Source organism: Sebastes fasciatus, chromosome 14, assembly GCF_043250625.1.
Source record: "Sebastes fasciatus isolate fSebFas1 chromosome 14, fSebFas1.pri, whole genome shotgun sequence".
NCBI lineage: Eukaryota > Metazoa > Chordata > Actinopteri > Perciformes > Sebastidae > Sebastes > Sebastes fasciatus.
Window position 1 is genome coordinate 22993214 of NC_133808.1, and position 144179 is coordinate 23137392.

The 144179-nt window shown below is 40.6% G+C and overlaps 2 protein-coding genes across 3 annotated transcripts in view; one reads left to right on the forward strand and one right to left on the reverse strand.

Moving 5' to 3' along the window:
* The window catches only part of chpfa (chondroitin polymerizing factor a), a 12685-nt gene extending 7302 nt beyond the window's left edge, over nucleotides 1-5383 (forward strand). The window contains exons 3-4 of the mRNA XM_074659741.1: nucleotides 1-14; nucleotides 723-5383. The exon at nucleotides 1-14 is cut by the window's left edge and continues 169 nt beyond it. Of these exons, the coding sequence (XP_074515842.1) occupies nucleotides 1-14; nucleotides 723-1985 (1277 nt within the window). The 3' untranslated portion in view covers nucleotides 1986-5383. The remainder of the gene's footprint in view (nucleotides 15-722) is intronic.
* A 6973-nt stretch (nucleotides 5384-12356) lies between these two features.
* Nucleotides 12357-118601, reverse strand: asic4a (acid-sensing (proton-gated) ion channel family member 4a). 2 transcript variants are annotated; one of them, XM_074659742.1, is made up of 10 exons: nucleotides 117559-118601; nucleotides 35489-35633; nucleotides 35001-35128; nucleotides 34720-34873; nucleotides 22271-22324; nucleotides 19294-19447; nucleotides 17635-17726; nucleotides 17406-17485; nucleotides 16066-16176; nucleotides 12357-13890 (listed from the first exon to the last, which is right to left on the reverse strand). In XM_074659742.1, the coding sequence occupies exons 1-10, from the start codon at nucleotides 118132-118134 to the stop codon at nucleotides 13750-13752; spliced, it is 1635 nt and encodes a 544-aa protein (XP_074515843.1). In that variant the 5' UTR covers nucleotides 118135-118601; the 3' UTR covers nucleotides 12357-13749. The 2 variants fall into 2 exon arrangements, with proteins under 2 accessions (XP_074515843.1, XP_074515844.1); XM_074659743.1 differs by having other exon boundaries at nucleotides 12357-13887; nucleotides 117559-118507.
* Between the last annotated feature and the right edge of the window lie 25578 nt (nucleotides 118602-144179).

A 144179-nucleotide genomic window follows, 5' to 3' on the forward strand; every position in this document is an offset into this window, starting at 1 on the left:
TTGCTAAGCTGCAGGTAAGCTGCTTTTCAAGTGTCACAAATCACCCATGGTTCAGGCAAAAATAAAAACCTGGCCGGTCAGCAACTGTCTAGATCTGAACAGGGCTAATTTCGTCAGCGATAACTGACTGTCAACGACCGTTTTTTCCATGACTAAGACAAGACGATGATGAGACGGCACCGACGTCATTAAACACTAATGATGACAATATCAAACATGCAATATCATTGATGAAAAAGACAAGCTAAAAGGTAGTTTAAAAACATAAAAACATTACCAAAATCTCTCTTTATTTTTGTAACTTTCCACCTTCTCTTCCCTTCTCTCTGTCTCAAACACAGCCTGTCTCTGTCCTTGTTGTCTCCGTCCTCAGTCCTGACAATTGTGCTACTATAATGCATAAAGTTGGCGGTTTGTGTGGTTGAGTAATGCATGTTTTTACATGTTGGGTGGACGGATTGGCTCTCATAACGGACCGGTGGGTGCGACTGAACCGTGCATCATTAATGAGCTCAGTCAGGACGACTCAAACTAACCGCAATTAGATTAAATAAAAAAAATAGCTGACATAATTAAGAGAGAAAACATTTTGACTTAAATCAAATGACTTTTTGGCGACTAAAACTGGACTAAAACGTTTGGAGTTGTTGTTGTTTTAAGATTAAATCTAAAATAGCTGCCAAGATGAACACTGGATCTGAACACTTCTTCTGTCTCCACAGGCAGAAATAAAGAACGTGAGTGTGGTCGCCTTTGAGGGCAACCGAACCGCCCAGTGGCCCGTGGGGATCAATCCGCCTTTTGAACCAAAATCTCGGTTTGAAGTTCTGAAGTGGGAATACTTTACAGAGGAGGAGATTTATTCATGCATCGATGGCTCTCCAAAGTGTGAGCTGCAGGGTATTGACCGCATGGACGTGGCTGATGTCATTGAAACCGCCATGGTGGAGCTGAACAAGAAGTACAAGCCTGTCCTGCACTTGAAAAAGCAGCAGCTGATTAACGGGTACCGGCGCTTCGACCCCGTCAGGGGCATGGAGTACACCTTGGACCTCCAGCTGGAGGTGGTGAACCAGAAAGGTCACAGCCGTTCCATCACTAAGCGAGTTCATCTGGTGCGACCTTTGAGCCGGATTGAGATCATCCCCATGCCCTATGTCACCGAGGCGACAAGGATTCACATCATTATCCCTCTTACTCTGCAGGATCGGAGCTATGTTGACCATTTCCTGGAAGTCTTTGCCTCGAATGCTTTTGAGACGAGTGAAAACGCCATCCTGACATTCTTGTTTATTTATGACCCAGTGGAGGCACAGCAAGTCAACCAGAATGATATATTTGCCAGCGTGAAGACACAGATAACCACTTATGAACGCAAATACCCCTCTGTAAAAATCCCATGGATTAGCGTCAAGACTGAAATGCCATCCCAGATCAAATTCATGGACATCATCTCGAAGAAGCACCCAGTTGACTCGCTGTTCTTCTTGGCTAACGTCAACACAAATGTTAATTCAGAATTTCTGAACCGCTGCCGCATGAACTCCATAAACAACTGGCAGGTCTTCTTCCCCATCCATTTCCAGGACTTCAACCCCGATGTGGCCTACCACAACCAGCAGCGTCCGGCCACAGTCGATCTGATCAAGGACGCGGGCCACTTTGACCGCAGGTCATTTGAAGAAGCGTGTTTTTACAACTCGGACTACATGGCGACGCGCACGCGAATGGTGGCAGACGTCCAAGAGAACGAAGACATCCTAGAGACTCTGGACATCTTCGACATGTTCTTAAAGTATTCGGATCTGCACGTGTTCAGGGCAGTGGAGCCGGCGTTGCACCAGCAGTACAGCTACCAAGCCTGCAACCCGCGGCTAAGTGAAGACATCTATCATAGGTGTGTTCAGAGCAACATGGAAGGTCTCGGTTCTCGCTCACAGCTCGCCATGCTGCAGTTTGAGCAAGAACAAGGAAACAGCACTTGAAAACACCATTGAACTTCTGCATGTCTTCAAATGGACGTTGTGTTTGTTGTAATAGAGTGCTGAAGGAATGAGTCCTAAAACCCGGAAATTAGTTAGCATTTTTGCACTTCAATGGGTTTTTTGAATGAGTTTTTAGTTGGATGCCAGAAATAAGGTCTGTGGTTAACACAAGCTTGAGATTTTAACATTTTTTGTTCTACGACACATTTCTTTTGGATTTTGGAAAAATCCCATTGGCTTTTTGTCGAGGGAACCAGTGCGAGGCTAACTTCCTGGTTGGCCTACAAAAATGCGTCATCCTCGCAGCACTCTTATAGCCTTGATGCAAGCTAGAATTTGGGAAAACCCGTGTCTGGGGGCTGATATGTGACCCTGAGTGACATTCTCCATCTTTCAGTGTGCATCAAGGATTATTTGGTTTGTTAGCCTTTTTAGTTTAGTACAATGAATGCAGTACATTCCTAATGAAACCTTTCCTTCAATGTTTACAATACTTGTCCATACAGATGAGTTGCTAGAACCAAATGTTTTTGCTGACGATTCTGAGAGCTGCGTTAAGTTGATTTTTGACCACTAGGTGGCAGAAACTCACAGCAGCAGAGCCTTGACGTAGAGCTGTTTATGTTAAAGGTGTCCACTGCACATCCATTGGACACAGATCGTCTTTCTCTTCTGGTATTCCAACCGATTTGACTGTTATCAGGCCGCTACATAGGCGTTATTAGTCGCTATAAGCACCATAGATGGGGCCTACTACACCTACTTACTTAAAAACAACACGATATAACATGTTAAACTGAATGAACCGTTTTGAACACAAACAAAAAGGCTTCTTTATGTTTAGGCAAAAAAAACTACAACTTCTTTAGGTTTAGGCAAAAAAATAAACAGTTAGGTTTAGGCAATAAAACTAAGACTTCTTTAGGTTTAGACAAACAACAACAAACACACAAAAGGGATGCAAACTTCGGTCTCCAGGGTATAGATTGGGAATAGAGAACCTACTAGTGGGTGTAGTAGGGCCCTATTGACCCACATCTATGGGGCTTATAGCCACCGATAACGCCTATTTAATAGCCTGACAACGGTCTAATCGGCTGGATATTCACTGGGATCAGAAGTTCTAGCAGCAACGCTTTCACATTTCTAGAATGTCGTTTATTGTTGATATCAAAGATATTGTTAAATGGAGCTTTAATATAATATATAGCTCTAATGGATATACATTAGTATATTGCACCACAGGTTGTGTGCCCCTTCACATTGAAACATTGAGCTTTTGATATACTTATTTGAGTATTTGCAAAAGCGCTTCTTTGTATACGTGCCTTCACACTGACTTTTCATATGCTTACTGTTTTGAAATTATGTCTTTGTTACACAGTTTTGCAGTTCATCGCTTCAGGTGACGCACAGCTGCTGTTTTTCATTATGCAGCATGAATAACAGTTCTGAATGGGTGGGAGATATTATCTTTCACTGTGGATAAAGCCTGTTACATCGCTGGGAGAAGTGAATGGGTAGTCGGTCAACCTTAACTTTTTTTAAAGGTGACTTGGAAATATCATGATCACAACCGTCTACAGGTTGTATACGTGCCTCAAAGCAGGGGAGGAGTTGGTAGAAAGGATCTTCCTCAGAGGTCATAGATGAAGACTGGTGTGTATTTGAGTTTAAGTTTTCTCTATGAAACCTTTTGATGTTGTAAGAAAATGTACATGCAGGAGGCAAAGGAGAATTATGAATAATGGGGGAAAAAAAATCACCTCAGTAAATGTCTGAGGTGATTTCCCAGGTGAGTCCTCATTGAAGTGGTACTTTAAAAACAGGATTTAATTAGTTTAGAGATGATTGATATTAAAGGAACAGTGTGTAGCATGTAGGGGGATCTATTGGCAGAAATGGAATATAATAAGTATGTTTCTTTAGTGTATAATCACCTAAAATTATGTATCATTGTGTCAGGTTTAACATGCTTGGTACACGGGAGAAGTTTCAGCTGGTTGCAATCTGCAACCTCACCACTAGGTGCCGCCACATCCTACACACTGTTCCTTTAAGAATGTATAAAACATGTTTTTTACACGTCATCAAGTATAGCAGACAGTTTTTATACTCTAAACGAAAGGTGTTTAAATGTTCCAAAGTATTTTGGACTGTGTTGTTAAAGATTTTGTAAGTTATTGAATGATGTCTTTGTCCTCCATGTCCTGAGCTCAGTTTTAGAAATGGCTGCTTTCTCCCAGTCGCAGTGCAGTCCAATGGGAGGCCTTTTCTACGTTATTGAGTGATGGTTTGTGGAGGTAGCTGTATTGGACACCAGAGAGTTATTGGTATATTATAATGTGCAATATGACAGATAACACAACTGGCTAGATGTCTGAGGGAGGACTTTTAATTTAATTTCAAAGACATTTGTTCACATACTGTTCATGACATACAGTACATAACTAAGACTTTCTGTTCAATGTTAAGTAAATACACTGTAATTTCTTTAAGACCTTTAATGTATTTTACTGACACTAGACACTTTTCATCAGATTTACTTTAAAATACATTAAATTAAGTCATTTTTATTTAACTTTAATTGGATTTAAAGTATTTGTTGGAGACACTACATCCACACAGTGTTTGCTGTATTTTCTACCATGTGAACAAAGATTTTTATAACGCATCTCTTTCTTGACGAGAGCAGAAGGGTACGACACTAATAATGTGCGCAATTGGAAACTGAATCTTCCAAAAAACCACTGTGAAAGATGGAGGGCTTAGATTACATTTTGAAGTTACTGTGGTGATCTGCGTCGTCTCTGCCTCCCGTAGACGTGAGGAGCTTAATATTAAGCGTGCGTGGCAGATTAATCACGCCGTGTTGTTAACACAGCCGCCATCGCTGAGCGAAGTCTCTATGTATTTTGTTCATAACTTATTTATCTGTCGTTTCTCTATGAATTATGCAGATTCTGAATACTTCCGCACTAACAGAGGCTTTCATGACATTCTCTGTACATGTATAAATATTTTATAGATTCTATTTTTAAGCCTTTTTTAGCTTTATGTACACAGCAATTGATACTTTTATTATTTTTGGTGACACAATTAAGCATATACTGTATCTTACTTTGTATTTTGTGCATTGAAAATCATGTCATTTGACCATGAGACAATTTAAAATGTGTTTTTCACTCACTTTCGATCAAATAATTCATTTAAAAAAGCAGGCAAATACATATGCTTGTTTTAAATTTCCATTGATGTTTGGTTTACATTATTTTATGCATATGGGTACTAGTATAACCAAAGTTTTAATTATTGCTCATCACGTTAAATTGTGTGCTGTAATTCCCAATGAACTGTGAATTATTGTAATTTTTAAATAAAGAGTATTTGAATATAAACCTCTTTTTGTTCTCTTTTTAAGATAAGAAAATAGTGTTTTTTTTTTTATTGCAGCTACAAAATCCAGTTTGTCCTTTAGGTGTCAGCAGAAGAGCGTGTTTACCGTCTGCAGCTCAGGTCCTATAGAGCAGAACGGGCTGCCAGATGCAGCATTACTGAACAGCATTTAGAAATCATATTTCTAACACAGACTGCTATCTCATTCGTGTTCCCAGCGCGTGCTCGGTAGCACTGCAGTTAACATTCCTGCCCATGTCAGACCCGAGGTATTCCTGATGTCTGGGTTGGGTAAAAACAGGGAAAATGTTGGAGCCTTAATTACAGCTTTAGTTATTTCAAGGGTCCATATGCACTACCCTGAGGCGTGCTGTAAAACCACATAACTACAGAGCAGCTGGGACTTAATTGTAAGTCATTATTTTGTACTTCGTTTTACGTTCGATCCCAGGACTTTCTCCTCCCACACAGGGACACAGTTGTTTCATGTCCTCTAGAAACTGGAGCTGAAAGTTCTTTTTTAGTTTTCACGACAATTTGGGTTCATCTGAGGGTGTTTTAAAAACACAAATGGCTAGACATTAAGAATTATGGTCATGGCAGAGAGAAGGATCTTCACTACTCCTTCCCTATTCTTTAATAATGGCTCTTACTAATACTAACATGTCTCTCTCCAGCTCACTTACCTTAATTCAACCAATACTATTGTCTTTACTATTTTACTCTTACTTAACATTACGCTTAACTTCATTTTATTTTATTTTTTAAAGCTAAATTTATTATTTAATTAATTTATTTTTTCTCTTTTATTATTTTTTTTATCTACTTTTTTTCAATTATTATTTTATTATTTATTTATTGTTATTAATATTCTTTCCTTTTTTTTTCTCTCTTTCGTGTGACCAAGACCAACATGGGGTGGGTCCTCTTTCTACGTTTTTATTTCATGTCACGGAAACTCAGTTTTGTTCTTCATTTGATATGATGACCTTTGCCATGTCTGCAAAAAAGAATAATAAAGATTTGGACAAGAAGAATGGTCAATTATCCTAACTAGATAATGACATTTCTTCAAAGGCCATCTGAATTGTCCCATATTGTCTCTCCAACCTACCTTTCAGTGGTGGACAGGCTTTAAAATGGATGGCAAAGTTGAAATACATTTTGACTGTTGAGAAGAAAAAACAAGACAGTTACAAAGTGAATTGGGCTCTTGATTTAGGAGGCACTGGTTTTACCAATCTAAACTTTAATAGTTATCGTATTTACCATATTTAACATTTATAAAATGTGTTCTAACAGAGGAAATAATCACAATATCACACATCTGTACAAAATGTAAGCGTTCCTTGTTGCTGCAGTGATGGTCCATTTCCTTGTCTTGTCAGATATAGGATGGGATTCCTTCTCAGGAATTCCTGACAGCTGCTTGTGTCACCCTGCACTCGTATTTTTTTCTCCTCTCAGATGACCTCTCAGACCTCAGCTAAAAAAAATAAGCGGCTGAATAACAGCAAAACTTAACATCGGTGGCAGGTCGGATTAATTTTTTACGGATAATGTAATAAGCACATAGAAGCACATGTGACTGAATGTCATGGAGCTATAAAAAGGTCGGCCCTAAAGAGCTGTGCAAGACGGGAGCTCAGAGTGGAGCCTCGAGGAATCCCAGGAATGTGAGCTACATGTTATCAAGCAGGGAAGTTGTCCCATCTGCTACAGTACAGACCTGCCGCCCACCGCTCAGCCCCGTGGCTCCTCAACACAGACGGCACACTGATGTAAAATCAACTTATCTATCTTTTTTAAATGCTTTTGTATACAGAATTAACCAGGTTGTGTTTTACTGTGCACAGCATCTGGAGGATGGAAACCTTTCAAACACAACTCTACAGTGATAATGCAGCCCGGTATTCATCTCAACACACCAGCCCCTGTGTGACTTGTCTGAGGATAGCTACAATTATTGATGACAGAGGAGAAGATTGTTATGCATAGCCTGTACAGGATGCCATCAGAGACTGTGATTGGGAACCTTTTGAAAATGTCAAAGTGACACATGATTATGAATATTAAACAGCCATGTATAGCCCATGATTACTTGACAGGAGGAGGGGACCTGACAGATGGAGGACTGTGGGATCTCGTTGTGAGTTAAAGTGATGAATGGCAATATCGCGGCAGCAGAATGCACCGATTAAAAATTAACAAGAAAATTATGTTGGCATTTGTAAACATTATATCCTGTAATGTGCCGTATTTCACACATTTACCAGATGAATGTTATGAATTACAAACAGAAGGGATTGTTAAAGCCTTGTCAAAACTTAGGGGGCTTTAAAGGGACAGTGTGTAAGATTTAGTGGTATATAGTGGTGTGGTTGCAGATTGCAACCAACTGAGTAACCCTCTGCTCACTCCTCCCTTTCCAAGACTGCGGTAACGTGGGCCATCAAGTGCAAAACCATGGTAATGCCGCTTGCCTCACTCGGATCAATAGGTCATCCTTACCATAACACTGAATTCACACCACGCAGCAGCGAAGTGCCGCTTGCCGGGATAATTAAATGTTTCCAGGGCCGGGAGGCGCATTCATGTATTTAAGGCGATAAAGAAATCTTTGTAACATAGGTCAAGATGTCACAGGAGTCACAGGATCTGTTTACTGATTGGCTGTGGGTATTCTCGGGCCACAGTTTGCCGCTAACATTTTTTTCCCAATTTTTGTTTGGCCACATTTCGCTGCAGAATCAAACGACAACAGCTTGCTGAGCTTGGGAGCGGCCGCCACAGCTTTTCCTTGACGTTGCATGGCAGCTCGCCACAGGCTGCACTTTGGTGTGAATTCGGTGAAATAACACTACTATAGGAGCAATGGAAGTCAGATGGCGGCTGCTGGTACCACGGTTTTGCACTCTGTGGCTCACATTACCGCAGTTTCACAAACGTGTCGGAGAACTACGGTTAACTTCAGATGACGTGAAAACGCAAAAGGCTCTCTCTAGAGCCAGTGCTTGGTTTGTCCGTTCTGGGCTACTGTAGAAACACGGCGGGGCAACATAGCGGACTCCGTGAAGAGTACCCGCTCCCTATGTAGATAAGAAAGGCTCATTCTAAGCTAACAAAAACACAATGATTCTAGTTTCAGGTGATTATACACTAAAGAAAATATTAAATATTATATTCCATTTCTGCTAATAGATCCCTTAAATGCTACACACTGTTCCTTTAAGCAGGCTTTATTTTGTGCAGGTTAGAGTTACACTTTCAAATTTAGTCCAACAAAATTTGTTGGACAAAACAGGATGTGATGTCACAGTTCTGAAGCCCAAACTGCTGCATGATAGCTAATAAGTTGCTTGCATGCTATGAGAGAAACATGATGAACATCTCCACCAAGATAACCACAACTGTCTTGTGATTTAGCACATGCAGTCCTGCGTTACAAGTGAATGTGAATCACTTTCTTCTACGCCTAGCATTGTCAAATATATAAATGGACGATGGGGCAACATCAGAAATTATGACGCACGAAACAGCCTAGAGCAAAGTATCTAATATCTTGTGGTTGAGAGTTGATAAAAAAATGACCGCAACTCTGTCATTGCATCATTTCTGAATGTTTCCTCAATGAAGACGAATACTAAACAAATATTTGCAAAAGATGATGCAACTGTGGCTTTACAGTATGTAACATTAAATTGAAGAAAAGAGGAAACTATATTATGAGGCCAAGTGAACTTTTGACAACTACTGACACAAAGAATGGTGTCAAGTCATGCCAAGTTAGTTTGAGCTATTCAGTAGCTTGTAGTTATTCAGATCATCTAAAGATGTTTTTATGTGGCCGTTATTGTACCAAAACTATCTGCAAATGTGTGTGGAGAGTTGTGTAATGTTATCTAAATCTGTGTGTGCACAACCAGATTTGTAAATATGTACAATAATCTCTAAATGTGTACTGAGATTTGGGAATGTGTACAGGAATCTGCAAATGTGCATTCAGAATCTGTAAGTAATCAGATTTGTAAATGTGTTAAAAAAAATCTCCAAATGGTATTCAGATTTGGAAATGTATTGAGATTTGAAATGTGTAGACAAATCTGTAAATGCGTACATAAATCTGTAAATGTGTAGACAAGTTTGTAAATGCGTAGGCCTACATATATATTATTGGCCGAAAAGACAGTATTTTGCTCCAAGAGCTGCAAATTCAGACAAATCATCAGTTACAACTCAGCAGGCCTCTCAATACGCCGTCTTTGTACATTTGACTTTTGCTACACTTCTACCACGCCAGAGATCTGAAAATGTGTGTGGAGATTTGTCTGTACACTCTGTCTGCACTGTGCGTCAGTAGCAATACAGCCAACATGCCAACAGTCAGTTTCAGCCAATAATATCTTTATATGCATTTACAGATTTGTCTACACATTTACAGATCTATGTACGCATTAACCGATTTGTCTACACATTTACAAATCTGAATTTGGAGATTTTGTTTTTACACATTTACAAATCTGATCACACGGATTCTGAATACACATTTGCAGATTCCTGTTCACATTTACAAATCTCAGTACGCATTTAGAGATTCTTTTTACACATTTACAAATCTAATTACGCACACGGATTGAGATACTCTCCACACACATTTGCAAACAGTTCTGCTACAATAATGGCCCTGTACGTTTTCCACTGCAGGAACACCCATCGTCATGGGTTCTATTTTTGTTTCCACCACTCACTTTTTAGATGAGTTACTGGAGCGAGAGGTTTTACTACTGTATCTATATTAAGCAGGACAACCAATATTTAAAAAAAGACTGGCAAAATGATTGTTAGGTTAACAAAGACGTCTGGGTGAGAGAACCATTAAAAAGACAAAAAGATGTCTCAGCATCTGACGATGACATGCGGCCCAACGGTGCAGGGAATAAAGTAAAAAGATCAAACAACTGAAAGCTGCAAAGTGGTTCAAAGAGCTGGAGCCCATTTTTGACCACCGACAGCAGCAGTGCCCTGGAGCTAGCATAACTGTGCAAGAAAATCAATATCTGCACTACTTTTTCCATTGTTGTCTGTCCCACTTATATGACATAGTGGTATTGTTGGTACCACTGTTGCTTTTTTAACAGCAGAAAATCCAAAACGTCTCAATTTATAAAGAGTCATACAAAGAGGAACCTGGAACTAAAGCCTCACAAGCTCTTAAAAGGTACAGTGTGTAGGATTTGGCGCTATCTAGTGGTGTAGTTGCAGATTGCAAGACTGCGGTAACGTGAGCTGCCGAATGCAAAACCATGGTAACGCATTCGCCTTGCTCAGAGGCCATCCTTACCACAATGACACAACTTTAGAAGTCAGACAGCGGCTGGTGGTACCACGGTTTTGCACTCTGCAGCTCACGTTACCGCAGTTTCACCAACGTGTCGGAAAACTATGATGGCCTTCAGGTAATGTAAAAATGAGAAAGGCTCGCTCTAGAGCCAGTGTTGGGTTAGTCCGTTCCAAAGAACGTATATCCCCAAGAACATAAAGTAAATTTTTCGTTTCATTAGCAAAGCTACGCTTCCGCCTTTTTGGACTGAGAGCGACTACCGGACGTCAGTAAAACGTCCGCCTTCAAAGTGCCGAACAAAAGTATAACTAAATTATTTCTATTCTATTGTCATATTCTACCGAAATGGCCTGTGTTGAATAATAAAATATTATAAATATAATAAGCGTTTTCAGTCCAAAATGGCGGCTGTTGTAAAAAAAACAAAACCCACTGGAGTTTCGTCTCGTTGCTTCCATCCTCTTTGTCCGTTCTGGGTTACTGTAGAAACATGGCAGAGCAACATGGCGGACGTGAAGAGGACCCGCTCCCTATGTAGATATCAAGGGCTCATTCTAAGCTAACGAAAACACGATTCTTAGTTTCAGGTGATTATACACTAAAAAAAAAACATATTTATGAATATTATATTCCATTTCTGCTTAAAGAGCCCCCCAAATATTACACACTGAACCTTTAAAAAAAATCTGATGATGGGAAGCCAGAGGTTACAGGTTGTGAAAGTTCCTGCAGTGCATAAGGGCAAGTGAGCAAGCCGACTTTCCATGATAAAAACGAACATGATTATGAATGAATCGATGCAAAAGTCTCCATTTTTAACTTGTGCTATTTAAATCTGTTGTGTCTTTGTCCCCATTGAGGATGAAGTTACCCAGTAAGAATATTTCAGCCTCCAGAGCAATTTTTAAATTAAACTCTGAGCTGTCCTAACTCTACATTTATTAGATATAAACCTTACTACTGCAATAAAACAGCCGTGCTTTTTTTTGCTAACTATTCCAAACATTTTTTCTCCATGGATCAGCTCAGCCGAGTCGCATCAGCCTAATGTGCTCAGTCATGTGTGCAAAATGTTAAAGTGCACATGCAAACAAACAAACACACACACACACACACTCATTCCCCCTCACACACACACACATTGATGCACTGTAAATAGCTGCTACACTTTTACAGCGGTGCCGGCCCACAAGCTGAAGGAGATGACTCGGCAAAAAATAAAATTCAGTTTCTTATTGCTTATGTCAGCTTAAAATTACGATGCCAACCGGAGTGAAGAGTGGATGGTGTGCAGAAATGAATTGAATAAGAGGAATAATTTAAGTACAACCGTGTCGTAACTGAAAACATCATCCACTCCTCATCCAGGATTGAGTGTGTTGTCTCGGTAAAAGCAGGACATATAAAAGAAAATGGCGATAATAGTCACGATCCATACAGTCCATTTCTGTCACCTGGACAATTGTATTGACGATTGGCAGTCTATCATATCTGCAGATTGTAAGTGTACAGTAATTGCTACAATCGTGACCGCTATTGTCATATAAAAGTCTTCTCTAAAATGTATAAATAACTAAAATTACATAATATATTATATATTAACTGAATATAAACAACAACCATTGAAACAGAACTTTAGAGCTTTCTCATTTTAAAGTTTTATGTACAGGTACAATGCTACTCTCTAACACCTTTAACCACAAACCAGACAAAGTGTATCATGTGGAAAGATGCTGCTAAAGATCTAAAGCCAAGGTCTACAGTTCAGCCTAAATAACTCCCCTCAATATTTTGGATGGATGTAACATGAGTAAGATTTGCTTACTGTCAGTATTCTCATCTCGTATACAATATAGAACATATAGATAATAGTATCTCTTAAATAATTACATAATTTAGATGGCTTGATATGGTACAGTGTGTTTTCCATGAAGTGGGAGGAATAGAGAGGTGAAGTCCCGCGCCTTCTGGTGGACAGCATGGGACCTTATATCGGATAGAATATGTACGGTACGAGAGACAAATCATTTATTGAACCCGTTTGAATTTCACAATGAATCACACATATGATGTTTGTCAATTTAAAACATAATTTTGCAAGTCAAGAAAGTCACAGTTTGTTGTAGTATCATTTAGTTTTGTGTTAAACCGCTCGGTGAACTACATCTCTCATCTCGTACAATTTACGTCACCAATACTAGCCAACTATTTAACTATTTAACTATTTAGCTATGACCTCGCACAAATGAAACGTTATCTTACCTGATGTGTTTTATCCAGCGACTCCTGGTCTTTTTATCAGCTGGGAAGCGAAAGAACGAGCGAGACCCGTTGATCGTGCGAGTATATACCAGTACGAAACACACAGACATCGGAGCTTCAGCAAGAGAGACGTCACTTGCGCGATTTTTGGGTGTCTAGTCTTTCTACTTACGCATTTTCAAACTTTCTTGACTTGCAAAATTATCTTTTAAATTCACAAAAATCATATCTGTGATTCATGGTGCAATTCAAACGGGATCACAAAATTATTTGTCTCTCGCCGTTGACTACCGTTCATATCATAAGGTCCCATGGTGGTCCACCAGAGGGGGCGGGACTTCGTCTCTCTATAGTTGGAGGAGAGGTAAATGGAGGGATACAGACAGAAAGAAATCAGAGATGCTAGCTGAATAAATAAATAAATCATTGGAGTATAAACTGGATCAAGGTGACATGCAGTCCTCCTTGTGTCCCCTTGTAGTGATCATGTACCAAAAGTTGGTCCTGAATACACAAAGTGCCTGATTTCAAAGTTGAGAGGGGTCCCATCCAGAGAGAGAAAAACAAAAGCGGTGTCCAATTTTGTGCCTACATACTGTACGTACAAGTGCTCTGTTAGCAGCACGAGTTTGGTGTTTGACTTTGGCTGTAGCTTTTCACTGGTGACAGCAAAGGAGCGACGGAGATGCCAAGGGTCTGTTACTGATCTGAACACAGACGACTTTTATCTTTTGGTGTCACCAGGACTGGAAACGATGGTTGGCTCTAGCAAGCGAAGTCCTCGAATACCCCGTGGCGCCCGGCGTGATGGTGGTGAGGGTGCGGGTGAGGGTTGTGGTGGTTGGGTAGGATCGTGTTGGCGTACGCCCCCTCTGGTTGACTCCGTGTCATGTCATTGGGCTCCTGCTGAAGGCACAGCAAACACGTCAACTTCAACATCACGCTTCAGAGATCATTAAACGTCATATGTGATGATACCTAAATGAGAATCTCTTGACAAGGTCATTCAAAACCCTGACGATACTGAAGCAGCTTGGTCATGCTGTAGATGGTCTTTTACATTGCAATTTAAAGGGAAAATTTTTTCGTAACATTTTGGGAAAGGCTTATTCCCTTTCTATACAAGAGTGAGATGTAAAGAGTTATGTGCTGTAACTATTTTGTGACAACAGAGTGTATGCATTACTACCGTGAAGTATCTCCAGCTATAGCGCAGATATAGCCAGATATGGTCGAGATATGAGAACAGTTTGGTATTGATCTCTCTACAGGCACGATAGCCCTAAAAGGGGAAAACCACCTAAATAAATAATTCTAATATGCTATTTCCAGGGCCTAGGAAAGTTCAATCAATATTTGTTTTTCAGGAGCTACTCTCTCTCAAAGCCAGAAACCAGAGAAATAAGTCTCAATGGGAATGGAAGTCTGATTTTGTTTGTTTTCTTTTTTTTATACCCAAATGAGCTTTATTCTGTTGTAGTGTTGTCAGTTGTGAAACAGAAAATGTTCCCATATACTCAGATCGTTCCCCCGGGTGCTCTCAGTGTCATCTGTAACATCTTTCCCAATTAATTTTTTTATGGAGCCGTTCCACACTTTATACCCTGCGACATCACAAATTTGAGTTTTAGCTCTAGTTTTTGGATTTGAGAGAGAGTTTTTCATGTTTACTAATATTTTTGGACTGTGTTGGATGAATTTTTAAATTGGGGGTAGTTCCCCCTTAACAGCCTCACTGTGATGACTGCTCCTGACTGTTGTTTGCCAATAGTTACAGCACATAACTTCCACTAAAACCACAAATTGTCATATTTAGATTTCTGTTTAAGCATGAATTGAAAAAAGCAGATACAATCAGAAACAATTCAGAAAGAAGGTGCCGCACTGAGAGTCAGTTTCCTGTATCTGTTTCACTTGGGTTTTACAACTGCCCTGCCCCTTTAGGCAGCCCTGTCTCCTAAAAATTAAGTTTGCATTGTGAATTACATTTCGAGGGAAACGTATTTTGTCGCGAATTACGTTTGTTTTTTAAGTATCACAAATACGTTTGTAATGATAGTCCGCGGACGTCGGCGTAGGGAGGAGGTCGGGGTGGTTGATGGGTCAACAAACACTGGACTTTCTCTTCGAGGGCTGCTGTTCGTGTCCCGTGTGAAATTAAAAGTCACTCCTGCTCTGTACTTCGTGAGATATTAATCTTCTCATCTAACTCTTGAAAGAAAGTGTATTTCTCAAATTGGGTGTCCCAAAAGTATCGCTTTTAAATTTCACTATTTGACATCAAATATTTTGTCAAATCCAGGGAAGTGATAATGTATGCTGTGTGTCCAAATGCAACACAAATGTTGGCTGAATAAGAGACAAGGCTGAAATGACAAATTTTTCTCAGCTGTAGCTAATCATTAATTCAGTGAGACGTGTAAGATGGTGTATATAACATTTACACTCTGTCACAGATGCATCTTCATACATAGATTCTTTGAGAAAGATACCAGTAACTAGATATTTAAATATTAACTGAGTGAAATTACTTTTAAGTTCTGTATATATATATTTGAAGTTAATAGAGATCTGAATTCCCTGTTAGCTTGAATGGATTTTCTGTGAATTGTTAATGTTTTCTCCTGTAGATACTAAGGTTTTCTGCCTTTATTCTAAAACCAATTTTATGTCTACATCTCCACTGGAAAGTAAAATGTGATGTTAGCCAGTCACACCAGCCAAACCTAATCAAAGCTGCAAATATTGAACGGCAACAGAATAAATTGTGTTTTCGGTTTCTCTGGCTGACTTGTTTAAAAGTGAAAACCCTGTTATAGTTTTATAGTAGGGTGTGTGGAATTGAGACACAGTTAGATGTGAGACAAGAAGTCTATTGTTCAGATATAAGCAGAATGAAGTTGTGCAATAACAAATCCAAGCTCCAGGGGAGGATGTGCTTAGGACTAATTAGGAACAATACATTCTTCATTATTTTAGAATTATTCCCTCGTACTTTCCTAATGCAGTTACAGAGCTGCAGGGCGAGCTGTACACTCGGCATGAACACAACTATTTGTTAAAGTACAGTATGTGCTGTACCTTTGCTTTCATTTCCTCCAGACCCACTGTTGCAACAGTGCTGGTCTGCTGCTTGCTCTTCTTCTCCTCTTTCTGCGGCCTCAGCAGACGTTGTAGCCGGTGCTTGATCACCTGGATTCACCCATCGCACAGCGGCGAGGAGGGTGAAAGAGCAGAGATGAGTGAGGGAGACAAGAGACGCAGCGGAGTGAGGAGTTCTTTCACTGTGATGATGTCTGCATTACAGTCCCTCCCTCTGATTTAGCTTTATTCATACATGTTTGGTAGTCAGCAGGTAACCGGCTAGAAAGCTTAAAAGGGCATACAGCTGAGACAGGAGTTCACTTCATGATCAGCGTTAGTAGCATGTCTTCAGCACAGACCTGAACGGATATTATATTCTCCAGCCTGGAAATCAAATGAAACTCCTCACATGCATAATAAGAGATAACGTTTACACTGCCAGAGATTATCTGATACGTCTGGGAAGAACAGTGATATGTACTATCTGGGACTGTCAAAGTTAACGATAACGCGTTAACGCAAATTTATCCCTAATTTAAAGAGAGTCTAGAGTAAAGATACTGGCATCATATGAAACTAGAAAACCTAAGGTACCAAATATGTCATACTAGCTTGCCGTGAAGGAGGTTAAATAACGCTACAAACTTGCGCTAAACTTTGGCGCAGACAATATTTGTCATTGTTTTGTGTTGTTAATTGATTTCCAATAATAAATATATACATACATTTGCATAAAACAAGCATATTTGTCCACTCCCATGTTGATAAGAGTATTAAAAACTTGACAAATCTCCTTTTAAGGTACATTTTGAACAGATATAAAATGTGCGATTCATTCGCGATTAATCACAATTAAATATTCTAATTGATTGACAGCCCTAGTACTAACACATATCACAACAATATATTTTTTTCAATATTGAGGAAAATTAAATAGAAATACTTTCTAAATAGTTGCGTAATAAATTGGTTGCAACAGATTTTTTTCTGGGGAGAATAGTGCTGCAGGAATGAGGAATGAATTAGAATTTACGCTTCAAAAATCATAAAAGTGGTGTTTCATTTGTGGAGATTATTTTACTGAAAAAAACGTGTAAGTATCATAAATGTTTGTTTACCACCAAGTTTATTTTCTGCAGTAATCCAAAACCCAAAGGAAAAATCCCGTCGGCTTTTAGTCGAGGGAACCAGGGCGATGCTAACTTCCTGGTTGGCCTACAAAAATACGTCATCCCTGCAGCACTCTATTGCTGTTAATTATTGCTGATTATATCACAGCTAGTTCTGATCTCACATTGTGATTGGCTGATGTGTGTGGGCTTGCACAGGCACCATACCTCATAGACATAATCCAGTATTTCTAAGATTGTCAGGATGCTGGCTCCAATGAATAAACCCATCTGTCCACCAATGTCACCTGAAAAGAAGGAGCATGTAAGGACAAGCACAATGTAATGCCAGAGCAGTTCTTGTTTGCGACTAATGGACATGAAAAATAAGTGCAGCTACAATAACAACACCTCTCCCTCTGCACCAAGAGAGAAAAAAAAGTGATAGAAATCTTACCCAATAAACCTGCAACATCATAGGCTTTCTTTTGCTCAATTGTTTCATAGTTCAGAGCTTCAAAGAAGATATCTAAGACCAGGAAGTTGTCTCTGGAAAAACAAGTGTGGATGTCAAACACGGTGTCATACTCTTTTTGTTTCTGTTTTTATAATTCACTACAAAGTTAACATCATTTGAAAAAACACCATTCTGAGTCATCACTGTAAATTGTCATGATGGGACTGTCAGGCCTCCAGCGTTTTATACAGATCTAACCAGCGATTGTGAGATAATGAGGTGTTTGAGGGTTTAACTGAGATGAGCAGAACAAGCACTGACAGCATGCACACTCACCGCCACGTCTCTGATCTCCCTGGATTTGCAAAGTCTGGTGATATTAAGTGTTGTGAGGCATCATGCGCTCTTTGGATAAGGCATGTTTACCTTCTACCACATGCCTGCCTATTAGGCGCTGAGAGGAATTACAGCATGAGCACATTGGAAATGCATTAATTATAATCTGAATGTTAGTAAATGCTCCATAAAACACGTTGTAGAGCTGGATTAAAAGTTATAGCCCTGCCAGAGGTCGCTAGAAGTTACAATGTTGATTAAATCTCACAGTATTAATGAGCCGGATGGAACAAACAACCTCTACCAACCCTCCTGATTTTCCCAGGAAACTCTCGTTTTTCATTACCCTCTCCTGGTTTCCTCACGGATTTACAATTCTCCCGATTTATGGCAAATTTTGACACTTTTTTTTCCCTTTTTCGTTATCTTATCCTGTTTCTGGAACTGAACTGTGTATAATCCCTACAGTTTCCACCCGGACGACAATAGAGCTACACCAAGAGTGTGTTCCAATCCGCGTACTTCTGTACTTACACTTACTATTTTGAGTGCATAAGTGCGTTCACACTTGGAAGTACGGCAAAATGCAGTGCACTCAAAGTACCCGGATGTTGTACTCAAAACGGTCAGATCGTTGAGTGTGGAACGCTGGACACTTTCCACACTCAACTTTCGCCATCTTGGCTACGAAGCGGAAGGGGCGGAGCCACGACCACTATTCAAACATACGCAGATAACAGAATAAAACAATACAATACGTAAACAGGAGGACACATCGTAGGCGTAGGCGACGACGTTGGAAACGTAATTTCCACTCTGCTTTCATTTTTTTTCAGAAGATATTTTGGCGGGTAGCAAGCCGCGGTCAAATGTTGCGATCGTCATTTCTGGTCAGTGCGCTGCAGAGTATTCGATTTGAGACGACCCTACCCCGTTGAAATTTACGCACTACTGAAGTAAGTACAGAGTGCACAAAGTGCACTACATTGAAGTTTACTTCTGGAAGTACGTGGATTGGAACACAGTGCAACTGTCGTTTCCCAAATTATATGTGTTATGCATACATATTATACTCATAATGACATCGTGGTGCCTGATAATTAACTTACTATCACCAGTCTTTCTATTTCCAAGAAGATCAACTATTCACCTAAAGACAAAACATAAACGGATGCCTGTATGAAAGTATAATGGATTTTCCTTTATATTTATGGTTGTGTGTTTGTTATCACAGACTGGAGGTCATAGTTTATGGCCCTTTTTATTGACCACCACATCACCGCCCATACGTGAGCTTAGTCTTGTTGAACGCTCCTGTTGTACCTGATGTAGTCCTCTGACTTGTCGTATTTCCTGGAGAGATAGCGAGCAGAGCCCTTGCTGGGGATTTTGACCATGGAGAGCTCTTTACCGTAGCGGGTGAGATTACAGGGCGTCTCGCATGGACAGGTATCCCCACTGTTCTTCTGTAGCTGTGCTGCAACACAATGGAAACAGTAGTTTAACAGCTACAGACTGGGTCAGTTTCTGTGATGATTTGGTGGCACTCACTCTGCCAGAGAAACATATAAGATACCACACTGAATCTAAAGGGAAAAACAATCTGCCACGGAGGAAAAAGTGTGAAGGAAGGGAGTGTGTCTTATAAAAATAGTAGTGTTGGGTGCAGCGGAGCACGCTGTAAACACAATATTTACACATTATCACCATTTCAAGTTTTTAGTAGTATTAGCATTAATTTGGAGCTGTGTTTCTGAACACCTGGTCTTTTAGCTCTGTTTTGGTCTCCACCAACTCTCTCTTTAGCTGCTAAATGCTCCAATATGTTCACTAGCTAGTCGATAACTTTGTCTCTGTGCTTTGATGGGTGCTATGCCATTGTTCCAATCAAATCCCAATATACCAATCCCAATAGTCCGAAAAATGTCCAGACAGCCCGTTATCCCGGACAGAAGCACATGGCTAATTATTATGCAAATTGATGTCATCGGATCTTTCTGGTCACAGTATTTTTTTTTGACCCGCCTCTGCTTGGCTGACAGTCTTACCCAACTAATTTCACTCCTCATGCTTAAACCTAACCAACCAACGAAGGCATTCAAGGCAACGAGACGGGAAGGTACGATGATGTCATTCTGCATAATAATTAGGCAGTCCCCGTTTGATGCTGGGCGGGTAGCGTTCAGTGGGTTTATCATTACTGCTATTTATGACTAGAATAACTTGACAAATCAAATTAATATTCAGGTTCCCAGCTTTCAGATGATGTACACCACTTCTATGTCACATATATGGTTGACCTGCTATCTCCCCCTAAAGATGCCCTGCCCTCCCCTAAAAAAGACAAAAACAGGTCTTTGAAATTGTGGTGTATAGATTGGTGCAGCTTTAAAGTTGCATGTTAAAGAGGACCTATTATGCTTTTGTGCTTTTCCCCTTTCCTTTAGTGTGTTATATAGTTTTTTTGTGCATGTAAAAGGTCTGCAAAGTTACAAAGCCCAAAGCTCCTCCTGAACTGCCGGAAACACCTTGCTTGAAGTCCCGCCTTTTCTTCCATAAAGTGGTGATGTCACCAAGTAACACATTTGCATAATACCTGTGTAAGTGCTGCAGCACGGCCGGTATGAGAAAAAAAAGAAGTTTTTTGAACATTAAAGTATGTTCAAGTAGAAACCCAAAATAAAAGTATACACCTTAAAATAAGCATAATAGGTCATCTTTAATATACTTTATTACATGACCACATAAATTATGTATGTTTCTGATTGGTTGGCAGGCGTCCATCACAACAGTACAACATACTGGGACACTTCAATTACATTTCCAGTCAACAGCACTTTTGGGACATGTCACATTACCCCACAATGACAATTTAAAAATACCCTGTTTCCTTTAGTAAGTGGCCATGGTGGTGTAAGAACAAATAATACAATTGCGTGCTGATGTAGTTTAAGAAAAATATATACACCAGCTGAGATGATTAGGCCTTCTCTCTGTGTGGCTCTTTCAGTACAGTAATGAGGGCTTTCGAAGGCTAAAATATATTTTTTATTGAGAAGCAGCAGTCAGCACTCAGCATCATTAAATTATATTACTTTCATGCCCAGAAAATTACTAGCAGTTAGTGTTTCTCCCAGTTGTATGGGTAATTTTGAGGATGAACAAATTCAATACAGCCTTTTGAATGCAGAATTAACAGTTTGTAAAATCATCAAATGTGCATCAAAATGTCAGGTCATGTCAGGTTTTATAGACTTATAGACTCACCGCCATATTAGAAACAGACCACATGATATTAACAGACCTGGATATATCAACAAAATGATAACCGTATTATTTAATAGACAACTGTGGCAACAGTGTTTACAATAATTCAATTACGGCATTTGTTTGGAGAATAAATGATGAAGTACTGTAACGGCTCTGTATACCTTCCTTGATTTAACATCCAATTAACTCGCAGGCATGAATTGTTCACACATTAACAAATAGATATTCAACTCTGAAACAGCACTATATACACAGGAGAGTAAATAGCTTTTCCCCAATCTCTCTTTTCAAATTCTAAATGTATTCAGTCCACACAAAAAAACAGAGAGAGGGAGCACTGAGAGCAGTAATTATAAATTGGTGATTTATATATTTTATAACTCTCATGTGTATGCAGGAGCACAGTGGCATATATCCTTTGTCTGATATGGGAACAAAACACCTTTACAATATAAATATATAAATGATATTCTAATTTATTACCTTTCATGGAGGGCGAATGTATTCATTTGATTCAGGAATATGACCCACATGAATATGGCCCGCTCCTGTAAGATATAGCTAAGATTTCATTCAATTTTAAATAAGGTTTGAATTCAGCAAAGATAGACATAATTAAATTTTCTGGCTTATTTGGCTGAGAAATGTTAATTGTACTTATATGTCTGCCATGACCATGAAAAATGTCTTTTTTTTTTTACTGCAACCGCGATGCCATTGAAACCAAGGCAGCTTTGTTGGAGGAGGCGAGAGAGGTCGGAGTCAGAGCTGAAGGTGGGGGTGCAGTCAGATATGCAGAAATGGAGAGTCGGTTTAATATTAACAGTTCAACAATGGAGCCAGCACAGCCATCAAGCTCTAAAGTGACTAAATCACAATGAGGAAAAGTAATTTCAAAATATCAAGTCTACCTGCAGGTATTTGTATTACAGAAAAAAAAATCCTTATCATATTTACTGAGTGTGTTTCCATTTCCCTTTGGGCGAATGCATTGTAATGAGAAAAGAAATGAAGGAAGATTGTTTCTTACCGAGTGCTTTGTCAACACAGTTGATTTTACTGGGAGGGCAGATAGCTGCAGTTCCTGGAGAGGAGAACAGAAAATGAGTCTGATCAATCAGAAACAAAATGATCAGTGACCCGTGTCTGCTGCAATGAGGAGTCCTGGCTGTGAACAACACTCCACAGCTTATTAGTCATCTTCGAATGAGGGCAGGCACACAGAGGACGACTTCCATCCGCGGAGCGCGGGGCCGCCTTGGACGTCTGCTCTCGATTGCACTGAGAAATGGAGCATGCTGGCTTCACCCATAACGCATATTTAAAAAGTCTTTAAAAAACAATCAATGAGTCATTTCCTCGCAGACAAACATATTGCCCAGACCATTAATGACAGGTATTCATCAGCAGCACAATTAATTGGCAGAGGTGTGTCTGTAAAATGTTCAGGGTTAATGTTTTGTGCAAGTCTCCTTCCCAATCACTAGGAAATGTTAATTAATGCGCAATGAAATGATGTCTGATGATCTGAGGAGTTTCAGCTGGTTCTGTTGTAGAAATAACCATCATTAAAGGTAAGGTGTGTAGGATTTGGAAGCATCTAGTGGTGTGGTTGCAGATTGCAACCAACCAAGTACCCCTCTGCTCACTACTTCCTTTCTAAGACTGCCGCCAAGTGCAAAACTGTGGTACGCCGTTCACCTTGTTCAGAGGCCATCCGTACCATAATAACACTACTTTAGGAGCAGACGGCAGCTGGCGGTAACACGGTTTTGCACTCAGGTGTCTAAAGTCACAGGCCTAGACTGTACTCTATATCAGGGGTTCTCAACCAGTGTGCCGCGGCACACTGGTTCTCAACATTGGTTGAGAACCAATATCCCTCTCTGTCAACACGGAAGGTGTGCCTCGGAAATGTTTCGACAATCACAAGTGTGCCTTCAGTTGCAAAAGGTTGAGAACCCCTGCTCTATATGATACATGATATGATACATACATGAAACAAAACGGCGTTTGCAGACCATTTTCACACAACTCTTACTCACCACTTGGCTTCATTCCAGATGGCCTTTATTGAAATGATCAGATGAGATGAAGATGAAAAATGAGAAGATCCTTCAGGGTTTTTCCTCTTGACTATACATGTAAGGTTGGCCGAGTGGCTAAGGCATAAAAACTGAGAAAAATTCCAGTTAAGCAGTCCAGGTGTATTTATTAACACTTAGTGGAAACCAACAATCCAGTGCAAAAATAGGTACAGTGCAGGCCTGGCATCCAGGAAACAGGTTCTTCCAAAATAATGAAAAATATAAGCAAAATGACAAAAATATATGTCAAGATACAGCATAGGCTATGCCCCTTTAAATGTTGGGCCCTTGCGGCTCTACAATATGGCTTGTCTCTCATCAGAGGTTTGCTCTCCACTGACCCCCCTCCAGGTATTCCAGCCTCCTCTTTTATGGAGCTGGATCCTACTAAGTAAAATTGATAATAATTAATAATCAATCAAACAACAGCATAGTAATATCCAGTCCAAAAAATAGGACATAATTTATAATTAAATTATAAAACATTTAATATAACATTTTGAGGCAAGTAATTATTCAAACTAATTAAAATTACCTTGCCTATTGTTAACCCCCCCAAACACCCCTCCAACTCTACTGTACTTGGTACCTTCTCTGGAAACCCCCCTTACATAAGCTATTGGTACGCTCCTGTTCGGTTTCGGCAGTCCAGGTCTAAACCAAGGAGCGCATCTACAGCAGAGAAGAAAGGGTGACAAACAATTTACTGAATATCCATTTTACAATAAATGGAAATGTTCAATATTAATACTTATGCCTGTGTGTAATTCATAAATACATTTTTACTTTGTATCACTATGACCCCCATTAAGAAATTGATTACTTTGTCGGCGGGTCTCCCGACATTTAGAAGTACTGATGCTACAGTAACACTTAACCCCGACACCTCCAAGCCGGCTTGATTTAATATATTATGATGGAGGTGGCGTTACAGTGTGTGTGCTTTGCATCTTACTTTACAGGGCACGGTCTAACCCGTGACATTTCCCCCCCCCTTCTGAAGACGACCCCTGTGGAGTCCTAGAAAGGAAGTCCGCTGTGCAGTTTTCCGTTCCCTTCCTGTAATGGACTACAAAGTCAAACGGCTGTAGTGCGAGGAACCACCTAGTGATTCTGGAGTTGGTGTCCTTCATGTCTTTCAGCCAGGTCAGTGCACGATGGTCTGTCTCCAGGGTGAACTTCCTCCCTAACAAGTAGTACTTCAGGGAGTCCAGTGCCCATTTGATGGCAAGACATTCCTTCTCCACCACAGAGTATCTGCCTTCATGCTTGAGGAGCTTCCTGCTTATGTATGCGATGGGCTGGAGGTCTTCTGGTTCTCCTTGCAGCAACACTGCTCCAATGCCAACCTCCGATGCATCCGTCTGGACTGTGAAATGCCTCTCAAAATCTGGGCTTTTCAGAAGGGGCCCCTTGCACAGGGAGTCCTTCAGGCTCTGGAAGGCCTCCTCACATTCCTCTGTCCACTTCACCCTGTTGGGCTCGTTCTTCCTGGTGAGGTTTGTGAGGGGCGCCGAGATGGTTGAAAAACAGGGTATGAACCGACTATACCAGCCAACCAGGCCCATGAAGGACTTTACCTGAGTCTTGGTAGTGGGCCTCTCAGCCAACTTGACGGCTTCCACCTTCCCCACTTGTGGTCGGATTACCCCCTTTAACCATTACCTCAGACTTACCCCTCGCCTGGCGCAGTCCAGCGTAGTGGTAGGCCCCTGGACTCTTGTGGGCCGAGACATAGATGTCGACCAGCTCCGCCGCTTTTGCCGCTGTCTCAGGATTGTGTTCTTTGACCCAGGTCTTCACCTCTGGGTAGAGGATCCTGAGGTACTGCTCGAGGACGATCTTCTCCAAGATGTCTTCCTTACCGACGGCATCGAAGTCTACCCACTTGCAGAATAAGTCCTTGAGGCGGGTATACAGCTCCTGAGGGGACTCGTCTGCTGGCATGTCCAAGGCCCGGAAGCGCTGCCGATAAGAATCTCTGTTTACTTCATATTTCTTCAACACTGCCTCTTTCAGTCCGTCATAGTCTTGAGTGTGAGCTGGGTCCATAGCTACAAAAGCACTTCTTGCTTTACCAGTTAACAAGGGAATTAGTCGGATGGACCAGTCTCGTCACGGCCAGTTGTAAACAGTTGCCAATCTTTCAAAAGTTGTGAGAAAATGTTCAATGTCATCGGAGTCCTCCAACCTCCCAAGCTTTGGTTCTCCTCCTGGCACCCTACTTGACCCAGATGATGGCCGCTGTGACGTGCTTGTTTCCATGAGCTGGTCGACCTGGTGGGTTAGGATGCTGAGCTTATGCTCCTGCCTTGCATTTTGCTCCTCCTGCTTCGTTTCCCTCTCCAACTGAAACCGCATGAAAGTTTCAAACATTTTGGCCAGGTTCAAAAAACTTGCCTCCGGGGAAGTGGTTGGGTCCACTATGGGCTGGAAGGCTTCCTTGAGAGCTCCCCCTGTGGCCCCCTCTTCCTCAGGCATGTCTGTTTGCTGCTGCTGCTGCTGCTGTTGCTGCCGTGTCTGCTGGATTTTTGGAGGCATTCTGCCTGTTTTTTCTTTTTCTTCTGACACCACATGTAAGGTTGGCCGAGTGGCTAAGGCGTAAAAACTGAGAAAAATTCCAGTTAAGCAGTCCAGGTGTATTTATTAACACTTAGTGGAAACCAACAATCCAGTGCAAAAATAGGTACAGTGCAGGCCTGGCATCCAGGAAACAGGTTCTTCCAAAATAATGAAAAATATAAGCAAAATGACAAAAATATATATCAAGATACAGCATAGGCTATGCCCCTTTAAATGTTGGGCCCTTGCGGCTCTACAATATGGCTTGTCTCTCATCAGAGGTTTGCTCTCCACTGACCCCCCTCCAGGTATTCCAGCCTCCTCTTTTATGGAGCTGGATCCTACTAAGTAAAATTGATAATAATTAATAATCAATCAAACAACAGCATAGTAATATCCAGTCCAAAAAATAGGACATAATTTATAATTAAATTATAAAACATTTAATATAACATTTTGAGGCAAGTAATTATTCAAACTAATTAAAATTACCTTGCCTATTGTTAACCCCCCCAAACACCCCTCCAACTCTACTGTACTTGGTACCTTCTCTGGAAACCCCCCTTACATAAGCTATTGGTACGCTCCTGTTCGGTTTCGGCAGTCCAGGTCTAAACCAAGGAGCGCATCTACAGCAGAGAAGAAAGGGTGACAAACAATTTACTGAATATCCATTTTACAATAAATGGAAATGTTCAATATTAATACTTATGCCTGTGTGTAATTCATAAATACATTTTTACTTTGTATCACTATGACCCCCATTAAGAAATTGATTACTTTGTCGGCGGGTCTCCCGACATTTAGAAGTACTGATGCTACAGTAACACTTAACCCCGACACCTCCAAGCCGGCTTGATTTAATATATTATGATGGAGGTGGCGTTACAGTGTGTGTGCTTTGCATCTTACTTTACAGGGCACGGTCTAACCCGTGACATTTCCCCCCCCCTTCTGAAGACGACCCCTGTGGAGTCCTAGAAAGGAAGTCCGCTGTGCAGTTTTCCGTTCCCTTCCTGTAATGGACTACAAAGTCAAACGGCTGTAGTGCGAGGAACCACCTAGTGATTCTGGAGTTGGTGTCCTTCATGTCTTTCAGCCAGGTCAGTGCACGATGGTCTGTCTCCAGGGTGAACTTCCTCCCTAACAAGTAGTACTTCAGGGAGTCCAGTGCCCATTTGATGGCAAGACATTCCTTCTCCACCACAGAGTATCTGCCTTCATGCTTGAGGAGCTTCCTGCTTATGTATGCGATGGGCTGGAGGTCTTCTGGTTCTCCTTGCAGCAACACTGCTCCAATGCCAACCTCCGATGCATCCGTCTGGACTGTGAAATGCCTCTCAAAATCTGGGCTTTTCAGAAGGGGCCCCTTGCACAGGGAGTCCTTCAGGCTCTGGAAGGCCTCCTCACATTCCTCTGTCCACTTCACCCTGTTGGGCTCGTTCTTCCTGGTGAGGTTTGTGAGGGGCGCCGAGATGGTTGAAAAACAGGGTATGAACCGACTATACCAGCCAACCAGGCCCATGAAGGACTTTACCTGAGTCTTGGTAGTGGGCCTCTCAGCCAACTTGACGGCTTCCACCTTCCCCACTTGTGGTCGGATTACCCCCTTTAACCATTACCTCAGACTTACCCCTCGCCTGGCGCAGTCCAGCGTAGTGGTAGGCCCCTGGACTCTTGTGGGCCGAGACATAGATGTCGACCAGCTCCGCCGCTTTTGCCGCTGTCTCAGGATTGTGTTCTTTGACCCAGGTCTTCACCTCTGGGTAGAGGATCCTGAGGTACTGCTCGAGGACGATCTTCTCCAAGATGTCTTCCTTACCGACGGCATCGAAGTCTACCCACTTGCAGAATAAGTCCTTGAGGCGGGTATACAGCTCCTGAGGGGACTCGTCTGCTGGCATGTCCAAGGCCCGGAAGCGCTGCCGATAAGAATCTCTGTTTACTTCATATTTCTTCAACACTGCCTCTTTCAGTCCGTCATAGTCTTGAGTGTGAGCTGGGTCCATAGCTACAAAAGCACTTCTTGCTTTACCAGTTAACAAGGGAATTAGTCGGATGGACCAGTCTCGTCACGGCCAGTTGTAAACAGTTGCCAATCTTTCAAAAGTTGTGAGAAAATGTTCAATGTCATCGGAGTCCTCCAACCTCCCAAGCTTTGGTTCTCCTCCTGGCACCCTACTTGACCCAGATGATGGCCGCTGTGACGTGCTTGTTTCCATGAGCTGGTCGACCTGGTGGGTTAGGATGCTGAGCTTATGCTCCTGCCTTGCATTTTGCTCCTCCTGCTTCGTTTCCCTCTCCAACTGAAACCGCATGAAAGTTTCAAACATTTTGGCCAGGTTCAAAAAACTTGCCTCCGGGGAAGTGGTTGGGTCCACTATGGGCTGGAAGGCTTCCTTGAGAGCTCCCCCTGTGGCCCCCTCTTCCTCAGGCATGTCTGTTTGCTGCTGCTGCTGCTGCTGTTGCTGCCGTGTCTGCTGGATTTTTGGAGGCATTCTGCCTGTTTTTTCTTTTTCTTCTGACACCACATGTAAGGTTGGCCGAGTGGCTAAGGCGTAAAAACTGAGAAAAATTCCAGTTAAGCAGTCCAGGTGTATTTATTAACACTTAGTGGAAACCAACAATCCAGTGCAAAAATAGGTACAGTGCAGGCCTGGCATCCAGGAAACAGGTTCTTCCAAAATAATGAAAAATATAAGCAAAATGACAAAAATATATATCAAGATACAGCATAGGCTATGCCCCTTTAAATGTTGGGCCCTTGCGGCTCTACAATATGGCTTGTCTCTCATCAGAGGTTTGCTCTCCACTGACCCCCCTCCAGGTATTCCAGCCTCCTCTTTTATGGAGCTGGATCCTACTAAGTAAAATTGATAATAATTAATAATCAATCAAACAACAGCATAGTAATATCCAGTCCAAAAAATAGGACATAATTTATAATTAAATTATAAAACATTTAATATAACATTTTGAGGCAAGTAATTATTCAAACTAATTAAAATTACCTTGCCTATTGTTAACCCCCCCAAACACCCCTCCAACTCTACTGTACTTGGTACCTTCTCTGGAAACCCCCCTTACATAAGCTATTGGTACGCTCCTGTTCGGTTTCGGCAGTCCAGGTCTAAACCAAGGAGCGCATCTACAGCAGAGAAGAAAGGGTGACAAACAATTTACTGAATATCCATTTTACAATAAATGGAAATGTTCAATATTAATACTTATGCCTGTGTGTAATTCATAAATACATTTTTACTTTGTATCACTATGACCCCCATTAAGAAATTGATTACTTTGTCGGCGGGTCTCCCGACATTTAGAAGTACTGATGCTACAGTAACACTTAACCCCGACACCTCCAAGCCGGCTTGATTTAATATATTATGATGGAGGTGGCGTTACAGTGTGTGTGCGTTGCATCTTACTTTACAGGGCACGGTCTAACCCGTGACAATACTCATTTGCTCGCTTTCCTCATTTCTGTTTCTCTTCTCGTGCACTGACTCGTTTAAGCTGAACAGCCAATCAGAGTGATTTCTCTCACCGACGGTCTTCCTCGCCGATTCAACATGCTGAATCGGCCGAAAAACCTCCAACACGAACAGACTAGAGCTGACAGTGCGAGACACACCGCAAAAACCAGGCTGACGGACGCTCAGCGACGACCCCAAAATGTCCGATGGCCGACCGTAAGCTTGGTGTGTCAGGGCATTTATGAGCAACGAAAGTCAGACGGAGGCTGGCGGAACCACGGTTTTGAACTCTGCGGCTTACTGCAGTTTCATAAGCGCGTCAGAGAACTACGGTGGCCTTCAGGTAACATGGCGGTTGACTCCGTGAAGAGGACCCGCTCCCTATGTAGATATGAAGGACTCATTCCAAGTCTTAGTTTCAGGCAATTATACACTAATGAAAACATAATTATGAATATTATATTACATTCTGCTAACAGATCCCCTGAAATGTTACACACTGTTCCTTTAAATATTATTGATTGATGAAAAAGAACAACTTTAAATCATCTTGTGCATTTTATTTTTTAGAAATGTTGAGTGTGGAAGCAAAAGCTGTGGTGTCTCTGTCGTCCACACACTATGAACAAGAACAACTTAAAAGCCTTTTTTTTTTGGGGTGGACATCCAAATATAGAAATAGGATGAAATACTGAAATATTAATCTTGAACCAAAGAATCCAGGAAAACACAGTTTTGCTTCTACACCTCGCAGTTCAGGAGTCATGAGCAAAAAATATATAAGATGCTTTATAAATAGCCACCTAAAAAAACTCACTCATCACGTGTCCGGGAATTTTTAGGAATCTGTGAAGTTGTTTTTGTCCTGCTAACAATCACAGATGCATAAATGTGTCACCAAATATATGATCTACTTGGTGGAGGCCACAGAAAGAGAACAACATGAACAACAAGATAATTCAGTGTCTTAAAAGGACAAGAAATATGAACGCACAAACCCCAAAAAAGACAATTAAACAAGTACAAAAGACTGAAAAACTAGAAGCAACAGACTGTAAACTAATGTGGGATTATGTAAACACATGCTGATGACAATTTGCTGGCATGTTAAGTAGACTGTAAACAGTTGCTGCCGGATTATGTAAGTGAATATGAGAAAGAAATGGATTACAAACATTGTGCCGTTCTCTCAAAAGCAAACCAATAAAGAGAATAAAAATATGAGCAACACAACACTGTAGCAACAAACTGTAAACCGCTGCTGGAGTAAAAATATGGATACTGTAAATTGTGTAAGAGCTCCTGCATTTCAGTGATACGGTTCTGTGTTGTTGCATCGAGGCTGTAAAAAGATTTTCAATTCACAAGTTGGTCCCTTGGTGAGCTTTGGAATCAATCTCTCTCTGAAATCTTATGAAGGAGTTTCAGCCAACTTAATATGCAACAATAGATTTGATCCACTATTGATAAGTGCAGTGAACTAATGTGATCTTCCTGCTACCTGACAGAAGCCCTCTTCTAAATCCGGACCGGGCAAATGGCCTGGAGAAGCTTCCACATTCATTACATCTGATATAATAAATATCATATCTGATGTAATACATCATCATGGGAAGCATAGTGGTTCTGCCGCTCTGTAAACAGCTCTCACTATCTATCAATTCAAAAGTTTCCTACTCAATAGTCCTTTTTTTACCTGCGATTGATCGTTGAGATGGAGGACTGAATGTTCTGGCTCTGAATGAAAATGATCTGGTTGATGTAACTTGCTGTTTGTTTTAAGTCTGTTGTGTCTTTTCAACACGTTCTCGTCCCAACTCATGAGCGCATGGAGCCAAAATCGCTTGACTTCCGAGTGATAAAGTACCCGGATCATCCAACGATCTTCATCATCCATTGGACCCATTAGAGCAGGTAGTAGCAGTAGCGTTTCCTTTAACCCCACCTCCCAGCCATCGCTCCAGTCCTCAGTCTGGGGCTCATTCACATGAACGGAGGAAGGGAAATAACTCTGGATTCAGCTATTAGTGAATTTTACAACTTTTAGGACCTTTAAGGACGTAATCTTTCCCAATTTAAGTCTATGGGAAAAGTCTTTTTGGGCCAATGGCATCACGTGACGGACACGGAAGTTGTAATACCGCCGTTTGGCCACTACAAAATTTGCTTCAAAGCCCGACGCTCTTCCTGGAGGCTTGTGTCAGACCCCTCGGCGTCACTTTTTAGTCGCAGTACACATGTCCTTAATGTTGTGAATTAAACAAAAATTCTTGATTAGGTTTAGGCAACAAAACCACTTAATTAGTTTTAGGAAAAAACAACATGGTTGGGTTTAGAACTACTACGTTTGACGTTGTGAATGTCAAAGTGAAACGTAACGTACGGGACATGAACAGCGGTCTCCTGGATGAAAGCCTCCATCCCGCCCACCCTGTGTTTCTTTTACTTTTTAAACTACGTCACCACAGCATTTTCCCTGAACGTTTACTGTTGCCGTGGATGGGTTTACATTGTAGTTAATGGAACGCCCGGTTCGTAACATACCGACGCTAAAGGGTGCCTTGTACGGCAGCCGAACGTCGACAGCCGAACGTCGACAGCCGTGACACGGCGTCGGTATTTGATGCCCTGGGAATGAGAACGGGCTGCTCTTTTATGTGAAACGTTTTATGTTGTTTTTAACTTTTTGCTGTTTGATCTGATCTGATTAAAAATGTCAACGGGATTATTCTGGTAAAATGTTTAAATATTCACATAATTATAAGTTTGAATCTGATACCCTGGGCATAAGATGGGGTTTGTAGGTGTGTGAGACTAAAACAAACAGGGATAAGTAAAGTGAAAGCAGTAGGATGTTTCCATGCAGTTACCAGTTAGATACGGGAGTCAACAGCCATCTTAGCTAGTTTTCCCAAAATCACGAGCTCATAGCAGCTTACTGCAACATAATCACGCTCTGGTAGCGAGGTACCGACACCCTGCAGAGCACACAAACTGATTAGAAACGTGTCAGCTCCACATCCTGGTGAGATCAAATGATTAGCTGGGATTTCTCTCTGCAGGTCAGACCACCACTTTGCTGCGGCCATTACAGCCTGCGAATGGAAGTTTGAAATGTGTGACTGATATGTAAATGTGTAACCTGAGAGCCACGGCGTTTATATCCTAAAGCCTGGTGAAGAGCTTCCCTTTGTCAAAAACTCCATAATGCATCAGTTCAGTTACAGCAGTGTGGGGTTAAATTAGTATTAAAACTTATTTCTACCTCACACTGTGTTGTTTATTCACATCAACAGAGCTAAACGAGACCCACAAATGTCAGCCGCACTGTGTGAATCTTGAAGCTAAAGCGATTCCTGCATACATTGTTAGTTTCCTTCCTTTAATTGCGACCACCTCAAACATGCCCAGAGTTGCCCAATTATCACACGACAGCCAACAACAGTTTGCATTCTGTGACTCAGCTCCTGCCGCCTGGCCGTGATGACGCACACGCTCAATGAAGTCCAAACATCTTACTTCATGTTTCTTGGACTCACATCTGCAACAAAGCTGAGCAGAGAAACTGTGTCAAGGGTGGAACTACAGTGACGTGTATCTACAAGTACACACAACTTTGTCTTCTACAGTGTGTGCTGTATCTGTGTCTGTTTGATTATCATTCTGCTCTGCTCATATTAGCCAACCCCGATCTCATGGGAGGTGTACGAATGACGCATGTCATTTGTACGCCGCTTTTCGCATGTCATTCCTACACCACACAACAAAACTACGGTAAAGTCTGCAGGAAAATCGTCATGGTTGTGCTTAAAGTAAGTAGGTAAACTTAGTAAAATATGTATGGAAACAATGTCACATTAGTACGGAAAACACGTCATAAATGTCATTAACGTAACATACAAAACAAGCAAAACACCGGTTTTGAGGTTAAAAGTCCTGTGTTTGTTGGACCCACCCACTATAAGCAGTTTTCATGCTTTTTATTCTACGTCACTAGCTCTGAGCGTAGCATATTTACGTGGATGCGTTTGCATTGTAGTCAGTACAGACAGTACAGACCACATTGCGAACAAATGACATGCCAAAAGCAAGAACGGCGTTCTTAATGCACACTAAATGCCTTGCGCATTATTGTGTCAATCATTCGCCTAGTTATTTTAAAAAAATATATTTTTATAGATATCAAACACTTTAATAATTGCTTACAATACGCTGACCCCAGAACAGTGTTTTTTATGTTAAATTTGTGATAAAAATGATTAAGTCAAGCCCAAAATCACAAATTTGCCTCGGGGGCTTTACAATCTGTACAGGATACGACACCCTCCGTCCTTTACAGTATGACCCTCACTGATTACAAAAATAAGAAGCCACTCTGTATGAATCATGGAACATCATGATTTGCTCTGTGCTACATCTTTGTAATCAGGAGACATGTTAAATTGATTGTCTGTTCGAGGCAATCTCTCATTGTGTACGTCAATGCTAAATTAATAAGAGCTGTTTGCAAACCATCTACCAGTGGAAACTAAACACCAGAACAACCAGGACTGATAAAAATAATCAATCAAAAGAACTAATGAGTGCCACGGAAACGCAGCTGAGATGTGGGAACAAATGGATCCAAAACTCATTGAGACTTTCATGCAGTCTGTCCAGAGAGCTATCAGCACCGCTGAAGGGCATCCCACTCCAGCTATCAAGCATCAAGGTCAGGCATGTGGCAGCCCAAATTATATCTATGCTGGAATTATTCAAGTGGGTAAAAAAATGATGACTTGTTTTGCACAATGGGTCATCTGCAAATATGCGACTGGCTGCTTTTTCAATCACGCTACACCAAACAATTTGAAAAACAGAGGGAAACACTTGATTGTTCCCGATGGGAGTTGTGTTACTTTATACAGTATGATGTCATGACCTTGAAGTTGCTGCATAACACGAATATTTGTGTTGGTGTGTTTCTAAGTTATAACCACACATACATTTTGTTCTTAGTTTAGTTATCAGTTTTTTTTCATTCTCAGGTCCTGCTGTAACAATAACTTGACAGCATGAGTTACTAATATGTGTGCATTTTAGGGCTTATGTGTTAACGCAGATTTGTTTTAACGCCACTTATTTCTTTAACGCATTAACGCAACATGTGATTTTTAGGTTGTATCGGGCTAGCTTGTTGCAAAGGAGGCTAAATAATGCTCCAAAGTTGCGCTCAAATGTAGGCAAAAAACTGTGTGATTAATCAAGATTAAATATTTTAATAGATTGACAGCCCTGGTACATTTGTATTCCCCTTTCCCCTATGCCACCTGCAGGGCTCTGTGTAAATGTGAAGTGGGGGTTGATCTTACCGGGCATGTGCACCATCCTGCAGCTGCACACTCGCAGGACCTCGTTGGTCTCGCAGAGCAGGCGACAGGCGCTGATGCTGTATGTGTCGTATCCCGGGAACTTCTCTTTGCTGGTGGAGCGGCAGTTCCCCCAGGGCTGGGGCAGGTAGGTCAGCTAAGCACACAGAGATTTATTAGACCCCAGTCTGAACCACCACGGGGCGAACGGTTGCACAGAGAAGAGTAATCTGGTGGGGGGGTTGGGGAAGCGGCGACGGTGGGCTGTGATGAAGAAGACCTACCCTCTGCTCCTGACATGAAACAAAGGTCTGGAAGCCCGGAGAGACGCCGAAGCCCAGCTGGTGGATGTAGGGAGGCTCGTCCTGACTGTGGATCTGAACTCGGATGCCGGCCTCCAGGGACGTCTCATCTTCAGGATGAAACAGAGCACGGAGCATTGCAAAGAGATAGTTCAAGGGAATTTCAGACGGCTGCCTCATCTGACAGCTAACTGAAAACCATATTTCAGTCATGTTTGAAAAACACGCCAGTAGGGATTAATATTATGTGACAACTACAATGCAAACACAAATCTGAGGTAGAGTATTGTGTTCAGGAATTTCCTCTTACAGATCACATTTTCCAGGTTGCAGGGATGCAATCAAAAAATGCATTATTTACAGTACGTGACCCAGAGGAAATGTTTGCAGGTTATTTTAAAGCCCAGCGGAGGTATCTCACGCTGTGGCATATGATGGGATTACATTGGACAAATAGTTTTGAGGCTTACTTGTCTCTCTCCAGATGGGCAGATACTCATCCTGCTGGATATCCAACATGATCTCCAGACCATTTCCCATTCCGCCCTGCTTGCTTTTCCTGGATGTCGTCTTGTTGCCATTAAAAGTGTAGCATTTCCCATATCTGGTGTAAACCTGGAAGAGAAAAGATTCCTATCATGAGCATCACCATAAACATGACAAAGTCCACACGCTGGCTGTGACAACATCATACTGGTGGTGCATTGCAATGAAGGCAGATATGGAAGAAAGAATAAATAAACAAGCCGAGCGTCTGCCTGGGCAAGTTACTGATTATTACCCATAAACCTCTGGATGCAGTCTGCTGGCTGGCTCAGTCCCTTATGGACTTTGATAAGCTGTATTTGAATGAATTCCCAACACCCACCGCATAAAGCCTGCACAATGCTGCTCAATAGTACTACCAGCCCACTGAAATATCAAATGGCATAAGAGATTCTTTAATCTTCCTTCAAAAGAAAACAAAAGACAATAAGTGAGAGGCATCATGTCACCACCTATCAGAGGAGCTGTCTCTGCGGGGGACACATCATCTCTTTGTTTATGCGTCTCCTCTAAACTGCTGCACTGCAGAAAAATGTCCATCTTACAGAGCATTTATCTGGTATCTCCTCTGAGTTATAGAGGGACAATCCCTGGTCTACATGGAAACAAAAAGGTAAAACAAAAAGCTAAAACAGAGGATGGGAACCTGCCATCACTCCCAAATTGACAGATAAATATTTTAATAAAACAGATTAAAACTAGAGAAAATCGAAGTTATTCATATTTTTTTTTTTATCCTGATTAAAATTTTATTAAATCTGTAATATGTTGTGAAAAACACAAAATGCTTATTACAAATCCTTCATTAACCGTTCGCTAAACCCCTCCCCCAAGCAGTGATGATCCAATCATAGCTTAGCAACCGTAACCAGGCAAGGCTGGCCTGTCAAGCTTTGGATTTCTCCACATGCTGAAGCAGCGTGCATAAAGGGCTTTAATGACAGCTTTTAAACTGTGTTGGGGGTCGTGTATTGGCATAAGTGTAAGGAACGGACTAAATGTACTAAACTAAGCTAGTGTTACGTTTGCCAAACACATTGGTGAGTCCCCATCATGAAAGCATATTTTTTTTAATCATAACAGGATCATAATAAAGCAAAATAACAGTCTCATCTCACATTTTTCATTATTGTACTTATAATACTTGGACTACCAAGCTCTACACTGCAATACAAGAACAATATTTTTTTCCTCAACGGTCTCACAGGCGTATCAATAGCACGACATTACAAGGACATTCCACATGTCACGAGGACGCATTTCAGGCTTTTTGCTCATCATTTGTACGCCACGCAACAAAACTATGGTAACGTCCGCAGTTTAGGCAACAAAACTGCTTAGTTAGGATTAGGAAAACGTCATGGTTGGGCTTAGAATAAGTACGTAAACTAAGTAAAATGCGTACAGAAACAACATGACATAACTATGGAAAACACTTCACAAAACATTGGATCCATCAACTTCTCCACCTCTCCGCCATAAGTACCCTTTCTCGCTTTTTATTCTACCTCTCTAGTTCTGAGCATGGCATATTTATGCAGATGCGTTTACATTGAATGGCGTACAAATGACACGCCAAAAGCAAGAAAGGCGTGATTATTACATGCTAAATGCCTTGCACATTATCGTGGCATTCATACACCTTTTCGGGCAAACGGGATGTTTTTTCTTTATGCCCTCTACTTGGATCAACTGGTGAGGATGTTGACATTTTGCCTTGGATATGTTAGCTTTAGCCTTTTGGCACAATAATATGCATGCACCCATCAAGTTCATTATTAAAGACACATTTCCAACATTTCGTTTTAAAACGAGTTAGCTGGAAACATCAACAAGCCGTTCAACAAGCAGTTTTAATTTTAGCAACCGCTGGCTAGAAACGCAAAACCCTGCTTTTGTTTTACTCTGTGAAGACTCATTGTTTCAAAAAATTACAGAGAGGTAAATCTGCCACCGTTTTCATTGTAAACTGCCTATGTGACGTGTGCGAGAATGGAGAGCTTGACAAGGCTTAGCAACAGTAACTAAGGGTGGTGGGGAAAGTATATGTGGGCATGTATGTTCTGCTTAAAACATTTCACAAATCAGACGACATCATTATGATTCAGGTGTTTTGTGGAAAGGCCGAAACAAGTAAGACAAGTAAGAAAAGAGTCCCTTAATTTGCCTCGGTTCTGGCTTTAAGGCTTTTGAGAATGCCACACACGTCAACAACTATCCAACTATCATGAGAGTAGTGCTTTCTCCTCTAAACACATTTATAATACATCATAATGCGTCTTTCCACAGAGCAAAAACAATAATCTATTGGATTCATTTTGCCCAAACATCAAATAAAAGAGGACAGGGATGAAAGCATTAAAGCCGAAAGAATCACATGTCAGGAGAGGTCAACCGACAAGTCGCTGGAGAAATGGCAGTGAAATAACAATCGGGCTGAATAGACGGCAGACGTATCATTAAAGAGACACTGCGACCGTCCCAGCCTCCTCCGAAACATCGACATCTGTGTTCTGACTTTGATATCAGCTTGATCCACCTAATGAGTGCTGTGATGTCTAAATAAGGGATGCTGGTGGAACAACAGACACTCTCATTTACAGACCACAGGGTGTATTCACATCTGAGACGGCTGAACAACAAATCAAAGTCACGGTTGTGAGGTTCGGTCCCGTAATTCCCTGGAACAGTGGCAATTTAGCAATATCCACAACAGTGATTAGAGCAAGAAATGAGTACCATTTACAAAAGCTCTGCGTTTAGAAGTAGAGCTGTATTTATTGCAATAATAGACCTCGAGGCTTTTGATCTGTGAGTGTGTGCGCATGCATGTTTGTAATGAGTGTTTTTGAATGCATTACAAATGGTAACCTTCAAAGTGAGTCTTAGTTGAGGATTCAGAGAAAAGGCTGACACAATGACAGATCTCAGTTCGGGCGAAGAGTGTAGGAAGCAAAGAGGCGAAACTCAACTGCTGTTTTGACAATAGCCGCTAGATGGCGCTGCGGTTCGCCATTTCGGACTGAGAACGCCAATGAGTCCATAGCCATGGATGTATAAAGAGACGTCTATAAATCAGAGGATCATTTTTTTTTGGAGGTAAATCAACTTCCCAGTACGAATATTTAAATAGCCCTCATTTAAATCTTTATGTCCTAAAAGTTGAAAAAGTTTACTAATAGTCGAATCCAGAGACCCACGGGACTGCACCGCCCTGCACGCTCATATGACATATCCGGATCTGCCAGCTTCCTACTAACTGTATGCGGTTGTAATAATGAATATATTGGCTGTAATTCATCACTTTTATTATCTATAATACACCCATGAGCTGTATGCTGTAAGCCAGTACCGTGGTGGATGTATTAACATCACTGTTCCCAAACAACCGACTATCGACCAGTAGCTAGTAGCACTAGTAGCATGACATCAACAGAATTTAATGTAGTTGTAGGCTATTTACTAACAGGCAGGGCAAAAGCACGGGACACAACCTCTTTACATCCATGGTCTGTGGTCTGTTGGGCATTGATTTTGATTTTGAAGGTCCTTGACATGAAAAAGTTTGAGATTGCTCTCAAAATCTGTGTGCTTGATTTTTCTAACTTCCATTTATGTCCATCGCTCACTTTATGCTCCTCTGGGAAGCGGCCAGCCAAATAAGTAAGTAAGTAAATAGTCATAATAGTATGCAAATTTATAATATCTTTTATTGTTCAACACAGGACATTTCGGTAGAGACATTAAAGTTATGACAACAGAATAGAAATAATTTTGTTTTACTTTCATACAACACTTTGTAGGCGGGACGTTTTACTGGCGTCCGGCTTTCAGTCCAAAATGGCGAAGGTGTTAACTTTCACTTCGTAGCAATATACATTCTTTGATTCGGCTCAGATGCGGTACAAAGGGGTCTCCATGGTAAAAAAAAAAAAAGTTCTGGTAGCCACTCTGCATTTCGTTGTAAACTGCAGCATCTTTCCAGCCAGTGTGATTAGAAAATGGGGGGTTGCGAAGTGGGGGCGGGGGCCGGGAAGAAGTATTCAAGTGTGACTTTTGACTGACATGTGCTATTAGGTTGAAATGGTTTAATCTCTATTTGGCTGGTGCGGAGCAGTTGAGGAGGTAAGCTGCACTTATCATTGATCCTCCCGCCGTTCATTGACACACTTAAGCCTCCGCAGGCAGACTTTATCTGATGGAGCAGGCAACAGAGGCAAAGGAGGATTTCACTTTAGAAATGCTCAAAACACCCCGACCAAGTGCCTGGGTTCCGCTCTAAAACTTTGGGCTCTGGAGGACGCCGGTGCGTTCACAAATGATGTCCCCAGAGAGTACGGCGAAGTTTTCCCATCATCTCATCCAGGAAATGGTTGTTGGCAGAGCTTCCACTGGTTTATTTCTCTTCCTCTGAACCCCCCCTCCCTCTCTCTTCTCTGTCTGCATCTGCAACGTGATTGATGGAGCATTTTTCTCTTGTTACATCTCGCACCGAATTTAGCAAAGGTAACAGGGCTGACTTGGGCAATTCCCAAGTGGGGACTTGGCACTGCTGTTGACAAGCTGAAACAGAGCAGCAGCATGGCAGTTACAAACCAAATGAAAAGAGGTTTTTGTACTCCTCTGAGTGACTCAAGTTGTTTACAAGAGCTAATTATTGCGGCACTTAATGTAGCATTGTTCACTTTGTTGTCATTCGGAGGTCTTAAACGATATCACTCCGTTCAGCAGACGTTTAGATGGTAATGGAAAACAGATCCAAACGTTTTTCAGTTCTGTATCATTCTGTGAGGTCTGAACACGAACATGAAACTCTCTTACACTTAATATGATGTTGTTCTGTTATGTACTGTATGTAGTGTATTTGCATAATATTATTACTCCATTTCTCCATATTGTGATTCTACTATTCAAGGATGGATTATCTACTGGCCCGGGGCCCCCATAACCTCAGGGGTCCCAAAGGCCCCGTGTTCACCGTGTAGCAATTTGCTTGAATAATTGATGATTTGTTTGGTAATGGTGTGTGCACCACTAAGAAACAATATAAACTGAAAATGAGATGGGCCTTCGAGGGATATAATAAATATTCTTGTATTAATAATGGACCACATGACTACTTGTATATGATAGGACCTGCTTGGTTGCGGGACCCCGAAACCAAAGTAATGTTGTCATTTACATTTGTGCTTTTTTCTACAGTGACAAAGGGTTTTCTTTGAAAACTGCATATTGTTTTGTTTTTACGGCCTGCAACTGAACTGTTTTTTTCTTTATTTCTTTATCGTAAAGTGCTCTGTCCTGTTCCTTGTTTCCATGTCACTGCTACTCCTACTTCTGACTACTCTGTATATATATATGACACCTATTGTATGTCTGAGGGATCCATGTTCTCTTCCTCTTCCTAAGGTTTCTCCTATTTTTTGAGTACATTTTTGTCCTTATTCAAATGGAGGTTTCAAGGATAGAAGGTTTCTTATGTTCACACTGTAAAACCTTCTGAGACAAATCTGTGATTCTGAAGTTGGCTCAACTTGACTAGACTAGACAGTGGACGTATAAACGCATTAAGTTGGAGCCCTCGTCTACAGCGGCAACATACTTTGGAAAGATGCCTGACTTCGTGTCATTTGCATATACTGTACCTCACCAATTACAGCGTAACTGTCTTAAATGTCAATTCATTATGTGTCTTTTGGCAGTGTTTTTTCTTCCAAAGGGCCTTGTTTTATTCTCTGTCTCTCCATGCTAAATGCATTAGGAGACCAACCCCTTACCATGTAATTCATAAGCCCTAGTGGGGGAAACCCTTTAAAACCCTCTTTATGGCCGTGATCTGACAGTCCCATGGCACTTTTCCTTTTAAATAACCTGCAGGAATCACTTCAGTGCTTCTCCGGAGGACATCTATTTCCAGGCGGGCTGCGTGTCGTCGGGCGGCTCTGCGAGTATGAGGAGGGAGGATTTGAATTCATTTACGGAGGGTGGTAGAATATGCCACAGCACTGATTGGCAGTTGAAAACCATTAAGGCCGGCTCATGCAGGTTTAAGGTTGAGACAGAGCGTTCCTTGATTTAATGGCTTCCTTACAACCTCCCAACAGAAGGACTCGAATCATAATGTGACATGAACTGAATATTTATGCAGGACCAACGGTGTATGCAACAGGACTGCAGGTCAATGCACTGCAAAAATCTCTCTCTCGTCCAGTTTTTAATCTATTATCAACTTTTTTAATAGACAATGTGGTGATCAAACCATTAACCATTCAGTTTGTTTTCAGTTTTGTCTGTTATAAGGGAAACTGCACTAGGAGGTAATGGATCTGGCTTATCCCATTGGCAGACATCATGTTGTAAGAAAACCATACTAGTTATGAAGCATACACATAGAAAATGGACAAAATGTAACTGCAGGAGAGAGCTGTTTTACAGAGAACATTCTTTACTTTCCTGCCATGAAGACAAAGAATTAGGAAGTATAAATGTTTGGCGATATCCACACTGCAGCTAAAAGTGTCCTAGTTCACATTTTTTATGGACTATATGGACAGGTGATGCCTGCAGGTTGGATTTTATTATTCAAAAGTCCCTGTTACACAACCAGCCAAATAAATAAATCACAATTTCCATGACAATGCATAAATCTCACATTATGCATATGAGACGGTGCCATCGCTTTTGCCCAACCTGCACTGGAGGACAAAAGGACGTACTGTAACAATGGGAAGCCAAATAGCTGCCTCAAAAAGTATTTAGGGAGACACCCCAGTTCGGTCAAAACTGTTGTTGCCAACAGGCGTTAGAAGGATGTACAAAAAGGATGTGATGTCTTAGGTCCTTCTGGGGAGAGGAAAAGAAAAATGTGAGGAATGAGTCTTCAAAAGAGAGAAGCTAAATTTACAGAGTGAATATTTTTGCTGCATTTCTTCCTTTCTTACCCTGGCATGCAATAGTCCCATTTGTGTCCTGGATACAGAACTTTACTCTATGAAGTGACTTTTCTTCACCAGCACCAAAAAGGAAGAATAGAGGGTGATAAAGCAACTCTAAACTGCATGTGATCTTCTGTTAAACAACAAAAGAGGTAGAGGTAAAGCTAAAGATGATCTCCACATCGTCATCGCTGCTATTTATGTGTACACTTCTACTCTGCTTTCAACTTCTTTTGACATTAATTAGAAGACGGGTTCAGGGATCGGTGGATTCTCTCACCAGATTCCTTACAGCAGTTCTTTGAGTACACTTGCACAATTCATGATTTCCTGAAATAGCCCTGAATAGAAAAAAAACCTCTGACCTTCTCGTGGGGTGAACAAAACATTAGCAACACCTTTCAATATAACACAGTCGACAACAACACTACAGCTGCAGCTGAATAAAAACCTGACACGGTGACAACAAAAACAGCTTCATTAAGATACGGTGTATTACAGTGCCATTGCATTAGATTTGACACTAAGGGTGCAACTAACGATTATTTTCACTGTTGATTAATCTGTTGATTATTGTTGTTTGGTATATAAAATGTCTCAACTCAAAGATGTTCAGTTTACTGTCATAGAGGAGTAAAGAAACCAGAAAATATTGACATTTAAGAAGCTGAAATGTTTCTTAAAACAATACTCAAACCGATTAATCGATTATCAAAATAGTTGGCGACTAATTTAATATTTGACAACTGCAGATCTATTTGACACAAACTGCTATTTCAGGGTATTTTCTTAGATGATCCCAAACTCAAAAACACAAAAAATCCTTTCACAATCTTTCTCTACTGTGACAGGACCTTCAGGAGTCTAACGAAATCATGATGAACAAGGCTACCAGCAAGGCTGCAGAGATTCTGAACATTTCTTTTTTAGCTCGAGATTAGGAGAGGAAAAATGATAGTGATGTGTTAACTCAGCGCACATGTCTGAAAAACTGACAAGAAGTGATAAGAACTCATTCCCAAATCTTTCCTTCTTCCCAATGCACCACGGTTAAGCTGCATAATTCATAAATAATCCTCAATCAAATGTCAGGCAGATTGCTTTTATCCTGGGTCAGCGCTTTGAGATCTCTACAACATGGGGGAGTAAATACAAATCTAGCAAACATCATAACCCCCATCTCCCTGATATGTTCAGAGAAAACAGTTTGGCCAAACAGACGAGAGGCTCAGACACGAAGCCTAAACAGACTGGAATGTGAGGCGCACACGTTTTGCACCATTAACCTCCATCTCAATGCCGGCGCCGGGGAACGCAGCTTTTGGATTGCCATTCAACACATTACAGTTATTGTGTATCAATTCCGACCTTCATTACGCCACCGAGTGCCGAGATCTCAATGGTAGTTTAATACAGTCATTCAAGTGAGGTAAATACTGTGCAATCAGCGGGCTGTCATCGCGGTTGGTCTTACTCTCCTGTTGGGCAGAATAACATGTTTAATAAATGTGGTAATTTCCACAAATTGTCATAAGAAATGTAAATGAAGGCTGGATATAATGAGCGCTCCCAGCAGACCTTCTGATTAATACGAAGAAAAATAACCTTTTGCGATTGAATTGGGCTCTGACCCACTGTGTTCATGATCAAACATTGAGCTACACTACAGGGTGGTGAACTTACTCGATCATTTCAAGTCTACGTTTCGCTCTCCCGTTTGACTAAATACCATACATTAATATGATGAACTCTGATATAAACCTGCAGGGCTTGTTTCAGTCATTAGTGTAGGAGTTCTGACTCATCTCTTCGCTGCCTTTCCTGCCCTCTTTCTGGTTTCCTCCGACAGAGCATCAAAAATAAGTGGAGCACCAAAGTCAGAACAGTGCACTCAGCAAACCTCTCTCTCTTCAAATGTTAGTATTTCCATTCCCCCCCCTCCCCTCCCCTCCCATGCTGCTATTCCCCGCATATCCGAGCATACTCAGCTAATGGAGCAGTGAGAGATGCTCTTGAAAAAGAGGTTGAAAATGGACAGGCTCTCCAGCACAATACAGCAACTCACAAATAGAATAGTCCACTACATGCAGCACTCTCGGAGATGTGAAAGCTTCCTTTGAGTACAGTCTGCACTAACATCATGGCCCATAAAGGTGCTGTTTTATAAATGTGATTAGAAACTACTGTCATAATGGGGATAATTCATCTGGATCACCACAGTGAGACAGGTCCCTAATCAGCCTTTATGTGTAATTGAGATGAATCATTTCCTGCAGAGAGCCTGTGCCTGGGTCCAACCAAAATGGTAATAATTCTTGACCTTAAGAGTCCAACTGAACAGCGCCTATTAATTATGCTCCATATGGAACAATAGTTGTCATTATCCATTTATCTCTGATGGAATGAGTCAACCTGGATGATGGTTGGGGGTGGGAATCACCAGAGGACCCACGATACGATATTATCACAATATGGTCTTATTGCGATTTTAACATTTTGCGATATGCTGAGTATTGAGATAAGATATATTGAGATTTATTACCTTTTTTCAACTGAAAATTATGCAGTTTGTCAACATCTGTTTTATCTAATAAGATACAGTTTTCACTCTGTTCATCTCAGAGTTTTCATTCACATATCTTGAGGTCAGAGGTCAAGGAACCCCTTTGAAAATGGCCATGCCAGTTTTTCCTCGCCAAAATTTAGCGTAAGTTTGGAGCATTATTTAGCCTCCTTCACAACAAGCTAACATGACATGGTTAGTACCAATCGATCCCTTAGGTTTCCTAGTTTCATATGATACCAGTATCTTCTTCTAACTTTAAGACTGAGCCTGCAACAGCCTCTGAAAGACAGTATAGCTGTCGGGCCTATCGGCGGGCTGTCGCATTGTTAATAGGTTAGTAGTTCATATAATAAACAGGGCTATCAAAGTTAACGCGATAATAATGCGTAAACACATATTCGTTTTAAAACCACATATTTCTTTGACACAATTAAACGTTTTAATGTGAAGATACTGGCATCCTATGAAACTAAAAAACCTGAGGAATCCTTTGGTACCAACCATGTCATGCTAGCTTGTCGCAAAGGAGGTTAAATAACGCTCCAAACTTACTTTAAATTTTGGCGAGGAAAAACTGGCATGGCCATTTTCGAAGGGGTCCCTTGACCTCTAACCTCAAGATATGTGAATGAAAATAAGTTCTCTGGGTACCCACGGGTCTCCCCTTTACAGACATGCCCACTTTATGATAATCACATGCAGTTTTGGGGCAAGTCATAGTCAAGTCAGCACACTGACACACTGACAGCTGTTGTTGCATGTTGGACTTGAGTTTTCCATGTTATGATTTGAGCATATTTGTTTATGCTAAATGCAGTACCTGTGAGGGTTTCTGGATAATATTTGTCATTGTTTTGTGTTGTTAATTGATTTCCAATAATAAATATATACATACATTTGCATAAAGCAAGCATATTTGCCCACTCCCATGTTGATAAGAGGATTAAATAATTGACAAATCTCCCTTTAAGGTACATTTTGAACAGATAAAACATGTGTGATTAATTTTCAATTAATCTTTATTAACTATTGACAATAATGCGCTTAATTTTAATCCTCTAGATAATAGCTCAAAAACAGCTATAAATGTATAATCCCGGCATGTTGGAGTGATCCTCCTGTCAAACTCTGGTTCATCTGAGTCATTTAGGATCCTCCCCGTCTAACCCTTACAGTACAGCGCCTCTGGTTAAGCTATGGTTATTTTTCGGCCTGTGGTGGTTTAGGAACAATTTCAGGCTATTTATTCCACTCCAGCGCTCAGGGTCATGGCTCAGAAGAGTCGAGTACAGTGTACAGTCATGCTGAATGTATGAGCTAATGGGGCTCTCAAGATAGCTATACATGAGCCTAGTATGCTTCACTTTTCCACTTCACCTCATTTCGCCCACAGTCCTGATCAGTCATTCTGTACGGCCGACGCCGATACAGCCGAGGAAAAGTCTGCCCAGGGCACTGCGCCGGCAAACAGTCCCGCCTTAGGCATTTGTCTAACTGTCGACCTTGTTTTTCTGCAGTCATTTAGATATTCAGGTTTAATTAAGGTACCTCTGTCATTAACACAGGATTTCATTTCCTAAGCTCTCAATCTCGCACTGCTCCCTGCTTCTCTCAGACTCTGGCAACCACTCCAAAACACAAACACTCTCCCACCCAACTGCCACTGAAGAAACGCCGTCACAGTTCCCTGGCCAAACTTTTATTTAGTATTCATCATAACCAAGACACCTGCTCGGTTGTTTTTCTTTCCCAGGGAACTCTGGGGAAATGATATCTGTTGGATTGGAGCCACATGTTAGGGTTGATGAAACTGCTGAAGAGGAAAAGCAGGATCTACAATCTCTTGACATGAATCATCAATATAAAATATGGTGTCCCTTCAGAGATATGAGGGAGAGATACAGATGCAAATAAATATCAGCTGCTAGCGCTTGTCATTTTGTGACAAGTTATTCATAACTGAGCACATGCATCAACATATACAAATGCTTGTGATTGCAAGTATTTTATAAAACGCAGCTGCTGCGTGAGATAATCATAAATACATTTTCTCCTCTTGTGCCCCAGTGTAACATCTCTAATGTCCTGGACTCCTAATGACATGCAACACTGGCTTTATTCACAAGATGGTGCAATAACTGCACTCACTTACCCACTTACTGACTCACTTATCCCAACCCAAACCTCTCGGTGAGTGCAACAGTGAAACAATATTTGCCTCTCAACCGTGTAACATTTATGAGCATGGGGATTCGTGTTTTTCATGCTACATAAATCATCCGAGTAAACAAGTCTGATTAGTGTTTTTGCTCAGGCGAAAGAGCTTGTTTTGAGTCAAAAGCAGATCTCACAGTCCATTAGACTAAGCTGGATCTAAAGTCGGAGCCCAAGGAAGTTTGGCAGACGCAGAGGTTTAGACTGCACACCTAAACACGGCCAGTTTAATTCGGCCTCTAATCACAGTCCCTCTCAAAAGGCTGAGTTAAAGAAGGAGATAATGCAGCGGTGGAACAAAAGGCCGGCAGATCGAACAGGAACTGGAGAGCTCAGAACGCTGATCCTGTCCTTGACCGACTCTGATCAAAGTCACAGCTTTTACTGGACAAAATACCCACATTTCTGCACAGTGTATCTGCAGGGGACTGGTACAGTTGATGATTCATTTCATTAATTAGAATACAGGTGGTGACATTTCTGGCAGTATAAACTAGCTGTCTTGTGTTTATTACATTGTGGAACAAAAATGCCACAAGCTCATTCAACCACCCACACAAATACACACACACACACACATACACACATACACATATCCTTGCAGCATCATCATACAAAAGAGCGACCGGCCTCACATCAGTTATGAAAGCTACACACCCTCACAAGCAAAGCACTTTTATTACTAGGGATGCACCAATACCAGGGCTGGGACGATTCACCTATCTCCTAATTAGGGCTGTCAAATTTAACGTGATAATAACGCATTAACGTTTTAACGCCACTAATTTCTTTAACGCAATCGATCTTTCGGAGGTTGTAGCGGGCTCAGTTTTACAGCTAGAGTGAAGTTACTGGCATCAAATGAAATTAAACAACTTAAAGAATCCATTGGTACCAACCATGTCATACTAGCATGTCGCGAGGTTAAACGAGTTAACGCAAATTTGATTTAGTGCCACTAATTTCTTTGACGCATTAACACAACTTGTAATTTTGCTTGTCGTGAAGGAGACTAAATAACGCTCCGGCATGGCCATTTTCAAGAGGGGTGAAAATGGGTTCTATGGGTACCCACGAGTCTCCCCTTTACAGACATGCCCACTTTATGATAATCACATGCAGTTTGGGGCAAGTCATAGTCAAGTCAGCACACTGACACACTGACAGCTGTTGTTGCCTGTTGGGCTGCAGTTTGCCATGTTATGATTTGAGCATATTTTCTATGCTAAATGCAGTAACTGTGAGGGTTTCTGCACAATATTTGTTATTGTTTTGTGTTGTTAATTGATTTACAATAATAAATCTATACATACATTTGCATAAAAAAAGCATTCTGCCCACTCCCATGTTAATAAGAGTATTTATTAGTTGACTAATCTTCCTTTAAGATACATTTTGAACAGACAAACAATGAGATTAATTTGCTATTAAATCTTTTAATCGATTGACAGCTCTAAATTAATGGACACATTTTGTTTTACAACGTTAGGAAAGCAGTGTTTAAGTCGAGCCTGATGTTGCCTTACACAGAGACATAAAGCTTATTAATTAAACACTGGTGTCGGATCTGTACTTGGTACCGGTCGATACCCAAAGCCCTGGTATCGCTATCGAGACTGAAAAAGTCGGATTGGTGCATCCCTATTTATTACTCGACAGTCTAACGATTCCAGTATTTAACACATTGACAAATCACTTCTTCACCAGACATCCTGTTGGATCTCTCATGAGTCTCTCTCTGTGCCTTTAGGCTCATCTATTACCTACTGTTGTTGCAACTCCTACTGTTCGCCAATGGAGGTCGATAAAGATTAAAGATGATTCGATGCCCCTTTAATACCAGGTTATTAAGAGTGAGAGAGTAGAGGGCCACTGTAATCCCTGTGTACAGATCAAAGACAGGCCACATATCTGGCCCGGTATTACCCGAGTGGCTGGATGCCACCTCTCCAGATGTTTGGCATGTGGACTCCAGGTCTGCCAAATGGGAATCATGAGCTCACAGGACGCCTTCCAGGAAGCATCTGAGGCGCCCAAACTTCAAGGACAAGCCTGCGGTCAAAATGTTTTAAACATTTTTGCTAATTTTTTCCCATAATAATCTATCAATCCTTTTATGTTTGCGGTTCAATGTCCATTTTGAGGTTTCATAAAACATTCTTCAAAAGATCCATTTCACACCTTGCTAACAAGGTTATTGCATTTGATTCAGACACCTTTAGAAGTTGATGACACAGCTGCCTCACTTTTAAATTTTAATTTTCCACGAACATAGCAGGCACTTTTGATATCCGGCATCAGAGGCCACACAGCTCAGAGTGGATTAGAAAGAGTTGATGTTGGGCTCTGCATATCCCACAGTCGTGACAATCCCCGGCCTGTTGCCTGGGCTCTGACTGTCAGTTAAAGAACTTGCTTGTGATAGGGCCTCAAAACATTGGACGGCTTCCTGTGGTTACAGCCCTGACTGTCAATGTGCATTTGATCTCCTCCGAGTTTACTCACACTGAAGCCGTTTGTTGTTATTTACAGCCAAAGCCTTAGAGTGAGTCTGAGCCATTGTACACTCGGCCGAGCTGTGGTGGAGGTCGAGTTGATCGTTGCCATTATGTTAACCATTATACTCACTGTGTCGCAATAAGAACAGACACAAAGACCGGCAAAAGCTACATATACCCACACATACAATGGTCACAAGGCCATTTTGTCACATGATGGTGATGTGACCTCAACAATTCTTGTGTAACAACGTGACTGCAGTCCAAATCAAAGAAAGAAGAAGTTAAATGCATGTAAATGTCTTATATTTAATAGAAGAAATTATGAAACCTTGGGATTAGGGCTGCACAATTAATAAAAAATGTTATCGAAATCTCAATATGGCCAACTGTAATTTTACAATTGTAGTGTTTGTTAAAATCGTAATATTTGTTAAAGGTGAAATGTGTGTAAAAATTACCATTTTAAATTAAATATTGTGGTGCTGCAGAGATGTTCTGGCCTACACATCATATTCTACAGACTTAAGATAACATCTTTGTTTGGTATATATCCCCTGAGAAATCACACCGTAAATATTTCAAAAATTTTCGATGAAAATGAGAATAATGGTGTAAAAATGATCATTTCCTCTATTATCGCAAATCATATCGCAATTGCAATATCAGTCAAAATAATCGCAAATATATATATTTTTTCTAAATCGTGAATCCCTACTCGGGATTTCAGTCGGTCGGTCAGTTCCAGATCAAGATGGTTTGCTATGAGATTCTGTAAAGACGTTCATGGTCCCCAGAGGATGAACCCTGATGCCTTTGGTGACCCCCTGACCTCCCCTCTAGTGCCACCATGAGGTGGATATTTGTTTTTGTTTCAGTGAAATGTCTTGGCAACGACTGAATGGATTGCAATGAAATTTGGCACCCGTGGTGCCCAGAGGATTAATTCTAATGACGTTGGTGATTGCCAACACTTTGATTTATGTCCAAATACCATCAAACTTAATGACCTTCCCATCAGCTTTGTTTGTGCTAATAAGCAAATATTAGCATAACAAGCTAAACAAAGATTGTTCCAGTGGTAGACATTGATGGAAACACTGATGACGATTAAACGGTACAGAAATGACAACCAGTACCAAAAATATTCTACATACTTTATGCCTAAATATTTAGGAACAATTATTTATAAAATATAGATTTTTTTCCCATTTGTAAGTCAACAGATACGTATTTTTCTGTAAATATATACACATTTTTATTTGTCATCTGTAATGCAGGTGGAGGTATTTTCACAGTATTTCTATCTACGAGACAAGACCTTAATATATTTATTTTTCCTTCTATGAGTCACAGGTGAACAAGGCTTCAACATTTATAATATGAAAATATCAAGCGCATGCATTTTTTAACACACATTTGCTCCACGCGGATGAATCTGTGTCAAATCAATTTCAAAGGTGGCACCCTGGACTTTGACCTTGTCCCGAGCCGCTCAGATTGTCACCGACTTCCATTAATACGACTCAGAGCAATTTCATTGCATGTGACGGACACAAAGCCAACCTCGATGCTTCCAGCGACGAGCACTTTTGCAGGCAGGAGCGAGGTGATATAATGCAAACGCTTTACATATCCATCATATCTGGCAATCGGTGCATTGCAAATAATCATCAGGCTATTTGAATTTAAATGCTTTAATAGATTTTAGGGTTATGAGTGAAGACATACAATTAATTTACCGTTTACATTCTGATATGCAGGATTATTTCTCATGCTGCAAGGTCATTTGTACCCTTCCAGACACACACACATACACACACACACACACACACACACACACACACACACAGATTCAACTCCACTACCTGAAGGTGGAGAGCAGCTGCAGTGAGTTTCTGCTCGTATTCTGCCTCCGGAGCACTCGTTGTATAAGTCAGACTCCAGTCAGGCACTACAGACGCATGACTTATTATAAAAAACAACAAAGCTGTAAACCAAGATGAAGAATTGTGACTTCTGCAACTCTTCTCGAGATCTATAATTCACTTTGACAGATGTCAGAAATGGAGCATGTTTATTTTAGCCGCGCCGTGACAACAGGCTGCAAAATATACCTCTGAAAACATCAGAGGCCTTAACATCTTGCAGTCTGTGAATTCTGCGCTCCGCATGATTTATCATTAGCGAGCGTTGACACCATTGAGATGACTAAATTATGATAACAAAGCCCCATGCATCAGAGACTCTTCACTGTGACGAAAGAGGGAAGGCCCGGCCGACTCCACTCTCTCTATGCGTGTCTGCACCCCTTCACAGAGTCTATAGACATTTTAAACATGAGCAGCTGACTGCGAGTGAATGACAGTAAGTGCAACACAGAAGAGCAAGCCTACTGTTTGCACCCTAGACACCCCTCAGGATAATCACATTGGTTGTCATCATAGCTTGTACAGTAAGTTGAGACTTCTTTTCTAAACTGGCTCTGGCAACATTTCACACACGAAAACAGTCAAGAGTCGAGTTTTTCCTCCTAAAAGAAACAGAAAAAGAAAGCAGTGTTCCAGTGAAATGAAATGAGTGTGGCCTTTGACTCGGTGGCTTGGTCTGATAAAATTCTGTTCGCTGTCTTTCAGCTCCAGCAAACAGTGGCAAACAGAATGTCGCTAACTGATCGGTACGGCAGTCAATACATCAGCGTGTGCATTGGGATGAAGAAATCAATGTCAGTGCATTCCCATGCCTCCTCCATCTCTGCCAGCCAGCCCTCATACAGGGATGGAAAGCCATCAACTGAACCTACCCAAAGGGGATAGCACACACCCGATATTGATGTTTGAAGGGTTGCCTTGGTGCCAAGAAAGGCCCTTGTAAAAGCCACAGTAAAGGATTACCCAAGCAAGCATGTCCTCCTTCAGCGCAGCCGAGAACACTCGTTTCCACCCATGGTACCGTTTTGAAGGGTCATTTTTAAACACAGCACGGGATGAAACAAACAACAAGAGAAGCTAGGAGGAACCATCCATCACTCCTACTTGGCTCTACCCTGCTGTTTGTTGAGCTGGAGATAAAGCTGGCCCTTATCTTCAATTAAGCTTGATCAAACATTGTTAAGGCCCAATCTGTAATGCTAAACAAAACAAACAAAGAGGCTCTCCTGGGACACGGCACATTTCTTTATATTGTCAAATTGACTGATAGAAAATTACAAGTTTATTATGCTGCGATGATGGTTATAATGGTGATGCAATAGGCTGCAGCATGGTGTCTATTATACTGATAAAAAGTGTACTTAAGGATATTATGGCTGTGAAGCTACAGTCACTGCTGCAACAAGCTCAGTTGCACATGTGGGTCAATACAGTTTCCTTTTGCCTTACCTTTCCTTATTTATGTAAATCTACACCTATAAATCCAAATATGTAAACCAATTCACTAATTGCATGATTGTCCATAGTTAATTGTGATTAATTGCAAATTAATCACATTTTTTATTTGTTAAAAATATACGTTAAAGTTTTGTCAAGTATTTAATACTATTATCAACATGGGAGTGGGAAAATATGCTGCTTTATGCAAATGTATGTATATATTTATTACTGGAAATCAATTAACAACACAAAACAATGACAACTATTGTCCGGAAAACTGCATTTAGCATAAAAAATATACTCAAATCATAACATGGCAAACTGCAGCCCAACAGGTAACAACAGCTGTCAATGTGTCAGTGTGCTGACTTGACTATGACTTGCCCCAAACTGCATGAGATTATTATAAAGTGGGCATGTCTGTAAAGGGGAGACTCTTGGGTACCCATAGAACCCATTTTCATTCACATATCTTGAGGTCAGAGGTCAAGAGACCCCTTTGAAAATGGACATGATATTTTTTCCAGGTTTTTTTGGAGCATTATTTAGCCTCCTTTGTGACAAGCTAGTATGACATGGTTGGTACCAATGGATGTTTTCTAGTTTAATATGATGTCAGTATCTCCACTCTAGCTTTAAAACTGAACCTAAAAACCAAAAGTTGCGTTAATGCATTTTAAAAAATAGATTAATTCAGATTAGACAGAGACAGAAGGATTCTAAAATGATAAAAAAAAAGGGTTTCACTCTCTTTTCACTGTATTGACAAAACAGAGGGCAGAATATGTGCTGTACTTCTGTGTCAGCTGAGAGGTTTTGGTTGAGGTTTGGTGGTTGTTGCATGCAGTTTAGCAGATAAGATTGATGTGCCACTGCTCTGCCAAACAGACAATGTAATTAAAGTCATGCAACCATGGTCTGTACCATAACTGAGGCACATGTAGCCACTTCTCTGGTCACTCTGTTGAGTACTGACAGATTCTAAATTGTTACCAGCCTGTTATATATCTGGGAATATATATCCGTTTACATCCGAACCTTAAAGTACACGTGAACCTATGTTTAATGCTTAGTTATTTTTATCAATTGTTTCGTGAGTCAGTTAATTTAATGTAAAAGGGTCAGGAGCAGTGGGCAACCTCCGGGTCTGAGAAGTGAAGCCAATGCGAAAGTGTCTTAAACTTGCATTATTTCTAACAGCCAGCAGGGGGCGACTCCTCTGGTTGCAAAAAGAAGTCTGATTGTATAGAAGTCTATGAGAAAATGAGCCTACTTTTCACTTGATTTATTACCTCAGTAAACATTGTAAACATGAGTTTATGGTCTCAATCACTAGTTTCAAGTCTTCTTCAATACAGCATGATGTTCATTTAGTAAATTATGGTCCCATTTAGAGTCAAATAGACCATAAAGCAGGGTATGCTTTAGGGTGTGGCTATCTTGTGATTGACAGGTCGCTACCACGGCGTTGTCCGGTCTGAGAGTTGTCGTCTGACAACTTTAACCCTTTCACAGTGTGTTTTCACTTCATGAAAGTTAATTGTAACATTTTTGGTCGCCTAAAAATGTCTTATTCAGCGTTCAGTTGTACTTTACTCCATCCTCTTGTGTCTAATCTGGTTGCAAAAAAATCACGATGGCGACGGCCAAAATGCCAGACTCAAGGCTTAAAAATGGCAGTCCACAAACCAATGGGTGACGTCATGGTGACGTCTACTTCTTATATACAGTCTATGATTCAGGAGGTTTTAGATTTTAAAATTCGTGGTACATATTTCTTTCCAATACATCAGTTAATCTACAAAACCAGACTCATTAAAACCAGTAGTAGGGGAAACACTGTGGGGGGAACATGGTAACAGTAATGCAACAGGCTTGTACGCCATGTTGGCTTGCATAGATCGTAGATGTGACATACCTGGGAAGCAAAGAAAGGGAGTCTAAAATGTTGTTGTTGGTTGTAAAACTGGGCCAGTAACGTTATATTCACAATGAACTGCAGTTGGCTCCATATACATCATATAACATGGTGTCAGAATTTAAGGCGGGAGAGTATGGCGCAGTTTCAGCCTCCACTGAGTTTGAGTCTGCAGGGCAATCTAGCCAAAAAATTGGAACAAATGGATTCAGAGGAGGCGATCAAATGCAACACTTTTGAGGAGACAAGAGTGATTTAATAGACATACTGAAGAGGAAGTTTCAGGACTACTGTGAGCTCAGAATAAACTTCACTTATATACACGTAGCCCAGAAACCGGCAGAACCCATTGATGCCACGGACTAATAAATAAAGCAAAAGATTGTGAATTTGGACGGCTGCTTGATTCCCTGCTACGTGACAGAATAGTATCTGTTTTAACGGCCAGGTGAGAGGCAGACTGTTAAGAGAAGCACATTAGAAAAAGCAATCGATACCCGCCTTGCACGTGAAATTACATCCAGCCAAGTCAAAGCACTGACAAGAGAAGTGGAAGTCAACAGAATAATAACAGTCAAGCCAAAAGACAACAAAGTCAAAGCATACGCAGTAAATCTTGAACAAAAACTCGCAGTAGACGTGGCTTCAAACAAGGAACAAAAAACACGTCCTGCCACTGGACAGACATGTAAATCATGCCACAAGATGAGTCATTTTGCAGAGATGTGTAGATCACAGGGTCAGCTCCAGCATGGAAAGAAAGTGCATGAAATTGGGCAGTGAGAGTGAAAATGACATGTTCATAGGGACAGTTAAAGAGGAGCATGAAAACACCGGGGTGATGGAGTCTGCAGAGACAGAATCTCAGGAAGAAAAAGGCTTGAGAATAAAAGAGAACATTTTGGACTAGACACAGGTGCAGACTGCAATGTCAGTTAAAACATTCAATGCACTGGATGTTAAGAGGCAGGTTCAAGTACAAGCAAACCTGTTGCCTCCTCTGGTCATAAGATAGCACCACTGGGCAAGAGAGCACCAATGTGGGAGATCAAGCAGTGAAAAGAGTGCATGATGTTGAAAAGGAAAAGGACATTGTTAAAGACTGTGATGATGTCTTCAATGGTGAGCACCACATACAGATTGACCACACTATTACACACTATCCATTGCTCACTATTGAGGAAGTATATGCAAAATGAAAAGTACTTCTCTGTGCTAATCAGGCCTTCTGGCAAATACGAGTGATTGACAGCTGCCTAAATTGAATGAACAGCCAATAGGAATGCTCTCTCTCTGAAATGACCTGTGATTGGATTAGATTTTTTTGAAGCCTGAAAACAGAGCCATGAGGAGGTGCAGAAGTCTCTCAGAGCACTTGAATTACAATATGCTGAAAGGTTATTATGGAATCTTTGCCCAATGATGCCAAAAACGTTGATGTTGATGTTTACAATGCATGGTATTCCTGATGTCATCATCTCAGATAATGATCCTCAGTTTGCCAGTGCTGAATTCAAAGACTTTGCAGAAAGTTGGCCGTGCCCAGAACTGTACAGACTATTAGAAATAATGTAATAACGGCGACCGCTACATTGCACTGTTGGGAGAATCGTAATACACCGCTGGAGTTTAGGGTTATCACCAGTGCAGTTGCTGATAGGACGTCGGCTGAAAGGAAAACGGCCTCAGCCTCCAGTGGAAACAGTCTCGCTACGCAGGCAGCTCAATGAAAAGCAGGAGAAACAAAAACTCTACTACGACAGGCTAAACAAGACAACTATCTGATCTGCAAGCTGGAGAAAATGTCAGGATACAAAGAGGAGAGATATGGAAGCCAGGTGTGTTCCCGCACAATGTGTGAAAAGAAAAGAAAAGAGAAGAAAGGGGCACGTGTAGATCGTAGATGTGACGTAATGCGGAAGCAAAGACAGGGAGCTCAAAATGTTGCTGCTGCAAAGCGTGGCGGGTAAAGTTTTGTTCACAATGAACCGCAGTTATCTGGCTCCATTTATCTGACAACAGGAAATTACTGATTGGGATCACTAGTTGTAATTGTGAAAACAAAGCCTTGATTAAATCCTTGTGTTGTAAACACTGCCAGCAAATGTTGTACATCCAGAGGAAATGACAAATAACATGACACACACAAAGCTGACAGCAGGGCTATCTGCCCCAACACTGCCACAATAGATATTGTAGAAATAAATAATTGTTGACACTGTTAATCCGGCAGTATTTATATATATTATATTACTATACATTATATATATATATATATATATATATATAATATTACACCTTTTTGGCCTCTTGGGGGCAGTATAACAACACTGACATATTATCACTTTTAAAAGTTGTTATTATGGATAATGTTAGTAAACAGTTGCTTATTTAAACATCCAGCTAATATAGTGAATCTAAATCCAATATTCACTCTCATTTTAGCTCTGTTTTTGGTCTCTACCAACTCCTGAGGGAAATATCTAACTCTCTAACTGCTAGATGCTCCACTTTGTTTATTGCATGGCTTTGTTGAATATTCGATTCTGATTGGTCAATCATGGTGTTCTACCGTCTGTTATTTATTTATAACAGACTGTTTCTATGGGTGCAGTTCTGGTATCAGACCATTTTGTGTCAAATTATTGATTCCTTAAGTAAGTAGCCGTGTAATAAGCGGGATAATGTACAGCTAACGGGTCATTGTTGTGAGATAAACCCAGACGCGAAGCGGCTCGCTGTACATTATCTCTTACCTGTCGTTTGGTGCTGGACAGTTCGTGTAAAAAGTCCGTTTATCTGAGCTTTTTTCTGGAAACAAGGTCCATGAAAGTGATGAAAATGAACCACAACAGTAAAGTTGCGGGCTGAAATAAGCAGAACAATGAGAAGAAACAAGGGGGAACTGCTGAGTCGGGTGATAATTGACTGACAGTGGAGCTACAGGAATGTGGATCACAAAAAAAATCACTTGGACTCATCCGTTGGGACAATAAAATGTCCACATCAGTGTTACTACTTCCTTTCACATCATCATATTTCAGCAATCTGAGCGCCATCGCCGTGTTTAGTTTCCACCACCAGCGGGGGGGAAAACAAAACAAAACAAAACATGCAGTTGTATTCCTTGAAACAGGAAGTATATCATTATTCACGCCCCACCACAGTCCTGTTTCAGATACACACACAGAGAAACAACATCCTATATTGTTTGTATATTGCCTGCCAACCAGCCTGCAATTTAGCCCAAGTCAAGGCTGCAAACAACATTAGCCGCAAGTTTAGTATCCTGAATTAAAATAGATTCACAGCAGTGTGCTGCGGTAGGGCAGTAAATTACGGGTGCTTGTACTCTCGTGAAACTGCAGGTAGTTGGTGAGTGATCATTTGTAGATTGGTACAGCAGAAATAATGGCACACTTAGAACAGTGCAGGTCATTTTGTAGGGCAAGAAAAGCCTTGTTAAAACAGACTCGCACTGCACACCCTCTTAAAAGGTTAATCTGACAAATGAGGTGATGACATTACAATCTGATAATTAAGAAGCAAACAGCACTTTTTTTCCACAGTGAAAGGCCCCCTGATGACATTTTAAAGAAGCAAAATAACAGAAAAGAGAACTTTGTCAGATCATCCCGAGCCCTCTGCACCACTTTGTTTTATCACCTTATGATTTTTAGTTTATTGTAACACATAAATCATCTCCGTATCATACTTGAGAACATCCACATGTTTGTTTTACCCATGAGCGGTGACCTCAATACACCAAACAGTCTTTACAGAAGACCAAAGCATGAGTATAAACAGATAAATATGAGAGGTTGACCCTGCTGAAATCCCCAGTTTAATTAATGCCAGGTCCCCTCTCTGTAATTTGAAGTCTCCTTTATTAGAAATTTTAAAAGTGCCCTCCCAAGGGATGCTCTGAGTCACAGGGAAATTGTGGCACAATATGTTTTTAATTTCCCAGGAGGTACTTGCACAGCAACTATTTAACGATGGAGCAGCTTTGCTGAATGAAACTAAAAGGTATGCTTTTTTTTTTCTTCTTTTGTCATCATGACTGGCCCTAACATGAAATATTCGGCCTATTTGCATGGTCCTCCCTTGCTATTATTCAAAGCTTAGTACTACTTACTGCCTTCCACTGGGACATGCACTGTCCTGCTGCTGCAACAAACTGCAATACAACTTCAACTACAACTACAACCAAACGGAAATCACATCACAACAATTAAAAGACAAAGAATTGAGAGTTTCATCAGAGTGCGGCATTTCAGAGATAAAAATGAAATGCTGATAACTTAATTCGTTGCCTTTTCATTATGCCATAATTAGATTTTCTAAAACACAATTGACATAACACAATGAAAGAAATTGATTTGAGTTTTGTCTTTTTTTTTTAAATCACGAGATGAATGACATTAATTCACACAACACTACAAAAGACAATCTTGATGTAAAAATAGTAGGGCTGTCAATCGATTAAAATATTTAATCACGATTAATCCGATTGTCCATGATTTATGGCACATCTTTCATCTGTTCAAAATGTACCTTAAAGGGAGATTTGTCAAGTATTTAATACTCTTGTCAACATGGGAGTGGACAAATATGCTGCTTTATGCAAATGTATGAATAAACCTATTACTGGAAATCAATTAACAACACAAAACAACGACAAATATTGTCCACAAACCCTCAAGGGTATACTGCATTTAGCATAAAATTAAATCATAACATGGCAAACTGCAGCCCAACGGAACAACAGCTGTCAGTGTGTCAGTGTGCTGACTTGACTATGACTTACCCCCAACTGCATGTGATTATCATAAAGTGGGCATGTCTGTAAAGGGGAGACTCGTGGGTACCCATAGAACCCATTTTCATTCACATATCTTCAGGTTAGAAGTCAAGGGATCCCTTTAAAAATGGCCAATGACAGTTTTTCCTCACCAAAATTTAGCACAAGTTTGGAGCGTTATTTAGCCTCTGTCCCGACAAGCTAGTATGACATTGTTGGTACCAATGGATTCCTCAGTTTTTTTGTTTCATATGATGCCAGTATCTTCACTCTAGCTTTAATACTGAGCCTGAAATCAAATGTCCAAATCAAACATTACGAAAAAAATATAAAAATTACATAAAAATGATAATGGAAGATAAGCTTTTATTTCCAAGTTTTACATAAAACATTATTAGTGTTTTATTCAACTTTTCTTTTTTTCTTTTTTTAATTGTAGTGGTTATTATTACATTATTATTAAAGCATTTTCATGTGCAACGGCCACCTGTTCCAATTCCTGGCACCACAGAAGCAGGAACAGGTGCCTACTGTGCGTTGGTACTGAACCTCTGTTGTCATAAAATATTATATCTATTCTCAGTTTTAGATGTACCGTCCTTCACGGCGAATCACTCAAACTGTTAGAACTATTGTTGGTTTGGGTTCAAACCCAACACGACTACGACCAAGTTGTTCAGCAAAGTCGTTGAGAGATCAATACGTGTATTTTCTCAGACCTTCAAACCACCAACAGAGTGAGCAGTCAAAGAAACCCAAAACCAGATAAGTATATTTTTCTTCCTTCAAGGATTTAAAGGTTGAAAATATGAGCAAATCTATTAAAAGCCAGATAAAGTAGTGGCTCAAAGAGATTCAAGGTCAGATCGATGCTTTCCACTCAAGTTAGTTTGGAGCTTCTCAGGCAGTCCTGACCATCTTTGTCACATTGGCCAACCCGATGACCCTATTAGTGAGGTTCAGCTATCCCTTCATCAACACCAAAACAGAAATACAGTATATTACTTCGACCAAGTAGCTTCCTTTCCCTTTAATGAGGCACCTCAGACTGTGTCTTTGACCACAGCTGTAATAATCAGGCTCTTCTCCGCACTGAATCTGTTCCACTGCATGCGTTTTGATTTGGGTCAAAGCTGCAAAAGTCACTTCACACAAGAAGTCAGATCCAAAGGATAAGGGTTCATTAAGGCCATATTTCCCCAAGTCTGGACTCTGCGACAATGTCTTGTCTGTATCTTTAATCTTTGGCCCATAGTCTGAGGACACATCCATCAACTGTTCCTGCAGCCCAGCAAGCCTGCTGCTGCCGCTCTCAGTCCAACTGAAAGAGTTCCTCGCCCGGTCCAGTTTAACAGATGTCCTGTCAATATGACTCAAATATGAGCTCAACTCACTCTGGAGCTCGGGGAAACACGTTTTCACCATTCTCACTATGGGAGCTCTGTCCGACTGAGGAGCGGCTCACATTTCCGTCCTCACATCTCCTCTCCCACAGTCTGACCTTGCTTATGAAACCATTAACCTCGTAGGATTTCTGTTTCTTTAGCGATAAGTACAGTTTCTTCACTTTGGATGATTTGGATGCTCATTTAGAAAAGCACGTACCTCAGTGTGAGGTTAAAGAAAAACTCTTTTTCCACAATACAGCCACCTGATGAAGCAGCTGAGGAGCAGCTCTGATCCGCCGTCTTGACAAAGACTTTGAATCAGTCTGTGATTCACAGGCCTGAACTGCATGATGTCCGTCACTCCCTCACTACGCTCACAACAGAACCTGATGATGGAGGTGGATGATGCAGCGAGGCCTTTTCACATCATCTGAAAATGCCCCAGAAGGCCGTGTACTCTTCTCATCAACGCTGCTGCTCAGACGGTATTTATTCAACTGCAGGATTTCTACTTCAAGGATTGTCAGTCTTATAAAACATGTCCAACACCTTTTTTTTTTTTTTTTTTCAGTTTCTGTATTCCAAATCGCATATTTTTTCTTTTCATATAGATATCCTCATAACATTGTGCCTTGAACTTTGACCCTCTTGCTCATTCTTTATATCTGCAGCGGATTAATCACAAATGAATGGCACATTTTACATCTGTTCAAAATGTACCTTAAAGGGAGATTCGTCAAGTATTTAATACTCTTATCAACATGGGATTGGGCAAATATGCTGCTTTATGCAAGTGTATGAATATATTTATTATTGTAAATCAATTAACACAAAAGAATGACAAATATTGTCCAGAAACCCTCACAGGTACTGCATTTAGCATAAAATAATGCGCTCAAATCATAACATGGCAAAATCAAGCTCATCAGGCAACAACAGCTGTCAGTGTTTCAGTGTGCTAACTGGACTATGACTTTCCCAAAACTGCATGTGATTGTTATAAAGAACCATAGAACCCATTTTCATTCACATATCTTGAGGTCAGAGGTCAAAGGACCTTTTTGAAAATGGCCATGACAGTATTTCCTCACCAAAATTTAACGTAACTGTGGAGCGTTATTTAGCCTCCTTCGCCACAAGCTAGTATGACAGGTTGGTACCGATGGATTAGGTTTTCTAGTTTCATATGATGCCAGAAACTGAGCTAGCTACGACCTAAAAATCGCAAGTTGCATTTAAGAAATTTGCGGCTTTAAAACAAATTTGCATTAACGTGCTATTATCGTGTTAACTTTCGCAGACCTAGTATTGATCAACATTAGCTTTTGGGCTTGTCTGCAATGTGTGTGTTACTATGCACACAAGCTATCGGCAAATGATCCAAAGTGTGAGAGCTCTGTATTAGTGCTGGGGGATGAGTTTCATAATGGACAAGCTGAAAATCAACCTCTCATGATTTAGTTATGTGTGGGATCTTATTTCCCTTCTATTATGAAAACATACGGTATCTATTAAATAAACCTGTATTTCTTGTTGTAACTGTTACTGTAGAATCTACCGCTGTGTGCCGTGATGCCCATTTAAAAAAAAAAAAAGCAGTAGAAAATGCTAGGATAAGGATAAAACTTATTTAGCTTTGCTGGACATTGACCATGCCATGGTTGGCTATTTTTACTCCAGTTCAGCATCTGTGCTGGTGTGACATACGGGACGGTGTCAACACACTGCAGAGTCAACACACTGTCAGGCCTTGTGGTTTCTGCTCCCTGGTGGGAGACTTAAAGCATACAAAGCACTGACGACGGCTCCTGGAAGAGCTCGGGTCACTGCAACGCCAGTTCCTTCACCTCACATGCTGTTTGTGAAGTTAAATAAAATCTTGAGCTTTCTAAAGTTTCTCCCTGAACATAGAAGTGAAGTCCACAGCCCACAGCTAGAAGATTAGGATTTTTTTTGTTTGTGGCTTTGATGTTGGAGCTCTAATGAGAACACATTACTACATACCTGTTGGGAAGAAACACACTCAGCAAATCAGTAAGCTGCTAAGCAGCTGTTTGAAGCGCCCTTGCCCGTTCCCTTCGCTTCACATTTTAATGTGGAGCGATACTGTCTTCTAATGTGCTTGTAATATACTGCGTGTTCCTCAAGATGACACAAATCAATAGATATACTAATCCTGGTGTACCCAGTGGGGCATTCTCTTATCCTGCTGGATTTTCACACACTAACTTAAAAAATCCGTTGAGTGGTCTTTAGGGCAAGTTTCTTATTCCTGTCAGAAGCAAGAGGGATTACGTACAATACTTAAAGCTTCACCCACTTGGAGTTGAACTTTTTTCCACATGAGGCAAAAAGAGAAACTAAAAAAAATAAATAAAAAAAAGACGTTTTACATTCGCTGACATCGTAGGACGTGATAAACAAACCTTAAAAAGGGGGTTGTGCAAAGATTGCCCCATCAAACTGGCAGATAAAATGCCTTCTGTTTTCTCTGGTTGTTGACATTTTCTAAAGTCAGTGGTGAAGATGGAAGAAATGCTTTGAATGTGTGTGAATCCACAACGGTGCAATTGTGAAAAAAAAAAAACGAGTGCAGAGGGAGCAAGGAGGTTGGGGTTGTATTTCAACAGCTACACACTATTTATTGTATGAAGAGGTTAAAACAACATCTGCAGCTCTGACAGTGGTGTTAAAATCACATTTCAGCTGTTAATTAGTGAGCAGTTGCGGCACATCTGGGCAGTAGCATGCTACACCTTGGAAGGAGTTGAAGTTGTGCCAGAAACCCCTAACTGTGCCTCTATAGTAGCACGCTACAGCCAACTACTGAGCTCAAATAGGTTTAGAAAGCTTTGCCTGTTTAATCACTGTGTGAAAAGTATAACGTGCCAATGCGTGGGTGACTTCTTAAAGTTCAAACTACAGTACAACTTCCCTCCGAGTTTGACATGTCGCTATTTGCGTCACCGTGAGCAATGAGTGTTTATTTTCTTGTCCAAATAGCGAATATGTGATGTACTGGTAGTCTTGGTCAAGCTCTGCTCTCAGACAGACTGGTGATTATATTCATAACTGAATATATTTGACTTTAATCCACTCCCCTGTTTGCTTCAGTGATCCTCTTACCAGAACTTATTCCACATTAAGGGTGTTTAGAGTTGACATGTTCCTGCCTGCTCCCTCCTTCCATCAATCTACGACTCCAACGCCGCTGTTTGTTGCTATTTTGAGAGTATCCAAAGAGGATAAAATGAGACACCTGACTGATGGTAAATTACCCCCCCCCCTCCCCTCCCCAATCCTTGAACTGTGCGTCAAAAGCTCAGATTTATGACTCAACTCACATCCAAGAGGGCTTGATATCCGACATTGTCACAGAGTAAAGAGCTGGCGTGTAATTGAATTGAAAAGCACAAAGCCAGTGGTAGATCGCACTGGAAATTCCCAAAGCCTGCAGATTTGAAACCAAGCCACGACCCTAGTAGCCATAAGTGCCATCCAAGTCAAATCCCAGTTGCTTGCACGTGTCTGTCTCTGTCACACGGAATCCAAATTCCCCCATCAATCGAGGCGGTGGGCGACACGATCCCTGACAACTTTTCACATCAGTCTGGGGATTAGAGGCATAAGGTTTACGCTGGCCTTGCCAGAATCCAGGATAACATTTTTTGATTCAGCAATTTAAACTAATTTCAAGGCTGGCTCTGCAGCAATTTTCTGGATCAATGGAATGTCATAGCTCACTTGGTCACTAGTCCTCTTATCGCGGGTACCTAACACAGGGGGATGCTATGCTAATTGCCTGGTTTGGAGAGCAGAGGATCTTCATTTCCTCCATCTCAGCCTGACGTCTGACGGCCAGAACCAAACATTTGATATGATTGATTGTAGTTGTTACCGGACAAACAAAAGCCTCTACATGCAAAGACAACATGTCAACATGACATGTTGTGTTATTTACACAGAAACAGCAGACACAGATTTACTCATGTGCTCGGAGTCTATTTATTTTCCTTTTACACAATATGCAAATTAACTGTAAATTTCCTTAAATAATAAAAATCCGTTGTTTTTCTTCAGATAACATTAATTATACAACTAATAATGTTTTGAGAAGAAATAACTTAACATTTTCCTATGATGGTTGTTTATTCAGTCGGTAGTATAACATGCCAATGCGTTGGTGACTTCTTTAAGTTCAAACTACAGTACAACTTCCCTCTGAGTTTGACATGTCGCTATTTGCGTCATTGTGAGCAATACGTGTTTATTTTTTTCAGATGACATTAATTATACAACTAATTATGTTTTGAGAAGAAATAAATTACATTTTCCTACGATGGTTGTTCCTAGTATGTTAAATTGGTTGGTATGATGAGGGTTAAACTTCATCAAAACACTTTTTTATTGACGTGTCTGGTGTCTTCTTAATTTGTTGTGTCTCATACTGTCAGCTGCCAGAGTTTTCAGACATAAAATACACACCGGTCTCTCCTCATCTCCCAGCGCCTTCATTATAATTTATATTCATATAAATGTAATTTACGGTGCTGTTGGATTGCTGCTAGACCGCCCCGTTAATACAGGTGCGTGCGGGAGAGATTACAGTTTTTAGTCGCAGTAGAACTGTTGTTTTTGAAAGGCTATATTTAATATTTAATATTTCGATAGATATAAACATGTTTTGGAAATAATTACAATCTCTCTTTTTAATAAATTTCACTTTTGAACTGAGGACTGAGGCGATTACAGAGACAGACGGAGCGCTGCGTCGCTCGCTCTGTGTGTGTTTGAGAGAGAGGAGGGAAGGTTCATGTTCAAGTTTAATGATAATGTTCGTCTCCGAAGCATCATCTGTTTTTTTTTTTTTTGTCCCTGTCAAATATCTCTCCATTCTGTAAACCTACAGACTACCTGTCTGAATGAACATCACTGCTACCTATACTAGATGTATAAAGGCACGATTTGTTTACTGTTCCTCCGTGAAAAAGATTACGGCGTCAAAACATTAGTTGCGCATCACATATTCCCCCGGACACCCCGACTCTGTCATGCCTCTGACCCCACAGATTGAGAACCATCGGGTTAGCCTGACATGGTGAAACAAGTAACTTAGCTGGCGTCAGCGAACGACGTTAGTGGGCTAAAGACACTGTCTAGGGGCTGCGGTGGTCCCAGACAATAAATTAACTCAATTAACTAACTGTGGCGTTATTGTGAAATATAACGTTAGTTGCTCTAACGAGGGAAACCTAAAGACCACAAAGTAAACATCATAAATCGATCGGCATCACAAACAGAACACGTACAAAGTGTCTGCTAACCGTGTTAACTGACTCTCAGGAGAATGCGTCGTGGTTGCTCGTAGTGACGGCAGCTGTGTCCTCATAAAAGCCTTCAATTTGACTTCATCTGTGTTTATTATCGTCCGACCTTTTACTTAAGTTACCATGAGCAACTACGGACGCTTTCGGCTGAAAGTCACCAGTTAATACTGCAGACAGTAGAGTCACTATGACTTGCCACCGCAGTAATGGCGGCGGCGCTAGATGGCGGAACACACAAAGCGGTCGCTGGATTCGTCTGAAGTGTACAAATAAATCTAGTGGAAGAATAACAAAACTGTTGTGTTTCAAATGTAGTCTTTTTATACTTGCATCATAAGCCTGGGGCAAAGATAGTTGAAATGCATTGACTTCTGAATGGATGCTGACTGAGGCAACGTGGTGACATTCAATGTATGTAAATATATGCCAATCCATTTGAGTGGACTGGTTAAAAGATATATATTTTTTGATTGCTATCCAATAACCATGAAACCGGAGAACTGGACATGTATTGTTGTAAGAGCTGCTGGAGCCCCGAACACTGGAGCCTGAAATAAATAAATATCTGCGAATCATTTCCGTAGTGTTGCTTCAGGGAGGCACAGCTGAGGACATTATCTGTTGGACTCTTTATTGGTGCTTCTGGCTCCCCTCATTTCTTTGAACATGAGTAACTCAAATGTTGCAACTGAATCTTCAAGTCATTAAATCTGGCAAGCGCAAAGAAAAGAAAAAGAAAAAACTGACAAAATTACCAAAATTGCTGTAATCTGTGACATATTCAGCAGGGTTTCCTTTTCTCCTCATTTCTGCAGACTGGCTCGGGACGAGACCAGAAAGCATTTTGGGGGAAAAACGGTTCTGTCTTTTTCTTTTTTTTCCTGGCAGGGCCTGTTCCATTTTCTTATGTTTCAATTGCCAAGGACAGCGCAAAGCCACATAGGGTTAAAAAGCAATTTCCTACATCATGACAACTGTACAAATGTATGGTGGCAAATGTTGGAGGAGAAAAGGGGGAGGTGGGGGTAGATAAGGGGGTGAAAGACACCGTGGTGGCAGTGGTGGAGTAGAGAGGTTAATCCTGCTGTTTAATCTGTGGAGGTATGGGGGGGCCTTATCTCTGCCGCCTGCTGCCGTTGCGCTCTCCTTCAGCATCCAGCATCCCTGACTGTCTGACATCACTCAGCGCTGGGGTGTGGTGGGGGTTGGCTGGGGTGACGGGGGAGAAGGAAAGACGAGCTAGCTGCAGCTACATTAAGTGCCAATGCTACCATAGGAATATACAATACCCCGCCCTTCCCCCGTTACCCTCCCACCCTGCCGTGTTGTGACCACAGAGACTCAGATGCCGCTGATTCTGTTCAACATCCTGCGGGACCGAACACTGACAACCTCCATTTCCATATTTGTTTTGGTGAAAACTGCGATGAGGAAAGAAACCCAGCGAAGAACTCATTGGCCTGCTATCTGACAAGACTGTTGGCAAACCGAACAGCTGTCAGCCACCCTCAGGCAGCGAAGAAACAAGAAAAATCCCACGTGGGCATACATTTTAGCTAGCATGCCTATTTGGAAAAACTGAAGCACAGATATTCATATTCGCTGCCACAACTCACTGCAACTTAGCTCATGGCTCTGATTAGGAGATGACAGTATAATATGCACAAGGGCAGCTAGTACTGGAGGCCTGCAAGCAAGCTCAACTCGACTGTTATTAACAGCACAAAACAACTGACCCGCCTCCAGGAAGAGGGGAAAGATCTCTGAAATCTTTTGATGATGACTTCCACTTGACCTTACAACCACCATTTAGGTTTCAGCCTTGGATCCAAGAAGCTTTTCTGGAGGGCTCTATGAAACAGACGGGAGCCTTGATGACTGCAAGTGGAGAGAGGTATCACTGCCTTCACTGATTTAGAGGAGCAGTAATTATAAAAATCAGCATAAAGAGGGAGACGACATCAAGTGACTTCCTTCATTTGATTTCTCCCATACTAGTACTGTTCCTCTCCTTAAAATAACCACCGCATAAATTAATGTGGAAAAAAAAAATGTTGCCATTCCTTTGGATGTTCTTTCTATGGACGATTTCAGTAACACTTTATTTTACAGGTCCGCAAATTTCATGGTAATTAGGTGATAATTAGCAAGTAACCTATTTGAAATTTCTTTGGAATTACTACCCAATTACCCCAATATTTATCTCTAAATTTATCGAAAATGACTTTATTATAACATTATATACAACATAAAATAGCATCTCATTATTAAAATAAGGCCCTTAGGCTTGAGAAGCGTCTGTGCGATGCTCTTCATTGGAGGTGGAAAACCAAAACTAATAGAAGACACTTCTGATCAGGCACAAATCTCACCATTGTGTGACTTATTTTGTCTACACAAATAGCACGACATTAGACAGACATTCCCCGTGTAATTTTAGGCTTTTCGCGTTCATTTGTGCGCCACACAACAAAACTATGATAATGTCCAGGAAAAACGTCATGGTTGGGCTTAAAATAAGTACGTAAACTAAGTAAAATACATTTAAAATGCTGTGTTTCTCGATTTTTCTTTTACGTTACTAGATCTGAGCGTAGCATATTTACACGGACACGTTTACATTGCAGTCAGAACAGACTACATGGTGTACAAATGACACGCCAAAAGCAAGAAAGGTGTTCTTAAGGCACGCTAAATGCCTTGTGCATTTTTGTGTCATTCATATGCCTTTTCGTGCGAATGGGCTGTATATATAGATGGTCGATGTGTTCACGTCCAGTTAAGGAAAGAAAACTCTATAAACCTTTAATAACAACGCTGTCAGAAGCCACTGGAGTACTATAACTCGTCAGTTTGACGGGCAGTTTCTAACAACCTAATTTTGCGTATCACTTTCTAACACAACATGAGACAGAGTTACAAGTGTTGGCAGGAAAGTTGGCCTTTTTTTGGACTTCTGGACCTAATTAAAATAACCTGGCGTCCACGCTTTTCCAACAGTATATTCATGCAGAAAATGGGCAACCCTTAGCTATGATACTGAAAGAAATAAACAGACCAACAAAACAAATCCGCATCCCAAGCCTCGGGCTACAAAAACAATTACCAGAAAATCCATTTCTACATTATACAGCTTCCTATTCTTTTAATGACTCTATTAATGATAACATTCCATTGACTGGCCGAGGTCCCAACTCTTTTGTCCGTTTCGTTTATTTTTATAGAGCAACATGAGAGAAAACGTTTCGAGATAAACTGCCTGTTGTCTTTACAGAGTAAATCTGCAATAAAATCAGCAGTTATGCATCAGAATGTGTGAGGTGTTGGACAGCCCAGTCAATACTGTATTTGTTTACACAGACTTCATCCAAATGCCAGAATCAGGAGAACGGAGATCCTAATCTGTGCTTGTATCTAAGTACAATTTCTGGAGGTGATTCACTGACAATGTTGCTTAGGCAGCTTTAACAGGCTCACAGTCCCTGAGCCTTTTCATAAAAAGGAGATTTGCAGATATGAAAATATGTCCTCGGTCCTGGAAAATCCCCTTTAAAACTGTCGGTGTCCACAAATAGTCATTTTCAACCTCACTGTTCAACAACTATAAGCCCCAGGAACAAATTTAGGGACCACATGTTCCTTTAGTGCATTCGTTTTTGTGTTTCCACTGCATCCGAAAAAGTGTAAAGATTGGGCAAATGAGACTGCTGTCAGATTAAAAAGCGACTGGGTGCTTTCAAATGTCACTTTAGCACGTGACGAGACATTAACGCAGAGTCATCGAGATGTTCTCCGGACAGGACATGTGCAAAGGTGGAAAGGGAGATTAAAAACCCCAGAAAGCCCAGACAGCTGTCTCCAAAGGGGACTGTCCTTATCAGAAAAATGACGCCACTGGTCATTTGCTCGAATGCTTTAAAGCGGAAGCAGAAGAAGTGTGACGTCCTCATACAGCCCGCAAAACATCTTAGAGCGGAGGTCAAGGTGGATGGTTGGGTGTTTGAAACGTGTGACATTGACGCCAGAGATCGCAATGTCTGATCTTCTACTAATGGACCATAGAGGTTGCAGATAACAAAACGCTCATATGAGTATGCACACGATTCGACTGGTATCAGGCCATTAAATAGGCGTTATCGGTCGCTATAAGCACCATAGATGTGGGTCATCAGGGGACGACTACGCCTACTACTACGTTGTAAAAATTAAAGCGAAAATTAAAAGCATCATGTTCTAAAAAAAACTGAATGAAGCTGAATGAAACTGAATGAAACTGAATGAAACGTCACCTTTTGAACACAAACAAAAAGGCTTCTTTAGGTTTAGGCAACAAAACCACCTGGTTAAGTTTAGGGAAGGTTCAGGTTCATGTTCAGGTTCAGGTGACTTTATTTGTACCCATAGGTAGATTTGTTTTGCAGCAAAAAAAAAGAGGATGACATCCGTATTGACAATGAGGTAGAGCACAGACAAGAGACAGACATACCAAAAATATGACAAGGGGTACTCAAGGGCTTACTGGAAACAGGACCCAGCAAAAAGAGAAGGCCACAACAACAGTATAAAACACTACTGAAATATCAGGACAGAAAAGTCACAATAAAATGAGAAAAGGGATAAACTTCCATAAATAAAAAAAATAAAAAAAGTTTCCCTAAGTTTAGGGAAAAACATCATGTTATAGCTTAATATAACTACGAAAGTGAAAGTGAAACTTAACACTTCTGAACACAAAGACAACTACACGTTGTTGGTTTCAGGATGCAAACTCTGGTCTCAGAGTTTCACACTGTTTATACTACAACGCCTGACTTCTGCTTCTGCTCTTGTCATAATTACTACAGTGTAGAGGTCGCTGTCGTGTTCTTTTATACCTTCTATCAGTAGTCTACCATGTGAATAGATGATAAAACCTACTAGTGGGTATAGTAGGCCCCTATTGACCCACATCCATGGTTCTTATAGCGACTGATAACACCTATTTAATATCCTGACAACAGTCTAATTGGTTGAAATATATGAGTAATCTAACGCAAATAACTGCCATTTAAACATAAAAAATCACTTCCCGAAGTCTTAACATTGATATTAGTAACAAGCAGTGGTGCGGCCTGAATGAAATCATGTTGTAGCACTAGTAGCGAGGTTTTCAAAAATCTAAAATAAATGTTTTACTTTATGATTTTGCTGACCTTTTTCAAGCTTAAAGACAGATTTGTGTTCACAAATGTTCACTGACAAAGATTAAATGTTCAGCACGCTTAATGTTAATAATTAATTCATTTTTTTTCACTTATGTGTGAAGTGTTTAACACATTACATAACATACTCTCCTGAGAGCACTTATAGAGCGTGTGGGACGATTTTTTCAGCTTTTTAATTGTGGTAACACTGTATTATTTTCTTCCTCTGTGGTAAGCCCCAGCCAGCAGTGTTAATGCACAGTTGATGGCTAATGACAGGTGTATTAAGTGATCATAGGATTTTAATGGCCACTTATCCGGGGCTGTCAAAGGCAGAGTCCACAGAAAGCTGCTGGGAGCTGCTACAGCTGCTGTCTGTCTGCCAAATGGGCAGCTTTCTGCTCTCAGCCTCTCCGTTTCCCCCAAGTTTCTGTTTGACTTTGTTCTCTTCATCCGATACACACTCATTTAACACTACTGAACACCTGTGTCACTGTTCACGAGGGCCCTCTGTCACGTTTCTATCAAAGCGGCTTCAACGAACCTGTCGTTCCTTATTTCTTAAACCCTCGTTGACATGCCAATGGACATATTTATAACATGCAGTGAAACAATGCCCATTAGTTAATCATGACGCTAATAAAATCCATTAATCCCTCTTTTTGCTCTTATCAAGCCCTGCAACCTGCTGATAACAGCAGTTTTTAATAATTAAGAGTGACTGCCAATATAATCAGCCATCAGCCTATTAACATTTCAATAACAAAGGGTCTATCAGAGCAAAGCAAAGCATTGCAATTATATCTATTAGTCCTCCTACTCTCATTCAGAATATTTACAGCTGGGAATTCAAATGACAAAAAACTAATAGTGTGCCTTTGAGAAATAAATGGTTGGAAATCCTCGTTGTAAGAGAGCGTGCACTGTCATGCATCTGCAGAGAAAGAGCAAACAAGTCTTTGCACTGTACAGTACGTACGTATGTGGATCATTGGCTTTACTTTGGGGCTGTCAAAGCTGACACGATAATAAGGCATTAAAGCAAATTCGTTTTAACGCCACTAATTTCTTTAACGCATTAACGCAATTGATCTTTCCGAGGTTGTAGCGGGCTCCGTTGTAAAGCTAGAGTGAAGATACTGGTATCATATGAAACTACAAAACCTCATAAATCCATTGGTACCAACCATGTCATACTAGCTTGTTGCGAAGGAGGCTAAATAACACTCCAAACTTGCACTCAATTTTGGTAAGAAAAAATTGGCATGGACAATTTCAAAGGGGTCCCTTGACCTCTGACCTCAAGAGTTGTGAATTAAAATGGGTTCTATGGGTCCCCATGAGTCTCCCCTTTACAGACATGCCCACTTTATGATAATCACATGCAGTTTGGGGCAAGTCATAGTCAAGTCAGCACACTGACACACTGACAGCTGTTGTTGCCTGTTGTTGAGTTTGCCATTTTATGATTTGAGCACATTTTCTATGCTAAATGCAGTACCTGTGAGGGTTTCTGGACAATATTTGTCATTGTTTGTGTTGTTAATTGATTTCCAGTAATTAATATATACTTACATTTGCATAAAGCAGCATATTTGCCCACTCCCATGTTGATAAGAGTGTTAAATACTACTTAGACAAATGTCCCTTTAAGGTAGATTTTTAACAGATAAAAAACATGTGTGAATAATCACGATTAATCATGGACAATCATGCGATTAATTGCGAATAAATATTCGATTGACAACCCTAATTTACAAATGAGAAATATAAAAGAAGCAGGTAATGAAATGTTTCATTTCTTTGTTTTGTCATACAGGAATGCTGTTTGTAAAATAAATGAGAAAGGTGAGATGAGGAGGCTGGTGGTTCACCTTTGAACTGCCTATCTTAGAGAAAAGAGGTAAGAAAGCATTTTCTCTCTCCCTTTCCTCCGGCAAAGAACATTTCTCACCGCAAGTCTCATGGGGAACCTTCTAAAACACATCCAACACCCACATAACTTCGATTTAAGATCTGCACCTCAGCTATCACAGGCTAAAAACTCACAGTATCCTGCCCTGATGCTTTGTCTGTTGTAACATTTGGTGTGATTACCCATGGGCCATGTCTTCTGTGAGCTCTTGGCTGAAATCCCCTACGGCGATATTTAGCGCAGTTTTTTTTTTTTTTTTTACATAATGGCAGTTGGACAACGGTAAGCTACAGGTCGCTCAGCCCATGTTTGGCTCACATCCACGCCCTCTGAGAAACATTATACAATATCAGCGAGCGGCACCTATCACTTCAATTTATTCTTTGGATCAATTTATCCATCTTTCTCTTGGTAACTTCCCACATCTCATCAAGCCACATTTGAAATGCCAGTGGTTTCATTGATTTCCATTAGCGCAGTTCACATCCCCTGGGTGAGGCCACAGCCACGTTGGTCAGGATATTTGAACACTCAGATTGTTTAACACACTCCAGTGCCTTTAGAGATCACTGTGACCACACAGCTGAGCAGAGGTATACTGTATGTAGATCTGATTATAGAAACCAACAATCCATGACATGCATTTCTTCCCCTCGGTGACCTTCATTCCCACTTTTCCGACTACCTGACTACCTGAGGAGCGGCTCTGTAGTGGTGCCTCAGGTCCATTTGGAAAACAAGAGATGATCGAATCATTCCCTGTAGGATAGTAGATGGAACCAGAGAGCCGGGCTTCTTCTGACGGCACGCAGCGCTAAGAGCCATTCGGTGGTCCACGGGACACACTTGAATGTCGTGTTGGATCACATCACACGTACTGGGAATAAGGTCAGCATCGAAAACGTGGAAGACCTCAGCGGCTACAAGGACGAAGCTGAGTCAAGATGGGGGGGATATTAGAGAGAGAGTTGCACTTAGGAAGGAAATCTCTCTGATTCTTAGTGAATGGAGCCACAACAATAGAAGACTCAATATATGTTGTAATTACTCAACGCAATCTTGCCAATGGAAAGGAACAAATGAATAATCTCCATGGCAACAGGCAAACAGGACTGTATTATCAATATTGCGTTGGTTTTAAAATGGGATAGCCTGGTGTTTAAGACCCAAGATAAAGCTATACAGATTATATTTTTTATAATAATAAAGCTGGATAAATAAAAAATTAAAAAAATCTACAGAAATTATAAATGAAAGAAAATAGCTACAAAATGTTGGGCTGTTAACAGCGTAGTTTTTAATATAATATGGACTAATAATTATATAATAAAATGTTTCATTATTTCAGTTATTGGATTTTTTGGTTTACACTGTAATGACATCAAATAAAAAAATGCACAATTTAATTGACATAAGCAATTTGTATGAGTTTAATGGGAGAGCATATCATTTTTCATTATGAAATGGTTATTAAAATATAGTAAAGTATAGATTTACAAATAATAAACAAACAATATGTAAATAATAATAATAATAATACAGGTTTTTAGATTAGATGTCAAAAGAAACTTCCATTATTTCTGAGGTGGGCAACGCTGACTGACAGACCAATCATGGTCCTGATATTGGTGCAACCCATGGAAATAACATGCATAATGTTGATTTGCATGGTACTGTATTTTTTATGTTCAAATTCAATGTGAATGTACTAAAAATATACTGGCTGCAGCTATGGCTCTGTCATATACATTAAACACAAAGCAATCAAGACTCTTTTGTCCATCCTGCCTCGAGCAGGACCATTAAAGTCATTAATAAAATTGCTAAATCAACAGAAAACCCCAGCAGGGCGCTTCTCTGTCACGTGGTTCGTTCTTCTGACCGCTTGCCGTGATCAAGCGCTGAGCGATACGTGCCTCGCCTATCCGGAGCATCACTGGGAATGCTTTTGTCAACAACATGTGAGCGCTTTCACTAAATGTCAGCTAACAAGGCTAAAGGAAAAAAAGGAGTGCATGCACACACAAGCTCATTAAGACGTGCTATGATCTCCCTGGCCTCCAGCGGTATCACTAGCTAGTTGTGAAGAGAATTTAGCCGGGGAAAAAGTCAATGAAGTGATGATGAAAATGAGCCCCCTGATGCAGCCGATTGATTTTTTTCAGAGAAAAATGGCAGGTGCGTAGGGAGTACTTGTCGGCACTACACAAATCGCAGAAGGTATGGGGAATCGTTTTCACTAGGTGTTCTCACGCTACCTGTATTTATCTTGGAGGATGAGAGGATGCTGCTGGATGCCTTGAGATGAAGAAGTGTTTTGACCTTGACTGAAAAATCTGAACCAATCGTAGATTAGAATTTGGGTTAATTATTTTTTAGAGATTATCCTTATTTGCCGTTAAATATATATAATGTCAGAGAGTTTTTTTTTAATGTGACTTATCAGAGAAAACGTATTTAAGGTGAAAAGATCCGCAGAGCTCAGAGCGCTTCAGCTGGCAGCTTCAGAGCCCAGCAAATATTTAGACACTGAATCAATATTGATACTACAACCAGAGTAAGGGTTAAGAGCATCCTGAGTAAATACAGCAGCAAAACAGCACTCAGATGTCTGTAGTCATCCAGAACTCCCTCCTTCACGATTCTGTGATATCAGGACCTAAACCTGAGCATCTTCCAGCAATATGCTGCTGAATCAGGTGCTTCTCAGATCAAGGACAGTGACCTTCAGAGGGGAGGAAAAGTACTGGAGCACATTCATTGATTTGCAGCCTTTACTAGTGCAAAAAAAAGAGTAGAGTTTTGACTTTTCTACCGTGTCTTCATCGCTGTCAAAATGCACAAAGGCAGGAAAATTGAGCTGTAATTTGGTGTTAGCTCTACCAGCAGCAGGGCAACAAACGCTGGACGTGTCGTGTATTGTTGCTGTATTTCACATCTGCACAATAGACACTAGACTATACAAGAAGAAGACACACTATACAAGAAATAGAAGAACTAGATAAAGAGGAATTTCAGCTATTCAGTATTGCACTTTCATTAAGTTGGTGGACTAAAAACAAATGATCAAAATTGAAGTAGCAGAAGCAGAGAAATCCTGACTTTTAGTCTAAAAGTGCTAGATACTACATTGACCATAATTAATAACTCAATAGTGTAAATAGTAAAGATTTAATGTCTCAAGTCCGGTCAAGCCAATATAACTCTAATGACGTCACTGTGACATCAGAGTTATTTTGTTAAGGGGCCAGTATACTCCATCAAATGTGCTTGTCGGATGGCCGAATATAGCTTCAGAAACCCCCTTCCCTCAAACTTTTCCGTTGTCGGATTAGGGGGGACCGTGACCGACCATTTCTGCAATTTTCCGAAACCTTCGATCCGACATGGACACCCTCTTCATGCCGTCATTGGTCTAGCTCTTATTTTTCATTTGTTTCCAGGACTGTCAATTGACTAAAATATTTAATCTCAATTAATCGCATGATTGTCCGTAGTTAATCGCGATTAATCGCAAATTTTTCATCCGTTCAAAATGTACCTTAAAAGGGAGATTTGTCAAGTATTTAATACTCTTATCAACATGGGAGTGGCCAAATATGCTTGCTTTATGCAAATGTATGAATATATTTATTATTGGAAATCTATTAACAACATAAAAATGACAAATATTGTCCAGAAACCCTCACAGGTACTACATTTGGCATAAAAAATATGCTCAAATCATAACATGACAAACTGCAGCCCAACAGGCAACAACAGCTGTCAGTGTGTCAGTGTGCTGACTTGACTATGACTTGCCCCAAACTGCATGTGATTATCATAAAGTGGGCATGTCTGTAAAGGGGAGACTCGTGGGTACCCATAGAACCCATTTTCTTTCACATATCTTGAGGTCAGAGGTCAAGGGACCCCTCAGTTTTTCCTCACCAAAATTTAGCATAAGTTTGGAGCGTTATTTAGCCTCCTTCATAATGAGCTAGTAAGACATGGTTGTTACTAATGGATTCCTTTTGGTTTTCTAGCTGCATATGATGCCAGTATCTAAATAATAATAACAAATTATATAATAAATAAATCAGTGGTGTTAAAATGAACTTGCGTTGACGCCTTATTATTACGAATGACAGCCCTATTTGTTACACAACTATTTGTGGCACAAATGCGTTCAACACTGTGAATGTCTTCCAGGACAGACTGTCAGAAAATGTTGGCAACGGGATGCTGGGAAAAATGTTGCATCCTGACATGATGATGAGCAGCCCACAATGACTGTTGCAGGTGTGTGGGTTCACATAGAAAACAACAGGATGCCGAGATCATCTAAACAACTACAAACTGACAAGAAATGTACGATATTCATGGTCCAACAAATATCAAATTATAACAAAGAGCACGTAGTGGGTACCAACTTTACATTTCTGCCGCCACAAAATCATCAGCATGTTGTTCAATCCATCTAAATCTATTTGAACTCACCCATGTCCTGCGTTTCCTTAAGTGCTGCAAGCCAGTGAGTGAAAAGATTAAATGTAAAAACAGAGAGAAAGCATCTCTAATGGGCAGCATCTATGAGCATCTTTCCAGCTGTTTTTTTCTTTTTTTTTTTCCACTGGAGTGGAAGAGGAGGAGGTGGGTGGTGAGAGGACGAGGAGGGGGGTGAACAGATGAACTGATGGCCTTTTGCTGTGTTTTACAGGACTACAGCCTGGCCAGGATTGTTCTCTGCCTCCCAGAAGACACCAGTCAGCTGCTGGAGGCTAATGTTAATTAGAGCCTGTCAGCAGAGCAGCCTTTAAAAAAGGGTCAGAGAAAAGGTCAGTGTGCTATATTGTAATTATTTTACATGTTTAAACCAGAGCCTGTTTCTCTCTCTCAGATATCTGACACCAACATGATCTTTTTTCCAGGGTGGAATTTGTCTGTCTACATCACAGAAAAGGGAGCTTCACCCGCATCCACTACTGATAAAACGACGTGATTCATTATCTAAAACGGAGCCTGAAAAACACTGTTGTTGACAGACTGTTGACTCATACAGCCTTTGTGATGGATGACGATAAGAAAAGTAAAATATTAGCCGAGCGCTGATAGTGATGGAATCGAATGGAACTGATGATAATTATTCTTTTACGAGACTGTCCCTCACAAGAAAAATTACAGCATTTGTCAGTTGTTCAAAAACCTGACACGACCTATTAAACCAGACCTCTAGCTGCCATTTGCAGTATGATCCTCGTCTCTGTGGAGCTAAGGCTGAACCACAAAACTGTGTAGGGTCAAGGTGAGTCAAGCCTAACCTACCTAACAAAATCCACCTATTATACCAGCACCTATTAAACTCATTAATTAACACATCTTCTTTGTTTGATCAGTACAAAAAACGGTATAAAAATGACAAGTTGCAGCGTTACAGGGGGTTATGTGTCAGACTATTTCTTGTCTGGGAGCGGGCGCTGCCGCCGTGTGTGCAGCTGTCTCAGTCTATAGTCCAAAAGTGGACGTGAGGAGATATCTGTTGAATTTGACAAAAATAGGCCTATGTCTTATTATCATTCAAAATGAAAATGAAACAAAATGACGGGCAATAATTAGATCATGATGGAATTTTTACAACCCTGTCCGTCAAAATGACGGGCAACGAGAAAGTCTAACGCAGCCACCGGTCTAACTCCTTAGTTCAGTACTATATAGTTCACAGTCTTTTCACGTTTCAGCAATTATTTTGTTTAGAAACTAATCTCTGATTTGACTTTACCCGGACTTTACATACATTCAGCCAGACGAGCTTCAGTTGCGTAACATCAGAGGCATGCAGAGAGGAGGAAGGAATTCAGCCCTGCTTCGTCTCTGTTATGGGCTGAGCCGATGGCAACATCATTCGGAGGCTGTTAACCCACAATACATCAGGTGACACCTGTCTGTCCTGTGCTGACCTTCCCATTTCGCCCTCGCCCCGCTCCTGTCTATCCTCCCTGGCAGTGTCAGACAGAAATCTCCCAGGGCCAAACTGTGCCATGTCCGTTCACTGCTTCCACCCCGTCAACCAGCAAACATCTTCAGATTGGATTGCCTGACCCAACCCCCACCCCCGCGGCTAAATAGATTGCCCCCCCCATCCCCTTTCTTCCCCCTCCGCAGACAGGTGGAGACAGGTAGAAATGACTGTCTGTCTGTGCTGGACATTCATCACACCTGCTTCCTCCCCTCGTATCCACTAAACAATGTAGCAGAGATAATGCAGCATTAGAGTCCTCACCTTCATCATGCTGACATTTGCTACGCCTCGGCAGAGCTGCTGTTTGATCCGGCGCGTGTTTCAACATCACATCTTTAATCTGTGTAAACAAGTCAAAGGCCAGCGTGGCTTAGGAGGCAGAGGATGGAGAAACATTATTCAGACTGAAGCACGTAGCACGCCGGGTGAACCCTAACACAGATTAGAGTGTATAGTCGTGTCACGAGGAGTCAAGACAGTCACGTCCTGTGTGTGTTTATGTGTGTGTGTGCGCATGAGCAGGTGTTTTCTATGTGACATCCGAGTGGAGAGCCCTTGTTCAGATTCCTGTGTGCATTTCCCAACCCCGGGCTGTATATCACAGAGCAAAGTGTGACGTTTGAAATTGACATTTTTAATCTGCAGTGCTTCTCCCCATGATGTTATCTACTTTACTGTCTACCAAGACTGAGAGGAGGGGAAAGCATTAATCTAGGAACACATTTATTCTAAAACCATCATAAAACATTTTTTTTACCCCTATGTAACCGATAATAAATATGAGAGGATATACTACCTCTATGGGAAAAAAAGACAGTCGGTAATTACATTTCAAATGTAATATGTTTAAATAGTATGCAAAAACGCATGTCAAATCAGATTTATAGACAGATATCCATAATGGAAATCCCTGTCCACATTAACTCTGCAAAGAAAGGGTACAAAGCACTCAGAGATTTGGTTGGAAGAAGGATATGGATAACACACGCTGCTGTCCTCCATCTCTCTAATGTCTGGTGCCAGCAACAGTGAGCATTCGTCAATGATGACTAATGACCAGGATGTTGATAGCAGACATCATAACAACCCGTGATGCATGTGGACTATTATGCTGTATTATTACATTCTTTATTTGTTATGCCAAGCATTTGAACATTATTTTACAAGATGATGTAACGCTGATTGTTATTCCCAAAAGTCTAAGGTCAAAACCACAGAGCCAATTGGCCACAATGAGCTTTTTCATTGGCAGATTAATTTGAAAACTCTACTTAATTTGTCCAATTTGTTAAATGTCGTCTCAGGGTGACATCTTTCCTATTAAAACTGATATAGAGGTTGTGAAATCATTGTGCTCTAGCAAAAGAAACACAGTGCAGATGAGGTACAAAAAATGAAATACATAAAATCACACGCATGCCCTCGAAATGAAAGCCCAGAGCTCAGATCAGTCTAAGCCCTGCTGAGACTTGACAGTGCATACAAGTTGGCACATCTACCCAAAAGCACTCCACAATTTTTCACTGACCAGAAATAGAGCGTGCATCTCTCGTTGAGCGGCGCGGCGAGATGAGAACATCAGTCAGAACAGGGTTTCTATTTGAGGTTGTCAATTTGTACAAAGTAAATAACAGGCTTGCACTGTCAGTTCCACCATGTAACGTGATGCATTTTCAATGCAAGGTGGATCCTTCCCTATCCTGAGCATGGGTGCATCTGCAGTAAATAAGAAACGAAGACATATATTCATATATTCTCTGTGAAAATGAAATCAATCCCATGAAATATGCGTTATTTGAGAAATTAATTTGGTCCACCACTTTGCTCGACAGATATATCTTATATATCAGATGGATAGCCGTCGTCTTTTTCCATTTAATTTTGGTGCTGAATTCTGTGAGGTAAGAAGTAGTAGCATGATTTATATGGATGTTATTATGAACCTTTCCTGCATATTGTTATTATTTTCTTAGTAGCCGCACTAAATCCCTATATGATCATTTCTAACCTATTCATCTGTTCTTTAATAAACCTTCGAATTTTAGCTGGCATGTGATTTGAAAACATTAAATGGCAAACTGTGTCAGAATAAAAAAAACAGGTTTATTCTTCTATAATTGAAGGCTATGGCTTCTAGATTATATTTGAGGGCTGTCAAAGTAACGCAAATTTGTTTTAGCACCACTAATTTATTTAACGCATTAACACAATCGATCTTTCGAAGCTTGTCACAAAGGAGGCGAAAAAACGCTACAAACTTCAATAAATGTTGGCGAGGAAAAACTGGCATAGCCATTTTCAAAGGGGTCCCTTGACCTCTGACTTCAAGATATGTGAATGAAAATAAGTTCTCTGGGTACCCACGAGTCTCCCCTTTACAGACATGCCCACTTTATGATAATCACATGCAGTTTTGGGACAAGTCATAGTCAAGTCAGCACACTGACACACTGACAGCTGTTGTTGCCTGTTGGGCTGCAGTTTGCCATGTTATGATTTGAGCCTATTTTGATGCTAAATGCAGTACCTGTGAGGGTTTATTGACAATATTTATCATTGTTTTGTGTTGTTAATTGATTTTCAATAATAAATCTTTACATACATTTGCATAAAGCAAGCATATTTGCCCACTCCCATGTTGATAAGAGTATTAAATATGTGACAAATCTCCCTCAAGGTACATTTTCAACCGATAAAATATCTGCGATTAATTAGCATTTTTTTTTACAACTATTCTAACGCAATTTTAGGCCCATTTTGATAGACCTACTGCCTGTTGGGCGAATTACTTTAAGACATAATGATGAAGATAATGGACAAGTTAACATAACCATATTGTCTGAGCTTGAAAATGCAAATTAATGATTGATTAATTGATAAATCTCCTTTTAAAGTACATTTTGAATAGATAAAAAATGTGCGATTAATTTTAATCGATTGACAGACCTAATACATATATATATATATATATATACATATATATATATAAATATATATATAAATATATAAAATTAAATAAGCATTCGTCTGTTTCTCAGCGAAACATAATTGAAAATATAGGCCCGTTTTACGTCAAAATCATGAGAAATGATTCATAACGTACATTGTGCATTGTTTCAAAGTGGTTTTCATTTCGGGTTTTAGCACCGTTTTATTTTCATGTGGATCAAAGATACATTTTAATGCAATTGTTATTGCCAAGTAATAGTAAAATAATAACGTGGGATCTCTGGAAAGGATGTATTAATCAATATATTCATATTCATTTACATAAATTCCAAAGAGTAAAATCTCGATACGAAGGCGAGTGCCCTGAGAACATGAACACCAGAGCACGACAGTTTTATGCTTTGTTAGTAAAGGTCAGGCCGGCACATTGATGATGTGCTTATTATCTGTCTCAGCGGCAATCTGTTTAAAATTACCTCATTATGTTGATGACCAAATCAAGTGCACCCCTGGGCCCCATGCACTCCTCCTTAGATACTGCTTATGCCAAGTCACGGGCTAGCAGTGCCGTCATGTTGGACCTGATGAGAGCTGTAGGGCATCTAATACTACATGTATGCCAGCTAAGCCATGACACCATATTAATTATGTTAAAGCCCTCCTTGTCAGGCTGCCTGATCTCCTTATTAGGAGCACAAACAGGTGAGGCTTCAGGCTCCTTCACCCGTTTGGAGCGTGTTGAATGTGCAATGAGCTAACAAATTGGACGTTTTCCAATTCATTTATAAAATCACAATGGAAATGTCTCCATAATAAGTCTATAATCTGTTTGCATTATTCTGCATATATGAGCCATATAATTATTGTTTTTGTTGCATTTACAAACAGGTCAAATGAGAGTAAGAGTACAGGAATTACATAACATATATTTTCTTTTGTGCAGGCAGGATGTATGGTGAAAACAAAGTTGAAGGATAATGATATGAAAATGGAAATTCAACCTCAAGCAGCACCTGATAGCATCCACTTTCTGGCACGACTTTGGATTTCACAGTTTAAAGGACGAACCAAACCTTGATGACAAAACTGCTTGTAAATTCATGGCAATATGTTTGTCTCAAAAGTGGAGAAAAGAAGTCAAGATGGACTTTCCACCCTTTAGGTTTTCATTACAGTATAAATATGCTAAATCAGTTCAATTCAAATCAGGAAATCTCTCTTTTTCTGTTTTGAAATGTATGCACTGCAGTCTGGATCTGGTCTGCATTAATTAGCATCTTCAAGCTCAGACAATCTGGTTATGTTTACTTGTCCATTGTCATCATCATTACTGTTTCTTGCAGTATGCTGTCAAAATGGGCCAAAAATTATGTTCAAATATTTGTTCTAAAACCTAGGGCTGTCAATCGATTAAAATATTTAATCCCGATTAACTATCTTGAAGAGTGATTTGGAGGTCGATTACCATGGCAACGGTCAAAGCTTCAAAGCATTCGTGACAGCCTTAGACCTAACGTTACTTTTAATTTTCGATTAATGAAAGTGACGTGCGACTCTCGTCATGCGGTGAGAGGTGGACAGCCGCGGTAGTGCTGCTTTTTTTTTGCACAATCAAATATTAATTTTCAAATTCAAATATCTTTTTTTTTTTTTTACTATTTAAATATATATTTGAATTTTTAATATTCGTTGCACATCTCCCCACTATACTAGAGTTAAATGCTGAGGTAGAAGAGCGAACTAGCAACTTTACCTGACAATAGACTTTGGAAACATGCCTGTAAGGTTTTTAGAATAACATTATATTAAGGGCATTTCACATCTTCCTTTACCTTCCAGTAACACTTTGAGTTGTTGATTTGCAAAGCTCGTAGAGTAGCCAGAAGAAAAAACTTACATCAAAATCACATCAAAAGCTTTCAACAAGTATTGAATTAGTATTCTAAACATTTTTTCACCTACAGTAGCTCGATTGCTTATTCACTATTCATTTCACTCAATTTCCTTGGTGCTTTGTTTGTGCTGAACTGTACCACAGTGAATGCTTTCATGCAGAACATGTAAGTGGCCACCCAAGTTCTTATTGATTAGGCTATAGCACGCTGAAAGATCAGACACTCACACTCTTTTGACAGAAATCAAAAGCAGTCAAACCTTGACACTTATCCCACTGGGATCTGTACTATTAAACAGCTCTGCGTGATGGGCCACACGTATAGTTGGAAACATTTAACAAATACCAACAAATGAAAGAAACATGTGGCAGAGAGCCAGAATATACAACTGATATTTCCACAGAGTAAAGGTTAAAACTGCTTTCACATCCACAAACATGAACAAAACGGGATATCCACAAGGTGGGCAAACTGAGTCGACAAGCTATAATCACAACGCAGCCAATTTACATGCAGCTTTTTCAAAAGACTGTGTTGAGAACCACCTAGATAATTCTGACCATCATTAACCTCTGGCTGACCCTAATTCAGCTTCACAATCCCCCGGATTCGGAGGATTAATGCTACATTTAAATAATTAGGGTCAGCAATGGACAAACACCACATATATAAAAACCTCGCTGACATGGCCGCTATTGAATTTAATAAGACTGTGCAGCCACGATGAGCTGTCATCCTATATGGAACCGGTGGATAAAAATGTGGCAGGAAATAACACGCTGATTAGTCCGCTTTATGCAGCAAGCTGTTCTGTTGTATTACAGCCCACATGCACTGAATGCCATTCAATGCATGTTAAAAGGAGCACAGTAGTTGGTATGCATTATAAAAGTCAATCTTTGACAGGCATTATTACACACTATGCGTCAGGGTTGGATATAGGTTTGACATTTTAGACAACAGTCTGTTGATTGACCATGAAAAAAACCTCTACCTGCTCAGCACTGAATAACAAACAGTTAGTAACCAGCTGGTGAACATAGTGGCGGTATTAGCAGCGTCAGATTCTGGTCTATTCAAGGTCTTGAGGTCCCCTGACCGGTAGCACTATGGAGCGCTGTTTTGTTTCTATCTCGTGCACCCACATGAGGACGCCCATGCACAGTCCTGCAGATGGTTTCTCGCTAATAGATGGCGGGTGGTGGTAACATGCCAAGAAATGTAGCACTGCGCCAGTTTAGGCATTGAAGAAGACTGCTAGCAAGCAGACATGTATGTAAAGGTGATGAAGGTTTCAAAGTCTTCCCAAAAATAATCAGCTTTGTAACTGTTTTATGAGGAAGAAAAGGTGTTAATTAGGCCTCAAGGATACACACAATGTGTTTTTGTGAGAAGAAAATGAATCAAAACATAACTTTGTCTACAAAAAAAACTAGATAGAGGACCCATTCATTGTCACAACACACAAATGAAAAACTGCCGTAAGTACTAACACCCCTCTTTTGAGTTCAACCAACTGGCTAACAGGCACACACACATTCACAGATACTGTAAGACTGAAGGCATACAGTACATCTGTGAGTCCTGAATATAAAACAACCCTCTGCATAACACAAGGCGTTATTTCCATCTTCATCAGTCCACTTGCATTCATCGCACTGAATCTCATTTAGCACCTGCTGTTGGTATTTTGGATCAGCGTGATGTACAGCATTAAATGCCATGTAAATTTAATGCGCTCTGCTGCTAATCTACATTACACAAAGGTGTGTGCTTCGCAGGCTACGGCCGCATCTTTCAGCTCAAACTCGATGTAAAGTTACTGTAAGTAAGTTGCCTCTGATAAAGAAGGCAGAGGAACCTTCTTTATCAGGCAGGGAGAATACCTGTAGCACAAGTAATTGAACACTTCAAACAGTTAATTGATCCATGCATTGGAAAATATAATCTGAAAATCTGACAAATACTTTAGGCTGCTTTAGAAGTGCTAATTAGGAATATTGACCCCATATAATAATGTCTAAAAACAGGGAGCCTGTCTCTCACCGTGTAATCTACTGTGAGACCCAGGGTGCCAGCTCACCACTTTTTGTGAAGGGCATTTCTCCCTGAAAGCTTTGATGGTATAACGTCTGCTTTGTTTGGTGTGTGTGTGTGTGTGTATGGATGAAGGAGAAGGGTGTGTGTGGTTGCTAAACATTTCTCCTCTCTACTTTTTTCTCTCTCGCTGTCCCTCTTTCTTTGGCCACAGCTTACGTCTTTGCTACTCTTTGAGGTTAAAACCGGCGTTGCCTTCGGCTCGAATGGCAGAGTGAGTGACAGGTCAGTGACAGGAAACAAATGTGAGCCTTCATCACACTGGGCATCCACATAAACATTCGGCAACCCCAGGGCCACGCTCTGAATTGCTAATTCGTTTTGTGATGAGGACGACAGTGAGCGTATTTTGAGGGGGGTGGGGGGGAACCGCGGGTGTCACAAAGTCTACCCCAGCTTCTATTTACAAAGTCATCAATTCAGTGTGTTTTCCACTTCCAGACAGAACGGGCAGTTTTCTGTTTTCAACAACATTGATCAGCCTCTGAGCTGCCGGGACTCGGGATATTAGAGGGAAAATGATCAGCTAGGCCTGGAGAAATGGCTCACCGCTGGGAGGCTTTGATTGACTTTCCTTAGGGGGGGAACACTACCTTAGATCTACTTCGAGGTCTCTGTTGATATACTAGTCCACAATGCAGCTGAAAGGACAGCAGGTAGAGGTGTGTGTGTGTGTGTAATGTTGAAGAACAGGAGGAACAAAAGGCCAACGCAGGAGAAGGTGGGATGTCTGGCCCACTCTGTGTGGGAAGGAAACTACTTGTATGTTTTTTCTATTCTGGGTGGAGTGGAAGGCTGCTTTGTGTTTTATTTTTGAGGCCAGAGCTCCGACATGAAAAGCAAAAACGTTGCAGTAAAGCATTCAAAGTGTAGAGATAGAAGAGTGTACAGGGTAAAGAGATGAGTGACACCATGTGAACCAAGTTTAACATCCCATGCGATCCAAGCATAGACTGCATAAGAAGTAGTCACTGTGACGTCAACCATTTGTTTGTGGACTGTCGTTATGAAGCCTTGAGTTTGGCATTTTGTCTGTCGTCATTTAGATTTTTTCTGAATAAGAACATTTTAGGTGACCAAAAAGGTTAAAATTAACTTTCATGAACTGAAAACACAGTGTGAAAGGGTTAAAGACACACGAAGATGGACAATTTCCAGACCGGACAATGCCATGGTTACGACCTGTCAATCACAAGGTAGCCACGCCATGAAGCATCCCCTACTTTATGATCTATTTGACTCTAAATGGGACCATAATTTACTAAATGAACATCATGTCATATTGAAGAAGACTTGAAACTAGTGATTGAGACCATAAACTCATGTTTACAATGTTTACTGAGGTAATAAATCAAGTGAGAAGTACGGTCATTTTCTCATAGACTTCTATACAATCAGACTGCTTTTTGCAACGAGAGGAGTCGCCCCCTGCTGGCTGTTAGAAAGAATGCAGGTTTAAGGCAGTTCTGCATTGGCTTCACTTCTCAGACCCCAGAGTTGCCCGACAAGTCTGACATGTTAATTTGCCAAACAATAAAGCCACGGTATTTATTTACTCACTAACTAAGCCTTAATAATGCAGGGAGGGATGTGGAGGGAGAGACATGAGGCAACAGCACGTGAGGTGAAAAGGACAAGTGCATGCTGGTGCTCTGAAAACAACGGGAAGTTAGTTATTGTAGTTTGGTCCACTGATTTGGCCGGCTTTTCAACATGGTCAGCAGATGCAGCTGCAGCTTCAGCAGTGGTTGTGACGGCTCATGGAGGCAACTAACTACTTTAAAGCCCTTTATTGCTGCAATTAGCGGCAAAAAATGGTACATGTTCTTGGAGTTATAGTTCAGTCAAATCTGAATAGACATACATGATTTACACACTGTAAATCCAGAGGATATCATTATTGCGATGTCCATCGTGAATAAACTTTCATAAATCTGATTAGAGATCATAGAAAAAAGGCTTCCCAACCTGCCTGAGAATCATCACATTTTAAAATGTTCTTCAATATCAAAGTAATGAGGTTGTTCTCATACACTGTTCACAGCTATACCTACAGAAAGTAATGCACTGTAATTTGTGAATATCCCACAAAATCAATTTGTATGGAATACAGGTAATCGTGAATGAGGAAATATAATGAGTGGCGAACGCCGTGTAGGGAGGAGGTCAGCGTGGATCGGTAGGTCTAACAATACCGGACTTTTGCCTAGGAGACCGGCGTTCGTGTGAAACCAGAAGTAAACGTTGATTTATTTTTCATATAACTTGCATACTTAAGTAACGTTACTTCTGGAGTTATTTAAAGCCAAACCACGATCTTTTCCTAATCCTAAATCGGTTTATTGCCTAAACCTAAGGAAGTTGTTTCCTGTGATGACGGAAGTTTATTTTGAAAAGACTGTATGCATGTAAAGAGCGGAAATTGACACATGTTGCTGGACATTCGCAAGAAAAAGAACAAAAAAAGGAAGAATAACTTTTTCGCAAGATATCATACGAACCTTTGAATGAGAATAGGTTGAAGTAATGTAGTGATGGTTGTCTGTACATGCATGGATATATTGGAAACAGGAACTGCTGATAGGAAAATTGGCATCTTTTTGTGTGTTGGGTTGAGCGGTTGTCTCGATATTTTCTGTCCAGGGTCCAACGGTGTCTTACTTTGAAAACCCCTGCTATAATGCAAAGTGTGGGTTTGGTCTCTTGCATGTGAAATCAGTGGCTCTTAAAGTAAGCACCAGGCCAGCACTCAGCTCAATTACCACAAGGAGATAAATTATATTACTTAATAAATATAATCAGCTACTTTTTCTTTAAATAGCTGCTCACTTTTGCTCTTTTCCACACACAAAAACCAAAAACCAAAAATAAGACTCAAAAGGTCTGGGATGGATCCTATCCACCCATGCAAAACAGGAGTGTGTGTAGCCAAAATGTTAACCTTTCTGTTATCACAGGTCATTTTAACATGGCTGCTTTACAACACTCTACCAATGCATTGCTTAACCACGTTCCTCTATATGAAATAACAAATGTCCATATGGTCAGAATACTATGCAAAAATCCTCTTCAACAGAAAAGCTGATTATGGTCATCATATCTTAATGCTTGGCAGTTGAACCTCTGGTGGCGTGCTTTAGTAACTCAAGAAGGTTTGAAATGTGCCATTACCTCCTCAATCTGCCGTTTGCAGGATGGTGGTACAGCTGTTTCTATCTAGCTACCAGAAAGCAATATAGAAAATGCTACAGAACACCCCCTGCACACAGTGCTGGCCTAAACAGATGCCAAGGGAACTCTGGGAAGTGCATTTCAAAAACACCACAGCACAATGAGCTCTTAGCGCTATAGATACTTAGATTGAACTGGTGATATTCATTATAATTGACTCAATCCGTGGTCCTTACATTTACCGACCCGAAAAAACAATTGTAAGATAGGCGAGGCAAAGTAATGAACCTTGCTCAAATGGTATATTTACTACCCGATTTATCAAGGCCACCATGCAGGCATCTGTGTTAGTTTATGTTCCTGTCTAGCCTCACACGGCCTTGAATGACGCCGTTGAATGCAGAGGGACTCCAGATGCAGGCAGGCAGCTTCTTTGGGCTGCAGTGCTTCAAGAGTTCTGGTGCTCTGTTATGGACCTAATGGTCTTACCATGCTAGGCTACTATAACTCAGTGGATGGGGAAGATGCAGTGGTTGTACAAGAGACCTGTTGTCAGTGTTCCTGCATTGGTTGCTGTTGATATGACTCATAGACACGCAATGTAATATTTAAATTGAACTGACTCAAACTGTGAGGTTAGAGTGAGTCACACTGTGCAGTAACTCAGACTTAATCAAATGTTATAATGGTTATGTGTCGGTAAATTATGTTGATTTATGACACAGGGCTCCCTAAAGGTTGTGTTTTATCTGGTATTCTCTTCTGTGTTTACACCAACAACATCTCCTGCAGCAGTGAAGGAACGACACTTTTAAAGTACATGGATGACTTGGCTCTAGTGGTCCACCTGACTGGTATCAATGCTCTGTCTGAATACCATCAGGCAGCAAACAACCTGGTCCACACATTTTGTCCGCACCAAGTGGTACCTACGGTAGCTGTGGTGCTTTAGAAAGACGAGTACCGTCACGTTTTCAGAATTTTTGCATCGACTTATTACTGAAGTATCGGTTCTGGTGACATCCCTAGCTTCCACCTGAAGAGGAAGCTCAGGACTTTTAATGTCACTTTTAACCGTGGTTTACAGGTCACTCATTCATCCTGGTACAATGCCCTCACTACCAAACACAAAACAAAACTCTCCCACATAACTAATCAGGCCAGCAAAATAATTAGTTCACCCCAAACTCCCCTATCTGAACGGTACACCCGATCAGTGATCAGGAAAGCCACTCTGATCAACAGGGACCCTTTCACCCCTTCCACCAATTCTTCCGGTTACTGCCATCAGGTTGAGGCTACAAAGTCTCAACGGCTCGGGAAAACATCTACAAAAAACACATTTTATTTCCTCTGCGATCATCATCCTGAACAAATTAAAATAGTACATGGCATGAGACAATATTAAAATTCCACATCACGATCATCCTGGCCAAAATAATTGCAGATCACGATATTATCCCGATATTCATCAAAATATGCTTAAATCTCTTAAAATGGTACTAAAATATATATTGGAATCACTTTACCTTACATTTAGTTAAGAACCAAATATTTTTATTATAGGACACATCTTTTTACATCCATTTTAGTGAAAAACAAACAATCTAAAATAAGGTAATCATGAGGTCCCCCTGCATATATGAAGGATACTTGTGTGAGTCTGTTCTTTCGTATATGATAATTCCTGTTTTTTTTAAATCAGGCTCTATTTGTGGAAATTGAAATTCACCACAATCAACAGATTGTGAGTGTTATTTATCCCAATCTGTGATAAAATCGTCCCAGAATTTCTGTTGCTTTGTGACAGAGAAAGTCTATCTTATCTCATCTCATTAGGGCGCACATCCACATCCAGTTTTAAATGCCTGCAACATAATATATGCACCAGCTCATTTCCCTCATATTTGGTCAAAAGTAAACGTTCAAAGCAGTCAACAATGTGAGTGATTCGACACATTTTTCTTGATCCAAAGCACCATCATGTCTGTAAATCAGCCTATTTCCATTCTACACCAGCTCCCTCATTCTAGACTAATGGCAAATGATCCCTTGTGGTGCGGCATCTTTTTCCATCTCACTGCCAATTGTACAGGACATCTTTCACATTCTGTCTCTTCTTTGACATTGTCCCCTTTGGGTTGCCAAAGCAAGCGAGGAATACACAATACGTAGGTGGATCTTCATGCTAGTATCTGACTGGAATACTTATCAAAGACATGGTGTACATGTCAGAAATAATTCTCTAATTTCCAAGGCATACAATTTCGTACACGGAACATCATACATTGTTGAACCAGGACATGTTGGGGCAAAAAAACAGAGAAAACATAGTCCTAAATGACTGTGAACACATTACAAGTAAGGATTACAGGGCTGTGGCCAGCCTCTGTATCAGTAGAGGAAATGCAAGTACCTGAATATAAGGTTTAATGCCATATTCAACGGATTCCAAAGGGCATTTTAAGTGTCCTCATGCAACTGCTGGCATGCTGCGGGGAACCAAACCGAATGCAAAAATAATCAAGCATCCACTCCCTCTCGCTCTAATCTCCGTGACTTTCTGCACTATGGCTGATAAAGTCCATTAGAGTGAAGTTAATATATCGAGACTTGACACATTTGGCCTCTGAAGTTAAGGCGCCGCGTTTCCCCCCCACACATCATCACTGAGTTGACGGCAAGAATAATGTGCAGCACATATGGGAGCAGTCCAGTGCACGACACAGTAAACAGGCTCAGAGCGGGATGCTGAACAAGAGATGTCTGTGAGGGGTTACAGTCCAGCCACAGTCTCGTGTGGACAACTGAAATATGTTATTTGTGCAGATATGACGGGATGTGTACTCAAACATTTCGCTCTGCAATACAGGCAGCGGAAGATTTACATTAATTTAGCATGAAAACTCAGCTGAGAGGAGGCTAGATGCTGTAGAATTCAAAAGAAGCTTCCTCCCAGTGGGCTGCACTTTACATCAAGTAGAGCCCTGGTTAACATTCAAATCATGAGCCTCTTAGCTAGTTTTAAAAAAGAAATGTCAGGTCATTATAGATCGCAATTTTTGCCGGGGTAAAACGAATACATGAAACCTTTATTACCCACAAGGCAGAGCAGCAACAGAGGAAAGACACCTTCAGAATAATTCCTTTCTTCTCTCCTGGTTTACTGGTCAGATCAGACTCTTTCCCACCCCCATCCCCCCTGCCCAGGCTTCTTTTACAAGTTCCTGGGCCAGTCATGTCAGGGTCACTGCCTAATCACATTAGGGCTTGATCAAAGTTGCAAGAGCAAGAGGGAGAGCAGGAGAACCTCATTTCTCACAGTGTGGGGATTAAACTTCCAGCAACATCTCAGGATCATCGGCACCAAGCCACGTCCCACAGGCCCCACAAAAGGCTTCAGCTGAGTGGTGGGCGGTGGACAGGCTGCTGAACCTGTTGTAATCTGGAAGATAGAATACAGAGGGCAAATCCGGGCTCCAAGAGCTGGGCCAAGATAGATGATCGGCCGGATAAAATATAAAATAAAATGGAGGGAGTAAATCACTGCTGCGGATGTCTCTGAGGTGGGTGATCAAATGATCTTAACTTTGCAGCACAGGGAGACTGTTGGAGTAGCAGTTCCCAGACACACGTATCAATATTTCACAGGAGGAGTTAACAGCGTTAAGATTGTCTGAATCCCATCTTGCATCGCCCGCCGTAACCCGAATCCCTACATTTATTTCTACATATGTATTTTCCCATGATCAAATTGATGCACAGGGAATTCTGCTATATAAATTCGCTGGTGAAGTAGATTCAATGTGCAATTCCCACCCAACAATAAATAATGTCAAAACAAAAAACAAAAAAAAATCAGGATGCAATATTTAGATTTTAACTGTAGACTGTATGTAAAAGGTGGACATAGTCATCGTAATGTCACTCATTGGTTTAAGGACTGCCATTTTTTGCAACCAGAAGTGACACGAGAGGGTGGAGCTAAGTACAACCGAACGCTGAATACGAAATTTTTAGGTGACCAAAAGGGTTATAATTAACTTTCACGAACTGAAAACACGGGTTAAAGTTGTAAGACGGAAACACAGACAACGCCTTGGTAGCGACCTGTCATTCACAAGGTAGCCACGCCCCAAAGCATACCCTGCTTTATGGTCTATTTGACTCTAAATGGGTTCATAATTTACTAAATGAACATCATGCTGTATTGAAGAAGACTTGAAACTAGCGATTGAGACCATAAACTCATGTTTATAATGTTTACTGAGGTAATAAATCAAGAGAGAAGTAGGCTCATTTTCTCATAGACTTCTATACAATCAGACTTCTTTTTGCAACCAGATGAGTCGCCCCCTGCTGGCTGTTAGAAACAATGCAAGTTAAAGGCACTTCCAAATTGGCTTCACTTTTCAGACCTGGAGTTGCACACAGATTTTAATCAATATCCAATTTTCATGGTCATTTACGCAGATACAGATGTTTCATTTTTGTGAAATATTCCATGTTATTAGTTTCCACCATTAGTTTATCAATTAAATGTAAATTATCTATTAATACCCGTCTTCCTTTATGATAAAACATCACACTTTCTAAGTGTCCACTAACACAGTCACTGCCCAAGACTGGGTCGGGACCCACAGGTGGGACGCAGGAGATTTTATTAGGGTCGCCAAATAAATTTGCAGAATTTCTTCCATAGACTTTTATTTAAGGTGTATATCTGCAGTACAGCTTTGAGCCACATAAGGGAGCCTGAATGTTCTTATTGTTCTGATAATTGTAGCCTACTTACAACATTGAATCTAAAATGAAAGGCTAGCGTACATTTTGCTTTTTTACTGATGAGAGGAAAAAAAACAAGGGCCTGTTAACTCCAGCTAAATGTATTTATTTGGTCTCACTTATAAAGTATTTAACATGTGTATATGCTTTCAATAACGTGTATAAAATGAACTTGTGACTAGAATTTTTTTTTTTTCCGAAATGACTGGTTTACCCATTCAAGATAATATAAGGTAAATTATATAATATATTATATATATATTAATATAAGGAAATCACAGTAAAAATGGTAAGGAATGTTCATTTATTTTTACGCACAAATTCACTTGACAATTTTAAGATAAAGCCTATTGTGAACTGGGTCGCAATGGTTTGTCATTTGCACACATTCAAATACAGAAAACAGAAACATTTTCAAACATCTTCGTTGTTGCATTTTCATCTAAAACAGAAGTCCTTTCAAAAATTACAAATTGTAATTTTCAAAAAACATAATAAGCAATTATGGCCAATTATGTGCCTGTAATGTGTGTATAGATTATTGTCTGGTATAACATTTGAATGCCTTGGTTCTCACACTTTGTCCGCACTGGCCCTCCACACACTGTTCCATCAAAGAAAGACAATACTGAGTAGCTCTCCATTATTCAGTCTACACAAAGCTGCAGCATTTAAACTTCTGTTTTAGCGCTGGTTCTGAGCAACGGCAGCTTTCCTGGTTTCACGTCTGCTCTGTTTGATCATTTTTTTCTCTGTGCCTGTGAATCTGAAAAATAAATTACAAGACTTGCCTTGGGAGAGAATGACGGCGCCTCCCACCACTTTTCCATTATATGATCATGCCCTTTCTCTTTCCTTTAAATTATGACAATGATACGTCCCCCTGTTAAATTCATCTTCACTAATGCTAACAGCATAAACAAGCAAAGAACTCCATCATCATGTCCACATCTCTGATGATAAAACTATCAGCTGATAAACGTGGCATATTTGGAATCAGGAGGATGGCAACTTCATAGATGTCTATCTGAGATGGCAATTATATCCACTTTTGCACACTGATGGATCTGCTCCTTCGTGAGTGTTTCTCACAGCGCCCCATTTGAGTGTTTTCTCATCTGGTTCCCCCTTTTCTCAGCACAACATATTGTTGGTCAGTGGCTGCCAAAACAAATGTTATGATTCATATTACCGTTTTCTGACACTGCTTTTGTTTTGGTTTGGTTTGGTTTAACCAAAAATGACTTTGTTAAGGAACAATTGTAGACATGGTTAAAAATGACTAACATTGATTTAGAAGGACATGGGATGCAAACAACACGCCAGAAGCTTTGTGCTCCAAAACCGCCCACCCAACCTCCTTGTCTTAGATGTTTTGTGGTGTACCATTATGTTACGTCCCCCGTTGCTCCTGAGAGACAACAGTCATAATTCACACAACCACAAGAAAGGTTGTTTTAGGCATTTAAACAAAGGACCTGTTGTTTTACTGGTGAAGATAGTCTGGAGGGCACTGACAAATAACATGTAGCTGTTTAGATCTGAGGACCAGTTGGTAAAATCAGGTTCTCATCAAGAAATATTCAGTTACATTTTGACTGTGAAAAAATTTATAATATTACAGGCTTGTCTCATGCATCGTTTGAAGTATAAAGAGTGACAAACGCCGCGTAGGGTGGTTGGGTGAAAATAAAGAGGACTTTCGCCCAGGAGACCGGTGTTTGTACCCCGTGTAAAAGCAGAAGTCAACGTTCATATATTTGTCACATAACTTTCGTACTTCAAGGAACAGTGTGTAGGGTCTGGCTGTATCTAGTGGTGAGGTTGAGATGCAACCAATTGAAGCCTCTCCCGTGTGCCAAGTGTGTTGGAGAGCTACAGTGGCCAACGGGAAAACGCGAATGACCCTCTCTCTCTCAAGTCATTTGAAGCAGAGCCAGTGCGTAGAGTATGTGTGTGTGTTTGTGGAAAGTGAGTGGTGAAGCAAGAGAGAGAGAGCGGTGGCGATGGGAGTGAGTAATGTTATCGACTTCGGCCCAAGCAGGAAAAGTTAAAGTGTTTGATTTGTCCGTTCTGGGCTACAGTAGAAACATGGCGGTGCAACATGGCGTGAAGAGAGCCCGCTCCCTATGTAGATATAAACGGCTCATTCTAAGGTAACGAAAACAACAATTATTATTATCAGGTTATAATTAACTCAAGAAAACATACTTATTAATATTAGATTCTGCCAATAGATCCCCCTAATTGTTCCACACTGGTCCTTTAAGTTACGCCACTTCCGCTGTTATTCTAACCCAACTAAACCTAAACCCAACTAAGTAGTTTTGTTGAAGACAGAAGGTTATTTTGAAAAAAATAAAGTGGAAATTGACATGTGCATCACGTGCTGCTGGACGTTTGCAGGAAAACGTAGGAAAAATTAGGAATAACTTTTCATAAGATATGATATGAACTGAAATGAAGATACATAATAATACCTCGTTTCTGCCCCCCGTTTCTAACCGTCCATTTTTACTTCTGAGGTGTGAAGGCCAGCTGCAGTCTCCTTTAACAACTCCTATGACCAACAATTTCTTTGTGAGCTCTATTGTGACACCCTAGAAGATGAATAAAGCCATAGAGCACAGTGAGGTGCAGCACAAACCTTCTATCAGTCACCAGAATAAACCTTGTTTTGATTTCCCCCTGCAGGTCCATGTGGTGCTGGTGATGCAGCACGACAAGTCACCAACACTGTCCAATGAATGAGTTACCTGTCAGTCCATGTGACTTCATGTGTACCTCACTCGGTGTCCAATAAGTCACTATGACCCCGAAATGGACAAGAACTCAAGGACAACAATGAATCATTTCTATTCTTTGTTCCAGACTAAAAGGAACCAAACAGGTGTGATAATGGAAGTCACAGCCGGTGCCTCCTGTACTGTGGGCAGAGTGGGTGATGTCGTGTTCACGCTGTCTGAAAACCTGGCGAATGTTTAAATCTGTTTTCCTGTTAAAGAAACAACTAAATCAAGGTTTAGTATGTCACAGTTTTATACAGTTCTATATCTATACCTTTGCCAGCCAGCCAGAGAAAGCTCTTTATTTATCTCTTCACTCTACCAACAAGGTGAAATGAAAATGTCAAAATACGTTATACAACTTACAATATTCCAATGTTTGTTCACTGTTAAAAGTATATATAGTATATATATATACTATTAAGTGGTCCAGGGATTATGTATTTTTGTAGGCCAACCAGGAAGTAAGCATTGCCCTGGGTTCCCTCAACAAAAAGCTAATTGGATTTTTCCATTGGGTTTTCGATTATTGCAGAAAATAAACTCTGTAGCAAACACACGTTTATGATACTTACACGTTTTGTTCAGCAAGATAATCTTCCACAAATGAACACCACTTTTGATTTCTGAAGCATGAATGCAATCTCCAGAAGTAAAAAGCTAACGTTAGGCTATAACAAGTATACACAATGAGGCTGTAAAGGCGGTGTGATGACGTTTAATAGTCTCATTTAGCCACTTGTTAGCAACCTCCTTTTTAAGATATATAAAGGCTTAAAAGTGTGGTATTTATTGATGTATTTTATGCAAAATGTTAAATTCTCTTGAACTGTGTTAACAACAGACCTTATTTCAGGCATTTAACTAAAAATCCATTCAAAAACCCGAAGTGCTAAAATGCTAACTCATTTCCAGGTTTTAGGACTCATTCCTGTAGCACTCTGTATGTTATACGTATATGCCAGTTTAAACAACCCAGCATATGGTTACATTAACACACACAATGGTGCACACAGTCATATAGTCCATTGCTGCTGCAGCTGTATTTTGTGGTTTCTATGCCCTTTTGTATCAGCTTCAAAAACATTTCATGGACTGTTCACTATGTGCCTGATAAAAAAAAAAAAAACGTTTCCGACCCATCGGCAGGAAGAGAAGCTCAATATTTCTTGCAGTGAAATCAACTTGCGAAACATTTCAGCATCTGAAAGCCAACTGTTCAGCAAACCATTGAGTACTGCTGTCTGGGTGGTTAATTAAATCAGTGTAATCTCTAGTTTAACCCTATTCCACTGTGATTACACTGTACATATTAGGTTTGAAACAATAAAAGAGTATGGCAAACCAAGTGAGTATTAAAAGTAATCCGCATGCAGTACCTGACTCTATTCAAATAAGCCTCTGAATATGTAGTGTGACATTTTTCTATAAAAAAAATAAAAAAAACTTTAATATTTTGGCTGATAAGGGGCGGTATTCTTGGCAGGTAATTTTTTAGTTTACAGCCCTTGGCGGTGGAGCTAAAAAGTAAATTTCAGACACTGCCTTCATGTCGTGATGACAAGGCAGAGCAAGACAGTTTAACTTTCACAGTGTGATTTCTTGCTCACATGAAGATTTTTATGATAAGTGTATCACACTAACGAGGAACGGTAGTCAGAGTTGGGAAGAGATTATGGTCCTATCAGCAGCCAGGAGTAAACACACCTCTGCCATTTCAATCAACATCCAGACCTCAGCTTCCATTTAAAGCATATATTATATATATATATATATATATATATATATATATATATATATTATATATGCTAGGGATGTCATTTCACCTTAGATATGGAAATATGTTTCACAGGCCGTATGGGAGTAAAAACTCCAAGCTGCACACCTGGGAATGCCATTTAAAATACCAACACTGACCTTCTTTTTAAACTTTGTTCCATGCAAGTCTGCAACATTAACCTCGCCATCCACTTCTGCAAAGTGCTGTTTGTACGGCTAAATTGAGGTGGTGGTGTGGGATAGTCCGGGCTGTCCGGGCAATCCAGGCGATTCATATTTCATTCATATCTGTCAGTTGTAGTACATCTCCCGGAGAAATGTAGGAAATCAGAGTGGATATGGAGGTTTTGCTTGGTATTGTGGAGCCATGCAGGAAAAACAAACTGACATCCAAGTTTTATCTTAATAAATGGATGCTCCAAAAAAGAGGCCACATGGCTGACAATCTGAATATCTAAAATCTTTAGGGTTTGGATTTGTCTCCTCAGGCAGATTATTACCACTGTCTTTTTGGGCTCTTGTCTTTTGTAGTTTACTGCTCTGCTGAATGTGTTTACTTATCCGTGGGGAGCACAATCAAGGGGAAATTGCATGTTCATGGCGCAGATAACACAGACTGGCCACCAGCAGGAGACACTTTTGCTGAGGCCAATTTATCTTCGAAGCAAACTGTCACCAAGTTTTCCAGCGCAAGTGCTCTCTAGATTACACTGTCTTCCTGGGTGTACGGATTTCAGCAATAATCTTGGTCTTTTAAAGATATCACATGGGTGAATTGTGCCTCCGTAAGCTTGTCTGTACCTCCCAACCAACATCTCTGCCACAGTATTCTGTAATGATGCAGCTGGTGTAACAGAGCGGGTGATCATGCCTCACAACAAGCTCTCAGTACCAACAAAAAGGAGATTCTTTCCAATAAAAAATAAGGCTGCACTCTTCTGCAGTCTGCATTTGTAAAATGAACTCTCCAGGGAAGGCAAAAACCTAAATCTCTTCCACATACAGGGAAGGGACCTCAAACAGTCCCTCTTTTGCTCGGCTTCGCGCTCTTTTGTCCACAAACCACCAGCGCGAGTACCATCTAATGAGATGCTAATCCTGGCATCTTACGCTGGTGTTTGGAGGGGTGAGGGTTTTATTTATTCAGTGGCGTCTACTCTGTATACAGGCGATGTCTGGTGAGATCAGGCCAAAGTCCTGCATAACCTGCATTAGAAAGAGGCACGGTTAAAGGTGACCTCTTCCGAGTATCATTGTAAGCTCTGTGAGGATCAGCTCTGATTCATTTTCTGCCTCATAACTGAATTCTAAGAGTGGCAAGTTCAATTATTCAGAGGCGTACAGAAGAGTACCGGCTTTGTTGTGGTCATATACAAATGGATATTTGAGGAGTAAAATTCATGTTGACACTTTGCTCCTGTTGTGATGCTGTTAAAAGTTCATTCTAATACAAATTATCTGGAAAGTATTGGTTCAACGTATTCTCATACAATGTTTCATATGATATCTTATGAAAAATGTATTCCTCCTTTTTTCATTTGTTTTCCCACGACTGTCCAGCAACATGAGTCAATTTCTGCTCGTTACATGCATACAGTCTTTTCAAAATAAACTTCCGTCTTCACAGGAAACAACTTCCTTAGGTTTAGGCAAGAAAGCTATTAGGCTTAGGAAAAAGATCAACTTGGTTAGGTTTGAGCAGTAAAACCACTTGATCAAAATTAGGTAACACAACTACTTAGGTTTAGGAAAAGATCGACTTGTTTAGGATTAGGCCTCAAAACTCTTTAGTTATGTTTAGGCATCAAAACTGCTTAGTTAGGCCTAGGAAAATATTGATTTGGTTAGGTTTAGGAAAAGATCATCTTGGTTAGTTTTAGGCAACAAAACTACTTAGTTTGGCCTAGGAAAAGTTTGGTTTGGTTAGGTATAGGAAAAGATCGATTTGGTTAGGTTTAGGCAACAAAACTACTTAGGTTTAGAAAAAATATCAACTTGGTTAGGATTAGGCAACAAAACTACTTGGTTAGGTTTAGGAAAAGATCGTGGTTTGGCTTAAAATAACTCAGGAAGTGGCATTACTTAAGTACGTAACTTAAGTGACGAATAAATCAACTTCTGGTTTCACACGGGACACGAATGCCGGTCTCCTGGGCAAAACTTTGGTATGTTTTGACCCACCAATCCCCCCATGCCTCCTCCCTACATGGCATTCGCTGCTATTTAAATATCCTGGTTCACGATTATGTTAATCACACATGAACTGATATTGTGGGATATACACGAATTACAATGCATTACTTTTCATAGGTATATCTACGAACAGAGTATGAGAACAGCCCGATTGGTTGAATTAATACAAATCGAAGCTCTCACCATTAGATTCCTTTTAGAAATGTTCCTAAGCAGGGAGATGTCATGCTATAGGGCAGAGCAGCTGACTGGCTTGCAAGCTGAGTCATTCAGCAAGGAAATGAAGCAAATAATGGCTTGATTTGGAGCACTTGAGCCGCATACGGCAGGTGGAAACAAGGGGGGGGGAGGCTCTAATTCTGCTCTCAAGCCAGCTGGTCCTAAAGCAGGGCTGCAGCCAATCTCACTGACCGCTCTGTTTCCCACTGAGCTGCTTCAGCCCAAGGAACTGTGCCAAGAGGTGTGGCGCCTCTCTTCGAGTCACCTTTCTCCGGGCTTTACAAGGCTCTCTCCGCTTATAATCGTAACATAATCATGCCCACTACATCTATTGATTTGTTCACAGTACACTTCCACTGGAGCAGCCAAATGGTATCCTTAGGCGGAGCTCGTGCCAAGAGAGATATGATGACACCAATTAGATTACACTGATATTCAAATACACGGTGGATTTATATGGCGTGGGCGAGCGTCTCAGACTTACTTGGCTTACGATGAGGCTCAGCAATTTATCCAGTTGTCGCTCTGTCCCAGAAGTCCCTCAATGTCATGCTAATTAATTATTTATCATTACCTAAACGTGCTAATTAGTTGTCAGTTTAAGGGCATTGCTTTTATGGAAGACATATTCAATCTGTCTCTGGGGATCACTTTCATCATAGTATACTAATATCCTGCTAATTCTTTTTAGAGTAGACATAGTGAAGGTCAGAGAGGAAGAAAAAAGCATAGTGATTTGTGAGTGAAGCCCGCTGACATTTATCCCTTCCCGTGGACTTTCAAGATCTGTTTAGAAAGATGCCGTTGCCCCCTTCCCTTATTCTCAAAGTGAATGTCAAGGACAGGCGTAAACAGCGATGCCATACCTCATTACTGGTCATATTTATTCTAAGGAGATGCCCTTATCACGGTGATTTATAATTAAATGGATGAGACCGCAATTTTGAAAAGATCTGTCATTTTCTCACTCCATGATCCCGGGGGGGTTGTTTAATGGATGAGCTATTTGTCTTTTCCAGCCATGATGCATGTTATATGCTTTTCATCTCGTCGTAAGATCAGACAATCACATTTTGAGTGGCTCTAATTATAGCAGCCTCCCATGAGTTGGCATTAAACTACAGAAGCACACAGACATCTGGTATTCAAATAATTGGCACACTTAGAAAGGGTCCGTGGCATTTTACAGATGTTCCTGTGCACTGTTAAAAATGTGTCAGGACACCCATTAGCTCATTCTCAGATGACACCCAAAGTGCAAAGAACTGTAACTAGGAATTCAAACCTCCTAAATTCAAATGCTCTGTCTGGTGTTAAGGGCACCTCAAATGCCACATCGTCAAGATCTTAAAACGCAGCAAAAAAAAAATCAACAACAACAAAAAAAGAGATTCAAGTTTGATTGGAGTTGACTTATTATTAGAGGAACAGTGTGAAACATTTTGGGGGATCTAATAGCAGAAATGGAATAGGGATGTACATCTAATAAAAGTTTTATTGAAATCGCAATATGGCCTACTGCAATTTTCAAATCGCAGGAGGCTCAATATTTGTTTAAGGTGAAATATGTGTCAAAATACCATTTTAAATTAAATATTGTGGTGCTGCAGAGATGTTCAGGTCTTCAAATCATATTCTACAGACATAAGAAAACATCTTTGTTTGGTACAGATCCCCGCAAAAATCACTCCATAATCAGTTTAATATGTTTTTCAGTGAAAATGGGAATAATGATGTAAAAATTATCATAACCTCTAATATAGCAGATCATATTGCAATTACAATATCAGTCAAAATAATCGCAATTAGATAGTTTTTTCAAAATCGTGCAGCCCGAAAATATAATAATCATAACTATGTTTTCATTTGTGTATGATCACCTGAAACTAAGAATTGTTGTGTTTTCATTAGCTTAGAATGAGCCCTTCATATCTACATAGGGAGCGGGTCCTCTTCACGGAGTCCGCCTTGTTGCTCCGCCGTGTTTCTACAGTAGCCCAGAACGGACAAACCAAACACTGGCTATATGATGTAAAAATTATCATTCTCTCTAATATCGCAAAAAGTGGCGCAGAGATTACTTATAGTTGTCGGCCAACCCGAAAGTAAGACACACACTGGTTTCCTCGACAAAAAAGACAATGGGATTTTTCCATTGGTTTTTGGATTATTGCAGAAAATAATCTCTGTGGCAAACAAACGTTTATGATACTTACAAATTTTTTTCCTGTAAAATAATCTCCACAAATGAACACCACTTTTATGATTTTTGAAGTGTAAATGCAATCGCCAGAAGTAAAAAGCTAACGTTAGGCTAGAAACGAACTACACCACCGTTGCATGAACGCGAGTATACACAACGAGGCTGTAAATGCGGATGAGTCGGTGTGATGACGTTTAGTAACTGCCTTTTTGACGACACATAAAGGCTTCAAAATTCACAAGTGAGATATTTACTGATGTATTTTATATCATAGATCAAAAATGTGTTAACCACAGACCTTATTTCAGGCATCTAACTAAAAACCCATTTAAAAAACCCATTGACTTTGAGACAAGGGAACCAGACTTTTTGTGCCATAAAATGTAAACTAACTTTTGTTGTCTTTAACATTTATCTTTCCAATAATTTGGTGCAACACTGCTTAAACATTCATAACAACGACTGTTAGCTTTAAGCCAACACATCACTATGAGAACAGATTTCTCAGCATATACATATTGGCTCTGGCTGCTACTGTATAATAAGTGAATAATTAAGATTTACAGATGTACACTACAGTAGCCTTGACTGTGTACCGCATAGTACAATCAGCAAATTCTGTTACATTGACAAATCAAAAAGTAGTGTAGGCTAGAATATCACCTGGAAATGAAACACACTGCTCTCCTATAGATGGTTAAAAAGGTTGGTGCTATTCTTCTATGTCCACGATGCTTTGCCCCTATGTGTCTCATAAATATAAGCATTTTATGTGGTCTAAGTAAAATCTAGGACAGTAGGCTATTAATGGCCAGGGCACTCCTCTCTTGGGGCAACAGTGTTAATCGGAGCAATAGGTCTCCTTCCTGCTGGATCAATGTCAGCACAAATTTCAGATTGCTTTCCTGATGTGCGCCAAGTTATCTGTGATTCAACTTTAATAGGTTATTGAACGGAGCCAGCATTTAGGGAGCAGGGCCGTATTTCACGTTATTGACAATCAAATGCACACAACTTTCTCATTAGCATGCATTAGGAAAACACGGAATTAATCTTGACAACACCATTGGGGGAACATGACTAGAGTTACACGCTTGTTTAAACAAACAGGGCTAACAGTGGCTCGGCGTCACGTGAGGAGGGGACATGAGGAACGTAGGTAAATACAGCCTGACAGTCATTACACTGGGCAAAAAGCTGCTGTTTTGACTGAAGGAGGGGCATAAATGAAGAAGAAGAAAAAGGGTTGAGCAGAGACAACAGTGTATTTTGTTCTAAAAATAAAAATGAAACATTGCATTATACATGTGTAATGATAAAGCAATCCACAATATCATCTTTAAAGTTGCAAGACCTCAGTGCATCACGGCTTCGCTCACTGTCATTTTGGATAAAATCATAGGTTTCAGCATGAATGCCACTCCGAAGATTTGTACTGCATGAATCTAGTATCTCTGTTTTTATGCTGGGATAAAGAGGTCTAGATGTTCCACATTTATTTGACCAACAAATTGGCATCAAAGCTGAAGAATACCATGTAAAGGGCAGTCATCCATTTTCATATTCTTTACAATTATGCAGTAACAGCTATGCAAATGCTACGTCCAAGTGTTATTAGGACTCATGATGGGCGTGATTCTCCTGCTTTAAGCAAACTCATTACACTGTAATGTATTTGCTCTGACAATTCCTAACCAAAATGCAGCGCTCGGATGACAAAATGAGTGGTGGCAATTCAAACTGGCTGTGCTAAATCAGATGACATTTCGCTGCACCTGAAGGTCAAGTGTTTTGTCAACATGGACAGAGCCCGACGACGAGGCTGTCAACCTCAGGTGAAAGATTTACAGTCCATGTGTTACCCAAACAAGAAGTAGACATAACGCGTCTGAGAGGAAGGGAGGTTATTGTATGTTGGTAAAAAAATAGATTTACACTGTTACAATGAAGGTTTGTATGTAGAGTGATGCAATATTCATATATCTAGGGAGTGCAATGTGCTGTATTTCAGGTCTGTGTTGGTTTATAAAATGTGAAACAGTAAAGAAAAATATATTTTTTTTAATTGTAATTTTAATTATAACGTATATAATTTAGTGTCCAAACAAGAAATTTAAGTCAATAACTGATAACTAAACAACAAAACATAAATCCTGACTGTTGTCTGGTAAATATTTTCTCTGTAAGGAAGATATATAATTTTGATAAAAAGTGAGTGGGCTGTGTCTTTCGCTGTTCAGAGATACAAGCATATAGTAAATACAGACAACTACATTGTTTATGTAGGCCACATGTCACTTTTAGACAAGTAGTTAGCAGCTAGCGGGTTGACGAGTCTAACAGACAGCTGGTGAATAAACAGTTGTCAGATCATTTTAAATGTGTCACCCTAATAGGGATGTCACGAGATCCACTCCTGGGGGATGATAGAAAATGTGTTTGGGACGTAATAAACTCACTATCGACGCATCCAGGGCACGCACCCTATTTTTTCCATAATAATGCTAAATTGCGAACAACAAATCCAGGTTGAAATCGGCAGGATGAGAGCTAATTAACGTTGGCTATTAGCTCCATTCAGGACTGACTGGATGCTAACAGCTAATGTAACTAGCTCTCATCCTGCGGATTTCAACACGGGAGGTGCTATTGATTGACATTATGATGCGTTCAGACTCTATTCAGTAAAATGAGTATTTGGGCAAAGGTAAATTTTAACATTATCATGATGTGTTCAAATGTAATCTTGTGAAATGTAGTTTTTGGCGAGAAACATGAATAAATACAGTTGTTTGAAGGAGATGTTTTCACATCAATATGAAATAGATGATAGAGAGGGAAATGAGTGTGAAGTGTTGAAGTACATGGGATTTATTGTTTTACTTTTGTTTTTCACCGTGTATCGAATTGATATCGAGAATCATGGAATTCCTCTGGTTTTGGTATCGACTACTAAATTTCTGGTATCGTGACATCCTTATACCCTAATGCTATGTTATGTTCACACTATGAGCGACAAAGCCACAGGCTAAAAGTCCTTTTCAATGGAAGCCGGTGACATGAAGCTACCAACTGATGCCCCACACTTGTTGCTGCATGACGGGCGTGACGTGCTACAGATAAAGTTGAGCCGGCTTCAACTTTTTTTCAGCACTCTAATGACGCAGTGAAACGCCAATCATATGTTTTGTTTCACCATTTCCGGTCCCGTTCTCTCTACCCACAATCCTTCGGTTTAAGACAAAATGGAAGAAAAACTTATTATTGCTGTTAGCCAGTTCCCAGTGCTATTTAATGACATTACTACGTCGTTGCTTGAGCAACACAGCGACAATGTAGCTGGCCATGCTTTGTAGTTTTGTCACTTGTGTGAACATCGCATCAATGTTTTCATCTGCAAAGCAGTTCTTGTCAGTATGTGAAGCTCAAGCTAAAATAGACATCTATAGTTTAATTTATAGAATTAGTGCTACTGTTATTATGGCTATTTTGATCTCAATTGTAATATTGGTCCAAAAAAAAATCACAATTAGATGTTTTTTTCTCGAATCATTCAGCTCCAATAAGCACTGAAGCCCACTGAACAACCAAGATGCCCGGTCAAGAAAATTATTATTATTTTGCATTTTGTTGGTTATTGTGACTAAAACGTCTCTGACTGATGCCAGGCTTCATCTGCAACAGTGCAGTGAAAAAAGGCAAATTAAATTTGAATTAGCTGATAATGTTTAATCTGCCATAGATTCCTCTTCGCCTTACAAAACAGTATAAAAACATAACCACGGTGGCTCCACAGCAAATAGCCTCAATGATGACCAGTACGAGCTACTGACATTAGGAGGGCAATAACTTGAATTATTCAGCATTTTCTATTATAGCATATTGTTCAATAAGCTCGGTGTACATTATTAAGCAATATAGAACGTCAGGGATTTTCAGTGTGAACATTACAGTCGAGAAAAAAATGCCTCTGGCGCATTTGTTGCTGACCCAAACCTCGCAGCCATTTGACAAATCATTGCATGAATCTCCCTAGAGGAGGCTACAAGGTATGCCAAATGTCATCATACACCAAGGCCTGTTCAGGTGGTTTACACCACAAAGTCATATAGATTCAGACAAAATCTCACACCTGTCATGACACCTTAGTGTGTATGTACTTCACTTCAAACCTTGTTTGCATAACTGTAGCCAACCGTAATGTAGCCAGAGAGGGAAAAAGAAACAGAAAAGGGATGTTAAAAAGCACTTGGGTTATGTGCAGTGTGTGTGTGTGGTAACAAACTCCAAAAAGCAGCAAGGGGCAGGGGCAAGTGTGTGACATTAGACATAATTCAGAATAAGGGCCAAGTGTCCAGCCAAGCGGACAGACGAGGCCTTCATGTTCAGACTATGCCAGGGGTAAATATTCACTATGACATTTGTGCTGTATGCTATTTCCATCGGCTGAATTGTAGCCGACTGACATTTCCATCCAAGTCACACTGGCCATGATTTCTACATTTCAAATTTATTTAAAATATAAAATATACACAGCGAGTGGGAACGTCAGACTATAGATTGTAAGGTGTTCATGGTGTTATTGCAATGAAGAGGTGATATAAGCCTTACACTCGGAGTTTGAGTCCAGTTTTCTGAGCTTTTGACCACATCTATTTTAGTTTTTTAGTAGTGCTGTCAAAGTTAACGCAATAATTTAACGCATTTTTAATGCATTTATGCAACTTGTGATTTTTTAGGTTGTAGCAGACTCAGTTTTAAAGCTGAAATATACTGGCATACTAAGATACTGGTACTTTCTGAAACTAGAAAACCTATAGAATCCATTGGTACCAACCATGTCTTACTAGCTTGTAGTGAAGGAGGTTAAATAACGATCCAAACTTACCCTAAATTTTGGCGAGGGAAAACTGTCAAGACCATTTTCAAAGGGGTCCCTTGACCTCTGACCTCAAGATATGTGAATGAAAATGGTTCTATGGGTACACACGAGTCTCCCCTTTACAGACATGCCCACTTTATAATAATCACATGCAGTTTGGGGCAAGTCATAGTCAAGTCAACACACTGACACACTGACAGCTGTTGTTGCCTGTTGGGCTGCAGTTTGCCATGTTATGATTTGAACATATTTTTTATGTTAAATGCAGTACCTGTGAGGGTTTCTGGACAATATTTGTCATTTTTTTGTGTTGTTAATTAACTTTCAATACTAAATATATACATACATTTGCATAAAGCAAGCATATTTACCCATTCCCATGTTGATAAGAGGATTAAATACTTGACAAATCTCCGTTTCAGATACATTTTGAACAAAAAAATGTGATAAATTTGCAATTAACTATGGACAATCATGCGATTAATAGCCCTTATTTTTAGTATTTCTGCCTTGTTTTAAAGACATTTAATTTTGAAAAAAAAAAGACTTTAGTTTTACCTCAATTTGGAATTATACAAGTAACAACAAACTGGCACACCACTCTGCCACAGTACATTATAAACTTTGGTTGGAGCTTGGCTCAGTATATCTTTTGAAAGTTTCACATATTCTGGTAGACATCCCAGATTCAACATCTAAAGTCACCACAGCAGCTTCTCTCTCTCTTGTATTCTGCAGCCTGTTCGGACCACAGCAGCTCTACTGAAGCGTGACGTTACGCTGCTGGCTAACCACTGTTCTCTCGCTCATGCTAGCTCTGGTATTGTTAGCGATCCTTTTGGCATTTCTCCCGTTAAATGTTGTAACGCATCTTCATTGCAACAGTTGAGGTGCGTTTTGAGACTTTTCTGGTTTTCCCTTTTAGTTTAAATTCACAAATGGCTGCCAGAAGTGATTAAGCACTTAAGTTTAACTTTCTGGTATGAATTCAAAATGATCCCACACACTGCTCGCAACATTTGAAACCTCTAAATTGGTGGCTCAAGTCCATGATCTCAAACGTTCACTCCATCTGTGAGTAATGAGATACATTCTGTAACTTCTGTGCAGATCATAGGCATTTAAATACAATTTTAGTTTAGTTTTCATTAACGGAAATAACACTATTCCATCGAACCAAATTACATTGTAAGGTGTCTTTATTTTTTTGTCCACCTCCTGCATGTGCTATCTCACCCAAAGCAATTAAACCATACGAGCGAGGGGAATGAAGAAGCACGAACCCATTATGTGGCGGTGGCCTAAAAGCAAGCTTGGTTAATTTTTCAGAGGAATTTCCACTAATGTATTCAGAGACTGGGAAACATGACAAAATAAAAAAGCTCACATTGGCAGCTAAGAAGAAAAGTGTGCATCTAAAGTGTGCCCGGCCAAAGGCTTTCATAATCGTAGTTATCTCGTACGGTGAACGCTATTCATCAATGTAAAGTGAAAAAGAAGTGGCTATTATGACGGATGAGCAAGACGGCTTCATTAATCAAAACAGAGTCTACTATATCTTTAAGAAAAATGCACACTAAAGTAATTTATTAGCTTTATTCAAACAGAAATCAAAGTATTTTCCGTTTTAATGAGTTCTTTTTAAAACAATCCTGGGGACTGATAGCGGTATTGAGGGCAGGTTGAGATGTATTTGTTTGATAGGGTCACTGAAGCAAATGAAACCTTTCAAACTGGTAATATAGGCAGACTCACCTTGGAAATGCCACAACAAGTAGTAGCCCAGTTAATGTGAACATGTGCAATATGGAAATCAAGAAAAGAGAAAGAACTGAACGTACATGTCATTACCCCCACGACCCAGCAACGTGTAGATACGCTTTTCATTTGAAAGAACTAATTCAGATTTAGTAATCTTTTCATTTTGTTAAATTTCTGAGTAATCTAATCAGGCCCAAGGGTGCAATCTCCATCCAAACTCCCTCTTGCTCTTTATTAAGTGGATACTAATTCAGACTGTGCTGCTGTTATGGGGAACTTCAATCAACCACATATGGAAAAACTTCTATTTTGGATCTGCCTTTAAAGGAGCTAAATACGGGAAAGGAGCATTTCTATTGCATCTCAACGGCTCTCAACATGGCGATGGCGAGCCGCAGCTCGTAACTAACGGTGCTAACAGCGCTAAACAGTGCAAACAACGGCAAAAGTGCTAATCGGAGGGTGGGTGCTACACTTCGCCGTCAGTTGGGACATTGTTACCAGCTGTAACTGCTATATGAGAACAGTGCAGAGCAGTGGCCGTGAACCAGCCAGTGGGGCACGCTCACATGCATGAACATGCACTAAAAGCTAGGGGTGGGAAAAAGAAAATGGATTCACCAATGTATCGCGTTTTCTTTTTTTTTTATGATTTTGAAATAGATTTTCTAATACCAGAATCGATATATTTGCTTCATTTGAGTCTATGTGGAGGTAGAAGGAAGTTACCGCTTTTATTGTTGTAGTCAGAGTAACGTGATGTCATATCCGTTCTGTAGCCGTCAAAAACCAAAACAAACCGGCCACAACGAAAAAGGACAACGGTGGAGGGTCCACATGGCTGCACCCTCACATTATAAATCCAACGTGGTAAACACTACACATACAGTAAAGTATGAAAACACTTTGGGTTTCACATACCAGGAAAAGCAGAGCTAGACATCGCAGCTAAAGCTGCACGCCATCTCTGTCATGAACAGGAAACGTTATTGTAGTCAGTCAGTCATCACTCTCATCTCCGTGGTCAAATCGGCCGACGAATTGTAAACTAAGCTATGTCCGGTTTTCAATATAATGTGTTAACGAAGGGAACTGTATATACAAAATAGAAAAACATTACATGTCCCTTATAAATTAAAATGAAAATGAATAATATTAATACCTGACAATTACTGATATATTTGATTTCAGGACATCTCTGACTACATACATAATGAAAATCAAACATTTTTACTGCATTAATTTAGATATTTTCCAAAGTAAAAGTACCTAGAAGTGTATGATTTCACTTTTTCCCATGGTCTAGTGTTAAAAACGTTTACAAAAATCTTAATAAATCGTAATATCAAATCGCAATACTTATAGCAAAACATATCAAATCGGCACCAAAGTATCGTGACAGTACTGAATCGGGAGATTGGTGAATCATCCCAGCCCTACTAAAAGTATGTGCGGCGATGTCAACAAAGCAAGGATAAACTCAGATTACAACACACACAGAGGACGACTGACTTCATTCTCTGCTCAGGTAGCCATAACTCCTCTTTATCTCTACATAGCAAATAGTTGTTCGCTGCTATATTAATGGTCTGGATATCTAATTTAGCAGCTTTAACTTTGATTTCACTTCATCAAAACGCTCATTCCTCCCCTTCCCCACACAGTCCGAGCTGTGAGTAATCTCGTGTTGCTCGATAATTTCAGCGCCCTTTAGGAAAAAAAGGTAGACAGTGTATATTGATTGATTTGGGGCTGGCAATACGCTAAAACAAACAGATATCTTGTTCCAAAGATCAAATTCTTTGCCAACTCTCGCGGCATTAACAAATGCAGCTGAGACTGGGCCCAAAACACAGCCACAAGATAATTAGTCACACCAAGCTGGGAGTAGGAAGGGCAGGGAAGCAATCTGACTGAAGGATGTATTGATCCTGCAGAGAGGGAGGGGCACCCAGTCAGGAGTCATGATCAATCTTGCGAGCCAACTCTCTCAATCTGCGATGAAGCCTGTGTGTGCTTGTATGGGGAAGCATTCTATCTACACACTCTAAATACACATGTTCGTGTGTGTGTGTGTGTGTGTGCGTGTGTGTGTGTGTGTGTGTGTGTGTGTGTGTGCAGCCACATTAACACTACCAACGGCTTGGTGTATGACTTGTCAGAAAGAGACAAATGTCTGTGTGAGTAAAAGACTCCCAGGGGTTAGAGGAGGGGGGTTTAGCGCTACCACAACATCGGAAGCCTTTATCATTGAGTTAAAAGCCATCCCTGAGCCGCAGATTCTCCCCATCAAACCGAGCGCTCCAAACCGTGGCGCGGTGAGAGGTTTTAAAACCGGCTCAGGGAGTGATGGAAAAGGTAAATCTTCCCAAATATAAACTGTTTGCATATTGGTGTTATCCAGTGACTGGTCACAGGTGGGTTTCATCTGATTAGACAGTGGTGATGCATATCAGGAGGTGCAGCCGACCAATTGCACTGTAATTCATCTTCCTCTGATAGGAGGAGGAGGAGTGCAGTGGGACTGAAGTGGGTTGTAAAAGCAGCAGTCCTCCCTGTAGCCTCGAAAGATATGGGATCAATGTCCAGTTATTTCTTTTTGCATTTTGCAAGAAGGGTAAAAATAACGAGAAAGACAAGAAAAGACAGCGGGTTATTTGTTTGTTTCTGGGTTGTGGCGGTGGGTGTAACGAAGCTCAGTGCCGGCCTCCAGGGTCGGTTGTGTGGATCAGATATCAGACAGCATGCTAAGCTGCAGGGACACCCACAGCAGTGGAACTGTAGACGGCTAATTGACAGGCTGTTGGAGACGAAGCCGGTCCAGATAGCCAGTCACTTTCACGCTCCCACACGCCTCGCTCTCCACCAGGGGGAAGGAGGGTGGCTCGGCGAGACGTGTGAGTGTGTATTTGTGCTGTTAAGGGGTGTGTGTGTGTGCAGACCCACTAGGGAGGTGGATGTCACTCTCACAGTCATCTGCACATGGAGACAGCACATTGTCACACACACATCTATACAGTATATATAACTGAGAATGAAAGCCTGTGCATGTGAGTCAGAGGATGTATTTCTCGTGGTTACAGTGACGATCACATCACACTCATGTATCTTTCTATAGATGCTCGAAAACCAAACAGAGTAAGAGTAAGAGACTGACAAGTGGTGTGACCTTGCACCTAAAGGAAAAAAACTTGCAATTGGGGCTGCCAAATTTAAAACAATAATAACGTGTAAACGCAAATTCATTTTAACGCCACTGATTTCTTTAACGCGTTAACGCACCTTGCGATTTTTACGTTGTAGCGGGCTATATTTTAAAGCTTGAGTGAAAAACTAGAAAACCTATGGAATCCATTGGTACCAACCATGTCATACTAGCTTGTGAGAAGGTGGCTAAATAACGCTAATCCCTTGACCTCTGACCTCAAGATATGTGAATGAAAATGGTTTCTATGGTTACCAACGAGTCTCCCCTTTACAGACATGCCCACTTTATGATAATCACATGCAGTTTTAGGGCAAGTTATAGTCAAGTCAGCGCACTGACACACTGACAGCTGTTGTTGCCTGTTGGGCTGCAGTTTGCCATGTTATGATTTGAGCATATTTTTTATGCGAAATGCAGTACCTGTGAGGGTTTCTGGACAATATTTGTCATTTTTATGTTGTTAAAGATTTCCAATAATAAATATAAACATACATTTACATAAAGCAGACATTTGCCCATTCCCATGTTGATAAGAGTATTAAATACTTGATAAATGTCCCTTTAAGGTACATTTTGAACAGATAAAAAATGTGCGATTAATTTGCGATTAATCATGATTAACTATTTTAATTGATTGACAGCCCTATTTGAAATAGAAGTAAAGCTGGGTCGCCGTACCAGACATGCTGAAGCTTTGGTGACTCATCTCTGTCTGATTGCACCTTAAAGTCTTATACTGTACATAGCTGGTACAAACCCTACAGGTAACATTTACACACGCCACTCTCACACGCTTGCCGACTCTATAGGCAGTCTTTGCTGTACCCGCGGCTCATTATCTTTAATTTGCTTTCCCTTTTTATGTACAGTATGTCCTTTTTTTCTCTGATGAACCACACAAGAGCAGTACACTTATTGAGATAAACTCCCAATAATGCCTCTTTTGTGCCATTTATTCGCAGTATTGATTTACATTAATGTGGTTTTCATCGCTGTAAGAAGGATAGTAAGAGCGAGGGGGGGGTGGACATCATCTATGGCTTACACTATTAAACTTTCAATTATCTATAAAGCACACAATAGGGGTTTCAGTCAGTGTGATGACAGATTGCAGGTAGAGAGAGCTCTTCAGCGTCGTCCCCGTTAACCCGGGTTTTTTTACAGCTCACCTCGCATGCCACCCTATAGCTGTTTAGTTATCTCCATGAATATATGCAGAAGGGATCTGTCCTTGCTGAGAGCAAAATCTGATAATGCAGCAGCAAACACAGCTGAGAGTCAGAGCAAACCAATTCAGAGCTCTGTTTAAAAAAAGCCAAAGGGCTCGCTGCTCGTCTCTGCGACAGCACAACACAATGGATGAACAATTATTCAGAGTTAGACTGGAAGAAAAATAATCTATTTATTCATGGCTTGTTGAATTAGCTTTATCTTCTGTGATTAATCCGAGTCAATAATGTAATCTTTAATTATAAAGAATGGCCTTATTACCTACGTCAAATAATCACGCCGGTCCACGATGCTGGAAAACAAATTTCTCTGCTACGTGATTATGTATTTTTCTGCCATAAATTAGAGAAGCCAGACAATTTAGTCTGGGCCCTGAGACTTGTATTTATTTAAATCTTTTGAACAGTGAATGCAAAGAAGCCAATTAATGATTTTCTGTAATAAACTAATAACTTGAAATGGAGGGGAAACAAATAGTCACATCCTGGGTTTTTTGCGCTTCAATTATTTTAAAGCACACATTTGAGACTGTGAGTTTTGCCTAAATTTACAATTCAAATGCAATAATGAACTAAATGAGCAATTACTTGAAATTCTTTGTGGAATAAAACGCTAAACCAGAGGTGTATCGCACAGAGCATGGTCCGTTTTACAGAAGAAGATAAAATTATTTCAATTATATTTCATCATGCAATTTTCCCAAGAGCCCCACGTCCATGTAGCTATTACCAAAATGAAACATCTGGAGCACCCAAAGTGATCAATCAAGAGGAAACATAATACAAAAAGCCGATCCTGAAGGAGGGCCCCATGAGAGGACGAATAATGGCCGGTGTGCGCTGGAGACTTTTTTGTATGAGTGTGTAGCTTTGTACATGCTTGCATGTGATTAATAGCGCACCACCTGTAATAAGGGCTTCTGTGCTCTAACAAATGACGTGTGATTTGTAGTTACAAAACACACACTCGCATAAACACGAGCAGAGGAGTGAACGCGTGTGACCGTTACTTTTACATCCTGCCTGGTCCCACAGCTCCCAGTCCCTCCTCCCAGTTTTGTCCCCCACCAGGACTCGGGAGTAAGCGATTTGTCATGCGTGGAGGCAGCAAGTAGCCTGTAACAAATCTAACTGACAGCCCCCGAAAATGCAGATCACATAGCCGACAGAGAGGAAACAGCAGCTTCGGGGACTTCCAACGGGATCTTAATCTGTGATGAAGTCACCCGGCGTCCAAAGAGAGCTACAGGACGCTCCGTAGACTGACACGGGACAGACATTTCCAAGATGTCAGAATTGTCTGCTAATTAATGTACTCAGGGAGGACTGAGTGTCAAAGTGTCAGAGGACATCGCCGTCAAACGTGCTAGAAGCACATTATAAACTTTTAGAGTCATGTTGTTGCTTCAGAGTGATTTTCGTCAAACTTTCCCGCTCCCCCGAGGAGCATGACATTTCCTTTTTGCCTGATAGAAGAACTGAGGAAATTTCTAAGAGGGGGGATCCATTCTCATGTCACAGGTAATTCTACGTCTCCCATGTGAGGGGGCTGCCGTGAAGACAACAAAGAAAAATACGCTGTGAGAGAAACCAAATGAGAGGCAGTGAAATGTCATTATTTCTTTGGTGTAATTTGGCACATCAGAGGTAATGTAGTGCCATCCCCGTGATAAGACCGAATCTTTAGGTCTCAGGAAGGTGAGCATATCAATGTTCAACATACCCTATTAAGACTTGACACCCGCACTTTATCATCACTAAAGCAATTGCATATTCCTATTCCTGCAGGAGAGATGGGGAAATCCATCTCCTGCAAGGACAGTGCCTTTAATAAATAGTGCACAGAACACAACTCTCCCTCTTTCACCTGATCCCCCTCTCTCTCTCTCTCTTCCTCTCTCACACACATACACACGCACACACTTTCCTTCTCTCATGGAAATTGTTTCATTCCTTTTAGTCAATCTGGCTAATGCAAAAATCATGTATGTCTGTCCTTAAATATTTAATCTTAACAGCAGCGAGATTGAAATACAACGTTGAAGAAGCATTGCTCCTTCCCTCCTGAAAGGTACAAGAGAGAAAGAGAGAGAGAGAGAGAGAGAGAGAGGCAGCTGCTCTGCAACGTCAGAAAGAGATGGAAAAGAGAGGAAGACTCGGCTATTGTCTATGACAATTTTGTTGCCATGCACTCTCCGCTACCGGAGTTGGAGGCGACATTAAAGCACAGTTTGCCTTGGAAAAGTATACAACCACATACGACAGCTCCGTGTTTCTCTTCTTCGGGAGCAGCCTTTGTTCTTTGACATAATAGATTCTGGTACAGGCTGAAACACACGACTGGAAGAGAAAGCACTGTTGCTGCTGCTGCTTAGAACTTAGCGAGAAGAAATACAGCTCACTGACTGAGCCAGAGTCATGAATCTTGCATGCAGAAATGCACCGTGGGAACCACATGGCCCCTGGAGATGAGCACACGCACAAAGAGAATTTCAATCCCTCTCGCCTTAAAGTATTCATCTTGCTTTTCATGCTTATCGGTAGTTTTGTGTGAACAAGAGAACGTTCGTAAAGTTGCATTTTGTGTGATTCCTCAGTATGTTATTTTTACTGAACTTGTTTTATACAAAAAGTTTTGATAAAGACAATAAATCACGATGAAGTGATATGATAAGAGTCCGGCAAAAAGACAGAAGTTTGAGAAACTTTTTCTCACTCACCACAGAGAAGTCCTCGACTGAACAGTTCTGTCCACTGAAATTGCAGCTCATGAGCATCTCTTCTAACTGATGTCCCGTCCTGTTGAAGATGTCCTGCATGTCGGGGGCAGGATACATTAAATCATGAGGTTTGTGCCCATCCTTGTTTTTGGGGGGCAAACCCGTCAAGTTAGCCAGGTGGTAGATGTCGGCGTCGGTGAGCGCGGAGAAGCGAAAGCGGTTGATGTTGCAGATGGTCACAGCGGGGAAAACCATCTCCGGGGTCGCCTCCTCATTCAGCGCCGTGACATGAGGATGCTCCAGGTATGAGATGGCACACTTAGCCGCCTGGTATATAAACAGCGCCAGTGAAGTCAGAAAGGCGAGAGCCCAGAGAGTCTGACGGATGCCCAGGCGACCAGAGACAAAGATGTGGTTAATCCCATGAAGAGAGCAGGAGTTAGCAAACCCGGCCAAGTCCTTAACCGGAGGTGTGCAGCTCTCCTCGATCAGGCTCTCTTTGTCCCCATCCTGCTTGCTTTTCTGCTTCTCATCCTCCTCTGCAAATTTGATTTTGCAAACAAATTCGATAGGCATGGGGGCAGCCAGGTCTGCGTTTTGGTTTTTGTTTTTGATGGCAGCTATCAGCCCTGGATCACTTCCCTCCTACTTCCTTGGCTTTTGTCCTCTGAGCAGGAAACAACTCCAGAAAGAAGAGAAAAAAGACAGGGGAGAGTTTGTTGCTGCTGCTGCTGCCGTTGCTGCCTCTGCTGTGACTGATAGTGCTGCTGCTGCTTCTGCCGCCACGGCTCCTAGTGACTAGAGCGCTGCTGCTGCTGTGCTGCTACTGCTCTGAACGCTTGTCTCACTACTTGATCAGCTCGCACAGTCTCGCTTATCAGCAGTAATACAGCTGTCAAATAAATAAAAAAAACACCCTTGCACACTGCCTCAGACCCACAGATGAAAATGCAGCATTTCCACTCGGACTAAAATAGGCACAGGGTACTTAATAATTCATGAGAAGGTAACATTGTGATTATTTCCTCCTCACTGGCGCGAGTCGCAACTTCCCCCGGTCATCCCGGCGCTTCCAGCCCCCCTCCTGCTTAATCCACTTGTTTGGACGGCGCTTCCACTTCTTGACCTGAATAAAGTTGGTGTCAAAGGTTGCTCTGCCAAACATCCGGTGTTTGATGTGCTTCGCAGGGGGTCAGCGCTTTTTAATGCCACCCCCAATAAGGTCTCTAGAGAACGCCTAATTGAAGCAATAATGAGGTGTGCGAGAAGCGGAATCGAGCACAGGCGACTCCTGGCAATCAATCTTGTCTTTGCAATAAAAAAGTAAAAGACTATCGATCGAACGAACGTGTCCGTCAGAGATTAAGAGAGGAAGTACAATGTGTGTTTTCTTATCAGGAATTAATGGTAGCATCACAAGACTCCTACACGCATTTGAATCAGTGAATGCCTCCTGATCTGGACCCTGATGCTGCTGAAGATGTTGAAATAAAGTATTGATCTGCCTCCGACCCTATCCTTTACAGTGTGCGTCCTAGTGCTGTTAATGGCCCTTTTCCAAGTTGCCAAACAAAATTATGCAAATTCGAGGCAGAAAAGTGAGAGCCCTAATGCATGTTATTCCCCTTTAAAAGGAATTAGTCATGCGGGTCACATTCGCATCACAAGGGGCTGGGACCTCTAGAGAAAAGGCATATTTAAAAGTGAATTCAACCGCTGCAAACACACGTGCCAAGTCAAGTCCGAGAGAGCATCAGAAATGCACCATTACTCAAAAGACTGCAGAATGAATGAATAAGGGTAAATCTGCTTTTTATCTCTCTTGATGATGTTGACCTCTGAAACATAATTTTTTGCTGTAAATAAAAGGAAAATTGATGGCATAATCAAGCACTAAATGTTAAGAATAATCAGAGCTTAATCAGATTATTGTATAATTAATCTCTTTAAAAAAAAACAGCATCTCCTTTAGGGACAAAACACTGTAACAACAAAAATGCCGTTTTTCCTTTATGTTTTTTGTCATTGCAGTGACTCAGACATTTGCTTTTTATACTTTTTTTTATAGCGGAATTGTCTTTTGATGGTGTGTTCTTCGGCTAGATAAACAGAGATATCTAGGATATTGCCTTTACTTGATGGAAGTGAAGCGTCCATGGTTTAGCTATGCCTCTGGCAGCCACTGAGGTCTGCTAACCACAGAGTGTTTTATGTAGTCACTCCCAGAGGATGCCGGGCTTATTTACAGTCTCACAGAGGAAATGAAAGCTCACAGTCCACGCCATGACTAAATACCAAATGTGAATAAAAAACACGCAGGCACATCTGGCACATGAAAACCGTTCAAGGAGTGCATGGCATTATGTTTGTTTGTCAGAGCCAATGACACTCCAAACCCCAGGCCTGTTTTGTGTTTGAAGCCCAAAAAATTAGATATGATGGATAAAAAAGGTTGCTGATTTTCAAGTTATTTATCACGTTGTGAATCATGTGTCATTTTGCAGGACTATTTGTATCGCGAATACATTAGCAAAAGGCTTCAAAGTCACTTCTAACAACGATAAGTAGTATGAAACCTTCACATGAATGCCATGATCTAAGGGTTTTTCTCATTATCAAATGAAAGGTTCATCTGTGAATGCAAGTGTTCAACAATAGGCTTGAGAACTTTTAGAATGGGTCTGTTTATTGAGAAATATATGAAGATGGAAGAACTGGAGGATGTGGACGGATGATGTCCTCCTTGAGAGAACACGCTGACAGTTTTATCATCTAAAAGCTCCATCAAATGGACGTCTCCATGGTCAATTGTTGCTTTGATTTAAAGAGGATGGTTGATGGATGGCAGACATGCTCATATTATAACCAAAAGAAATTAAGTATGATTAATCTGTTATCTTTGTTTGTAGATATTTTCACATATAAAACTCAACATATTTTAAAACTTAATCTGATAAACAGATATTGAGTAAAACAGCACAGAAAAAATGGAAAAGAATTCAGATGGACCGGCCGTTTAAAGATATTTGGCAATAACCAACTACCGAGCCCTGCAAACTTGCTGCTGATAGTTGTGTTGGAAAACGTTCCACTAGAACAGGGACTTTTTGGGTCCAGGAACTATAGCAAAAGGTCAAAATTTAGACCCTGGTTCCTCCAATAAGAACACAGTAGAGGGTCTAGAGTTCCTGGAAAAGTTGCAATGGAGACAGGCTATTTGGCTGGTCTCTTGCCAATACGTTTCTGTTTTCAACAGGGCTATCTAAAAGAGCATAAACAGTATATGTTGAACTATTAATCAAAGTCTATACAGCATTTCATTTCCCCCCCATTGGTAAGCAAAATCTTTAATAGTAGTAAAGCTAAAACTTTCTGAAGAAAAGTGTGTTTGCTTTGGTTGAAAGGCAATTTCAGCACATATCACGGAATCTAAAATCCCTAATTAACCAGCTCCAGTTGTGAGGCCAGCCTCTTAGTGAGGGGTGGTGGTTGTTGACATCATACATGCATTATAGCTAAACTGTGGTTTGAACCACCGAGCTTTTACCTGCAGGAACCTGAGCCTTCAAAAGGCAGCCAGCAGCTGAACTACAGCGTCAGCCAGGAAACCTGCTTTGCACAAGACTCCTGAAGACTAATTAGCCGACCACCCTACACCTATGTGAGCGGGATAATCTTGTGTGGATAGAAAATTGTGAGAGAAACATGGAAAATAACAGCCTTGAATGTATTACTTTGGGTATTTGTACAACGTGAGGGGCAGCAGATGTGCCTAAACATGATGATGTGTACATAGCGTCTTTAAAGACGTTTAAAGACGTCTTTAAACGTCTCTAAAAACTTTAAAAATTAAGGGAGAGACTTTAAGTTAGAAGAGGAAAAGTAAAGAAAGAGTCAGCCTTCAGTTTCTATGGCAATGAATGACACTCTGACACATCTATCAATTAAAAGTCAAAAGTGTATTTCATGTGGGTTAGATTTTTGCATTGTGAGAGAAAGGAGGCTCGTGGCAACATTTTGATGTATGTTTGTGACTGTGAAAGCTGTGGTACTGAGAACAGATCCAGAGTTTTCTAGTGTTTAAAAACAGGGGTAAAAAGCAGGGTTATTCAATAACCACTTACTAAAATGTCCTTCCTGCAAAGGTCTGAACTTCATAATGTCTAAATTGCGTCCTATATCCTACCACTACATCTACCAAATCAAATAAACTACGTACATTTCCATATTATTTCAACAATATTGTCAATTGCTGGAAAGTAGCATATTATAAACATACAGACACATGGAAGTTGTATGGAAAACAAAAAGATATCTTTACCATAAATATAATTAGTCCTAGCACAATGAACTCAAGGCCATTTCAAGTAAAAGAAAACAAGACAGAATCGTCTGAATAAAATAAAGAAAAATGGCTCTTTTAAAAAAGTGTTTTAATCAGCCCCTTTTCTCTTTATCTATTTATTCTTTTAAATATTTTTTCCTACTTCCTTTCCTAGAGAGAGAAATGAACCTGTGACTGTTCTGCCAGTATTCTGATTCTTGGCTTGAATAGAGTTAAGAGCCATTCTCTTGTGTCGGTGCTCGCTGGCGAGCCAGGAACAGTCCTTGGTTTTAATAATGTTCATAGCGGTGGAAGCTGACTCACAGCTGTAAGTCGATCCAAACATGGTCAAGGTGTGTAAAGCTACTTTGGTTAGTCCAGGGAAACAGCCTCAGACAGAAAGTAGCAGCTGTCATTTCTCTCACATCTCTTTTTTTACGCTGTTGTTCTCTCTAGCGAACTGTCTACACGGTAAACAATCGATTTGATTGGCTCAATTGAGTGAAGATGTTGCCGTATTAAATGGATTAGTTGCGCCCGCAATCAACAGCTGCGACCGTCAGAAAAAAAATGCTCTGTGAAGATTATATATTCTCATTAATTTATCAGAAATTGGTCAAGCGTCCGGATAGAACCGGATAGAAGCGTCACTCGGTGATGCCCGCTCTAAAGCCTCGCTAGTGCTTACAATGTTCATCAAGGCGATATAAGTAATCTTGAATTAGTTTAACATGAAACAAAGAAATCTAAACTCAAGGTTTGCTTACTAGCTTTAACCTGCATCTGAGCATGCTCCATTGTCTGAGGAAGACCGTGACATGCAGTCGAAGGTTCTGGGCAAAGCTAGTAAATGGTCCTGAGATATTTTTGTCAAACCTGATTTGACTTGACGGAATTTAACTGATTATATATTTGTTCCAACAAGCTTTGTTAAGAAATATGGACTGAATGTTTAGAAAGATTAACTGTACATTTGGAGGTGAATTTCACCTGAACTTTAACAGGCTCAACGTATTCTCATACAATGATTCATATGATATCTTACGAAAAAGTCATTCCTCCTTTTTCGTTCGTTTTCCTACGAATGTCCAGCAACACGTGTTAATTTGCGCTCATTACATGCGTACGGCCTTTTCAAAGTAAACTTCCGTCTTCACAGTAAACAATTTCCTTAGGTTTAGGCAACAAAACTACTTAGTTAGGTTTAGGAAAAGATTTTGGTTTGGCTTAAAATAACTCCGGAGTTTTCTTGTTGGACAAGTAGAAAAAACACAAATGATGAAAAACTACAGGTCTGAAGTGAATAATCTTCACAATAATCTCATAATTGTGTTCCTCGGATGAAGATTTCTTTAATCATCTTTAAAAATGTGTGGGCTGCTGAAGGCAGTTTGTACATTTAGTGGATCGTCAATTAAACAGTAATTTAAAAACACATATTTAAGATATATACCAACTGTTGCTTTAACTGGACACATTATTTAGTGATGATGTGCTGGTTATGTGTTTGTATGTAACTGCTATATGTGAAAAAAATATCTGGACAGGATGGAATTTAAGCTATGATCAAGATTTACCATAAACGTACAGCTTTGTGAAATTCTTGCAAATGTCCTTCAAAAAGCTGCTGGTGGAGATCGTTTTTTAAATCACAATTGGCTGAACACTGCAGTTGCTACTTTGAATGCGAATAACAAATGCAATTAAAACTGTCAGCAGTCAGTTATTAGTCAACTAATACATTTTATAGATTGGTTTGTATTTATGTTTTTGCTAATGCTCTGAATTCAAACAGGGAAATGCATATCACACATTTAGAGTATTATTTAAAATACATTAGAATTGTTATTTTGTATATTAGGACTGTGCCATATCTTTCAATCTCTTTTCAATAAAAACAAATGAAAAAAAAAACTAGCTACGCACTGCAATTCAACCCTGAAGGTGCAGCCACAAGATAAGCCTGTCCACTGATAGATTTGACGTACAACTTTTAGACTTGTGTGTGTAATTTCTATTTGACAGGTATTAATGTGTTGATAACAAATAATGAAGACTCGATGCAACAGAGGCTGCTGCTGCTACCTCAGCAGTAACACAGGCAGGTATCTGTGGTCAACAGAGAACCCGGCTCTGTGGAACCGGCAGGGGAAATGTCATATTTGCATAGAAGCCACAAAATATTGTATTTCTCGTTTTTCTCGATGTTTCATATTTGAAGGTGTGGAATTGAGGAGGCTGCAGACGGCAGGCTGATATTTGCTCTTCTTTTCCTTCAGCTAACATCAGAGATCTCGGCTCAGTGAGAGGAAACTTTAGATTGAACTGTTGCAATCTAATGAGGAAATGTACCGAAGGGTGCTTGAGTGAATTAAGTCACTAATGTCTGTGTTCACAAAGGCTTCCATTGCAGAGTTTTTTTCTGCATCTAGATCTGGATATCTAACTAGAGCCCACTTTTGCATGTTATAAAATTACAATTTACTTTTGGGTTTAAAAGCCTATCTTTAAACGGTGCTGTCTGTTTCATACGCACTTTCTTCCATCACAACAATCAACGACATAGTTAAATCCACGTCATAGCTTTTGCTTGGATGTACCTGCTCTGGGTAAAGCTTTGTACACTGAAGGCTATTCAGTATAATTATGTTGTGATGGAAATTTCTGCATTTTTCTGAGCCTCAGTTGCTTGAGCTAAAAGCAAAGCAAATTTGTCTTGTTCACAAGAAATGTATGCACACCAAGATGCGCATAAATAAGCCACGATAAAGAGAGCTGCAAAAGCAAAAAGCCATCTTCATCACCATGTATGCTGTACATTGAATTCACAGCTCATTTAAGCCCCTTTATTATATCAGGCCTCACTGATCTACATGTATGACATGGTGGTGACCCACCAATGCCCTCCCAATGCCCTCACCGGTCTCTTTGATGGTCACATCTGAACCAAATCACAAAAAGATCAGACTTTCAGTGATGACAGCTATTCCCAATGTAAAACTGCCATTTCAAAGGATCATATATTGAGAGGTTGACAAGTCACGGTCACGTCACAGTCAGTTCAAGCAAGTCATGGTATATGTAAGACATGTCTGTACTGTATTGGCCCTGTTATATGTAACTATTTGCTTTTTCTCCACATTTGTTCTGGTTTGACATCACAAACTGAACACTGTGGCCAACATTTCACATAAAATTATTCTTCTCCCTATCTCTTATTCTACTAATTTGTTAACCTCCTGAAGCCTAACACAGGGAGCATGCATAGTCGTTACAGACTCCAACCACCCGCTCCCCACTTTAGGCTGCATTAACACCAAATTAGGCGTTGCAGCAAAAATGCCAGTCTTCCCATTCATTTGAATTATGGTAGTGCATTTAAAGCCAGACCAACACCACATCAAAGAACTAGCGGCGGTGAAGGCTGCCTGTCGCATCACGTCGTGTTTGTTTTGGCCGACACGTTACACTTAAACACCCCGCAAAAACGACAGCCGACGGCCAGTTAACACAGACGTTCTAAGCCTTCATGAGATGAAATAACTCCCTACCAGCATGTCGCGGTAGTCTGTATTCGTCATTCAAAAAGGGAAACCAGAAGACCAAGAACGGCGTATAGACACAAGCTGTTGTTATGATATGTACATGAAACAAAACGGCGTTTGCCGACCATTTTCACACCACTCTCACTCACCACTTAGCTTCATTCCAGATGGCCATGTCGTTGTGGAAACATCTGTTTTGGAATGATCAGATGAGATGAAGATGAAAAATAAGAAGAGCCTTCTGTGTTTTTCTTCCTGACTTTACTCATTGGCTTGCTTTCCTCACTTCCGTTTCTCTTGTCGTGCATGGATTTGTTTAAGCAGAACTGCCAATCAGAGTGATTTCTCACACCGACGGGCGCCGCCGCAGATTCAACATGTTGAATCGGCCGAAAAACATCCAACACGGGCTGACTACAGGAGACGGTGCGGGTCACACTGAAAAAACTAGGCCGGCGGCCACCCGTGATCCAGAGCTGTTAAACCCAGCCATGAGGGAACAAAAGACGATAATCGTCGTGCAGTTGCCTGGTGGTACTGGGCCATTAAGTGACACTCCCACATCGCCGCACAATCCTGCGTTAATCGCCAGAAGGCTGAAAGCTGAATGTACAGGACAATCAGGAGGGCTGGCTTCATGCTAAAGGACTAAAATCACTCAATTATCTACATCAAGGTGCCTTATGTCCACTATAATGTGTATTGGTAGTGTGTGCATGGTGTTAGTGTGTATAATGTGTGTGTGTGTGCTCTGTGTACTGCTGTGACTCATCTATCCATCTATATATACACTGCAATAATTGGTAGCAGTTTGTGTGTCAAACTGAGAGAGCAAATGTAATATGCACGTCCTCTATTGCTATATAAATGAATACTAAATGTTTGAAATAAAATTAACATTTAATTTATATGGCATCATGACCATGACGGCCACAAAGTGGTTTCATTTTGCGATCAGCACTACTTGGCTGCTTTCCCCTTGCTGCAGATGGTTAGTGAACACCATGGCTTTCTATTCTGGTCATGGTGATGACGCAGTGCACTGAATACTTTTTACAAAACATAAGAGCATATATAATTATCAATGTACTGCTTTTCAAGAGAAAATGTAATAAACAGCAGTGCTTGACATTATGTAGAAGTTTAAGACTGAACGTATTCTGAGATTAGATTGATCTATGAAAGACAATGACAATTTCAAACAGGTTTAGTTGTATAGTGATATCGAAAAAGAAGACTGACTAACTCCTCCTGACCAATCGGTCGGACAGTCGGATGAATGTCTGACATGACGTACAGTAGAAGTAGGGATTACACAAAAACATTTCTAAAATCGTACAGTGTATGCCCAGCTTAAGTTTGAGGAAAAGATCGTGGTTTGGGTTAAAATAACTCCGGAAGTGGCGTAACTTATGTACAGAAGTTAGGTGACAAATAAATCAACGTTGACTTCTGGTTTCACACGGGGTACAACACTGGCCTCTTGGGGTAAAGTCTGGTGTTTCTTGACCCAGCCACCCACCCAGACCTCCTCCCTACGCGGCGTTTTGTCGCTCTTAATAGTTCACAATTACCTGGATTACATACGAATTGATTTTGTGGGATATATATGAATTACAGTGTAAGAAAATAAAGCACAGCAGGCCACCAACTAAGTGCTTTGAAAGTTGAGGCAGAGAAATAAGGAGAATAAAATGAATAACCAGTCCATAAGTTAATAGAAAACTTGATGATGACTACACACACGGTGAGACAGAAGGATCAAAGAGCTCATGCAAACCCACACAGTCTAAATGTCTGTTCATTTGTGATTAGGATGATTCTACTGTAGAAATACAGAGGGGAATTCACTCACCACTTCATTGCAAATTCAGAACACTTGAGTTTTACAGTGGCTTTAATCACTATGAAAATGTTGAAATGACTGGTGTGGCTTGCTAGGTATCATATCAGCTTGCATTAATGCTGAGATTGGACATGGTGTGGTTCGGTAGCTTAGTTCAGCCTTTGCGAGCATAAATTCTGCTGGCATGTTATAATAGTAGATGAAAGTCAGAGGTTCCACTGCCCAATGAGAGCTCTCATTATTAAGGTTGTACTATCTTCTGAAGGACCATATGGGTACTCATTTTTCTGTATATGTAAGAACACACTGCCCAAAGGGATGAAGAAAAAAATATGGGAAGCTTGTGCAGTGGACTGAGGAATTGCCATGCTTTGCACATGAGCGCAAAGAGCAGGGTTCAGTGATTTTTTTTATAGCCCTGAGGATCACTTCTCTTCAAGTCTACACACAGCACGCTGCTGTATGCGGCAATGCAACGTATTACTCATACACACCCTCAATATTCATATGCAAAAAAAGTTAAACAATGAACGCGACCACTGTGTCACTTGCTGGAGGTAAAAAAAATTGTACATGTGTCGTAACCTCTCCAGAGGCTTGAAATATATGTCACAACATGAAGATTTGGCGTTAACTTGACCTGTCACCTGATCAATGTTGGTGATTTCTACAGAATGACTTGCAACTATCCTCCCACGGGAACAAAAGAAAACGGAAGTACTTGTAATATTATTGATCTGAACTCTGAATTAAAAAAAAGTTGGCTGTTGACAAAGGGCACCCAATTATCGACTTGCAAAATAGCAGGGATCTGCCTTTATAGCTGAAGGTCACAGCAGCAGAGCAGGTAACTGAGGCGAGCCTTTGCTTCCTCCTTCTAAAGTGCATTTTTGAGTTCTCTAAACTGACCCCCGCATGAAAAATGAAAGAAATTCCCTCTTTCCCATAAGCAAGTGGAACAAAAGCTAAATGTCACCAGTTGAATCTTTTCTGGCCAAAGAACCATTCATGCGAAACATCTACAATATATGTTGTTTATTATAAATAATAAATGAACTCACTTTCTTACAGCCTCTTAATAAAAAACACACTCACTTCTCTTTGCAGAGTTCATGGTGTCAGGCTTTCTGAGTGGGCTGTGATGGGATGAGGAGGGAACACGACTGGTAGTTATTTAAGACTCAACTGAAGCTGGGAACTGAAGACTGTTAGAAACCTACAAAATGATACCACACAGAGAAGAACTTCAACATTGTTTTAGTCTTTTTAGTCTTGCAGTGACTCTAAATTGCCCGTAGGTTACAGATAATGGATGGATGGATATGTCTTGTAGTCAGGAAGGAGGCTGTGACGAACACTGACTGTTTTTTTATTCCAATGGAATAAATGATTGTTTAATAGAAAGTTCATTCATGTGTTTTTAGGGGTGACGAGACAAGACGGGTTTTTGCCTGCCAGTGTATTGCAAGCCCGGGAGCCCATAACGTTAGCGAGTATGCGGTCGAGAGAGAGAGAAGGAGGGAGCGTTTGAGTGATGGTGAGTATGAAGTTAGCAGTAACGTTATAGCTGTGAACGTAGCAGTGTGTGTGTGCAGTTTAGGCTGTCGGTGAATAAATTGTACAACTCCTCAAGACCTAAGCCAAGACCTCCCGTGTCTTGCTGGCCAACTGCTGATTAAAGTGAGGGCGGTTAGCCCCGAAGTTAGCGACAACTGCGGCCCAGTCTCACTTAAGGTGAGCTGACTTTTAAGTGTGATACCCAGTGGTAAAGGTATACGGTTTGATCCGGTGTTTGGCTTATTATCAAACCGGTGTGAATTTTTCTACGCCGGCCCAACCCTAGTCTTTACATTTCTGCTTGTGAACAGCTTTAAAAAATGTTATATGTGTTAATTAGTGAGTTTTAGAGTTGTTGGAGGGAATATGTTTCCCCCCATTTATGATCTTAGCGCTTAGCTAGGATAACTGATCCTCTCTGTACTCTATCTCTTTCTGTACATGTACAAAAATTAGTGATATCATCTCACTCTTAGAAAAAAAAGAGGGAAGTGCATCCCAAAATAAATGATGATTTCTCCTCTGAACACTTATGACTGTCTTAAGAGAATTATTGTATGACAGCCGGAGTGTACAGATCTTCGCATTTGCAATGCAGAACTGTCTAGTAATTATTGTTTAGGGTGCTTTGTAGAGGGGCATGTGATTACAGTGAGTGAAGTGATGAGGCTACACTACCATCATCATCTACCTGTTAGCATCTGATATCTTGATGCTGAGCGGGGGACCTCAGTACTGGACAGATGCCGACTTGTTATTCTGCTCACAGTGCAGGACAGATGGGATGGGGGGCGGGATGGGAAGCCTGGGAGGTACCGCCGACCCTCTTCCCCTCCCCATCAGCTGCACCAACAACATACCACACGCATCATGGGCCCGACCCATCCTCTACTCTGACAGAAGCTCACCTGCCCTCAAGCCCCCCAGAACAACAAGGCACGCTCCCCTGCCAGCTGTGTCTAACAGCCTGCACCACTGGCCCACTGAAGCCTGAACAAATTCTACTCTAGCCACTGGGAGACTTCTCGTTCATTAGAGCTGTGACATTTCATAAACAATGGCACAAATAAGTATTGTTGGGGGAAAATGTTCAGAAGAATGTGAGGGAAATTTTACAGAAGTCTAAGAGAGCAGAGGAGAAGCAATCATAGATACCAGGTACTGAGGTACTGAGGGGATCCTTGGTTACAGACAATATCATTTTAGGGTTCCTTTTAACATCTGGCCAGGGGAGCCCTGGTGCTCCAATACAACTAAACTGCATTCTTAATTACATTTGGATAGAAACCTATTCTATCATGGATTATTACATTTGTCCATATTTAGTCGTGATTAATCGCAAATTAATTGCAGATTTTTCATTCAAAATGTACCTTAAAGAGAGATTTGTCAAATATTTAATACTCTTATCAACAAGGGAGTGGGCAAATATGCTTGCTTTATGCAAAGGTATGTATATACAGTATTTATTATTGGAAATCATTTAACAACACGAAACAAAGACAAATTGTCTAAAAAAACTAAAAGGTACTGCATTTTGCATTAAAAAATGTGCTTAAAGGTCACCTATTATGCAAAATGCACTTTTCCATGTCTTTTAAACATCAATATCTGTCCCCAGTGTGTCTACAGGCCACCATAGTATCATAAAAGACCATCCTCTCTCTTTTTCTCCTCCTCCGTTTGTCCGGAAATGGGTGCAGAAAAAAAATTCGCTTTTTTCCTTCTCTTCTGACGTCATTAGGGAAATGCAAGTCACGTGAGGGTTTCCTGGTCGAACCAGAGAGAACCTTCAGTAGCTGACCCCGGCCCACAGCGCGTCACTGTCTCTCCTCCTCAACCTAACTTGAGTAAAGTAGCTCCCTACAGTTAGTCTGCAAGAACCAGCAGAACAGGCTTCATGTACTCCCATCATCTAAATATAACATGTTCTTTCACAAAGGCTTTATGTAATTACACCGTTTAAACAGATGATATTTATATATTATATATATTTGATGTCATGCATGTAGCAGAGTACAGGGAGTAAATAGTGACTTGTAAGCAACACAACACATTTCTGTTTCACAGTCAAACTTTATTTGAGTTGACAGATGACAATATTAATTATTCACAGCATTTGTAATCATCCCACCTGTTAGTTAGTTATGTTAACATGGTACAGGAGAAAGTCTTCAGCTCTGGTAAACTATGGTAAGCTAAGCTCCGGTGGTCTGTAGTCATGGTAACACAGAGACAGCTACTACTGTAAATAATATACCATTACTCTGATCTTCCATACATTTATCTTTTAGCAGAAATAATGAACTGACTACTGTTTCACATCTTCTATTTTCCACCCTGATGGTCGCTGTGTTTACACACCGTGTCATAGCGGTAGCATGTAGCTAACTCGTTAGCATGTAGCTACATGCTAACGGGTTAGCTACATGCTACCGGGTTAGCTTTGTATCTCCATGTAAACAGAGCCATCTGCTCTCAGCTGTCTGCTCTCCTCTGGGATGATTCTGTCGGTCATTTCTCACAGATGGATCTGTAAAGACAGACGTAAAACAGAGTGTATGTTTACGGTTTACAGAGTTGATGCATGAGGTAAACACTGAGCTAACTAACAGAGATATAAATAGCATTATTTACCTGAGAGAAACCGTCAGGAAAACCTGGAATCTGGACCGCAGATGTTCATCATGTGTCGCCGATTTCTGATCAGATTCCTCCGGTAACGTGCGCTGGGTGAAGTTTCTGGTTTATAAACTTTAAAGTGGTTTATAAACTTTATTCTAGCTGCTATCTCTCCACTCGTCTCTCTCTCTCTCTCTCTCTAGAGAGAGAGAGAGAGAGCTTCTCCGGGAGGGAGGGGGAGGGTGACGCTGTTGTTGAGGACGTTTGATTGACAGAAAACGCTGACCAATCAGAGCAGAGTGGGAGGAGACAGAGGCTACAGACACAGAAATCAGCACTTTTGGAAATGGGCTGAAACAGAGGTTATAGAGACATGCTGGAATGCATGATCTGATTGTTTTTTTGAAAAAAAAACTTCAGAGACATGGTTTGGAGGTGTCTGAGACCTATAATAACTAGTTTAAATGGAGTATAATATGTGACCTTTAAATCATAAGCCCAACAGGCAACAACAGCTGTCAGTGTGCTGACTTGACTATGACTTCACCAAAACTGCATGTGATTATCATAAAGTAGGCATGTCTGTAAAGGGGAGACTCGTGGGTACCAATAGAACCCATTTTCAATCACATATTTTGAGGTCAGAGGTCAAGGGACCCATTTGAAAATGGCGATGCCAGATTTTCCTCTCCAAAATTTAGTGTACGTTTGGAGCGTTATTTAGGTTATAGTATGACATGGTTGGTACCAATGGACTCTTTAGGTTTTTTAGTTTCATATGATGCAAGTACCTTCAAACTGGAAATTAGTGACGTTAAAATGAATTTGCGTTAACGCGCTATCGTTCACTTTGACAGCCTTATCAATTACATTTGGTGGGAAATGTATATTGTCGTGGATTATGTTTGTCTTTGACATATCACCAATGTTTGTAATGATAGTCCATGGAAGGCTGCAGCAAGTGACGTAGTACAACAAGTAATGCGCACAGCAAGTGATATAGTATATCAAGCGACCCTTAATGAAAGTTACGTGGTATAATCCACTACTGGCGGGTGGGTCAAACAAACACAGGACTTTCCCCCAGGAGACCGCTGTTAGTGTCCCATGTGAACTAAAAGTAATGTTGACTTACTTTAAATAACGTAACAAACGTTGTCATTTTAAGCCAAAACATGATGTTTTTTTTACTAAACCTAACCAAGTAGTTTTGTTTTTAGTTGCATGGGAACGTTATTTTATAGGAGACAGGGTGGGCCAGGGACAGCATAAGAATTTACAGTTGTATGCCAATAACTTATTGCCTGGTATAGGAAGTTAAAGGGGTACTCCAGCATTTTAGTATCGCACTTCCATAAAGCTGGGAGACTCACAAGAGACAGATTTAAAATGAAGCACCTGATGCAGACTTATAGCATGGGGCACTCTCCAAACACAGTGGAGCCTACATTTCCCATATTGCAACTCAATAGAGTCTTTCATTAGACTCTCCCTGCCTGGGAAACAACCATATCTTTCAAGCTGTTTGTAACAAAGGCTTTCTGTAACAAAGTAGTCTAAAAGCCCTAGCTGAGATAACCCTTCACAGTTATTTTTTAAGTTTAGAAAGCTCTTTATTGTTCGATTTCAGTAACTAAAGAGGACATTATACAAGTGTTTTCACAGGCTGAGTAGTGCTCTTCATGATTAGTAATCTTAAATGTATGTGTTTATATGTGTCAACCTTTGATATAACTGCAGTGTTGATGTCATTCTAATGTGTGTGTGTGTATAAAGTGTGTTTGCTGTAGTGTGCAGAGTTGCAGGGAGGTGATTTAGAGGCGGGAATAAAGGGTGTATCCTGGTGCACTGATGAAGGTCACAGGCTAAAGCGTTTATACTTGTGTCAGCTGCTCATTAAATTGACTGAGGAGCCTCTGGCATCATATGGTCGTCTTTTTTGTTGTTGTTGTTGTTGCTTTTTCTTGAGTGCAAACCTGAAGCTGTTTACTGTCAGCTGAGCAGAACAGCCTGCTCCACTGCCCCGCTGAAGCCTGATCAAATTCTCTGTTTGCCACCGGGAGACAGTTTTTGTGTACATTAGGTTTGGGAGATTTTGTAAACAAATGGCATAAGTACTCTAAGTACAGCATGTAGTGAGTATGTCTAATGCATCACAAATTAGTGTTTCCAACTGAATACTAATACGTTATTTGGAGGCAAGCCTGTCTTGTTTTGGTTCAGTCTTGTTTTTGAGAAATGGAAAACTGCTTATTCGATTTAAAAATTTTACATCCACAGAATGCAAATCGTGTGGCTGTTTAGCAAAGTGAGAGACAGAAAGGAAAAACAGTCTTCTATCAACAACATAACCAATATAAAAAGCCCAAGTTTTCAAACTTTGTGGGGATTTGTTTAAATAGTTATTCTCACTGCTAAGTAAAGACTGTCACTGTGTCTTGTCTGTAAAGAAAGGTCTGATCCTTGGATGGATGATGAAAGTGCACGGGGCCTAAACAGCCAAGTCCCAGAGGGCAGTCCTGACGCAAGATATTAGAACCTGAATAAATCATGTAATGTTGCTGTATCATCCCTGCCCTGATCAATCTCAGCCGATCAATACATCAGTCTTCAGGCATGATATCTGAGGGACAGTAGGGCCGGCAACTGGTCATTAGCATCAGGTGAATGATTGGCTGACAAAGAGGCTCAATGGGGGTAGGGGGGGCAATTACAGCAGGGGCAACGAGGGGTGAAAAGCATAAATATTGCAAAACGGTCACCCAATAATAGAATTCATGCAATTGCAAATAGCAACCGATCAATTTTACACTATTTGGTAAGCTTTCACATCAGCCATCTGCTCCGTGTAAACTCGGGAGATGAGTACTGCTTATTATTTCTTGCCAATAATACCCTTACTCTGGGGTAAGTTGTTCATAACAGAATCTGGCTATTCACAGCATGATGTTCAGTTATCTGACAACACCTCATATTGTTCAGTCAGTTTATGAATGCCCGTTGATTCTTATTTTGTTCTGCGGAGCAAAGATAAAGAAAGCAATAATCCTTTGTATTAAAAGTATCGCCATGGCTCCCTCAGTTCCTCAAAGCGCTCTGTGAAATAACAACACACCGTGCTACTAGTCGCTGATTAATTCATGTAACACTTGTTCACAGCACGAACAAAGAGTCGCACTCCACAATCTCACAGGGACTTATTTTCTCATTTTTCTCATTAGGGAACATTTTAACTCTACTGTGAATCAATGTGGTTTTTATTGAGCAGATACTGTATATTTTACTCACTTTCCAGGTTGTTTCATTTTGAGGTGAGGATGTACTGGGTGTTACGTATTACATATTCTTTGATACATTGTTGCTAAGTATTTGGTTATTAGAATCTAATTGCCATATTAAAAAATCCCTATTTGTTAGTATGGTGGCAAATCAGTCATCTTCGGAGCGTTATTTAGCCTCCTCTGCAACAAACTAGTAAGACAAGAGTGGTACCACTGGATTCTTTAGGGTTTCTAGTTTAAAATAATGCCAGTATCTTTAAAACTGAGCCTGCTACAACCTCTGAAAGATCAAATCGCGGCCGGGTCTGACAACGGGCCATCATATTTTTAAGAGGTTAATTAAAAATCAATAGTGTTTTGGAGAATAACACCCCTAATAAAATGAATGATGGATGAATTCCAATTAGCTGCCTCAGTTTCAGGGTCCTGGTATTGTTCATGCTGAAACTGTGGTTTTACACTCTGCCTTATGTCCCTTTTATGACTGAAATAGTGCTTCCCCTCACTTAAACAAATACATAATTGATCACAACAATAAAAACCCTAATAACCCTGGTAATATGTTTCCCTAATCCATATAAATGTTGGTTAACCAGCCTGAAAACATAAATACACCAAGTGAAGGCCTTCAGTTGGCTCCAGGAAAATACAACTTTGAAATTCAATTCAGAGCAATGATGAAACATTGGAGGAAGCCTTGAATTACAGAGGCTGTTCATCAGTGAGAGAAAAAAGCAATGAATAGCAAACAGCATGTGTTATTGTTAAACGCTATACTGTCCACTGAGTCTGCCTTTACTGTAGTTTGAGACGCGACTTGTGATATATTATTGTTTATTCTGATCAGAGTTAGGGTAAAATATTAGAAATATTGCTCCAGTGTTGCTTAAAACTCCCCTGTGACAGTTATGCTATGTAAACGTCTACACAACCACGCAGATCCACTGACCATCATTAAATTTATCGAGCTCCACCATCAAAGAGTTTGCCTCACACTGAGCTTTCACACTTTTTGACCTTTTGATATGAAGATGTGGCTCAGCGAAGAAGTGAATGAGAACTACACTAAAAGCGAAAGTGGGCAAGTCGCCAAGAGTAAAAGTTTGATTTCCGATAAGGGCATTCACAAATAGTATATGGTAATAAGGAGAATGGGTGGCCCAAAATTACTCTGCCTTGATGCATCAATAGAACAACACTCCTGACACTTCATCATCACAGAGGGACAAACGCACAACCACAGTATCAATCTTGTCCAGTCATTATTTTGCAGCTCCCATAATGAAATGTTCAGGTCCATTATACAGAGTAAACTAAAGTATTTTTTTCCAGGAAAACTGGATCAAACTAGAATTAGCGCCTCATGATTGAAGTCCTCCACCAACCAGTCAAGTTGCAGTTTACATCCATGTCTGTCTAAAATGACATCACTTCATAATTTTATCCTGTTAGACATTTGTGTGAAATTGTCACAATTAGCATATGAATTCTTAAGTTATGGTCAAAAATGTGTTTTGTGAGGTCACAGTGACCTTTGATCACCAAAATCTAATCAGTTCGTCCTTGAGTCTAAGTGGACGTTTGTGCCAAATTTGAAGAAATTTGTCCAAGGCGTTCCTGAGATATCATGACAATGGGACGGACGTAAGGTCACAGTGACCTTGACCTTTGACCATCAACACTAACGCAGTTAATCCTGGAATCCAAGAGGACATTTGTGCCAAATTTGAAGAAATTCCCTCAAGGTACGTACGTCGAACGAACAGAGAGACAACCCGAAAACATAATGCCTCCGGCCACGGCTGTCGCCAGCGTGGAGGCATAAGAATACGTGACAGTAGATGATTTGAAAAGTCCTCATACATGTACACGTAAAGTTATAATCCTTAACATCCTTAAGAATTCCTAAAAAGCCACATTTTTGTTACTATGGCAACAGTCATTCAATTAACAATTACCTCTCCATATAGTAGATATTACTGTATGAGTCCGCCATTCACACGCCATTAACAGGAAAGGATGCATGTATGTAATCCAGCACAGTTTACTGTTCACTCTAAATGGTATGACATTGCTGCTAATTCAAACTGAAATTTCCATTGTTGAAGTCTTTGTTCAGTATAAAGTCAATGTAGAGGTACAAGTTGCCCTGACTTTGCTCCAGGGAGGTGTGAGTTGGGTCATGGTCAGGAGGTCACACTTCTTCTAAAATCGAAACAAAAATAATATTCTCACTAATCCTGAGGCTTTATGACTCAAATTCCTGAAAATGTGGAGAAAAGGAAAGCAATCCATGAGAAATATTAGAAAGAAGTGTAGTCCCTGGTAAATTTTGAGATTAGTCAGAGACGGTGTGAACGGTGCACCACATCTGGCTTAGACACCAAACATACACGTTGGTCAATGCTGTTTATCTGGAGGCATGCAGTCTCACACTGGTGAATATTCTCTTTTTTACTGTGATTTTCTAATATTCATTATGAAATTGAGTATTGTTTTTAAATAGAGCAATGAAAATTAAAAATCATGGTGCATGGTCATATTTATTAATTGCTATGTGAGGTAATTACTGAGTTAAGTGCCATTAGAGGAATGTGACAGCAGGATTTTGTTCAGTTGTCTGGCTGATTTGAAATTTGTGCACTCTGCTTTGTTGACAATTATTCCAACAAAATTTTGCCACACAGCTGGACTCAGTCATTCTAGCATGAAAACTAAATGAAATAAACAGCTGCAGGCTCATACATTGAGCCATATATTCAGTTCAGAGGCTTTGTAATCCGGAGATATATTTCTGTTAATCAAGATAACCTTTTTTTCCTAGCCTTTTTTCAACACTAAAGCTAAACCCATTTAAATCAAGTAATTTAAAGCTAACATAACTTCGACTGAAATGAAATAAATCATTTTGGACTTTTTTCATTATGCTTAAAGGTGCCAATTGTGAGATTGGGAGCATTTCTTTTGCCTTCCATTCACATGATGGGTATCGAATGACATACTCTGTTGGTGTTAGTACCACTTTAAGGGTACTATTATTGGTAATGGCAACGTAATTTTTTAAACGATACCCAACCCTAATATATATCATAATTTGGTAGATTATTTCTACATGCTTTTTCTGATATAATTTTTTTTTCAATTTGGCATTAGCACTACAAAAGAGACATAATCCTCTCTGGGTAAGTGGGTATAAAAAGCCAAAATTGGAGAGGACTCTCTTTGACTAACATGTCAAAAATCAGACAAAAAAAAAATCACATTTTCTTGATTGGCTTTAAATCAAAGGGAAGGGGATATTTTTAATCTAGGAATTATTTTGCCTATGAATTAATGGAAGGTCTTTTGACAGACTGCCGCGCTAATAAGATCAGCACAATGCATAATGGCATGTGACCTTTTACAGTGCTTTTGGCTTCACCTCCAGATTGGAACATTTAGCTGTCGCTGTGGCCAATTATTTCTCAGGTACCTCCTGTTGTGCGGGATAATAACACTTAATTAGCCAGAGAATGCAGGGCGGGTTCTCTCTTTTCTCCCCTCATCTCCCACTCCCTCTATCTCTCTGTCTTTCTCTGTTGGAATGCAGCTCTCCGACAGGGTTTGCAGTGAGAGTCAATCATGTCCACTCTACTGCCTCAACACTCACCTGCACAGTGAGGGGCCGTGGGCCTCTGCAGTCTGGCCAGGCCATAATCAGGGTATTCACAGGTATCATGCTTTCAAGGGACGTGGAGGTCAGACCAGTGCCGGGGGGGAAGGTAGGATGAGGGCCCATCTGCCTCTCTAGCCCCAAAGCTACTCTCATCATCATCATCATCATCATCATCCAGCAGGGCAGAAACGTTGGAGGAAAGAGGAGCCAGCAGCCAGAGTAGCATTTCAAACTGTGTCGACTCTGAGGTCACATTCAGGAACCTGGACCAACTAAAGACTAAGAGCCCTATTTAAATGATCTATAGCTCATGGCACAAGTGCATTTAGGAGGTGTCCAACTCCACTTTTGGTAGTTTTTCATGTGTTGGCCAATAGCGCAACCGTTTTCTGCCGCCTCAGTATAGCAATGCGCCAACAATGCTAACACGCTCAAAATTACAACACTATTATGCAGAAAACAGGTGTGAAGTTTACTGTGGTCACCATCTTAGCTTAGCATGGTAACAGTAAACACAAAGTACAGTTGAAGGTGATGGGAATGCCATTTGTTTTGCAAGTATTCATTAATAAACCAAAGTTTGAACTGATGATGGCGCTAGAGGAAAAGTTAAGGGATCACCAAAGTGATTACAGATCATCCTGAGGGGGATGTAAATGTCTCAACCATAGATGGTATATAAGAAGTGGACTTAGTCACTGTGACGTCACCCATTGGTTTGTGGACTGCAGTTCTGAAGCCTCAAGTTCGGCAATTTGGCCAACGCAATCTTGTTTTTTGGCCGTCGCCATGTTGGTTTTTGGCAACCAGAAGTGACATAAGAGGATGCTGAATAAGACATTTTTAGGCGACCAAATGCTACAATTAATTTGCATAAACTGAAAATACACTGAAAGAGTTAAAGTGCTAAGACGAAAACCGGACAACGCTGTGGTAGCGATCTGTCATTCACAAGGTAGCCACGCCCTAAAGCATCCCCTGCTTTATGGTCTATTTGACTCTAAATGGGACCATAATTTACTAAATTAACTTCATACTGTATTGAAGAAGACTTGAAACTAGTGATTGAGACTATAAACTCATGTTTACAATATTTACTGAGGTAATAAATCAAGTGAGAAGTAGGGTCATTTTCTCATAGACTTCTATACAATCAGACTTCTTTCTGCAACCAGAGGAGTCGCCCCCTGCTGGCTATTAGAAAGAATGCAAGTTTAAGGCACTTCGGCATTTCAGTCATATTGTAACCATAAATGTCAACCTGTCAGAGGATCACCAAAGTCCCTAGGATTCATTACTGGAAACCATGAATGTCTATATAAAAGTTCATAGTAACCCATCCAGTAGTTGTTGAGATATTTCCATCCAAAGTAGTGGACTGACCAAAATTGCCATAACTAGACCCAAGCTGCTAGCATACTGTAGCTAAAAATGTTACTGTGCTTCCTGATGAGAGGAAAAGAAAATATCACAGTAGTCATGTGGTAGATCAGGATCGTATCTTAAGCATCTAAAATGGCTTTTAATCTACGAAATTAAAAATCAACCACTTCACAAACTGCAGCATTTCTTGCTCATTTTTCTAAGAAGTGCTGATGGTTACAGAGTGACTATTGATACATGTTGTTACTGTCTTACACTGATGACACATATGATGATATGTGGGTGTTTCCTGTTTCTGTTTGTGTTGATACACTTCATGAACCTGACGTGAATACAACAGTAGGCGACAGTAGCTGTTAAGGATGTTGTCTCATCAGAATCTAACAGCAATGCTAAATCTCACTGCTTGAGTTCACTTTCTGGTCAGCTAACATCACCTTCGCTGGTTGGCCAATAACCTCTTCCACTGCAACACCCGAACCCAATCAAACACACATTCCTTCCTTGACATTGACAAAATAACACTCCTTCCTGCATAAGATGAGAATCTCAGACTTTTTTGATCAAGAAAATCAATCACTGATGCACGGATCTCCTCATGCCCTCTGGTTCACACTTTGTTTACTGTCTCTTATATCTCACACCCTGTCTCCAAACAGCTGGGTGGACAGGACAAAATGTGACTGATTCCCACCTTCATGAAGCTGATTATACAAGCCGTAGGGCTGGGTATCAGTGCTCGATCGGTACCAGCCGAAATAACCGAGTACCAAGTAGTATCGAAACTTCTCCAGTAAAACGATACCTACAATCCACTATTTTTGTGCCCAGATCTAGAACAAAATGACTATTTGTCAGAGCATGTGAGCGGAGTGGAGCGTGAGCGAGCGTGGATTATGAGTGGAAGGATTTTGGATGGAGCTCTGGTACCGGTAAAATTCACATTTTATGTTTGTTATAAAGGGGAACCCTCTGGTAGAGGTGGAGAGAATAAGCGGGAAAAGTATTCTGAAACTTACTACATATTCTTTGAGTGAAAGTCTCAACATGGCGTTGGGAGTATCCTATAATAAAATCTGGTAAAGACCTCTCTCTAGACCTCGGTTACAAGTAGATGATGCCACATTTTTTCTTACAATAATTTGTGGCAACAAAGAAACAAGATCTAAAACTAATAAACCAGAGACACTTGAACATGAGCCAATTACACCGTATATAATATGACCACTGCTATGTCTAGACAACCAAGGGCCCTTGACTTACGTTGACCAAATGCAATATTTCTAGCGTTTTAGTCAGTGGTGGTTCTGCCTCTGTGAATGTGTGGCTCCCCATGAGATGTTCTCAAATGTGAAGGGCATCTAACGTCGGCAGAAAGAGAGCACGTTTACTAGCTCTCATCCAGCCGATTTCAACACGGATTTGTTGTTCGCAATGTAGCATTATCAGGGAAAAAATAAGATGCGACCCCTGGACACTTCAATAGTGAGTTTACTGTGTCCCAAACTTGTTTTCTATCATCCCGGGACGACGGGACGCCGCTAGTCTCGAGCCCTAACTGTACCGTCAACAAGTACCGTCACGTTTTCAGAATTTTAGCATCAGCTTTGTACTGAAGCATCGGTTCTCGTGACTTCCCTGTTAGGTATAATAGTGTGTGAGTGGGTTGTTTGTCTTGAGTGTACAGGACGTTCTGTTGTTTCAGTTTTTTAAGTTTTTAACACAAAAAGGACAGCCAAGAAAATCTTCTTGCCTCTCCAGGGATAAAAAACTCTTGACCTATATCTTCTCAGATAGCACTGCTGGGATTTGTAACTTTACCAGACAAACAAAAAAGTCTTTCAGTCCTGCCTAGTGAGTATTTAACAATTACATGTAACTGCACACAAACAACCATCGAGATATGTCACAATTGTATAATGTGAAGCTTTTGTGAAAAAACTGCAGACCTACTGTAATATGTACTTTCTTGTATAAATGCTTCCTGCTGCCACAGTAAATGTTTCTGGTTAAAAAGGCCACTAGAATCAGAATCAGGTCCATATTTTAAAGGTCAAACATACTCATACGATACTGAAGAGTAGAGTTTTGGCTCCACTTTTCTCTGTATGCATTTGATGATTATAGAGACTTTTCACATTCATTCATCACATCTTTTCAGCCAACCCTGGGCTAAAAATAGGGCAGAGATACCATAAATTGCTTAACGGGACACACTATTTCCCTTTTGATGTGGCCACAGTGAAAATCAAAGCCTTAGCAAACTAGCTGATGTCTGTGGTCTTGGTCAATCATTGTAAAAATGGCAGACGGCCGCGCTGAGATCAGAACAATAGAGCAGACAGTCAGTAAATGACTTCAGTCAGTCATCAATTACCCAGAAGACCATGTGGGAAGCACAAAAGCTACCTAATTACATTTAATCTCGACTTTAGATGTAAAACAGGAGGTTAACATAATATCACTTAACCATCTTCATGGTTCAGTGATGCCAAATGACTAGGCTAATGAAAGCCAGTCTGCCTCACTAACACCCTCTGACTGGTCATTTTTTGCGAGACAAGGCACTCTTGAAAATCCAATTTTCTGTGTGCTTGGTTTCTTTTTTATGTCTATTCACTTGTCATGTCTTGCGTCAAAGAGATTATTATTTTTTTGCCGTTTTCCTGCCTCTCTCTAAATCTATCATTTACAGCAGGTACAATACGTGGATAGGGCAAATCCTTTCTGCATGAGCTCCCCTTCTGTGGCAAGGACTTGAAAAGGGGGATGGAAACTGTTGAGCAGAAGGAATGAGTTCTGGGGTTTTGAATATGTCATTGGCGTTATAATCTCAGGCGGTAACACTACAGTGCAGCTGAAAACAGTGACATTAAGAATTTAAGTCATTTGGGGATCACGTAGAAAAACCCTCCACAAGCTGCACTAAAAAAAGAAGATAAACAAAGCTTTAAAAACCCACATCAGGAATATACAAACCTTACTTCTGCACAGGGTTCACGTGTCTCACTGGTTGCCACATCACAGTCATAGATCATGAGGAGTTATTACGGTTGTAGCTTGTAATGGGCCTGTACAGGTAATGGGGGAATGGGCCGAATGTGACAGACAAATGGCCAATTTTCTCTCCAACCTCAGAAGGCCTCTAATACTCCCCCATATGCTTTGTGCTCTCGTAAGACACATTGTAGGACTCGGAGCTCTCATTTTAGGCAGCACATTTCTCGTAAAAAGGACTATATGAAGGAAGATCTATCAGAAAAATAGCACATGACATATGAAAAAAAGAAAAACAGCCTTCGTGAGGAGGAATAAATTGATGTTTCAGATGCTGCAGTGAGCCTTGTCATATTCAGACAATTACCCCGACCATGTTTACAGAGCCCTCCCCAAAGCCACGGAGGCAAACTCTACAGCATCCCAAGGGCGTTAACATTGAACTGTACAACAACAAAGCATATACCACCTACTGTAAACATGGTTATAAATAAATGACTTGCCCAGAGGCTGACATTGACAGCAGTCAGTGTACAGATCCTAATGAATCTTAATTAGGGTTTTAGGGCAACATGAGGCTGGTTTTGACCCTTTCAAACACATCACTGTGTAATTAAGAAGAGCACTGCTATTATCATCATTAACAGATAAAAAAAAACACAATATTACAACCCCCTTATCTGATCACTATCAACACAGAAGCACCACTGGGATACGGTTGCTTTAGGCTGTTATCTTCAACAACTTGAAGAGGCTTTTGTTTGATTAGACGCTTTATTGTTATTGTAAGTGCTGATTTAGATGCTAATTATTGCTGGTTAAAGGAATAGTTCCACATTTTGCTTTCTGAGAGTTAACTGAAAAGGTCGATACCACTCTCAGGTCTGTACGGTGTGTATATATGAAGCCAGTTAGCTTAGCAAAGCACAAAGACGGGGAGACAGCTCCCAGAAAGTGAAGCCAAAACATCTTGATCGCCCCCTGGTGGCTGGCTGCAGTATAGGTCATAATTAACGCCCCCTCTGTGTTAGCAGATGGGACATGGGGCAAACTAAAAAGTCAAAGTACAGGTGAAATACATTTTTCCCAAAGAAGGTTTCTGTCATTTTAGGTAGTTCTTATCACGCTGATGTATGTTCAAGTGTTCATTTTTCAAATAGGTTTTGCTATAAATAGTTATTTGATGCTATAAAAAGGAGGTGGGACGTCATGATTGACAGCTGCTCTGAGTGAAGTAGTCGCGCAGCGGGAGGGTTCAGGAATTTTACGAGAGAGGATAATGTAACTTTAACTTTCCATAAACGTCACGAGTCTGTGTGATAGAACGTTTGTCAATGTGATCATAAATGTAGTTGTAAACATATTGTGGTTAGCTCTTGTGTTTTTCCAGCCAAACAGCTACTGTGGTACT

What these genes read in the sequence shown, in the direction of transcription:
- asic4a (XM_074659742.1), bottom strand. Translation starts at nt 118,134, where the DNA reads ATGCCTATCGAATTTGTTTGCAAAATCAAATTTGCAGAGGAGGATGAG. An exon ending in CAGGATGGTGCACATGCCCG is followed by an intron (nt 22,325 to 34,719) that starts GTAAGATCAACC and finishes TCTCCTCTCCAG; the next exon opens with GAACTGCAGCTATCTGCCCT. An exon ending in AAGTCAGAGGACTACATCAG is followed by an intron (nt 17,727 to 19,293) that starts GTACAACAGGAG and finishes TTGTTTTTCCAG; the next exon opens with AGACAACTTCCTGGTCTTAG.